The sequence below is a fragment of the Solea senegalensis genome, linkage group LG17, assembly GCF_019176455.1.
Source record: "Solea senegalensis isolate Sse05_10M linkage group LG17, IFAPA_SoseM_1, whole genome shotgun sequence".
Lineage (NCBI taxonomy): Eukaryota > Metazoa > Chordata > Actinopteri > Pleuronectiformes > Soleidae > Solea > Solea senegalensis.
Window position 1 is genome coordinate 16,322,374 of NC_058037.1, and position 113,021 is coordinate 16,435,394.

General features: G+C 40.8%; 3 protein-coding genes across 3 annotated transcripts; 1 reads left to right on the forward strand and 2 right to left on the reverse strand.

Annotated features, from left to right (window-relative positions):
• Window positions 1–278: 278 nt before the first annotated feature.
• On the reverse strand, window positions 279–3,807 carry pbk (PDZ binding kinase). Its single transcript, XM_044049373.1, has 6 exons — window positions 3,724–3,807; window positions 3,007–3,174; window positions 1,995–2,134; window positions 1,415–1,584; window positions 1,177–1,306; window positions 279–485 (listed from the first exon to the last, which is right to left on the reverse strand). Exons 1-6 carry the CDS (start codon window positions 3,780–3,782, stop codon window positions 307–309), a joined length of 846 nt encoding a protein of 281 aa, XP_043905308.1. The 5' UTR covers window positions 3,783–3,807; the 3' UTR covers window positions 279–306.
• Window positions 3,808–5,105: 1,298 nt separating this feature from the next.
• On the reverse strand, window positions 5,106–89,566 carry scara5 (scavenger receptor class A, member 5 (putative)). The gene is made up of 12 exons (XM_044049750.1): window positions 89,307–89,566; window positions 81,762–81,883; window positions 72,665–72,793; window positions 45,685–45,884; window positions 45,152–45,330; window positions 44,922–45,048; window positions 44,661–44,829; window positions 35,822–35,902; window positions 32,867–32,974; window positions 27,022–27,087; window positions 17,923–18,111; window positions 5,106–9,270 (listed from the first exon to the last, which is right to left on the reverse strand). The coding sequence occupies exons 2-12, from the start codon at window positions 81,871–81,873 to the stop codon at window positions 9,137–9,139; spliced, it is 1,494 nt and encodes a 497-aa protein (XP_043905685.1). The 5' UTR covers window positions 81,874–81,883; window positions 89,307–89,566; the 3' UTR covers window positions 5,106–9,136.
• An 811-nt stretch (window positions 89,567–90,377) lies between these two features.
• On the forward strand, window positions 90,378–95,291 carry LOC122783738 (sterile alpha motif domain-containing protein 12-like). The gene is made up of 4 exons (XM_044048556.1): window positions 90,378–90,484; window positions 93,527–93,674; window positions 93,823–93,963; window positions 94,837–95,291. Exons 2-4 carry the CDS (start codon window positions 93,554–93,556, stop codon window positions 94,851–94,853), a joined length of 279 nt encoding a protein of 92 aa, XP_043904491.1. The 5' UTR covers window positions 90,378–90,484; window positions 93,527–93,553; the 3' UTR covers window positions 94,854–95,291.
• The last annotated feature ends 17,730 nt before the right edge of the window (window positions 95,292–113,021 follow it).

Sequence of the window (113,021 nt, forward strand, 5' to 3'; positions counted from 1 at the left end):
ATATTATTGTCATGCAGGAAAGAGATTTGTTTTATTTTTAAAAGGAGCATTTTTATTTCAGTGACCTTGGCATGTGGCTTAAACTTATAATGGACTGTTTGTTTATTTTTTAAAGGGTTTGCCTCTGGAAAACATTTGATCTAATATACTATAGTGCTTATTATACCATATTAGTAAAAATAAATATTAAATATTATGCTTAGAAAAAATATTAAGATATATATCGAGTATCGCCATTCAGCTAAAAAGATATTTAGTCCATATCGCCAAGCCCTCGGTCAAGTAATGCTTTCCAAGTTTGTATAATTATGTCTCACCATCACCATCCAGCATGTCCAGATGAGGCATCGCCAGTGTCATCATCTCCCACAGAGTCAGACCGTAAGCGAAGACGTCCGACTTGTCACTGATCTCGCCGTCTTCCTCCAGAGCCTCTTTAGGTTTCCACGGCTCTGTGCCGATGTATTCCATGTTTGGGTTGGACACTGAGGACAGAGGACGCTTCTATTACTTAACACTGAATTGTCTGGATTATTAAGTAATAAAGAAATCATTAAAACTAAATACTGTTTGGTTTGTGGACAAAACAGAGACATTTGAAGACATCAAGTATGAGATTAATCAAGAATATAACTGACTATGAAAATAAAGTTCTATGACATTTTAGTGACATTGTGGACAACTTATTAACATTTTGGTGACCTTTTGGACTATACTCTAAACTGACATTTTGGAAGACATACTAAACTATGATGTTTTTGGGTGATTTTTGATGACATACTAAACTGTGACATTTTGGTGCAATTTTGGACGATATACTGTACTATACTATGACATTTTGGAGACTTTTTGGACGATATATTAAACTATGACATTTTGGTGACTTTTTGGATGACACACTAAACTATGACATTTTTGTGCGATTTTGGATGACATACTTTAAAATGACATTTTGGTGACAACAACATATTAAACTATGACATTTTTGGTGTCTATTTGGACAACTTACTAAACTACGATGTTTTGGTAACATTTTGGATAACTTATGATTATGTTTTGATGTTTTGGTGCCATTTTGGACATCTCACTAAAAACAATGATGTTTTGGTGACATTTTGGACAACTTCACTTAAAAAAGTCTTAATATATTCTATCCCTAATGAAAACAAACATTACCTCTCATGTTCTCATCCAGCTGCAGAGAAACGCCCACATCACAGATCTTGACCGTCTCAAAGTCACCTTTAATGACCACGTTGCAGGACTTCATGTCGCCGTGCAGCAGCTTCTTCTCGTTGTGAAGATACTGCAGGCAGAAACACATACACAGAGATAGTCACTCATGATTAATCAATGTGCTCCTGTTGTTTTTTTTTAAAAATGGTTGGTTTTGCAATGACAAAAGGTTTCTCACCTGTAGGCCACGAGCCACATGCAGCGCCACCTTTTCTATGTTGGCCGCAGGAAAAGCTTTGAGTCCGTCCTCCCTCCTCTTTTCGATGAGGTCGTTGAGCGACTGCTCGCCACCGTATTCCATCGCCAGACACTTGGAGCCGTCTCTGGCCGTGGTAAACGCACGGAAACCTTCATGTTACGATGCAAACACAGAATTAACAACACAAGAACAAGCACACAGAGCATAACAGAACATTCAACTAAATTTACTGCAGTATGCCTTCTTTTAAAAAAACATTAATACAGGTTCTCTGATTTTTCAGCTTCTCAAAGTGAATATTTTCTTCTAGTTTCTTTGCTGACCCAGCGGTGAATGCAGATTAAACACATAATCCCTGGTAAAATAACCTTTCAAAGACAGGATTGAATGGGTTTTGTGACCTTTTTTTAGTTTTAGCTCTTTTATCAACAGTTTATACCTGAATCACAAACTGCAATTTATTGACAACTTAAAGTAATTAAAATCAGAGAATGTACAGTGTTATAAGAAAAAAATTACTCCAGAACAACAGTGCATCTTCTGCATTGTGTCGTCTTACCAACTATGTTGGGATGATTGATTCCCTTCAGGACCTTCGCCTCCTCATTCAGACGCTTCTGGTAAACCACCGCCTGCTTGGTTGCACATTTGCTGTTGATCTTCTTCACAGCCCAGGGAGACGCGTTCAGCTTCCCCACTCTGAAATTTGATCAACAATTATTGTGAATTCTGATTAAAAAGATGACAGACATTACACATTAGCATATTCAATGTGCAGTATCTTGAAAAACACTCATTGAACAAATTAATATTTAATTTGAAAGAGATTTTAAGATTATAGAGAACTTGAGTTTACATGTATGGCCTTTAAAACAATTTATGACTAGGTTCAACTGATTGATAATGGAAATAACCATAGCATCTGGCTAAAACAGCTTTTGTCTGCCCAACACTGAAAAGCCCAAAGATAACCAGATTATACCTTAACTAACTAACGATTATTTTCATAATCGATTAATCTTGTTTGGTCAGTAAAATGTCAGAAAATATTGAATGGTGGTTCTCAAAACTGGAAATGATGAATTGTTTTGTCAGTTGTAATGACTTCTTAGTTATATGGAGCAAAGAAAATAGAAGATAGTCACATTTATGAAACGATTTTTCTGGAAAAAACACTAGAAAAATCGATAATCGATAATTAATTTAGATTTAATCTTTGCAGCCCTACCAGATTATAATCAATAATATGAAACAGAAAGCAACAATATGTGTGCAACTACATCTGTAATTTACAATTATATTCATAAACAATGAATCAGTTGAATATTTCCTCAATTATTAAATGACTACACACTACCGGCAGTTGATTAATAAAATCATTATTTAAGCATTAAATGATAGAAAATAAAATAAAACCAGAAATATTCACATTCACGAGGCTACAACCAAAGAATGTTTACTAGTGTGAATATCAAACTGCATAATCAGCTATAAAACAAGGCTACAGTCAATTCTGTCAAAGCAAAGGCTGGTTTGTGAGATTTGAGGGAATCAGAGTAGATATTCCTCACCTGTCCATGAGGTAAACATTGACTCCAGTCCCACAGCCGAGCTTCTTCATGAAGGGTGAAGCAGGTATGGTGATGGGAGATTCTCCGCTGCTCACAAAACTCTTCACTCGAACGTTTTTGGGGGTCTTGAATGCGCCCTCATCGGTGCATGATAGAGTGGAGGCCATTCTGCCAAAAACAACAGAAACTTGACCTCATATCCAGTTAAACCAGCAGCGTAATCGACACCATACATACGCCGAATTACAATAAAATGTATGTTTTATGTTAGGAACTAAATATGAAGTCGTATTCTACACGTCAACGTAAAAACGACCATGAAATGACAAAAAAAACACAACTTCTTGGACGGAGGCTGGCGCGGTTGCCTTTCAAAAGGGCGTCAAGTCGAGTAAAATGCCTCAGACTTTAAAAGTTAAATAAAGCTCATATGTTAGTGTTTGACAGCTTCAATTTATGAGGCAGTTAAAGTTAAAAATACGACATAAAATATTTATTTTGCCAACAGACATATAACATGCAGTGAATCTTTTTACAAATGGCGGAGAGACACTGGCGCGACCAACCCTCTGTCAAAAAGGGCTCAAACTAACGTCAACAGCAACGTTATCGCTACTTTCTTTGGGCGGTAATCCGGTTAAAGATGTCGTCGTTGTGTTTTGATTCAGTAAAAGTGTTAAACTACTAATTTCTTTGCATAATACATGAAAACATTACCTGCTTTTTCCTCCTTCCTCGGTGACAACAAACGTCTGCAGATGAACCGCGTCGAACATTCAAACTGAAGTTACGGAAGCCGCGGAGAGACAAGGAGACACACTGCAAGTCGTTTGTCAAATCCTACTCCTCATTGTGGATATTTGCAATTCCTCTTCAAAGTAACATCAAAGTAAAAGATAGAAGTATGCTCTGAGGTTTATTTAAACTATTTAAAATATTCTTTATAAAAACAGCTGCAGTTGTAGTACAGATTTTCCACCAGCTGAGGTCAGTCACGTTATATATGTCTGTTTAAAAAAATCAGCTGCAGGTGTTTGCATCCCTCATAAAATGTATGGATCTTTGACCCTTTGACCTCCATTGTAATGTCAGTTTATAAATAGACACACTCTGCAGATGTTTCCAGCTCAGTCCTCTCATTTTATGGAGGAATTCTGAGGACGAGGAGCAGGAATGTGGTCTGAAGACATATGGACATGGAAGAGAAAATGTCTGTGTTTCTCTCTTTTTTCCCATGAAGACAAGATGTTTGTGGCCTCTTCTGCTGCTGCTGCTGCTGCTGCTGATGCCACATGTTTGCGGTGCTTTCACAGAACAAGGACGAGGAGCTTTTTCTCTGGTCAAAAATAGCCAGAGACAAGGAACGCCATGTGTGCATTCATTAAATGTTATATTATATACTCGCATAATTGAAGACATAAAAAAAAAAAATTATACTATCAATCACATGGTATTTATATATCAAATAAATGACATTATATTAAGATTTTGCATTCCTGGAGGATAAATGTGACCTTGCCGACCTGAAAGAAATCAGTTCTGACTGTCTGACATATGTGTGTGTTGGTGATCATTTTTCATTTAACTCATCTGCTGCACATGTGGAAACAGTCATACTTGCAATTACACATCAGAGCTGTCAGTCACACACACGCACACACACAGTCTGGTTTCCATGCTTTCAGAGGACATTACATTGACTTATATTCATTTCCTGGAGACTTTACTCTAACCAGACTTACTTTAACCATTACATGTATGCAAATGTACATTGTTGTTAAAAAAAAATAAAAAAAATATGGAAAGATGAATGAAATAACAAAAATATATATAATTTATCACATTAATATCTACACTAAAGTAGAAAAAAAACCTAAACATACAACATGTCTTCACCTTAAAATGTAATCATTTACTTCATTTGGACTTGCTTTTTGTCCCCATGATGTGAGTTTGTGAACAGATTTAGGTCCCCACAACATGTGTAATACCTGGAAAACACACACACACACATTCTTGTACAGTATTCTCAGTGAGGACACACGAGGATCTTACGTACAAATACAAACATAGACACATAAATCTGTTGATTTAACAACTTCAATTGGCCATTGACAACTCAATTTATTGACTACTTTATCCCATCACCAAATAAAACATTAAATTGACTATTATGGGAACTTTAAAATGCCACAAATACTAAAGTACCTTATTCACCTTATTTTTGATCAGAACAAAAACATGTAAGAATGTGTTTGTGTCACGAGTAGTGACCAGTCAGCGCCTTTGAACTCCCCCCCCCAGTCATCATGATAACCTTAAACACCTCTAACCCCTTACCATAACCGCAACTAAGTGCTTAACCCCAATAACCTTTAACGTAACCCTATAACCCTAAAACACAACTCTACAACATTAAAACCACTTTATTTTCATTGTATTTCTGTACATACGTTTCCCATTCCCACCTTTTTATGATTCAGTTATATTCATTGTCTCAAAACCTAAAGCTAATATCACGTAATAATCACATACTTATGCTACGTTTATAATTCATGATAAGATATATGTTTAAGGTCAGAGGTTGTTATTGCATTAATACTAATAAAAAAGTTCCCACGTGTAAACAAATCTATGTTTTATTATTTCAGCAGTGCATATATAACATTTTAGTGGTACAAAAAGTACAAAAAAGTTGGTGTATTTTCTAGAAATGTTCATGTTTTATGTAAGCGTGTACTTCTTCCGTACTCAGTATACTCTGTAGCCCTTATTGTAAATAATATGTTATGTCCAACACAGTGAAATAAACATATGTGTATATGCAGAACAGTTTAAATCAAACAAATCACTTGAAAATCATTTATATGTAAGTCGACTTGGTTTAAAAAAAAGAAAAGTGGTCTTAAAAGGGGTTGATTCGTATTTACAAAGGTATTTGAGATATTTGACCCCGCGAGGCTTGAAGCATTGATCTCAGAGGTCAGAGGAGCAGATTCTGACCAGTCAGGGAATCACAACATCACCAATAGCAGCAGAAGCTGCTTTAATTAAAGCCTCCTGCGAACGAACACAACGTCAGGTCTGAAGAATAATGTGCAACAATAATCTCATTTCATTTATGCTGTTAGAATACTCCAGTCTTCATAGTCCTGTGTGGCAGGATGTTATAATCTGTTTAATGCAGAAGAAAGAGGAAACTCCACAGGTCTTAAAGCTGTAGTGCATCATTTTTCAAATATAAACAAATGTCCTTTACATTCAAACCATTGACAAATTAGTTCACACACAATGCTGATGAAGTCTCTCCCTGTGTTTAAAGGTACAGTGTGTAAAATTGAGTTGTTCACACCAAACGTGGCCATCACATTTTGTACATTTTGTGACGCGATGGCCGCAAGTCGCCGTATTTTTAAACAGAAGTAAAGGGCTTTTCTTTTTACCATCCACCAAAGCGTTGCGCTCTCTGTTGTGAAAACATCTGCAGGGAAGAAACCGTCGTCTTGTGTCGGGAGCCGGCGTTTCGCCGCTAACTTCGGGAGCTCATCACGCAAAAGTATCGCTGGAAGCGGCATCCATATCATCCATATGGAGCTCCCGAAGTTAACAGTGAAACTCGCCAAGTTGTGTCCGGCTCCGTACCGTGTGTTGTGAAACCACACAAGACTACGGATTCTTCTCTGCAGACGTTTTCCACAAGAGATAAAGTGTTGTATAGCTCCGAGTGTCCACACACAAAAATAAGACGTTTCCCCAAATGGAGTGTGGCCGCTGGCAAGTTTTAAAAATCTAACCTCGAGCGTTTTGTGTGATAGATGCGATGAGCATGACATGAGTATTGCATCTGTGCATTGATTTTGTAATGTAAACTTGTCACATGACAAATTTCGAATTTAAAATAGAATTTGAAAACATATATGTTGCCTTCAGTTTGCATCAAAACTCAGTGGATATCTACTTTGTCCATTGTGGGCTACTGTAAAAACATGATGACAAACAACCTGATATTTAATGGAGTAATGAATAACAATTAATCTTACAATTGATAGTTAGATCAAAATTGAATTGAAATTGAATTACAAATACTTTAATTGAAATAATCTCACCTAAATTTTACACACTGGACCTTTAAAAGACGAGCGAATAATTTTGAAAAAGAAAATAATCTCCCTTCCCGCTCAACCAAAGATTTGCCAATGCTCATCATTGTTTTGCCTAAAAACTGTGCTTGTTGCCATCAACAAAACAAGTAATAAAAAGACATGTGGGGATTTTTTTTTGTGCACCACAACTTCATTTCATCATCGGATGTTGAACAAATTACAGTTTGATGGAGTTATCCAATCAACCTTTGGAAGGAAAATACTCAAAGATAAATTGTTACCCACTCACAATTCCCCTTTGTGAGTTGGGAAACACCGGTCTGTTGAGTTTTTGGATCCTCACCTAATTTTCCTTTTTTTTTTCCCCCCACAGACTCTCATTTCCTCTCTTTTCCTTCTTTAATTCATCTTTTTTATCTGGCAGACTCGTGGTTTTAGAACAGGAAGAACCATCAAACACTCAGGTAGAAAATTTCCTTATGTGATGCCATGAAACGTTAAATTCATAACTGTGCTGTGCAGAGTCTCGTTCTCCAAAACTGGGATGGTTTAAACAGACAGACTTCACCACAGATTATAAGAGCGAAGGGAACTCCACTGCAGCTCCACTGGGAGGAAACTGTTAGTGTTGTGCGTTTGCCAGTATTTAAGGTGCACTAAAAGTGTTGGTATATATAAATCATGGCTGTGTGAAGAGAAGGGTTATGGCATGCGTTTAATTCCAAACTGCGGTTTGGTGAGTTCTCTTAAAGCTCAGAAGTGAAAGGGAGCCAGGACACTTGGGAGGTACCAACTTTGTGGGATCTGAGATCAGCTTGAACGATTAAAACCTACTGAGAGGGGAATAAAAAATTTGAAAAAATTAAAAGAAATGGCTTGTATGCTATGCTTGGTTTAGTGTGTGTGTGTGTGAAACAAGCCAACCCTGGGCCGCAGACACTGACAGACTCCGTGTTGTAAATTGTGCAAGGCAAGCGTCGACGCATCATCCATCTGTTTACACTCATCTGTTGTCTCTTCCTCACAATCATTTCATCCGTCAACCGCAGTGACTCTTACTCATTGACAGAGACTGTTTGCTTTCTTTGTTTTTATGTAAAAGATAAAGCACAGACATGGAGATACAAAGCTGCCACGGTGGAAGCTTCCTGTGCAAATGAAGAAGAATGAAATCCTTTCTAGTTTCTGAAGGCCACTTGAGAAAAGGATTTGCCTTCTGGGAAGAAGATAATTATTAAAAACTAGACTTTTAATTTCTTTCATCGGGGGCCAGTTCTCCCCCCTGAGGCTGAAACCAGAGCCGCAGAAGTTTGGTTCACGCTGAGATCACTTGATTCATATTATACTGAGACGATGTTTGTGGAATTATTGATCAACACTGACAAACATATGATGCCTCTACCCCGGCTTTGTCACGGCTGTAAAGCACAGACGACAGCGTAGTACTGAGAGAATATAAGAGAAAGCAGCGCTGTTGCTGAGCGAAAGCCTTCGTTTCATAATACTGAGAGGAGCAGCTGCCTGTAAATGGAAAGAAATCAGTTCATCAGTGACACAGTTGATCAGTTTCATTGTGTGCCATTGCTTTGCTTTGCAACGCGGTCTCTTCCATCGGGAATCTCTGTTGCATCAGTTCGACACCACACTGGGAGACAAGCAGCTGAACCCAGAGCAGCCTCCGAGGTCAACCTCGCCCCGCTCGTATAAACGCTGACCTCTGATCCTTCATTGAAGACAGATGAGCTCTGTAATTCAGTCCCGATGAAGAGTCTTGTTGTGTGGTCATCCGTCTGTGTAGCAACTCTTACTATGCAGTCAGTGTCAAAAGCAGAATTTTGTCGCTCTGTGCGTCTCCATCACAGCCACACGCTTCACTCCTGTGGCTACAACAGTCACTTTTTGTTTTTTTTAAGAGAAAGAACAGCCAGTAGGACGTCGTGCACCGTGTGGCATCTTTGAATATTAAGGCACTTTTTGTTTGAGAAGATGTTCCGCCGCTGCAGCACGCTCTGGGATCACCGCGGGTCTTAGACGGCGCAGGTTACGCCGGCGTCCTCGACGTGGCCACAGTTGGTTTTGCCCCAGCCGGAAAACTTGCACTGGTGGATGTTGTCCTCAGTCCCTGTGCATGCCACGTCGTCCATCCAGATCAGACCAGTACCTGAGCAGAAAGAACAGTGACGTTACAACATGGACATGGAGTTAATAGACCTACAAATGTAAAACTGTAGCACATTTACTCATTGTCTACAGCTTTATCCTCCACATGAGGGGTGACAGGCTGACATAGGGAGACCCTGGACAGGCCGCTTGTCCATCACAGCGTCAACATACAGAGACAAAACAACCATTCACTCTAACACTCACAACTAAGGTCAATTTAGAGTGTCCAGTTAACCTCTACATGTTATTGGACTGTGGGAGGAAGTTGCAGTACACACAGGAAGGCCCATGGTCAAACCTGGATTCAAACGGGTGACCTTCTTGCTGTGAGGCAACAGCGCTAGCCACGACTCCTCCATGTGAGCCACTGCAGCATGCATAACTTATTTTAACATATAAAAACGAGTTCAAGTGAGTTCACACAAAGTGTATCTGTGTGTTTCTCAGTATTGCTGTGTTTAGATCTCATGTTTCGCCCGGCAACACTCCCATGCTGCACACAGGAAGTGATTTATTTTAGTCGGATGGAAGCAACAGCAACTTCATGCTAGTAAATTTATATTAGCAGCAAACAGGTTGAATTGTGACTGAAAATATGCAGCCATGAAAGGTTTCAGAAGTCAATTCAACAGCCAAAAGTTACACACTGCAGCTTTAAATAGTGGTGACTGAACTAGTTCACTGTCTTCTTTATTAATCCAAGGGCTCTTTCCTCTCATGTATTTTCGTTGAATTTACTTCTTTCATTCCGTCCCTCCATCTGTTTTCCCTTCTTGTTTTGTGGACATTCTGTCCTTTGTTTGGTCAGTAACACGAGTCTCTCGGTCCCGGGAGTCTAGGAGAGTAAATCTAGAGAGAAACTATTAGACACTTAATGAAATCAGGAACAAAAAGAGAAGGGTGAAGTTTAGGCTGATTGTCGGCGAGGAAAGACCTCCCTCCTCACTTTACACGGTCGTGAGGAGATGTGGAGGAGGGCGGAGGGGGGATGCTAACAGCAGCATCGTAGCCTACAAGAAGTTAGCTAGGACTTACTAGCTAACTATTGTTGACAGCGGCTTGTTTCTAAGAAACTCAAAGACAGACCTCCATAAGATACTTTGCGTTTGTAGAAATGTGGAAGGCAAGAAATGAAACAAAACTAAACCCCCTAAGATTTTTTTGAAGTGTTAAAGAAGCCGTTTTCATGAACCAGCCCAGGACACTTGATTTCACTGATAAAATGGCTACCAGTAGGGACAGAAGGAAAAACACATATTTGCTGCTTTATCTTATTGGTAAATGGCCTTTTTTGTCTGTCCATTGAGAAAATCAGCGTTTTTAGCTCCCAGGGCTACTACTACGACAGTCTACTGCTGTCTCATTGGGTACGTTTGTGTCACTTTTGTGTCTTTCTTCAAACACCGAAGACAAATAATAAGATATTAAGATCTATTGATGGAGGCACAAGTGGATCATCAAGTCCTGTGTGCTGTGACACAAAATCACTGATTCTGCACGACATCTACCACCACAGAGTCCACAGGAGAGCTGCCACCATCGTGAAGGACAACACCCACCCACAACATGGACTGTTTACACTGCTGCCCTCAAGACGTGGGTACAGGAGTGTGAAATGCAGGATGACCCGTTTAAAGAACTCTTTCTGCCCCACTGCCATCAGAATCCTCAATAGCTGAACGGACTACACTAAAGTCATCTGTTTACTGTCACTTTAAATCTGTCATTGTCACTTTACATCTGTCACTTCAGCACAGCACCTTTGCACAAATTAGGGTTCCCTTTTCTTTATATACATATTTATATACTATTTTTAATACTATTTCTTTGTTCCCTTTTTGCTGGTATTTTTGACAGCTGTCTTACATCCTGAAGATAACATAGACTTAAGCAGGTGTGTGTTTTTATTCGCAATGGCTGAGTATGTTTTTCCTTCTGTATTTGCTGGCAGCGTCGAGCGAGTGTGCGGTTCACAGCCTGGTTCACGGAAAACAGTGGCTCAGTGACGTCACTGCTGCGTGATTAACCTTGATAATCTGAACCACGATTCAAAAAAAAACCCTGAACTATCTGGAAGATAAGTGGTGAGGCCAAACGTCAGAATTCATTTGGCGGATATTTTTCACATCTGGACTTGGACGACGGCCGTCCAGCTCCTCGTTGATGACTCACTCAGGCATCACTTTTCTCTTCAGTGTCAAACAAAAGTGAAGCTAATGGAGCCAGGGAGGTTGAACGTGTTGCCTGTCGGTGCTTATCAGTCACAGGCCAGAGAAATTAAACATTCACGCATAATAATGACCGACTGACTCATCCTGAGGGAGGAAATGTGAAAAATTGAAACGTTCCATCATTTTCCCAAAGTAACAGAGCTTTCAGTCAAACTGTGAAGCAGCGAATACGCCATGTACACTCAGCTGCCACTTTATTAGGAACACCTGTTCAGCCGCTTGTTAAGTGACTCTGAACACACACTATTTTCAGAAAGTGATCAATTAATTGACTGATAATACTTTTTTTTACCAGGATGGGTCAAATGCAGAAAAAGAATTTCCTTACTAAGGGATAAATAAATTACAGAAGAAAATAAATAAATAACAGCCGTTCCATTTGCACAATAACAAAGACAATAGGACAGAAGAGTTATGATAGATAACAAACATCATAATCACCAGTTTACAGTGCACTTGATCAGGGATTGAGCTCCATATTTAATTCTATGGCTGACTGATGCACAAAAGAGTGCTTCAGATTGAACCTATTAAATCGTGGAACCGTATACGGCATCTCCGGTTAGATGGTAACAATTAATATTCTCTGTCCAGGGCATGATTAGAGTTGGAGACGATATAATAAACCAGTCTTTATATGTTTCTATGGTAGGCTGATTCATAGACTTCCTCCAGGAGTTGGACTATATCATCGCTGAACAGATTTTTTAGTTGATGAAACAGTGAGCAGCAGTTCTCTGGGCAAAAAAAAAAAAAAAATGCAGCCAGACTGGTTTGGAAATGACAGAAACAATTTGGTACAACCAGGTGTGATGAAGAACATCTCCTGTCAAACCTCGAAGCAGATGGGCTACAGCAGCAGAAGACCAGGGAGTTCTCTGTACCTAATGATGGTAAATGGACTTTGTGTACATCAAATAACAAGAACACCTAAGACATCTCTTGGATAAAAGGTGAAACATCATCTATAAATCTACAGCTTCAATGAGATGTGGAGAACAAGGACCTACAGGAAATATATGAGAGTCAACACAGACATCACTATGGTTCCTTTACATTCTCTCTCGGTCACAAGAAGTTTAAAAGTTTACAAAAAGGTAAAAAGAGCGGAAACTGACACCAAATCCCTTCTCGTATCAACATCCAGAGGAACGTTCATCAGTGCGAGTATAAGAGTGTGATTGAGACAGCGAGAACTCCCTGTGCTTCCTCGCAGACCGTGGATCAGATGATAAATATATGTGGTCATAAAACAGTCCCAGCTGGTGAGCAGAGCTTTTGGCACAGTTGTTTTTTTTCGCTATAAACTTCAGTTCCTGTTTGTAAGAACCAGAATCACTGGAGGCTTCAGAAAGTCCCGGACTCTTCGGGTGTCAGTCGTAAGGGGGACGATCCTCAGCTGTGAGGGAATAACACCGAGACCCAGCAACACACGCTGGTTCCTCGGGTTTGAAAGGACTCGTGCGTTTGTTTGCGAGGAGAGATGCGGACTCATTAGTAGCGTGCCCCACAGCGGCATCTGGAGTCTCGTAAACGAGGAGATAGTGGTCGCCATCTCTGCCGCTCGGCTGTAAATCTCAGAACATTAATCATTCGGTGACAGTGAGGAGCGGAGGCAGGGCCACAGGGCCGCAGCAGGAAACTGATGCCACATCTCTGGATGTTTTTACAGAACGATTTAAAGAGAAAAATACAAGGAACAACTTAGTAGTGTCTTACTCAAGCATTTAATATGGCATTTTAATTGTTTTTTTAATGTCTATAAATGCAAGGAACATCTGTTCACTTGACAGGTATTGATTTGGCAGGTAAATTAATAGGGACACCAGTGTGCGTGGTTCCAAATTTGTTGTTTGGATGAGAAATGCAAGAGATATAGCACTAAAGATTAGTGATATATATTTCATGTAGCACGCCTATCACATATCTGTCAAACTGTTTCATTGACAGGCTTCAAACATTTAAATATTGAATGATTATAGCACTAGCTGATTGTTATTCACATTTATTCTTATACGCAATTTTCTGTCTTGTATTATCTCTAAAATCATCATCAGTCAAGTACTTTTTAATCGTAAATGCCCGAACAGGCTGTTACTTGTTACTTGTTGCATGTTCTTTTTTATTTAAGCTACATTTTATCGGAAAGTCACGCTGAGATTAGATTTGTGAAAAAAATTATTAACAGTTAAATCCAGAAAATAGTCACATAATTAATCGTTAAGGAATATAATTGCTTACATAGTTGCACCACATGTTTTAAATAGTTTATGTTTTTTTTGTTTGTTTTACCATTTAATGACGTAGCTATTAAGGCATTTACAATTTGTTCACATACGGCTGTTCATGCGCTCAACACATTAAAAACATGTTCATCAAGATTAGAAAAGAGCAAAAAAAAATATCTAACCATTACTACAATATCATCATCCCCAGTAAATTGACTGTTTTTCATTATTAATTTCATTATTTTTCTTCACAACTGACACGTCTCGTGTGCTACGACAGCGTTTACCTGCGTCATTCGCTGCAATTTCTTTCTATTATTGGCAACGCATTTTGGAAATGTTTGAAATGGATGCAGCACAGAAACTGTCAGGGATATTTCATGAACCGTGCGGAAAAGGAACGCTTCCAGAATCCCTCCGCATGTGTTTCACGTCGTCTCGTTCCAGAAATCTGTTTCAAAGTCGAGCGTAAAGTAATCCCAGTGCCCGTCAGCAGTAAAAAAAAAAAAGCCAAAAAAAAAAAAAGTATACAGGCCTGATGGAAATAGCACTGAGATTTCTATATTTGTGAGTTTGGAAACGCAAAATATGAAATATATGCTCTCTGAAAGTGCGTACTTGGGATTAAGAAGCTTGTTCTGCCAGTGTCAACTCTGCTTGCCCCCCCAATATCAAAGCAACAAGAGATTCAAAGACAAACAACAGTTTGAAGTTTTTCAAGATGTTAAATCCTCATGAAACCACTCAAGTGAAAGCTGCACTAATACAATTTAAATCATCTTTATCTGCGTATCTCCCCAAAATCTGGAATCTAATTATTCAATGGCGCAACATATGCTTTCTTAGATCCTCAAAAAAAATAATCTTTTTTTTTACTACAAAAACGGACATGGAAGTTATTAATTCCGTCCCTAAATTATTCATTTTTTAGCGAAAAATCAAATCAATGTGTTGCCTTTAAAGCTGATATCCAAATAAAAAAATAAACCTAATGCCTCCAACATTCCTGCTGTGATTGAGAAAAGCCACTTTTTATACATACGTGTCCGGTAAATGTTGGCAGGGGACAGTTTTGGAAAATGTCCAGAGGGACTTACACAGGACACATACGGGACAATTCCCGGGAAAATGTTGTAGTAGTCTGCAGTAGCAGAGTCCTGTGTTTGTTGTGACATGAACTTCAGCTGTTCTGCTGCCGCATCTTCACACGGTCGACTGTGAGTGACAAACTGTTTACTCACAGCGTTGCTTGTGTCGCGTTCCCGGGACGACGTTTACATCTGTTTACAGCCAATGTTTTACGACGCTTCTCACATACACGAGTGTGTCTGGCCAACGCCCTGACGAGTTCATTTACACAAGAGTCACGAGTCACTTTCACAGGGATTTGTAGGATTAAGACACTGACGTTTATGCTTTTGGCAAATGCAACGTTTTTCCTGAAACAGAAAACTTGTCAGTTCTGGATTTTGTAAGAGTCTGTGCTCTGTAACTGATTCAGACTCGAGGTCGGGTCAATGTCTGGTTCCTCGGTGACTGCAGAATCACACAAACAGATCTTTTTTTCTCTTTGTCTCCAGAATCACCTATGCTAAGTATTTACTTCCTGCCTCTTTCACAATAAAGTGAGCTGACAAACCTGGGACCTTGAAGCTGTCAAAACACCCCGTGGCGTTAATTGTGAATAAAGTTCAAGCAGTTGTTGCGGTTTAAATAAACACTCAGGACGTTCACATGCGGGGTACACGGTGATGTAGTGGTTAGCACTCTCGCCTTGCAGCAAGAAGACCCGGGTTCGAGCCCCGGTTGGAACAAGGGTCTTTCAGAATGGAGTTTGCATGTTCTCCCTGTGTGTGCGTGGGTTCTCTCCGGGTTCTCCAGCTTCCTCCCACAGTCCAAAAACATGCAATCTGGGGATTAGGTAAAATTGGACACTCTAAATTGACCATAGGAGTGAGTGTGAGAGTGAATGGTTGTTTGTCTCTATCTGTGTGTGGCCCTGCGATGGACTGGCGAACTGTCCAGGGTGTACCCCGCCTATCGCCTGATGTAGCTGAAATTGGCACAGCACCCCCCGCGACCCTCTGGTGGAGGATAAAGCGGTTAGATGATGACTGACTGACGTTCATGTGCACAGTTTAATCAAGCTAAGGCCGTAGTCTGACTAAGACAGGCAACCGGACCACTTGAGAAGAAAATCAATTTATTGGCCACGTATGTCTGACTCCGTACGTGGCGTTTCCTTTTACGTCACAGAAAAACTAATCGTGATACAAGTTACATCGGGCAAGGCACTTGTGGTTGCCGTGTTGTCCGGAAAAATACGTTTGATTTCCAGCAACAGTACTGCCGTTTATACATGGGAGGAAATTTTGGTGCATGCAAACTCCGACTCTAGTCCGCCTAAGCGTATACATGCAGGAGTAATTGGACTATGGATCGCATTATCCAGGTAAGTTCACATGACATTAACTCATTGGCTGCTAGCCATTTTCAGAGCTGTGAAATTGTCTGCAATTGTCGTGTGAAAACAAAATGGAGGAACCGCGTTATTTTATGAGTGTTTTATGTATGATTTTATCATTAATTGATTAATTAAATGTCATTAAATCCACCTGTTGAACATGGAGAGTGTTGCATAATGACCGTTGCATAATCTTGGTAACACATGTGCGTATCGTCACTGAAGCGCAGTTATTTAATAAAAGACCACAAATGATGATAATAATCACTTTCATCATCAGCTATCAATTATTGTTACTCTTTTTATAGACCAGCACATACATAAAGCAACAAAAACACGACAATTTCAATCAGTGTCTTGCAAAATAATCAAAAATTACACCAGGAATTTAAATTAAAGCAAATAAAATCATCGCTCTTGTCAATGTGGACGTATTTCTAGCATTTTTTTTAATATTATGATTTATGATATAGATTTTTAGTATGGGTTTGTAACTGTCACATTTTTTTAAAATAAATTCTGAATCAAAGAGAGTGACTCATCTGATTTATGGTGTATTTTTCTGTTTTAAATTGAATCCAGCCGTGATGTTAGTCACTGCTGTTGTCTGGAGGTCGTCGCCTGGAACAAAAGAAAGTTTCCCCACCAAAAGTTTCCAGACTTATTGGTATAACAACTCTTCCTGGACAGAGAGTGAGTGATGTAAGGACGATCGAACTAAAGAGCGAGAAAGACAGACAGTAGAAGAGAGAGAGAGAGAGATGTATTTGACCTCTGAGATTCTTTTCTTTACGACATCTGGCTCACATGACTTACCTAATAAAACCTTAATATTAATCCCTGTAGCATATTATGGCATGTTTAAATCATTCTATAATAGCACTCAATGCAGAGTCAGTGAAAATCACAACTTCAATCACTAAATAAAAAGATCACCATGGATACGAGCTGTGTATGCAGTACTTCTTTGACTTTGACTTCAAGATTTTGGACGGTGATCTCTCAAAAATAAGCTCAAAGGAAAAGGACATTTAATTTAGAATAAAAACGGCAGAACTGTAGCTTTGACTATCTGGTTAATTTCTCACCACATGTAGTATTTATAAATGTGAACTGACAAACCTGATCTATAATGAATAACACTTGAATTTGACTTAAAACAATGTGGACAGTAATCTGTCACTCATGTATATTCATTCATTCATTCATATTAGACAGCCTTGAGCTGAGTTATAGCAAATTACATTAGGACAGAATCGGTTAGAATGATGGATGGATGGTGAAATGTGTGTTTTTTGTGTTGTGTCACGTATGAGGTACAAGACAAGGAATGCCCGTATAAAACATGAAGTATGACCATACAAGACAAAAATGTAAGTACAAGTGAAATAATGTATGTTAAAAACATAAGTTATGTACATAAAAGACAAATAATGTGTGTGTTCATACATAACGTATGGATGTAAAGCACAAAAAATATGTATACAAGTCAAATAATGTATATATAAAAGACAGAAAATGTGCATACAAAACATAATGTATGTACAAAACATAACGTATGGACATAAAAGTCAAATAATGTCTGTACAAGACAAAATGTATGGATGCAAAATACAAATAATGTGTATACAGGTTTGTATGCACATTGTTGACAATGTAAGACAATGTAAAATGAACAGTCTGTGTATATAACAGTGTATATCATGTGAGTGACGGTTGTTTCGTACCTTTACCGAAGCGTCCAGTCTTATGGACCTCTGTGGCTCCTCGGTATCCCAGCATCCTACACACCACGTCTCCGTCCTTTTTGTCCCAGACGTCGTCGCACACCGTCCCCCAGCGGCGTTCGTGGAAAACCTCCACGCGTCCTTCGTGAGGACCCGAACCGTTGACCAAGCGCACCACGGTCTCCTCCACTATACAACGCAAACACACACACACAAAGTTCTGTGTATCAACGTAACATGAACATTTTTCATGTGTTCATACGTCAGGAAAAAGTGTAAAGTAAAAAACACCATGAGACGGAGAGGAGACGTGACTTTGAACTCACACAGGGCCGATTATTTTCATTCGGAGTGTTTATGAGTTTAATGAAGTCCCCGTAAATCAAACCAATATGAAAACAAACTCAGACTGTTGAAATTGTTGTGTCTGTTTGACATTGTTTTTATACACTATGGAAAAAAAGAGACTTTGATTCACAAAGAACAGTAAATAAAATGACTCAGACGGAGGGAACTTTATTTTCGTCCTCGTATGTGAAGTCTGTCCAAAGTTTTGAGCTTTGGACGAAATTGTCCACCAATTTCAGATGGAAAAAACATGACCTAGATTATCGTGTAGGTCGTGATATTAGGTTTATTCTGAAAATACCATGTAAATCATGTAAATATCCATTTTCTATTTTTGTTGTCATATTCTTATTTTCCATCTTTTTATTCTATACATCTGACTGTTTTGGCCCTGTAATACAGTGTCTAATCTACTCTAATCTAAACTAAAATAATGTACTGTTTGAGATTAACAGAATTTAAAAAGGAGGAAGGAGACATAGGAGACAAGAAACAGATGAGAGAAATTTCTGTCAGTTAGCAGAGATCTGGCTACATGAAATCAGTGGAGGCCTGTGACATTCGAAACAAACGTTAATGAAATCTATAAGGTGTGTTGGAGCAAGGAAACATCAAAAGCATGCAGGGCAGGGATCCCCAAGGAACCGGAATTGGGAAATGGACCTTGATTACATAAAAGTAAAAAGGCTTTATATAGCGTCTTGCTATATCCTCCAATAAGACTATAATTTCAGGTTGAAATGTTTAATTTGAATGGAAGTCGATGCCGAGTCCTCAGAAGAACAGCTGTGTAAACCTGTGTTTGTGTGTGTATTTTTTGTATAAGCAGACGCTGCATTGATTTACAGCACATTTGAAACCACGCAGCAGCTGAACTCCTATAACTGACTCGATTTATCGCAGACAGTACACGCTCACACACACACACACACACACGCTCATGTGTGCGCTCAGTACTAGGTAGTGCAGCCAGACAGGATACAAGTCTCATCAGACCATCATAAACTTTAACTGTGTACCATTTAACACTCATTACACAGATGAGCATTGTGCGCTCACTGGCTCAACATTGTTTAATTCCTCTCATAACATTATACGGTCATATCAGCTGCACATATTTGTATCATATTCTTTTGAGAAGGAAGCAAATTAAAGCCAGAAATTAAAAGTGTTTGAGGCAGTTTTTTCATACATACACCGTATGGACAAAAGTATTGGGACTATAATGACAAAACGAACTATACACAGTGCTTTAACATGGAGTTGGCCCTCTTTTCCATATTTCTTGGAAGACTTTCCTCCAGATTTCAAAGTGTTTCTGTGTGAATGTGTGCCCGTTCGTTCTGTAGCGCATTTATAAGGTCAGGCACTGATGTTGGCTCACAATCTCTGTTCCAGTTCATCCCAAAGGTGCTCGATTGGGTTAAGATCAGAGCAGAACACAAGTTCTTCCACACCAAACTCATGAAAAGTCAAACCATCGTCTTTACAGTCCTTGCTTTGTGTGCTGGGGACACAGTCATGTTGGAATAAAAAAAGGGCATTTTTCTCAAACTGTTGCCACAAAGATGAAATAATGTTAAAATGGTACGCTGAAGCGTTAAGATTGTCCTAGAGCCCAAAGCTGATTGAAACACCTGTATTCAATGCTAATTCAGTCTGAAATTAAAAGAATTATTATGTTTGTCCGACTTCATCAAGATTTTTAAAGTACATATAAACATGTTAGTCCAACTGAAATAGCACTAGATCTAATTTCTTCCGAGTCGCACACACATCCACGTAATATGATTGTGAGTCGGACGCAACCTAGCCACACCAGCTAATACCTGGAAGTAGTAGAAGCTGTTACACAGAAAAGTTAGACAAAAATAAACAAAACTCATTTGGTACATTTGTTTGACTCACTAGAAGACTGTTTTTATGCTGTGTCATCTTAAAGAATTACACATTTTAAACTTCATGGATGGTAAGAAGACTCAGAATGGCACGCCACATGCTAAAAATGAGCTGCAAGCTAAAATGAAATGTCTCGTAGTAACAAGCTGAAAAAGGAAGCATCACCACCGAGCTGGAGCAAGGGCAGTAACCCGATTACTAATTAAAAAGAAAATTTGCCAGGATATCCAAACTAAGACACACCTCAAGAAATCTAATGCAAAGCACAATTTAAATGATTTCCAAATGTGGTTGGATCAAATTTGAGTCTTTTCGCTGTTCAGTCTTCCAAATCCAATGCTATTTTTGTAACAGCAACAGTAACACAATAGTAGTGAATTGTTAAGGAAAATCATTAGCCAATGTCATTTACTGTATTTCCAACTTGGCCTTGCTTGAATATCAATTTTTGGATCGAAATATGATATAAGATAAATGTTGCTGTTGATGCACGGGTAAAAAATTCAGCCTCAAATTGCTGTATTTAACCAGTTACTGAGACTTATGTAATGACTTTTTCATAGTCAGAAACCGTGTGCATGATGACGACGACGACGATGATGATGCCTCCGCAGAGGGAAGTTAAAACAAACACGTCTTCAAGTAATTGAGCAAAAACCTTTCCCCTCCGTCTCTCCACAGCTCTGACAGCTCTCGCGTTCACCTTGGACACGAGGCAAAAACTAGAAACACTAGACTTGACAGTTCATAGGAAGCCTTGCTCCCTTTTCCTGCAAGAAGAAGCGAAATTAATTCGAGGAGATATAATGACTGTTTTTGTCCGAAAGAAAAGTAGACACGAGTGAGCTCCAAGTGCTGCTGGTCATCCAAGTGGATCAAGCCTCAGAGGCCGAGGGCCAGTCACAGCAGCAGAGTGTCAATACTTGATGAAGGCCAGAATACGACATGATCATGTTTTATTAATGTTTGTCTGGCACTCACTGAAGGTCTGGACTGGACAGGATTGAATGGCTCCAGGACAAGAGTTAATCAGCTCCATGTGTTTTGTTAAAAGTCCCTCTTATAACTCAGAAGTTATTGTCTTTCATGTTGGTTTTGTTTTGTTTTGTTTTGTTTTGTTTTTGTGCAATTGGTTTAATTGCAATTGGATTTTTCTTGGCCGGGGTTCATACACAAATGAAACGATGTTTGTTTAACATTTTGGTTAACATGCTTATTTGCTTTCTCACCCTCATATCTGTCTGGTTTACATAAGGTTTATAGCCAGTTAGTGCAGTTTAGCATAGACAGAGTGGAAGAAGGGCTAAAGAGCTAGTTTGTCCATTAAAAAAGAAAGAGGTCAAATTGTGTTTAATTTGGGAGGCGCTAGTGCACACCGCATGGAGTCGACGTGTCTTCGAGTAGCTCCTTTTCTACAAAAAGTGTCTCCAGCAGAAACAAAGCTAAGGAGAAACTTACACATCCAAAAGTAAACATGAAGAAAAATGCCATGACGCTAGCATCCAGCTAAACCTAGCTAGCAGCCCTGACACCGATGCTCAAAATCACAGGCAAAGTTTGCTAATATCCACGCTGCCGTCCGAAAACTGGACATAAACTGTGTTTAACTCTACCGGGTTTTGATTAAAGAAATGACATATGATAAAACTACGCATTTGTCTATTTGTCTGTAAGTGTTTGCTTCAAAGGGGCAACTGACAACATCTGAGTCGCTATAGCAGCGCTACTTTTCAGCTGGTGATGAGAGTGCTAACCACTACTGTGATTTGCACAGGGATGAACACTGTTTTTAACTATTAAAGTTTAAGCTAAGAAGTTGTCTACTCCAGCTTTAACAAAAGGCTTCGGTCAGTTAGCTTAGCACAACCTGCCTTTTGAGGGTTTTTCAGCTGGAGAGTAAAACAAATATATCAAATCACTTTATATTACATTTTTAATTATGTTCATTTGAGACTGAAACCAAATAAATCTTCATCTTTGGCTTCAGGTGAACCTGACCGCAATAACAGTAACGTAGTATTTTCATGCTCAATTGTGTTTTAGGGTCAAAATCTGAAATCAATTGCAGAGTTTCAGTTTAAATATAATCAACCTGTCAAACAATGAAATCACTACACCTGCTGCTGCTGGACCCTGGAGACCAGTGTGTGTGTGTGTGTGTGTGTGACCCTCTAGACACCTACTGCAGCAGGAACGAGCACAGAGGCAGAGACTGAGGACTTTGGCAGGTGTTTATGTGTCTCTCGCTGACGTCACAGCTGTGCAAGAAGCAGGCACGAAACTCAGCAGCACTGCAGGTGCACTGATGAGATGACTGCATGAAGGCCAAGTTTGAAAATGAGTGTGGTCTGAGTGAGGGCGCCAGAAACAAGGGTGCAGGAATTAAGCAGGGAGCCGTTGGCCCTCGACTTAAATCCCCTGGCCTGCGTTTGATTTAAGTCACGGATCACTGTGTCCCAGTAATGGCTGCTGAACTCACAGTATGAACGTCAGCTTGTTGACAGGTTATGCAGCTGGTGTGATCACACTGCCTGCAACACGGTGTCGAGGTTAAAACGTGACACGAATCATCTGGTAACGTTTAGAAAAAAATCAGCCACAGAGACATGGAAACAAAATTTAGGTTCATTAGCTCGAAAAGCTACAGCTGCAAAGTAATGTCTGGCTGCGTTGCCAGGTTGTGTGGTTCTTCTGTCCAGTTACGGCGACGTCTTCTCTAAATTTAACAGGTTGAATTGACACAGAAGGCAGAGGTCCACCTTTGAAAAACGTCATTTTCAGACATTTAAACAGTGAGGGAGGTGAAAAGTGTTGTAGCTTTAATCTCTTCTAACGCCACGGTTACACAAATCGATTAAAGCTGTAAACATATTATGGACACATGTACAGACACACATGGAGTCTGATTGACTGTCTAGAGCTAGACTGCATCTCTGAGTGCTACCTGATGCTGAAACATGTTTTTGTCAAAATGTCATAAGAAAAAGAAAAAAAAAAGAAAAGGTATGATGAAATTATGTATTGTACGATGAATATATGTATTCTGTGGGTAATGGGGGCGGGACTAGATAAGCTTTTGCTTCTCCCGCTCTCCCTTTCGGTTATGTGTATTGTGTGAACTACACTAAGATGATGTGTGATGATGAGTGACCTAACTGACATGACCGAAATAAACATAAATAAATAAATAAAACATGGGAAAACTAGCGTTAGCAACTACACTTTGTTAGAAACGTTCATCTTGTCGAAGCTCCTCCCTCAAGAGGTCATTTCCTTTGCACTTTATCTACCTTACTTTCCGTGATTTACCCACAAACCTCTGGCTCTCACCTTTGCTTCAGCCTCTTCTTCATTTGTGGAGCAAACTTCGAATTTAAAACGTGAAACACACGCAAGATGGCCACCTCTGTAACGCAAGAGCCCTTGCCTAAACTACTTATAAAATGCTAATTCTAAGGCTATAAATAACACAATTTATTTTCATTTGAAAGGGATTATACACATATAAAAACACAATTTATTTAGTTTCTGAACCTTTACATCTCTCAATATGCATACGGTCAGTTCATATGAATCACTGTAAGAAATGCCTTTCAGTGATTCTTGATGGTGAAGAAGCAGATAAAGTGCCTAAATGTAAATTTAACTTATTTTCTTGCTGACAGAGCACAGCCAAACTGGCAGTGACTCTCAAAATGTAATTTATGCTGTAAAATATATGTGTACACACATGTTTTTAAACGTTTTAAGTTCCATTTTTAGCATCATTTATTTATCATTATCAGGGCATCCAAGACAAATTTCCTCATGAGGACAACCTCTAGCTAGCTAACGGCTAGCATTGTTCTTCCTGTGCAATAAAAAATTTGGGGCTCCATTTACAACGCGTCACCCAAATTCATGTCCAAACTGGGGACACTAGTTTCCATGTAGTCTTTATCGGAAACTGACAAAGAGACCATTTAAGTCAGTACTTCTCAAATAGTGGGGGGCGGGCGAGGTGTCAGGGGGGCGTGAGAGGCAGGGCAGGACAACTCATACAGTGGTTTATACAGATAAATAAATAAAAATCATCAGGTTCTCAATAGTATTTCAATTCGGGGAGGCATGAAAACAGTTCTGTCCTCTGGGGGGGCATGACAGAAAATAATAGAGAACCACTGATTTAAGTGAAAACAACAAAAACAAGAAATTAAATCATCAAAAAAAAGAAGAGTATACATTATATTATAACATTTTACGAGACAGTTATACCAGTGCTTCCACATGCATGGCTGATAATGATCGGCACCGAACCTGGGGTTCAACAGCAGAATTCAGAGAATTCCAAAGGTGCGAATCCCTGCATTACAAAACAATTCCCTAGAGGTTTCCATGTCCACAGACAGTCATCATAGACAACCTGCAGTTTCTGCATGCTGGCTTTCTTAAAGTTAATCCACATTGGGGTTATATAAATAGAATATTTATATATTACATATTGTGCCTTAAAAAAGACTTTATATTGGTAAGTAAATTACTTCAGTACTTAGTTTATATAAATACACTCTTTGTAACATCGACATGAGATACACTGCATGTCAGGGGAATCAAAAATATGGATTCTGCACAAGAAACACATGGATGTACGCTGTATATTTTCCAAAACCTACTTTTTCTCAGTATTCTCATGTTGTTTAAATCTGCCCGTATTCCTTTCTTCTCCCTCCTTTTTCACTTCAAGCGTGTTTCTGGGGAGTTCGGAGACTTCACTGTCAATTAAAGCGACATCAATGCAGATAGAACAGAAGAAACTGTTTAACACAGATGAAAGTTCTCTCTCTGGTTCGGCTTTTTTCACTCGTCTAATGACTTCAATCTGGGCCTCCATTCGCTCTTTTTTCGCTCAAATACTCTTCTCTTGAGAATTTCACCCAGAGGTGCGGGGCAAAGTCGGCCCACGCCTAATGGCAGGTTGAATTTTGTGTTTAATGGCCAACATGTGTGGATGTGAATGTACATTTCTTCCCACACAGACAAATCTTCTGGGGGGTCACTGGGATCACACAGGTATGTACTGTAAGCTTTGAAGTGCGAGTCGTGCAGCCACTTCAGCACATACGGTTTGCGACAGAGGAGGACAAAAAAATACAAAACACGGTGATTTGATATTTTGTGGACAGCAGACAGCATGCGGTCTCACTCGGCTTTGTCTCCTTCTGAAACATCAAACATCCCTCGCGTCTTATAAATGACATGAGGGGAAAAGTGTTTTCTGGTGTGTTCTGTCACGAGCAGAATCGGCCCGTCGGACGGTCGTCTGTTTTGTCGTAAACACCACAGCGGCCATGATGATGTGATGTAATAGAGGGAGAAAAGAAAGAGAAATCTCTGCGGTTTGTTGTTTTTTTTTAAGGAGAAGGGGGCATTAATGTTCCTCCACATTTGTGGTTTGGTTTCGAGGTTTCGCGTTACCGCCACATGACCGCTTTGAAAACCCGTTTGATGTACGCAGAGCAATGTGGTCGTATCATCGCGTGCCGTGAACCGTGACATTGCGCCGAAACAAAAGCAGGACGGACTCCTTTAAACGCAGGATGTCAGGTGGATCACAGACCAATGAGGCACCGTTAGGAAGTCGTCAGCTCGTAAATGTGTGGCTCTGTTTCCCCCGACAGTCGGTTATGGATCATATACTCTAACGTACACACGCTCATGTTGCAGCAGTGGTTTACCCAGAAAGGATTTGACTTCATTAAACCTAAATATTCAAAGTATAGAGTTTATGTAATGTATATATATACATGAAGTTTAGAATAAACATTTACTCTACTTAAGTTCAGATTTAAGCCACTTACACTTTAATTTTACTACAAAATAAATGTACCATACAAACAATAAACAGGCTTTTAAAATGTCAAAGTCAATATGATACACAGCTACTTATGAAATGCTGCACAGTCCAATTGTTTTTTGGATCCTTGTCTCACTGTTTCCTTTGTTTACAGCAGCAAACATTGCACTTCAATATGAACTGAAGATGAACCGGAGCTCACAAATTAAGCAGTGTATTATTATGAACTTAAAGCCCATATTCACTATTGCCTTAGGTCTGATTTATGCTGGCGCAGACGTAAACACAGGCTCATATTTATAAGTATTTATATTTATAAGTGTTTATCGTATTTATAAGTGTCTTTTAGGTGTGCTCGCATCATATCTACAAGTTTTTATGAGTCAAAAAGCATCTTCGTATGGCCGTAGGACACAGGATTTATTCCATTAGTCGGAATTGAACGTTGAAAGACTTATTTTAAGTTTGCCGCTCCCTGTGACTGGAAACACTCTGCAAAATGACCTAAAACTGGAGGAGCTGGTGTCAGTGAACACTTTTAAAAGTGCTACTGAAGGACTTGGAGGCACAAATAGGTCAATAAGCTTACATTTGTTGAGCACTATTGTCTGTAAATTGTGCTGCTGACCATCTTGGAAAGGAAAATCTTAATCCAAATGAGTCTTGTCCTGGTTTAAATAAAGGTTGAATAATAATAAAATGTTATAGTATATTGTGAATTTAGAAAAGCTGCATTATTGTATTGTAATACAAAATAGTTATATAGTAACTTATTGACTTTTAACACACCGAGCAGTTATTTAACCGCTAGTCTTTCTAGTTTTACCACACGTACAGACACAAATAAACCAGTTTAATCACCGAAACCGGTGATTTACAAGCAGCAACTCCCCTAACACATTAAAACTCCATCTTAAATGTGAGTATGTTATCATAGGGGAGTGTGAGTAATGATCGTCATTTAACCTAGTGTTCTCATAGATAATTTCCTGTTCTTTTAAAAAGGTTTGCGTTCTCACCTGTTTTCTCGCCTCCGTCGCCTCGGTCCCCTTTTTCCCCCTTCATCCCTCGGTCTCCTCTTTCACCTGAGAAAAGAACAGAACTGTTAAAATGTGACTCTCACTCAATGTTACCGCTCTAAATGCTAAAATTTCCACAATCTTACGACATAAATAACCTTAGTTTTATTGTATACGTAGTAATCTTTACGTGTCCAGTAACCATGTTGAATATGTAGTATAATATAATAAATCCTCACTTTGAAAGGAAAACATTTAAATAACTTAATAGTATGCTTCGCAGTACATATGTACAATTATATCAAAGTAAAATAAATGTGATATTTAATGTATTTTTCTTGCTATAAATGTGTTGAAAAACAGAAGAATCCTCTATAACAACACAGACCACAGGATTTAGTGAAGAAACCTCAATCATATATTTATACGACACTAATAATACCCAATAATGTGCAGTTATGCGGACATATGGCAGAGCTATTTATCAGATTGACCCAACAATCAAAACCAAAAATATATAACCTCCTGTTTAATGTAGTGAAAACCGCAACACAGCACAAACTGAGGGCAGACATTTGTGAAATAACACACAGCGGTTTGGACGGAGCCAAACCACCCAGAGAAAAGAACAGTCCACTAACCACAGACAGGTTTCACTTTAATAGAAGACATTTCTCTGCCCATTTCCTCTCCTTGGTATCTTCTTAACAGGAGCCTCTAAAACTGGCAGACCTGTAATTGCCTCGTGAAATGGGTCAGATAAGTAAAGATTAAAGGATACGTCTAAACGCTGTGGTGAACATTTGGCGTTTCTGCTGCGGGTCACAGGGAATGATGTTCAACGGGGAAGAGGACAAGGAGGGGAAAAGACAGTAGTGTTGAGAACTTTAAGCAATAACATAATAATATATTAACAATAAAGGGACTAGTGTCTAGCTAAAGGGTCGAGGTTTCCATGTGGAAAAGTTAATGCGATGCAAAACCACCAAATCTGTGTCAGTAAAACTCCATCAATTTGTGGTTTTTGGCATAATTGCGGTACGTTTACGTACGACACCTCCACCCAACCGGCAACTTAGAAACCACTTTTTTTCCCCCTAATTTGTTTTCATTTCAAAATACGATTCCCATCCAAAGTCTCTCCAAAGCGGGACGGTATAAAGTCTGTTTTTAGAGCTCTTTGGTGCTAATTTTCAGGTTTGAAAACCGCAAATCTGGTTTTGCAATGAAGCTCTAGGGGATCTGCTTCAAGTGGGCAGTAATCCCACCTTTAATTTGGGTTTGTTTTTCACATCCATGACCACATGAGCACAGCGGAGGTGCCACACGGTCGCACTGCACCGCCACGCCCTATCTGTGACATCATCAGCTGTTAACAACCACGACCTAAACAACAACTAAAGTGAGAGAAAAAACCCATCACTACGCTAGTGCTGAGCCGTACATAAAACAGGAAGGGAAGGTAGGAAGGAAGTGTGTGTAGATAAAGGTAGGTAAGTCGACAGGAAGGTATGTAAGAAGGTATGTTGGTAGGTACTGTAAGTAGGTAGGTAGGAGGAAAGAAGGATGTTAGGTAGGTACGTAGGTTTGTAAGTAAATTGGTTGATGTGGAAGGAAGGTAGATGCAGGTTAGGAGGGAAGTGAATACAGATAGGGAGGTAGGTAGGAATGAAGGAAGGAAGATGGGTAGGTACACACAGGGAGGGAGGGAGAGAAAGGCAGATAGGTAGGTTGGCAAGTAAATAAACAGGTAGGAGGGGAGAAGGGCAGAAAAGATGGAAGGAGGGAAATAAGGAAGGAAGGAGCTAAGGTAGTACACAATTATTTGCTGTGATATTTTGTGCAGATCTGTCTGACGTAAACCATTCGACTCACACGTGATGGTTTGTTACTGTTAAATGATGCACCAAGAGACATAATGTGGTCAAATTTGTGATTACACCAGCACTTTTCTGTGTCACCAAATATGTGCGAAAACATCCCAATCAGCCATGAAAACACATGCGACACTAAACTCGCTTCGTTTACGTACAGTCCTGCAGATCACAAAGTCAGATCCCTTTTCTTTGTTTTTATTTTGAAAGTGGGTGCTGACAGTGACACAGCCACCGTATGACACGTGATATTTGCAGTGTTGCAGAGCACTCCAGCCCACTTCAACCTATCATTTCGGGTTTTTTACAGCCACTAAATGAACTGTTTAGCTAATTTTGTCAGCCTCGTTTCAAGCGTCCGTCTTCAGGGAGAAGCCATGACAAACTGTACGCCACTAACACATATTATGGGGAAACATTGATTGTTGTAAAACAGAGCATAATCATCAGTTTGGGCTCCAAAATGTTTCACTTGTGGATGGGTGGAGACCAAAGCGGAGGGGAAAATGAGTAAGTATTGAACATGCATTCATCAAACCTCAAAAAAAAAAAAATGCATTTGATGATTTGACCACATAACCACATTATAATGTGTTAATGTTTCATGGCTGCGTGCCTGTCCGCTTACACTGCCTTTCTTTGCGGGCAAAAAAAGAAAATCGAGCTTCAAACCTCGTGTGCCCAGCTGATCTGTGATTCTTTCAAATCCAAACACCTAACACTCTCCGTGGCTCGGCCCATTCAGCTATAAAAAGAAACCACCAAGCTTCCCGGTGATGTTTTAACAAGCTTTTCACTATCCCCTCCTCTCTCCACAGCCGAGTGACCGCTTTACTCCGAGGCCCCTGGTCACACCAGTGGGTCTATAAACTCTTCACTGGTTTGTTAAACCCATCACCGCAACCCAGATGGTAGAGAACACAGACACATATTATAGTACACTGACAGTAAGTGTAAATAAGCAAACGTCCACTGGGATGTTTTCTTCTTAAACCTCTCCACTTCTTATGAAACTACTGTTGTTATGTAATTAACCTGCATGCCAATCAAAAAGTAAGGATGTGTGGATTTCACTTTTTTAACACACATTTGCATTGTCGATCAAGCTGTGCTGACCTTGACGAACTGCAGAATAGAGACACAACGCTTTGTTGTTTTTGATCCTTCAGGCTGCGTTTGCCTGGAGTATGTCTTCCTCTTCTGGAGAACATCTTTGCTTTACATAGACGTTGCTTTTGAAAGTTCTTCAGGCTTTTTTACCCAACTAAATTCCATGAATGTGAAGTTGTGCATCAGCTGATCCTGGAAAAATGTGGACCTCACAATAAAAGCTTTTACTTTGAAAAGATATAGAACTATAATTTTCATCTTCTATTATGTCACCTGTTTAGCTTCATTGTGTCATCTACTTGCTCTCTGCTCACATCTCTCTTTAGAAAACTATGGTGGCCTCAACAAGATAGGATGTTGTTATTTTTCATTTGCATAGTAGTAAGCTTCCACTTCAAAACACCAAAACCCCGCCTCCATAAAGCAAGACCTTTGCATAAGGTACAAATAAAACACTTATTTTTAGTGATGTCACACTTTTATAAACATACTTATAGGTAGAATATCCAATTTATGGACCTAGACATTCTCCTGGTACGTTTCCTTGTTAACACATGCAATTTTACTGTAATATTCGTTCTCCAAGTATTGCTATGACATGGTGCTACAGTATGCTGCGTTTAAAAGCAATAACAAGAAAGTGCAAGACGACAGCGTAGCCTGGTTCCAGGTTTTCAGAGTTACTTGTTGACATATGGACTGAAAGGACTGCAAAAATTGGACGTTTCAGCCAAATCCCAACTCTGATTGGCAACAGCTGTTGCCTACAATACGCACAATCACATGCGGACACTAGGCAGACTATTGTGTGTTATCATGTTAGTCAGGGCAGTGATTTCTTGCACAGAGATCTGTATGTGTGTGAGTGTGTTGTAGTTATCACTGTCCAACTGTTGATGCCTGAGTGGAAACATCCACATCCCATGTGTAGATACAGACCGGTCTGAATAAATGGATGAAAAGAGGGGATGAAAGAAGAAGAAGGACAAGGGAGAACACGTTGAAATGAAAAATGTGTACGTTGATGTCAAAGACGTGTGCAATGGAAAACTGCTGGTGAAGCGGAAAAGTGAGCTGTCTTAAGAGAATTGAATGCTCCGTTTGAAGTTTACATCGTATATATATATATATATATATATATGTTTAAAAAAAAAAAGAAAAAAACAGTTGGCTGACCTTAACCCTCAAAGATGCATGAGGCCTCTACTGTACATATAAATATCTCATTATACTGGTGGAGTGGTTTCTGCGGGCTTGCTATAGACCACAGTATGTGTTGAATAACAAAGGACTTCCTTTGAACGCCACTTAAAATGCTTTGTCAATCCACAATGTGATTTAGAGCGACTTTATTGCCAGTTTCACGGCTCACACTTAGAAATCACGCATGCACACATGGTCAGTGCACATATGGAGCTCTTTTTCTTGACAAATGGGGGCTGGTGATGGAAAGAAAAAGGTGAAAGGAGAGATAGGACTCCTCTGGAAGGTGGACAGGACACTATTTATTGTATTATTTATGATTTTCTTTTATTGTTTTGTGTAGAGGAGGACTGGCAAAGTAATAATTTAATTACATGGTCTGCACTGCTGATTCGTTTACTGTGAGAAACTGTATTTTGTTCATTTTGTAAAAAAAAAGGCTGACTGTAATTTTGGCTGAATTTTTTTTTCCAATAAAAAAACCCCCCAGAAAGATTCTACATGAGTCATGTTGTGGGATATCAGTTTCCTTCTTCTTTATTGGAGCAGAATATTTAATACACAGTTGGGGGATTATGTTTTGGAAATGGCTGGTTATGGTGGTAAACACATCAGTACACATGTGACACAGGTTATGTGTTTTGTATAAACGCAATAAAGACTGGAATGATATCTGTATCTTTAGATCAGTGTTTCCCAAACTTTCTATATGGTGACCCGTGTTATTTAAACTTACATGTTGGGAAAAACCTGCAAATTTGTTGTTGGGGGACGAAAAAAAACATCTCCCATGACACATCTTTGGGTCCCGACCCAGACTTTGGTTAGATAGTCAATGAATGTGAAGAATGTGGTGATAAAAGCAGCATATATCAAGGGGAAATTGATATCATAAGGGTTTTTGCTGTGTGCCATAATATGAAAGGGAACCTCTTCTGGATATGAGTAAAAGGACCAGAGAGAAAACTTTGTCTATTCAGGTCTTTTCAGTGGCTTAGTATATAATTTCATCCCACAAAAAACACAGGAGTTTGGTGTGAATGCGCCAGACACTGTTGGCTTAAAGACTCAAACTGTGTTATTACAGATAATCACTTTTAAATGCGTGTAATGCTTAGGGGAGAAACATTTATCCATAAACTCAGGACTGATTCTTGTAGACGGTGAAATATTTGCTTGCAGATGACTGAACGAGAGACAGCTGAGAAGTGATTTGATTAGCACAAACAGATGTTCCCGTTGAATAAATATGTAAAGATATGGAGAGTTAGGGCCATTTCAGCTTCCATGGCTACACACAAAAAGAAAACAGCACCACCTGTTAGTGATGCAACATGTGTGAAAGATTTGGATATTTTGGACTCTGGGAATAAAAAAAAAAGGTCAACATCTCCTGAAGTCTCCGGAGATCTGAGTCTCAAATGGTGTGAGTGTTGACAAGACTGAACCGTGAGTGAGAGAAACAGGCTTTTTCTTTTCTTCACTTGTAAATATTAGGCTGCTATCTATCTATCTATCTATCTATCTATCTATCTATCTATCTATCTATCTATCTATCTATCTATGCTAGCAAGACATCAAGCTAGCAAGCAATTTAGCTAGCTATCTAACTTGCAAGTTACACATCTGTCTATCTACAAAGTGATATGTTTTCATACCTTTGGGCCCGGCAGGTCCGACCTCTCCCTTTTCTCCCTGAAGACCTTCAACCCCGACCGAGCCTTTTGAACCACGAAGGCCTTGGATGCCTTTTTCTCCCATGAACCCTGAAACACACAAACATGGTTTTCAACCTTTGAAAGAAACGTCATCTGGGTTGTGTAGCCTTGGCAAAAGCCTTTCATATCTACTTATAGAAAGAGCCTTTCTCTACGGAGGCTTGGCTTCCACGTTTCGAAGCAGAAACGTCTCAATAAAAGAAAATATAAGGCACACTGTCCTGTATGTGACGGCAGCCGTAGGCCCCTAATGTGGTGATTAGAGAAGTCCTACATTTGTCTGCATATACAGATCTAATGGGAATTTACAGTGCAAAGCATCCAAATCCTTTTATTGCAAGTAATTTGAGAAAAGTAACATGTGGATTTCATTACCACATGTTACTTTTTCTTCTTTTTCTCCATCCTGAGCTTTACATAATCTAAAAGAGATATGAAGAGTGAGGTTGGATCTGATATTCTTGTTACTCTTGCACTCCCTCCACTGACTGAATCTCTAAAAATCTCTAAAAAGATGCTCTGTTTCATTTAAAAATGTTTTCCTGTAAACGCTATAATAATCCCCATGGCAACAAAACAGATTATTTGTTTACAGCGTGCACACTCAAATGTCTTCAAATTAATGTGGCAATGAGTTGTTGACTGCACTCTTCTTGAATGTGATTGCACTGTGATATGGTCTGATTACACGTTTTGTGACTGCTCTGCAATCTGAACAAAATTATTAGCCTGAACGCAATTGAGCCAGAAGCATGAAAACAATCTGATGACGGATGATGTCATGTTTTCATCGGTTTCCTGTTTTTCTCTCACTGCACAAACGTCAATAATCCCCTTCTCCAAAAAAAACCCCACTGGAAAGATGCTATCAATCATATTTTGGAGCCAGTGTTCTTTTCCTCTCCGCAGGATCGTCCAATTAGAGCGTTCGACGCGTCCAACAGGGTTTGAAGAGGCTGGATGAGAGTAGAGTACCAGAACTATATGTGATGAATTACAACAAGATTGAATTGTAGCATAGATCTGGAAATATTAGCCATCAGTTCTGTCACTAAGGTATTTACACTTTATTAGGTATACCTGTTAAACTTCTTGTAGAACCCATTCTTTTTACACACCAGTTGTGAATAGTGGGCAGCACTTATTAGCCCTTAGATATTTGTGCCCCTGAGCAAGAGGTATCCAACCCCCCAATTGCTCCTGGGCACCCCAGCCTTTTACTTGTCCGGGGATTTGAACTGGCAACCCTCCAGTTACAAGCCCAATTCACTTCCACATGTCCATGGGCTACCCTAATGAGCAAACTATTAACATAAATATCTACATAGCCAATCTCATAGCAACAACTCAATATATTTAGACATGTAGACACAGTCAAGGTGATTTGGTGATTTTGAACATGGCATGGTTGTTGGAGTATCTCAGAAACTGCTGATCTCCTATACGGTGTACCTAATAAAGTGGCTAAACTACAAGATGACTAATTGTCTAAATGTTTACTTCGAATGTGGTCATGGATTTAAAGGTCATCCAAGTCAAAATTAAATTCAATTTCAATTAAATTACAGATTTAACGGTGAATGTTGTACATTTAAGACAGACCTAGTCCATATTTAATGGACTTTGTGGCTAAATGAAAAATGAGGTAAAGAAGTAGGACATCAAGACAATTTTACAGATTTACTCTCTTGGACTGGTTTGGTTTGCAGACAGGTTTAATCACAATGGTCGTGAACTTTACCTGGCCCGTAAACACCTAATATAAACACCTACATTTGAGGACGTTTTGAGTGGTTTGAGACCCAGTGTTTTGATTACATTGAGTTACATTAATAACACTGTAAAAATAAAAGGTCATATAAATCCACTTAAGAAAACAAGGCACTGGATTTTGGATGGGGATTTATTTTCAGAAGAGGCGTAGACGCAGCCAGTGGGACATGTCATCTATCTTCGTCTCGGAGGGTAATTCCCCCAGAACCACAACACGAAGCCTTGTTCAGACAGACTTGGCACTTCAGAGCCATACAAAATTTTAAAAAGATACAAACAACTACAGTATATGACTCCAGATGGTTTGGGAACTCCTTTCAGCTCGGTACCCCTTGATTCATCACCCTCACTCCTCACCGTCATCATCCATTCCACGTTCTATGACTGATGAACTGTCACATGACTTTTCCAAGAAGCATTATTATCTTCCTGCTGAAAAGGACTCAGCACCATCACTACCGACCAACCATCCCCCACCTCTCTCACTACTATAGATTCAGGAAAAAGTGAAAGCAAAGAATCTCTAATTGAAAAAAGAAGAAGAAAACCATTTGTTAGTAAAACAACAAAAAAAAAACCAGGACACTGAATGGACTATCCCCACTTACAGGGAGGAACACAAAGGATCATCACATTTCTGTAAAATTAAAAAAGTTAGTATAAATGTTGTTTATACTAAGTGTTTTACCCCAATTTATATTTTCTTTACTTCATTTGGTGTACAAAATGACAAAAACATACGTCAATACATGTCTAACTAAAGCCCCGTCTAATAGAGCCATTAGAAACCTTGATTATCTGATATGAAACACATGTATTGAGGACCAACGTCAAGCCAACGTTTACTGAAAAGGTAGCTTTGAAAACCAGAGAACCCTCATAATGGGGCTGGAATAGACTTTAATCAGTAAAAAGACGTTTGATTTCTGTTGCTATCATGCTTCGGTGTGTTACATGTTTTACATCTGTCCTTTAAATTAGCATTTCTTAGACTAGACTAGAAACTTGGAGCTGCACAGTCAAGGAGACAGCAGCAGCTGTTATTGACACATGCAGACTTAATATTCATTGTGTGAACAGTTAAAATGTTTTCCTACAACAGTTCAAAAGACTTGTACCTACCTCTCAAGCCTGTAAACCCAGGGGCCCCAGGGGGCCCAAGTGGTCCAGTATCACCTTTCTCTCCTTTTGGTCCTGGAGGCCCTGGAGAAAGAAGAGTAAAGGACTTAACAATAAATGCAAACCATGCAAACTTTAGGGCGAAATGTGTCATTTATACTGTTAGTGCATAAAAACAGGTAAAACATTGGTGCCTGATTTATTTGTGGATAATATTAATAGCAGGAAAAATATTAAGAAAATTGAAAATAAGACACAAAAATAACATAACGTAAAGCATATTTTTTATGATATTTTTTAACTTTTGGCACGGATGTAGAGTTATACATCGTGAATTGTGAATACACAGTCAATTTAACATGTTTCCTTAATCCCTGATGACATATCACGGTTGTTTTATAATTTTAATACAACAAATTCCTGCCATAACGTTCCTTTAACTCCTGCTGATTACATCAATATCACAAAATCACATTTATTTTTCATTAGTACAAACATACAGAGGGTGGAGGCCAAACTGGGCTTTACGACAGGTCTGAGGTTTCAATCCAAAAGTTTGTTGTACTTGGAGACAGGAAGTGAAATTCAAATAGCAAGTTACAGAGAAAGATAGAGAGAGATACAAAGAGAGGGGGGCGTCAGAGAAAGAGAGAGATAGAGGTCTGGCCTCTATCTCTCTAAACATGTGGAAACCACATGTTTAACAACACAGCTTGTGGGAATGCTTAGAAATGCAGCGCTTGTTATTGTCCAGCACATGTCCAGCGGTTCCAAACCTGCAGAGCTCAACAGTTCTTAATTTGCAACTCTGTGTTGCATAGAAACTGCTGACGGACTCTGAGATACAGATCTGCTGCTGCTGCCGCTGCTGCTGCAGCAGCCTCGAGCTGCTTTGCATATGTGAAGTCAGGTGATTTTAGGATTCACCCTTGTGTCTGTCCACACATGAAAGCATGCATCTGCACTTGGCTTCATCCATCGAGTACAATGAACTCGTCTGAGGCTGTTTCACTAAGTTTGGGTAAGATTTGGTCACACAGATATGGTTTACTACTGTATATCCCAGTCCAAAATGATTATTTTCAAACATTTAATCTATTTTTTTTATTAGGTTAGTAAGCTAACAACTGTCTGTTTAAGGAGGCAGCGCTGTGGGTAGTAATGTGAGGAATTCTGTGAAATGAAGTACGCTAAATTTGTTGCTTAATGGTGGAAGTTAGCAGCAGTGGCAAGGAAGAGAGTCACTTACCCCAATGTTCACCACATTTGCAGAAAAGTGATGTGTATGTTCTCAACCGTTGACGATAAAAGTGCAGGTTTGTGCTAAGCTAACTTCACAGTGTGTCATGCTTTGGTTTGTCTGTCGTGTTTTGTTTTGTGTCTTGATTTCTCTTTCATGTTTCATGTCTTGTCTTCCTGTTTTATTTCGTGATCACTCACCCCTGTCTCTGTTCCAGGTTCCTGTTTGCCCTGCCCCCTTCTCGTCTGCGTCCACCTGCTCCCTGATTGGTCCTGCGCACCTGCATGCACTTACCCCCTAATCAGCACTGCTCTTAAACCCTCTCTGTGTCTTGTCTCGACGCCAGTTCGCTTGTAGCTTTGTCTCGCGTTCCAGCACTCTTGTCCCACGTACCTAGTCTCAGTTCTTGTCTTCCCGTGCTTCGAACCTTGCCGGCCTGATGTTCTCGACCTCTGCCTGTTTGGACTGATCTCCCGTGAACTGATTTGGACTGAATAAACATCTCTGGATTTTGCCTGAACCTTGTCTCTGCAGTTGTGTCCTATCTCTGGTTTCCACGACCTCGTTTCGTGACACAGTGGTACTACTGCGAGAAACATGACAGCACAAGGCTAACTATCCAATATTATTTCGGAGAGTGTTACAGGCCACATCTGTCTCTTTAAGGAGGTAAAATTGTAGGTAGTAAGGTAAGAAATACTGGGAAATTAAATATTCTAAAGTTGCTGCTGTGAGTAATGTCGCCTTTTGGCTAACTTCCTGTCTGTTGTCGTTAGCATTGCCCTCACTCTTCACTTCTTGACCTTGTGAATGCATTTGTTGAGTGGACATTATTATTATTATTATTATTATTATTATTATTATTATTATTATTATTATTATTATTAATAATAAACAGGCAAAACCTCAGGAGCAGACAGGACTTGAAATTATTGACATGTTTTCAGGATTTTAAAGTCTTTGTAACTGAGCTACAGTTCTGCATTGTTCGCTTTGATTCTTGTGTCAGACGTCGCGTTCTGAGTAATCGGTGGCTGGCAGGCTGTTGACACATTTTAGTATCGGCTCACCAGAGTAGATACCAAAAAAGCACCAGGTACTATCACTAATGGAAAAGCATGCTAGGACTGTATAATGGAAAAACGCCATAAAAGCCCCATGTCCCTGAGCAAACGCTCTACATCCTAACTTGTGCCAAATTCTACGACTCGTCCACACTTTAAAAAGTCACTTTTTAACATCATAGTTCGGACTATTCGTCTCCCACAAGTACTGCAATTTCAAACTGTGTGTGAGCTGCCTCTGTCTGCTTGTATCAGCTTTAGAAAGAGACAGCAGTTCGCCCCGGTGGTCCTAAAGAAACAACGTCCTTGTTAATGGTTTGTTTTACCAAAAGCTTCCCATTATTAATCTCCCGGCTCTCGGGGAACTTAAACTTGTTCATTCAGCTGACAGAGTTTCAACAATAACAAGGAAGAGTGGCCCCTTCAGGATCGGCATGGACACATCTGATCTACAAATCTAAGACTATATCAGCAGTAACGAGAGCGGGCGCCTCCATCCGACGTCTATCTCACATTACCAATGCCCCGATAGTGTGGAACGGCGAACGTGTCCTTTTACCCCAGTATTACACGTTCACACAGATCACAGCACTGATGTAACAAGATATACTGTGTGTATAGGGGGGCTGTCCTTGAATTCATCACTATGACTAATGACGCAAAGGAATTATCTGGGATAATTTAATTTAAGGAGACAGGATGTTGTAATAAAGAACAGATGGACAACATGAGGGTCAAAAAGAGTCCAGTGTATACACAACAAAATCCACATATATATTACATAAGTAACAGTGGTCGGAAACTAATAACGTCCTTAAAAACAAGGACTATCTGGATAAATCTGAGGCTAATATGAATAAAGTCGTACGTCATGCGCTTTCCAACAAAAAAGGGAAAATCAATGTTGTCGTGTGAGGTTGTGCGTGTGTGTGTGTGTCAGCCTCGACTGAGCCGAGGAACTCTTCACTAATAAAACAAACATGCTGTTGGAAATATACATTAATGGTCATCAGAGGCTGTAAATGTTTCCAGGCGTCAGCTGTGCTCGCATCGGCATACGAGGAGCTCAAGTGGTCCAAACCTGAGCGTCACTGATGCTGCGCGAACAAAGGCCACCCCCGTGACCTCATCGGTTTTGGATTGCAAATCTGAATACAGTGCTGCACATGTGTCACGCCTCAACGTGGAGAAAGGAAAACAAAACACACAGGGTGGGTGCAGCCGCATAAAACACGGTAAATATAAGCTTAAGTCTTTGTTTCTGTTCTGCTGCGTTAGTGAATGTGAAGAAGTGTTGACAAGACGGTTATAAAATCGCCTGTCCACACATTTGCAGTCTTGTATAAAGTACTCTAAAAGGCATACTTGAGTAAAAAGTATCTTACCAGAAAATGACTTTGGTGGATGTTTTTTATAATATTACTTAAGTAAAAGTATGATATAAAATGTACTTAAGTTTTAAAAGTGAACGATTGAGCCATGGTGGCTCAGTAGTAGGGCGAGTTGTCTTTCAACTGGAAGGTTGTGGGTTACATTTCTGGTCCTGCTAGTCCATGTGTCCTTGAGCAAGACACAAAACTGTAGTGTAAAGCAGCTTATCAAGACTAGAAAAGCTCTATATAAATACAGACCATAATACCAACTCTTCGTCTTCTGATTTTTTTTGGTAGTAACGAGTAACAAAGATAGAAATGTAGTGGAGTAAAAGTAAAAGTTGTAATGAAATATAAATAAAGTAAAGTACAGATACGTGAATTTTGTACAGTACAGTAACAAAGTATTTGTACTTTGCTACATTACAACACTGCACATTTGCACAGACTTGTTCGTCAGAAAACATAAAACGCACCATTTAAACACATAACACATATCTTCAAGTAAGCCAAACCATACTTACTTACTTCTAGCACTTGTTTGTACCCAAATGTTTAAATGCACTTATTCTAAGTCGCTTTAGATAAAAGCATCTGCAAAATGACATGTAATGTAATAATAATGTGATCTCTGTGCACAAAACGATGATACATGTCGTCATTGACTGCAGTTAACAACAAATTTAATCTGCATAATTAAATCCACAACCACAAAATCTTCATTTGCCAGTCTAGCAGTTGACCTATTTTTCTCTAAAATCTACAAAAACAAATTAAAAAGTAAACTCTTTAGAGGGAAAAAAAAATTGTTTATTTAGACATCCAGCAGAGATGGAGCAAAATGAATCATCCATTTGAAATCCTGCTTGTGCCAAATCCAATATTAATTTTCTTTTAGCTCTAGTTTTGTTCTCCACCAGTAATTGCGGGCTCTTTAGTTGCTAAATGCTGCACTTTGTTGATACTTTATCATCATTAATATTGTCAGTGTTCGGTCTTTTTAAAGCTTTTTGTTCTAAAAATGTGATGAATCTCACCGGTCGATTACAGCTGTTTTTGATAAATAAGTTTAAGATACTCACATTAACCACAGCATGAAAAAACAGCCAGTAAATGTCTACACACACACAGACATTTACATCCTCAAACACACACTGCAGTCAAACTGAAGGATAGTTGTGAAACCCGAGCAGAGGGTGTTTTTGATTCATGTCAATTAAACCCTTACAACAGAGCAACAGAGGGACATTGAGGAGAGTGAGGAGAGTAATGAAACACTGAGAGGAGGGAGGGAGACGGAGGGAGATGGAGGGAGGGAGGGAGGAACAGAAATATGGCACAAAACATGAGAGAAAAAAAGAGAAAGAGGGGAATACCGATGACTGAGCACATGGACTCCAAGTTATGTAGTCATGCCATTTCTCCAGTAATCCAACTGTTTTTATTTTTTTAACGATAGTGGGTTAACATGTCCTTTCTGAAATATGAAATAAAAACTGCTCTGTTCCCTGGACGCTTAAACTTGTTTTTGCTCAGTGCCTTTTAAAAAACTGCCGACTCCATGTTCTCTCCACTCTGCGGATGTGGTAATGAGCTCATTCCTGGCTAAAGAGACACTTTACAGTTTGCCCTTTAACAGGTTATTGAGTGGTCTCCTACCACTAGCTCCTGGTGCTTCTTTTTAAAACAGAAGTATGCAGGATTTTTACCCTAATTTAACAGCTTTGGACTCATTGCGGTGGTTAAATGTCTGGTTACAGTGGAGATTGGGGGCTTTCTCCAGTGCCCCCTACTGTCTGTTAGTGGAAAACCAGTCTTGCACTATCAGGGCTGTCAACACGAATTGCTATAAGATCAAGGCAGCGATAGACGTTCATCGTGGCAGAGCCGGCGAAAAAGAAACGGTGGGGAAGAGGGAACAACTATCTGACCGAGACTAAACATCGGACTGGCTTTTTTGAATGGAGAGAATTGAAAAACACAGAAGCATGCACAATGGATTTCGATAAAGAGGTAGGCAATGGATAGACGGATGTTTACGCTGGTGTTGTAAAAATAAGTACTCCGAAACTGTAGGGGGAGCTCCGTAGAGAAAAAGTCAAAAAAGAGACCAGACTTGCAATTCTGCATACATAGCTGACCTTTAAAAACCTGGTTTGGGTTGTATTTCTTGTGCACAGGACTCTCTTAAACTCTGCAGTTTTCTTCTTTGAAAAAGAGCTGAATTGGATCGGATTGGAAACTGTTGGCAGGTTCAAAGGCTGTGGACGCATCAGTCGAGAGGACCCCCAAAAATTTACAATCCAAATTTTGGCGTAAAATGACAAGAACCACAGAAGTAAAGAGGATGGAAAGAGACCGAACAGCATGAGGCAAAACAACACTCTTGTTTCTGTTGGCCACTGCAATAGACTCTGAGCTCCGGTGTCCAACTGACGCTGTTGCCTGTATCCTGGCAGCAGATTCACTCGCTGATTTCATAGCGCAGTATATGGAGTTATTTTATCATAGTTTGGGTTTGAAGACTCAGACCTCTTGTACAGAATATTTGTATTACAACCTGGCAGCGTGGAGCTTGAAGGACGGAGCCATTTATCATGCAGTAATGGTGTAATAAAAGATCATTACAGTTGCATTATGGAAAATGAAATGACTCAGCGTTTTTCGCCGGTGCTCGACTGATATGAGAAAGTTAAAGTCAGGACATTCCGTCTTCTGCGGTGCGGACGTGTTTATGTCTAATGAGTCATGAAAGCGCAGCGATCAATTACTTTTGGATCAAAGGAATGGAAACTGATTTGTGTTGGAATTGGAACTTTGAGAGTTGACTGATGCGTTAAAGGTCCAGTTTGTAAGAATGGGTGACATCTAATGGTGGACCTGGGGACGACAACAAAAGGAAAAAACAAGTTCCTATTGTGAAGCTTGGAGATTTAGGATTTGACTGTCGCCATGACAGCCTACCTTTAGGATAATAATAACATTATACTAGCTGTCAGTCACACTGGTGTCCAATCATACAGTATGGGACCTACGCTATTGTGGATTTTCCTTAATATGGGAACATCCATTCATCTTCTGGCACTTTATCGCGGGAGACGCCATCCACTTTCACACCTACAGTCAATTTAGAGTGTTTGCCTAATCCTTAAAATCTGCATGTTTTTGGACTGTGGGAGGAACCCGGAGAACCCGGAGTAACTGAGAAAGGCCCTTGCTGCAGAGGTAAGAGTGCTAACCACTACATGGGTAAATCATTTACAACATTGCCATAGTTCTCTATTAAAGAAAAGCTGAAACTAGTGATCGAGACTATTAACTTCTCATGTTCATTTTTACTGAGGTTATAAAGCAGGTGTACATTGGCTCACTTTCTCAGAGACTTCCACTCAAACTGTTCTTTTCTGCAAGCCTTACTCCAACTTCCACCAGCTTCACATTTCGTTTTGGTTGGTTTATGAGAGCAGAGTTGATCTTTGTTTGCATATAAGCCGCCGCTGCTTCAAAACACAAAACACACATGGCAGTCCCCTTACACCAAAGCCCTTTCCTCAAGTACATAAAACCTGTTATTCATTCCATTACACACATACATAAACATTCCTGTGGGTATTATATACAATGTCTTGGCCAATTGAAAAAAAAAAATCTTACACACTGGACCTTAAAGGCAAAAGAGTCCAACTAATTAGTAACCTATTCTTTAAAGCATTAATCTTCTCATACTGCTCTTAAACTGACACAAATCTACAAGTGTGTAAAGGACGACTTAGTGGCTCTGCTAAAGCTCTCAGCCCGATCTCACAGTTTAACCATTTCTAAAAGTCCAAAATGTAGATATCTGGTGATTAATGACCTTGTGCACATCACTCTATGTTAATCTCCAATGAAAACAGATGTTACTGTTAATAGTAACACCATGTCCTTTGCTACCTGGAGAGGAAACACATTGGGGAAGACCTTCGGGGGGAAATTTTAAACAGCTTCTTGTGTTTCTGCAACATTATATAAACAAGTAACATGGGGGCCTGAACAACGTTAGTTCTGGAGGCAAATGAAGGAAAGAGGAGATGCTGGAAGAGCCGAGGAGGATAAACAGGGACAGGGATCCAGACCTTTCTTGGCTAAGGTGACTCAAAGCTAACAACAAACAAATGGGCCCGCAGAGCTAAAACTAATGACAGAGCTGAGTGGTTAAGTTTTTCTTTCTGGATCTGGCATCTAAATTTAACCGTCAATTGTTTCCAGGCTCAGGAGAAACGGCATCCCACCCACATGTGAGGCAGACACAAGATGAGGCGTCCCATTCGGTTTGAGTCGCCATCCATCAGCTCGGGCTGCGTCCCCCTGCTGCAGCATTACATCACGACATACCTATTCTGATTTTTACCAAGCCAGGGACGTCGCATGGTACGCTGGCAACGAGAGTCTGGATACCGAGTCTGGACTAATCAGCTCTGAACAGCTCTGAGGAAGAACATTCAGAACATTGCTCAATACCCCAGGGGTCGTAATCCCACAGTGTAAAATCACATTTGCATGCTGGGGTCACTTACATTCACTGCAAACATGTATTGCCTCAGATGTGCTGCTGCAAAACAATCTTGAGGTTCCACCCAAAGGGATTCATTACACCAAGCTTCAAGTTCCCACACTCTGATGCAGGGCTCTCACGTTTGTATGTATTTTAACGCTTGTTACTTTGATTTTCTTGATTTTAACCACTTTTTCCATGACTGACATCGATGCCGATATCACAACCGATACCAATATCGGTCCGATACAGTTTTCACCAAAATACACTCTTTTTTTTTTCCCTTTACAGTCTACACTTAATGAGGCACTTATGTGATATTTAGGATATTTTAATAGTAAAGGATTTCATATTTTTCCTTGTCCGATATCCAATCCAGTGATTTTGACCAATATTGGTCCAAAACCAACCATCCCTACTAACTTTAACTTTCAACCATTGAACTTGGTAAGGTTGGAAAACATCACTAGACTCAATAAGTTCAGGGAAAGTCAACATGTTGAAGAAAAGGGAAGATTACAACCCCATGTAGACTATAAATATGTGCTTACTGTCATAAAGAGTGAAACAGATTGACTGCCTGAACCATATTATTAGCTCACATGGGCGTTCAAAGTGACAGACAACTCACCTTCGAATATGGTGAGGTTCTTCAGGGTCATGGAGTGCTCCCAGTCCTTCAGACGAAGGTCCTCCGTGATCGTGTTGAGGATCTCCATCTCGTTCCTCAGCTGAGCCTCCGTGTGGATGTGGGTCACCCATAAATTGCTGGTGTCCTCCGTTATGTTGCTGATCTGGATCTGGAGTTTGAAAAGAAGCAGTGGATCATCGGCATACAGCACTAAACAAAAGTGACGTGTGATTCTAGGTTTTATATAATGCTGAGGTGAACCTGTAAGTCCTGGATCTTCAGGTTGTGAACGTTGATGTCGTTGCTGAACGTGTGATTGACAGCTCCCACCGTCCAGTTGACCTCGTCCAGCTTCTCTCTGAGGCCGCTCACCTTCCCCGAGTTCTCGCTGAAACAGAGCAGAAACAAATGTGGATTCATTAAACTGCACTGGAGACTTCACTGTGACACAGTCAATGAGGTTCTTCGTCGTCATCTATCTTCGGGTCTACCGGAGCAGGTGGTCGTGGTCTCGGAGCCAGGCGGACGCCCGCGTCACCTCCGTGATCAAGCCTGTGAGATTTCTGGTGGCGGAGCTGCTCAGCGAGGACAATCTGTCGTCCAGCTGCACCAGGTAGCCCTCGGACTGGAGAGAGTAAGCCTGGGCGCTCCGCAGCTCGATTTCCACACTCTACGACAGGAAGAGATCACAGCAACCTTATCTGTACTGTCCAAAGAGCAGCTATTTTTTTGATTTGCAGCTGATCTTACAAACACAAACCTGTGTTTATTGTTATTGTATTCTACATATTATTACTTTATGTGGAAAAATCTGAATAAAAGTGATGATTTAAACCGAGTTAAGGAAGGAATGCAAGAGGAAGCATCTTGAAAATACCACCATAACAAATTAAAAAGCTATACTGACCACTTTATTAGGTACACCTGTTCAACTGCTAGTCAATTTCATTTAATCAGCCAATCACAAGGCAGAAAGCCAACGCCTTTAGTCGTGTAGACATGTTGAAGACATTTCGAGTCGTACCTTGATGAGGATCTCCAGCCTGTGCAGCCAGTCACTGTGGTTCTGGAAGAGGTTCTCCAGTTTCCAGATGTTCTCCAGCAGGTCGGCCTGAGTGGACGGCTCGCCCAGCGTCTGCTGGAGCAGCCGCGAGTGCTCCGACATGCGGGTCACGTTCTCCAGCAGCACGTCCTGCTGCTGAGAAGACACCTGGGAGCGAGAGACTGCGAGAGAGAGAGAGCAGGAAAAGTTCTCCAATCAAACATCTGTGACGATCAATCACTTCTGTCAATTTAATGCAGAGCAGATGTTGATTCATTCGTCTGTTCCTCCTCAATGAAAAACTTGATTAAAAACCCTTTTTTAGATTGTTTTTCCTGTATTATATATTCTATATTGTGTAAGTGACGCAGGAGAAAGTTCACTTTAGAGCTTTGTTGTCCCTGTAGTGGACAACAAAGCTCAACCACACGAGAGGAACACATTAAAAAACCCACGATAAACAGGGACTTAGCACAACATAGACCTAAATCTATCACTTTTAACTGTCAATGAAGTACAATAAAGAACTAGTAATTCACAAATAGTGCAAATTGAAAGCACCTTCTGCACATGGAACACATTTTTACTTGAGTTTTATTGGGAGATATGATCTAATAATAATTCCCACTGAGGCAACTTAACCAAGGGCCCTCTGTCTTTTTAAATATTATTTTAAAGATGAAGGTTTGAAAAAACCCCACACTCACAACCACAGAATACACTTAAGTACCAGAAAAGTGTCTTAAAGGTAAAATATACATACTTTCATGGCTCTGAAGTGTCAGTGGGTTAAGGTTTATCAGTATGTGACCATGTCATATTTACAGAAAGATGAAACCAGTAGTTCCCGGCATGTTTATGTATTTAAGTATTACCAAAATGTTTACACACAGTTAGAGCGTCTCTCTACATTACACACGTCTTTACTCAGCTATAAAATCACATTTGCAGACAGTGAACCTGCTGCTGCCTTTAAACCTCGCTCGTATTGTGTTTGGCTGTGGCTCCTTCAGTCTTCAGTCCTTCGGTGCTTCTCTCTCTCTCGACTGTGCCTAATGAGTAAAGGCTCCTCTGTTTCGTGTTATGCTAAAAGCGCGTTGCGCGGTAACGGCTCGATAGCCCACGAGATATTTTGAAATCAGATCCTCGACGTTACGCCATGACAACATGGCCTCGGCGGAACAGCAGGGACCAATGTGTGCAAAAAGGGATTACACGTGAAGTGAGAGGAAGCAGATAATTCACCCCACACGCGCTCTTTGACACATTAATGCCCCTGCCATACTATACAGACGCAATGTTTCTATTTCCACGTATCGGAGATATTTCTGAAAGCGTACACGTGTGTGTTTGAGACCGTAAACGCTGAGCAAGAAAGAAGTGCTGCCGAAGCCGAACTGCTGCAAACAAACCGTCCAAATTCCCACTCATTATGCGTGTGGTTTTTATCCTTAATGAGCTGAAACGCTAAATAAGCAGAAAGCTCTCCACTACACAGGGCGGCTTAATTGCTAAATGATGGTCTGTCAGCAGTGATGTTTTCTTTTTTTTTTCCCCACAGGAACATGTACGTATTTAAGCCCGACGGCGGGGGAGTGTCTGCATGTTTCTGCTTAAAACGTAATGGAAGCAAAGATGATGCAAGATGGACGAAAAAAACAAAGAAATTAAGACGTTTGGATTGGACTGCGTTCACAGTAAAGATAACAGGTTTATTTGGGATTATTTTTTTTCATAGTGCCAATTGTTCTGATCATCCTTGTGTTAAATGTGAAGTAAGATGACATAAAAACACACTTTGTGTGCTGTCATAGCAATAGTAATGGGCAATTCTGTACAGGATAAGACATCTCAAAAGTCGCTACGGCCACTTCCATGTGCCCCCGTGGTGGGTTTCCCCCAGGAAAGTCACCCTACCCAGTAACCTGAGGCTCCGACAAGGGTCCTGACCTGAGGGTAAGGGGGGAAACGAATCTGGTGATCCCCGACAATGCACAAACAACTTCACTCTCGATGCACTGCCGTCAACCCCTGTCGTCATGTACGTACTACGCTGCTTCTTGATATCACAAGTGCAGACACAGCAACATAGCGCCTTGATCTGAGCATTAAAAAACTACTTGTAATAACACATTTACTGCTGGTCTATTTGCACGGGATTAGTATTTCCGTTGGTCATTTTTCTGGACCTTTTTAGCCCAGGTAAAAGTCGCCATAATCTTTACTGACATCGCAAACACTGAGAATCTCTGGTAATCATTACTTTACCTTCACCTTCCCATGTAAGACAAATCCCGTCCGAATAGGGCTACTGATGCAAAATCACAGTTAGCTAAAAATGGTCATGGCTAATGGCTATGCTAACTGCCGGAATACGAATGTTTCTCTTTGCATTGAGCAAGAAATTACACTGGAAGCAGATGAAGAAGACATTAACGTGTTCCCACTGGTGTTGATCGAAGCCATAGTGGGTTTAAACAGTGTACTGTATCGTAATGAGGTATTTGTATGCATCGTGCCATTCTTGATAACCCTTTCGTTTTGTATGTAACATTGAGCAACCAAGGCTTTTGAGAATTGGAAACTTGGGTGGGAATGGGCAGGAGAAGTGTTGTTGTTTTTAAACACCATTACATCATTTTTCAGCTTAGTTTGATTATAATACAGTGTTTTACCATAATCCATAAATTCTAAAAGTTGTAATAAAGTTACTGTGTGGTTGTGTTGTGGTTGTGGTGATTATCATGCCCCAAAAGTAATTGAATCAGTTGCAGCTTGTAGTTTTCTTGAAGATGTTTCACATGTCATGCATGAGGCTTCTTCACTTCTGAAAGTCTGTGTGTGGAACCCAGAAATTTAACTCTTTGTCGTGAGGACACACTGGAGTCACAGTGAGCACTGCCCTCATTTCACAGAGGTTAAATTCCTGGGTTTCGCCGCAGACTTTCTTCAGAACTGAAGAAGCCTCTCGGATGATCTGCAAGTCCAGCTGCTACTGTTTCTATGACTTTTGCACAGCTCTCACTCCCATGAATAAGAAGAATAACACTACACCTCCGAGCAGCAATGACATCTCCACAAAAACACATCTGAGCTTGAATAAACCATGTATTATAAGAGAAGGAATTGATAAACATCCCTCTGCCAAATCTGCCAGTGTGTAACTATAATCTCAGAAAAAAAGGGAACCAATCACAAACAGGCATTTTCCCCTGGTGCGCTGGAGGCGGAGCACAGAAGCGACATATAGCTGCTTTTGTGTCCCTTGAACATGGTGGCCATCGAAGAGCAGATGTTTTTCAATTCGGCTGTTGCTTCATTTTAAGCCACTTGCTCCAAGGAGTTCCCCAAGGTTCCCATAGGTCTTTGTGAAGTTTGTGAATTCTAAATAGACATGGGTCATTGAGAGTGCTTGAATTTTGTGCAAGAAAGAAATACGATGCCACCTACTGTTTCATGCCCTGCATTGCCTGATGTTCGTAGACTAGGCCTACGCAGAACAAACGTCGAGCCACAACTAATGGCCGTGTTGTGGACACTGTCCACTGTCTCTCTCCGCCCCCGGGAGATTCCATTGGGGCAAAATGGCTCTTACAAGTTGCCCTCCCATCTCAATCTGTGTCAACACATTTCCTCTTTGAATTTGAGGACATGGAAAGTCACTGCTAAGTCCTTGAATTTGAGGTCAACCAAGGTGTGGGAACCCTGGGTACTATAGACCGTTACTAGACAGCCATCGCTTCTAGAGAAAGACAAATAGCACGTTTTCTGTCGCTTCACATTGGTCTGATTGGTTGTAGGTCTGTCCAATTAATGACCTAGTGGACATCAAGCTAACATCCAGATAGCTTCAGTCTTCATAGGAACTATGGCTGTTACTCAAAAGACCTCATACCAGCAGGAGCTTGACTTAAGGGTATTGGGATTGGGACAAAGATGAACATGATGAAGTTTACCAAATTTCTGTCAGATATTCTTGTTAGCAGTATTTAAAAGTTACACATGAAGGCAGGGTGATACAAAGGTTAGCGTTTATGTGATTCCATAAAACGGCTTCCAATTTTTCCTCAAATTTGTCAGAGGAACCGCAGTCTGGTTTTCGCCAGTTCCAGGTGCAGAGTTACGTTGCTTCGCCACAGACTGTTTGGGCCTGTGGGTTTCTCACAGTTCAGAACAACTGTTCACTATTACAGAGCAAAGACACGGGAACATTTAATCCCATGTTTTTGCCAGAACGCATTTAAACAGATTTTTCCCTACGGCGAGTTTAATTTGGCCTCCCCCGTATTTTACCACCTCAAGGAATCATCCATCAGCATAAAGAGTGATTCTCCGCTGCGCAGTGATGTATGTTTAACTGCTGATAATAGTTCTATAAAGCACACACGTCACTGTTGGGTTACTGAATAACGGTGAAAAGGCTTTTCTATTCACGTAAGCATCTCTGTAAATACAACTGGGACTTATTATTAATGTCAATATTTTTGCAGCATTAAAGATTCAGCAGATGCATATCTAATATCATCTGGATTATGATTAATCTGAACTTTAACAGCATATAACACGTCAATAAAACCCCAATTTACACCTGAAAAAGACTTTCAGACTTGGATTAATGAAGATTACAAAGATCAAAATGAAATTCATCTGCATAAACTGACTGTCAAGGATGATACAAATAAAAAACAACTATATAACATATACTTTAAAAAGATAATCACACATTTGCTGATCCTACTCTAAAATGTGAGGATTTACTCTGCTTTATACCAGTGCAATTTGATTTTTAATCAATTTTGTGGCAGAGAAACAGATCATTTTACCCAATTTTAACAACTGAAATCCCCAAAAATTACATAATACTGAATAAAATCATCTATGAAGGTATATTTTCATACAAAGATATCTCCTGGATCTCATTAGAACAAACAATATTTAAATAATTGAACCTCTCTTCTATTGAGTTACAGCTGGAAATGTGAGTCTATACAGCAAGTGCTCGGTGACTCGCAGCCAAGAATGAGAAACGAAAGACGAGCTTCACGTCTGACAAATCCATTTTAAACCTCTCAAAGCTCAGGCTCTTAAAAGATGGGAAAGTCATTTCTCCTCTTTTCCATTTTCCCTCTTGTTCTTTTCCTCTTAATTTCACACACACACTTGTGCACCAAAAACACAACCACCACCCCCCCACACACACACAGACACAGACACAGAGGCATAGCAACGACACTCAAAACAGACGAGTTTGAAAATTCACAGCTTCACGGTCTTTGAATTCCTCACTGGAGAAGAGGCCAGAGCGACAGCTGCAAGTAGCATAATCCGAAATGAATCTCCAATGTTGGCTCAAACTTCCTCATATTGTCTCTGTAAACAGCTGATTCACAACATTGATAAGAACATATAAGAGGAGCTACATTCTCCAGCCACAATATTAGGTACACCTGTTACCTAACTTAAACATTGCCAAGATTAGCCGCTAAAGAAAGGTGATTCAAGTGAATTTGAATGAGGTTTTGTTATTGGTTCGTTTCAGATAATGCTCATCTCATCTACTGGGATTTTCACACGCAACCATCCCAGGGTCCAGTGAGCAGCAGTTCCCATGGTTTTTTGCCACTTTATTAGGTACGCTCTGTACCTCATGACGTGGTTAGTGAATGTTAAAGACATTCAAAAGAAGTAGCTATGATCAATCCAAAGACGTGTCTCCTATTAGCCCAGTGTATGAATACAATTTGGCAGTTAAAAGGTCAATAGGTCACATGATATAATCAGTGCACATTGAGATGATCATGATGCTTTGTGCCACCATATGTCACATCATAAGCACTTAATAATCTTAAAATCTACCGTTTTATTTTAGCATTTCTTAATGCAAATGTATGAAAGTACTTGTTTTATCGTCAATTACTCACGTTATTGTCATTTTATTGTATTGGATTTCATATGGGACTACTTGTTAAGCACTCAACACCACAATTATGCACTTTTCTTGGATAAACACAGTTTGATGTGATTTAAATGTATGGTCTTTCTCACCATACATTTAAGTCTTTCATCCACCAAAACAAACTGGTTCTTTGGCCTTTCTTCTGTCCCCAAATCAGAATGAGATAAAAAAAGGTTTGGTTTCCCACAATGTCATGTGTTTAACAGACACGGAAAGACACACACAAAGACAGAGAGACAGGCTGACTGGACACTGGACAGTGTCACGGTCAGAGGAGACAGAGGAGACAGAGGGAGGTCTATCAGAGCTGCATTCCTCTGAGGCTGAAGCCAAGAACAACATGGTGCCATTCATTTATCTGCAGCATGACTCTGTGTGTGTGTGTGAGTGTGAGCTACATGCGTGCGTGTTCTTTGAAACTATTTATAAGGAGAGAAAATTGTGTTCAGGCTAAAGTTAAAAGAGTCACACCCAACAAAACTCTTTCGACATGTTATTGTTGCGAAAAACACGCGATAAATCAGTCGTCAACGCGTCAATTATGTCGTTCTGTTACGATTTTTAAAGTTTTTAATTGACGGTTTCTGTGTTTTTATCCTCAGTGGAACCTAAAGTGATTACAGCAACAAAATACATTTAGAGAATTGTTGTTTTTTTCCCCCTGATTATGATTCTAAATATCATTGTTCCACAGGCCTTGTTTACATTTTCTCAGGTCAAATTTGTTTCCATGGACAATAAAGGGAATCTAAATCCACTTTAAAAACATAAATAAATAAGAAAAAGAGACGTGATGTAATCTCTTGAAGCAGATTGTTGACAAGTCCCGAGCTCAGCCAGGTAAACAAGCTAATGTGGGTCATCGATCCAACAAAATAAAAATGTTTTCTTTCTCCACTCCTTCATTTAAATAACTGTTTTTCTGCGACTTGTATATAGTTTACACAAAGGGCGAAATCGTAGTACTTGAGGGCTCCATATCTTCCACGACGTGTTTACAAGTCGACGAGGACCACCTTCAAGATTACAAGAGCTGTTTTTCTTCTTTTTTTGAAGCCACACCAAATGTGAGCGGATTGAACATGGTAGACTGTCTCTGAAACTCACAATAGAGAACGTAAACATGATTAGTTTGATTATATATGTTCATCTTTCCTTCATCGAGTGTATTTTCCCCACCCCAGATTACAATATGACCACAAACCCACTTGTTTTTTTGCGCCCGGACCTCCGTGAAGGCGTCAAAGGTGTGTGCGAGATCGATTCCTGGCGACGAAACTCCATGTCGACCTTTCCACCTCCACGCAAAACATTCACATTAAATAAAAATAAAAGGAAACCGATCTGATAAGTGATTGATATGGAGAACATGTTGACTCTCGCTCGACATCTTGTTGGAATCAGACTCGGGCGGAACACACAGTGGTCTCTCTTGTTCTCCAACCCAAACACGGTAACAATAAAAAAGCCAGAGTAAACTTTTCCAGAATGTTAAGTCTGCTCTGTGGAGTCGTCGCTGCGTTTCAAAACCAGGATCCAGGTGTTTTGTTTACTGGGAAACGCAGCTTTGTTCCATCCAAGTTAAACGTTAAACATGATTATCAGGTCACTTATCCCCATTTTTTTGGGGGGTTGTGAGCCATGAAAATGGAAGAATATAAGTACTTTCAGTCACATGGTCTTGAAACAACAATTCTCTTCCACAGTAGGTGGTCGATATAAACACCACGTATAACAATGGTGTGGTCTGGACCCAGCTAGGACACTGCAGCGTGTTTTCATATTCAACTCTATCCATTTCCTCAGTCTCCTCCTGTGCGAACACTCGACTGATAATAAATGTATCTTCAACATAACATTGTCTATAAATCTCGACATTTATTTATTATAAATAAACATTTAGATACAAGACAGTGACTTCTAGTACTTCTATACTTCGAGTTAAAACAATCACTAATTCAGTTTTGAGCCATTTTTGCTAAGTTTTTTTCTTCTTCTTTGGAATGAAAAATATGAATATTATGGATTTAAAATAAAAAATAAAGAAATAACCACTTTAATACCATATCTTTCATTTTAATTATATAAAACGCCTTTAGAGTTACTGAGGTGTCTCTTTGAAGGACTCACCCCACCAGGTAGGAAGCCACATAATGGGATTAATGATGATTCAGATGAAAACTTGCCTTTGAAATGGAAATAGCTTCCATTATTTAATTTACTGTTTTGACTATTTATGATAAAAATAAGAATAAGCCAGTTCACTCTCTCCCCTTCTGCTCCTCTGTCCCCCATTTTACTTTCACCTCAACCTGTCTAGGCAGATGGGCGCACATCTTTGAGTCTGGTTCCGTCAGAGATGTCTTCCTGTCTCTCTCCACTGATGCCTTAGTGCTTGCTCATTGTGTGAACTGTTGGGTTTCTCTTCTCTCTATAATATTGTAAAGGTTTTTGCCTTGAGCTAATGTGTGTTGTGATTTGGCACTATACAAATTGCTCGCCTTAAGTTGAAGCTAGTAATTAAGCATTGAAGTATAATAAAATCTGCCATGTTAATATGATAATAATGATGAAAGATCATATATATAACTAACAACAGGGCAACAACATACAAATATATATGATTCTATGATGGTTTAACCTGGTTCACAGCTATAAAACCCTTTTTAAAGGCCAGGAAATAAACACAACGTGATATAATTTATTTTCCCACATACTACTGCTGGAAATATACTCACAGCATATGTGTATTCATCCACAGCTGAAATTAGTCCCTCAAAGTAGCGTCTGTTGTCTGTCCTTAATTTGATATCTCATTTTTTAAACATTTTAGAAGAAAGGAATGGCCGTGTCGGTCAGTGAGTGGAGACAGGATTATGGGCAGACTGGGCCGGAACAATGTTACCGACACATTTGCAGACAGGTATAATGTGACTCTAAAACACAACTTCAATTCAGCGTCCATTGTTGAACGGCCAGACAATGAAAGTGATCTGACTCTGGAGGAGGGAAATGAGAAAAATAGCAAATCTGGAGAAATATTAAAACGGCTGGTTCTCAGGTAAAAAAATATAGCAAATTCATCATCCGTGTTGTAATAAGCAGACGTCAAACATTTTTCAGCAGAACAAGATCACTCGAGAGAGCGCAGACCTCCACTGAGGCTAAAACACTTTGTCTCCTGTGTCACCTGCGTTTTGCATTTTTGGATCTGTATAGAACTTCACCTGCTTATAGCTATTACCATCTTATATAAACATGAGAAAAGTCATCCTGATCTGTTAATGTGTCACTGAGTTATACACATCTGAACTTGGTTAATGGGACTGAACCCTGTTAGATTTAAATTGACGCCAAATCCGTAATCCGGATCAAATCTGGTGGACACTTATGTTATGTTTAGACTGCAGCCCAAATCAGATTTTTAAGCATATCCAGATAGTATCTAGCTTGATTTATTTGGTCTGGACAGCAAAACAAAAAATATTCGAACGACGACAACAACAATGAAGTCGTTTCAGAGAGACAAAGGTTAATTGGAGACCATGTTAAACGATTGGGACAGTGGAAGACAATAGTTTAAAAATCAGAACAGAGTTTGTCACGTTTGTTTACTATAGAAGAAATCCATGTGGAAGACTAGACAATGGCAGTGATCACTTGCATACATATAGCTAATCTGTTCAAATTTGATGAGTTTTTACAGATATATGATCATCATTTTACAGTTTTGCCCATTATAAGAGATTAGGATTTCTAGAAAATTGGACAATGTCACAATGACTTCATCAGTGGTTAGATTCTGAAAATCTAACCACAAAATCTAATAGGAACATGACAATAAATTCAGATTAATCTGTCAAAAATTGTAGACAGCATGTTTCTAAGATAAATCCATGCTGATAAAAACACAACCTCCCTTGCTTAGGTAAAAACGATAGTGGGATACGGAAACCACATCTGTCACAACACCATGTTCCGCATGTGTGGACACACAGTGAGAGAAACAGTGAGAGACCACCGCCTTCACCCAGACACAAACCGAACAACAGCCTCTTTGGCTTTGATTGGATGCCAGCGGCAGGAAGGAGGGAAGGAAATAAAGGAGAAAAGAGTCTTTTTTTGTGAACGGCAGACCTGAGAGTCTTCCAGCGGTCAATGAGAATGAAATCACAAGATCTCCAGATCCGACTGGGAACAACGTGCTTTCTTTGACAAGACATCAAAAGGAAGCCATTAGGTCATTTTAAATGGACGACTATAAAGAGGCTGGATTAATATCTGCAGTCAAGCTCAATTACCACCTACTCTCTTAAAGAGAAATTGGATTATTGCAACAGTGAATGAGCAAATGTGAGTAGATTAGGAAAAACTAAGCAGAACTAATATGGTTGCATCGGTATTAATGTGACGTATTTCTAATTTTGATATCATGTTGTGAAGATACAGTGTTGCTTTAACTGGGAATGTTGCAATTACACGCTCATGGTCCAAAAGTCAATGACGTATGTTCATGGTTTTACATTTTTGCTGAAACCTGCATCGCAGTCGTGCTTGTGCTGAATGTGAAGCAGCTTTTGAGGAAACAGGACTGCAATCAACCACGGCCAATCACCACAGCAAAACAATCACACAACATACCAGACACAAACAATATATACACAAACAACAACCCACACAAGAACCCACACCATCTTGTGAGAAGTACGGCCGCAGTAAAAAGATGTGGTCGATAGTTTCATGGCCATTGTTTGTTTTTGCTGTCAGACTGTATCCACAACCAGAGGGAGAGAAGATAAATGTATTAAACAGGGGATGACTGGAAAAATAAAGTTTTGCATTTGCCTTATCAAGGCCAATCTGCGAGTGTTCTTTCTCAAGATAGCCAGAGCATTCAAAGCAAAAGTCAAAACATCTTTTCAGAGAAAGATTTTAAAGATATATTTGTCAATATAAATGAGATTGTTCAACTATTAAACTAGTTTACAACAGCAAGTAACACATTTCAACTCCTGAATATAATATCTAGCTAGCACCAAAATTAGCAACAAACTTTAGCGTCTACTTGCTAATGCAGCTGTTATTTTCCTCAGGATTTAATGTAAACCAAACCAGAGCTAAAATTAAATCAAATATTCTGACGTACAACAAGTGTGGTATTTTTTACTCATCACACAAAGGCCCCTAAAGATTGCTTAAATAGTCAAATGGTTGCTGGCATGTTAGCAACTTCAATTTCACAGCCATGATCCTTTAGCTTTTTTTCTGTGAGGTTCTTTAGCCTCCAAGTAGCCACAATGTCACTTAATGTAGATCTAAGGGTTTGAAATCAAGACTAAAACATTAAAAACATTGTTAGTTTTTGTGTACACCAGCTGTGTGCAGAGTTTTTGGCGGGAAACCAAGTGCGCAATGTTTTTCCTGAGCAGCTAGCTCCTACTTTAGCTTCTTCATACTCAGGTTTTTGTCCTTTAGATGATTAAAATATGCTGTTATTATATGCTAATATGGTTTATTCCTGTTCAGTAAAGATAGAAACACAAAAAGAACACAGGTTTTATAGCAAACAAGGTCTTCATTTTGGTTTGTTGGTGGCTGCTGGTTCTTGGAAAGTTTCTAGTAGAGGATGGGTAAAATGCAGAGGGCAAACAAAAAAATGACTTTAACCTTAACATGGTAAACCTCAGACATTACAGACAATTTCACAATCCTCTTGAACATTAACGTGACACTGATTTATTGTTTTTTAACAGCTACAGCTGATTGCTATGCTTAGGGTCACAGACCCACAGTCGCTTTCATTCCTACACAACGGGTTAAAGTCTATAGTGATCGCCGTTCACACAACATCTTGTTGTGCAGCTGTGGCAACATAATAATCACTGCCAAACCACAGAATTGTTGACTCTTTCAGTTTAAAATTGAGTCTCCACATGGCAGGTGCGTATTTATTAGATACTCCTGCTTGTTTGTTCTGTTTATGGAAGGTCGAGGACGAAAACGTCTCCAAACTCTTGTTATCACTTGTCTTGTCAGGGGGCGGTTATGTGTAGAGTTCAGCCAGCTGTGGCTAAGCTACAGGAATGTTGAAATTAAGTGACAGTGGTGGTGGTGGTAGTGGTAGTGGTGGGGTTTGTTTGATTTATAAGTGTGGACCTTGTCTGGTGTGGCAGACATGAAAGTGAGGCTCATGCTGTGTGAGGTTGAATGACTTAAGAAGTGTGTGTGCATGTGTGTGTGTGTGTTTTTTTTTTTTTTTACCTCATGTTGGGGTTGACTGTGTCTTCCCTGGAGTGATGTTGGTGTGTCAGTCATTTAAACAAACACATGCAACAATTTATCATTTTATTTAATCATTAAAACAAGTTCTTTTTTTTGTTCCATATCCAATTCAATCAATCCAATTTCATTTATAAAGCACTTTTAAAACAACAACACCTGAAACAAACTTCAGAGATAAATGAGGATTACATTTTATGGACCGAAAGATTACAGATTTATTGATTATGCAAATAATCGTTAATTACAGCCCTACTCTCAACAACACTAAAGTCAACTACTGACATAAAAGCACTTATTATGGCGCACAATTAACTAAATTTACAATATTTAGGTTGTCCAAAATAGTCATAATGTCTTAAAAACGACTCTAAATCCATTGTATTCATATTTTCTGACACTACAACATTTGTTCCGTCAATAAGATTATAAAAGTACAGATCTCACTCAATTTGTCTTCCTGGTAAAATGAATTTGAGATAATTATGAAAGAAAAATATATAAAAATCAAATGACCTCAGAAGACCGTGCCTGATCTGCCTCTGTATTGACATACGTCCCTCACTCTTGCCCCGCTGCCTGTACCAAAGCTGCAAATTTTAATCACCTCACTTAGCTGCTTTATAGCTGCAATAAAGTGCACATGAGCACAAACAAAGCTGTTAAAAAAACAACCAAAAAACTGTTTCATTTCATGGAATTATTTCAGTCGTGAAATCTAACATGCTTTTCCTGGACTGACAAAACAACAGTTGAGGTTTCATTTGGACGCGATAGACAGTGGAAGTGGCTCGGTTTGGTTTTGACAGGATTTACGGGCAACTTGGTGGGGAAATAAAACTAGAAAAGAAAAGTAAAATAAATAAACGTGTAATAATCGACACTGGCGACCAAAAACGGGCATATTTTCAAATACGTTTAGACGTCCTGTGGAGTTTCGGACCAGTAGTAGTGGTCTGGTTTAGTTTTGGGTAACTTGATACACATTTCAACCAATATTCCTACATTATTCTCTCCAACAGGTGGCGATAATCAAATAAAAAAGAAGACATGCACTCGCAAAGACAAATTTCAAAAAGGGTTGTCAGGAAAAAAATGGATTTCCAGAGGTTTTATGAGGATAATGTTCATATTTACAGCTCAATCTGTTGGCGTAGTATGATATTTTGAATTACTGCCACATTGAAATGTGCAATCAACACGATCTTATTGTTACAACATGTCAGGCATTTGAACTGCGTCTCTTTCAAGCACACATGACGCGCAGATGTCATAATTAATAATTCTGTCATATATTATCAGTCAGCGAGACTATGAGCCGCTTAAAAGTTTAATCGAGAAAATAATAATTTAAATCTCTTTGAACTGCCTGGTTGTGCTTTTTTGTTCAAACTTGTCACTCGGCCAAGCACAGTTGGACACTCCAGCTCCCATAATGTGTGTATTGTGTGCTTCTCTGGACTTCACTGAACTCCGGCACTATAATTAACCAGATCAAACCAGCCTCTGGTATGTGTATGTGTGTGTGTGTGTGTGTGTGTCAGACTTGAACGGTGCCAACCCAGTCTTTGAAAATCAGTTGTTGTCTAATTAGTCTGCTAATAAAACAGGGAAAGAAAGCATATGGAGGAGTAATTTGGGCGTCTGCTATCATGCTCTCTGAATCTCAACCTCCCCCACTGCTGCAGATTTACAAAAATCACTGTATCTGTTTATAAAGAGGTGCGTCAGTGAGGCCCGCTGCTTTTATTTGTGTTGGCGTTATTTACACACAGCCGTCCAACACTTTAACTAAACCTCACAACCGCATTTGGCTCGAGTCGGAAACGGAACGCGTGACCTTCTCCATGTTTACGACGTATTGTTTGCAACAAGTTTTTTAAACAGGGGATTTCAGTACAAAAACACTACTGTAAACCATCTCATTTACGACAGTAAAAGGTAGTTCATGAAAATCAAAATAATCACGATGGATTGCCAAATTTCAGGGGTCATACGCCGACTAAAGCTCCAACTCTTCCATGCAATCACACGAGCTGTATACACAAGATAAAGTATCTTTTTGAACAGTATTTGCGCCTAAAACAATCCAATATTTGCTCAGATATTCTACATAAAATGATAATTGTCATCCAAAGCCAGATGACCTAAGATATAATGACAAATTTCTCTGACACATGAACATACACGTTCAAAATAGCTTTTATAATAACTTATATGATTCAGCTAGCACAAGACACTAAATTGACAAATTAGCAACTAGCCCAAGAAGAAATTAGAACATCTCATGGCAGAAGTAACTGTAAATTTCCCAGAGAATTTAAATATTGAATACTATGACAACAAAACCCTCCAATTTGTGGTCTAATTACTAAATAGGCAAGTGGTTTCTAATGTGTTAGCTACTTGCTAGCAACTTTGAGATGCCACAGCCCTTTAGCTTTTTGGTTTTTCAACCTACAATTAGCCATAACATTAATAAATGTCGATTTAATAAACGGAAACCCAGATAAAAACTCTTTTCCCATGCAGATAACCTTCTTTGGCTTCACTATACAGTTTTTTTAGACGATAAAAACCGTAAAAGATAAAGCGCCATCAATGTTATTCAGTCTGGACCAAAATGGTGAGCTAATCATATTCATGTCCACACAGCCTTGATGCTAGCATAGCTGCAAAAAGCAGAACAAACTACAAACTACAACATTTCTGATTCTAATGATTCAGTTACACCGAAAACAACTGCTTTACAAGTCACTAGTTTGTGTGTTTGTGTCGCCTATGTGAGGTGAGGTGGGGGGTCGGGGGGTCCGGGGGTTGAGAGAGAGCGAATGAGGTCTGGTCCAATTAGTGTTGACATGTTAATGACCTGCGTTTGACTGCATGAATGAGGCTGTCTGCTGACTTTTGTTGTCGAGGAATGAAGGGCTGACTTTTTTCTCTACATCGATGTAGTGTGTGCGTGTGTGTGTGTGTGTGTGTGTGTGTGCGGATGTGTGTGTGTGTGAGCGCTCCTCTTATGATGGACACTCACTGGGAACGCTGGACCTTCTCCAGACTCTTTTTCTTCCCAAAGATCCACAACCACAGCGCAGAAACTCATTAGAAAAGGCTTTATGTGCTCAGACTCAATTTAGGGGCCCCTGCTACAATGTGTGCATACAACATACATGACTGTGTGTGTGTGTGTGTGTGTGTGTGTGTACCTGGTACTCCTTATGTTGTGAGGACACTAAATCCGTTTACACACTCACATAACGGGGACTCGTCTTCCTTATGGGGACAAAAGTCAAGTCCCTATAAAGTTGATTACTACATTTTAAGTTGAAGACATGATTTAAAGCTAGGTTAAGTTTAGAGTAAGTCTCCAGGAAATGAATGGAAGTCAATGTAATGACCTCTGAAGTCATGGAAACCAGTGTGTGTGTGTGTGTGAACCTGGTATTCCTTATCTTGGGGGGACCTAAATCCGCCTACACACTCACATTATGGGGACTAAGTCCCCATAGCGTAAATGAATACATTTTAAGGTGAAGACATCTTAGGTTAAGGTTAGGGAATGAATGTAAGTCAATGTAATGTCCTCTGAAGTTTTTTTTTTTTGTCGTCTTAGTTGAGGTAGAGTCGGAAGAAATGTGTTTTTAGTCGGCGTTGGAAGATGTGGAGGCTTTCAGCTGTCCGGATGTCGATAGGGAGATCGTTCCACCATTTGGGAGCGAGGACAGTGAACAGTCTCGAGTTCTGCGAGTGCCTCTGCGATCCTCTCAGTGAGGGGGCAGCGAGCCGGTTTGTCGATGCAGAGCGGAGTGGGCGGGCTGGGGTGTAGGTTTTGATCATGTCCTGGATGTAGGCTGGACCGGATCCGTTTGTAGCATGGAACGCAAGCACTAGAGTCTTGAAGCGGATGCAAGCAGCTACACGATGCCAGTGAAGGGAGCGGAGGAGGGGTGTAGTGTGGGAGAATTTTGGTAAGTTGAAGACCAGTACGGGGACTCGTCTTCCTTATCGGGACAAAAGTCAAGTCCCTATAAAGTTGATTACTACATTTTAAGTTGAAGACATGATTTAAAGCTAGGTTAAGGTTAGAGTAAGTCTCCAGGAAATGAATGGAAGTCAATGTAATGTCCTCTGAAGTCATGGAAACCAGTGTTAGTGTGTGAATCTGGTATTCCTTATCCTGTGGGGACCTAAATCCGTCTACACACTCACATTATGGGGACTAAGTCCCCATAGCGTATATGAATACATTTTAAGGTGAAGACATCTTAGGTTAAGGTTAGGGAATGAATGTAAGTCAATGTAATGTCCTCTGAAGTCATGGAAACCAGTGTGTGTGTGTGATGATCCTGTGGGTTTCTGTGTGGGTGTGTGTTTTTTTGTCACTCTGGGATTCATGTTTTATGTGTGTACATATATCAGATCTTTCCATACATTTTGTGTTTGTTTGCTCATGTCTCCGCATGTTTTTGTTGATCATTATTGCGTCTCTGCACAGATCCATATGTTTCTACTCATGTTTTTGCTTTAATGATTGAGCGCAGTTCCTAAAAATATATTATACGACTTTATCTTTATGAGCATGTGTTTCTGTTTTTTTCTCTCAGTGCAGAATGTGGGGTTTTATGTTTGTCTCAGCGTGGAAGTAAATGTGTATCTTTTTTTGGCAGACACTCGCTGGCCTGTGCTCGTCTCCCGGATACGGTGTATGTATGTATTTGTGTGTGTGTGTGTGTGTGTTGCCCACGCTGGAACCCAAACACAGTGAGATCAGAAACACCTCAATCCCAGCAGCGAAAATTACGACGGCTGTTTTCACAAGGGTGCGGTTTTTAAAAAAACCTTTAAAGTTTGGCTTTAAAGTTGTTCGGAGTGTGACTCTGCGGTGTCAGATTTACCTCCCTCTACCCGTCCAGGCACACATGGTTCACATTGAACGCAGGTTTTTGTCTTGTTTCGTGTTGCGGGAGAGGGTGAGCGTTTTTAAATAACCTCAGAGGGGCTTAAGCAAACCAACGCTGATGGCTGAGGTGAAGTTAGGATGCCGTTGTTTTGACTAAAGGTCAGGGTTGTTGACGTTGTCCCACAGACTAACAGTTTGTTTCAAAGAGGGAGAAAAATGCTCCACTTTTTATATTAAGAACCTCTTTAAATATATAATATATGAAATGAAAAATGACAAGACTCTGACTCTGTCAATCAAACCGGTCACAAAAGACCCCGTTTGGGAGCAGCGTGGGATTTAGGGACTGATCCTTGATGTCTTTTTCCTGAAGTTTTTTTTAAACGTTGCATAATTCACACAACAAGCTGTTTCTAAAACCTTCACACTGACGATCCCTGGTGTTTTCCCGAGCACAGACAAGCATCAAGAGCTTTAAAAAGTTCATTATTTACGACAATTTTCACATTTTTCAAAGGTGAACCAGCTCTAAATCAATCGTCGACAACATGCATTGTGATTGGTGAAATTTAGTCTCAGTGAAATTCCATTGGTGATATGGAAGCTAGCAATGACTTGTACACCCCCCCCAGAACCCAAATAAAATTTGAGATGCAGCAGGAAAAGTTCGATGTCAAACACAAACACAATTACGATAACGAACGCGCGACCGAAAAAAAAAAATCACAACAAAGTAAACCGGAGCCGTTTCAGGGCCGGTTTCCCCATCTCTGTTTGGCAATAACATGCCTGTTACCTACAGTATCACTGCGAGACTGGAAGAAGTCGGGGGCTTAAGAGAAGAATAACAAATCTGCCCTCATGTTTTCCAGCAATTAACTGGCTCAGGAAAGGAGAGGAACGGTGCCAAACCTGTGAGCTGCATGTTTCCTCCAACTGGAAAACATGACTCAGCCGCACCTACAGTGTAAGTTAAACAGGGGGATATAGGCTGCAGTTTAGGATCCGCAACAACAAAGCAACATAGCAGGTGGATGTAAATTAAAAACATAGTGAGACAACTCGACTCCCATCCAGCTCATAAACAGAGATATAAAACGCGTAAATCCCGCTTGTCCTGAACACCCAGACAGCGATCAGCCCGGCGAGTCCATATATGGGCCGATGTGTCCGTTTTTCTTTTACACAACCTGCGATTAAAACTGACTCCAGATGCAGAGTGAGATATTTGCAGCGGTGTCTGGCCAACACGAAAACATCGAGAAACATCCAACACAGATTCATCGACCTGAAAACAGACAGAAGGCGCTGCTGCGTTCCTGGAGCAAAGTCAAACGTTTTGTTTGTTTGGTGAGGAGTGCATGTGCATGTGTGCATGTGCATGTGCGCCTCTGGCATGAATCAACAGGCATCCGAGGACAATGAAAGGCAATGTAGCATGTAACTCGGCTCACGTGTGACCTTTATCTGCCGTCTGTGTGTGTGTGTGTGTGACGGTGTGATGCTTTAAAAAAAAAAAAAAACAAGCAAAAACAATGACAATAATTCAGTGTCAGAGAGAATCAGCTGCTGGTGTTGAACCACCGTGTAAACAATTATGTGACTTTGAGGCTTCTCTGAACTCTACGCCGCTGTTTTGGCATTTTTAAGCTCTTTGTTTTGATTTGTGCACCCACACACCTTCACTGTTTGGAGTTCATTTTCAGTTTTCAGCGAGCCAGTTTTCCAGTAAAGAGGAGGACAAAGTGGAAGAAGTCAACGGGTTTAATGTACCACGTTACGTTATGGTTCATTTACCACTTTATTTTTTAGGTTTATTTCTCCTATTCTAACCCCTAAAAGGCCCACTGTGTAAAATTTAAGGAGGTTTATGGACGGAAATTGAATATGTAAGTTTTAAAATAAAAATCATTGAGATTTTGTAGCCTTTTGAAGCCTTTTTTGTGTATTCTGTAGCCTGAACAGACGAAGCTTACTGCCCTAACATAAACCTGATGGAAGAAGGGAAAGGAAATCATCTTTATTGTCATTATACAACCGAAATTGCGAGGTCAGATGGAGGACCAACCGCAAGGGAACAATCTGACCCAATGTGTCGAACATTCTAACATGTTTTGATGGTGGGAGGAAACCCACGCAGACACGGGGAGAACATGCAAACTCCACACAGAAAGGTCCCAGACCAGGAAGATGCTGGGACTCAAACCCAGCACCTGTAGGACCAGGACCAGCACTTTAGGAGAGCCTTCAAAGAGTCTGTTCTTACACGTTGGACCTAAAAAATTGTGCAAAATCCTCCAAAATCTATCTTTTCCATATTATGTTTGCAGCGCTCCAGATTTTCCACCAAGAAAATTCATTGTTGTCATGAAAATTGGCGTTTTTGCATGATATACATGAGGCTAAAGTTCTGCTCCTCAATCTACCTCACTCCTTTCATCGAGTTGGCTCCGTGCTGATTTCCTCGCCTGTATCGGTGTCATATAGAAAAGCAGTGTCGACATTATGAAAAATATTGGGAATTATAGCCAAGGCGTGGTCGGTGGCACATCCACGTCCATGCTGCCAATCCTGCGAGGAGCTGGACACGATCCCTGCGAACACTGGGTGGAGTACAGCTTCGACAGGTCACCAGTGTATCACCGTGTTGGCGTCTGAAAGAGCTTTTTTTCTTTTTATTATTCTACTCTGCTGCTGAAGTTTTGGCATTAATGAGAGACAACAGAAAAGCGGCGCCTTGAGGAAAAAAAAAGAGTGAGAGAGACCTGCATCTGGTTTCTTTTTAGTTCAAGCATCAGTTTGTGATACGGGCCAATCCACCCAACATCCAGGGGGAGGTGTGCTCATTCCGACCGAGCTGGATACTGTACAGTCAAACTCGTTTAGGTGCAAGTAACCAAGCACTGAGGGATCACAAAACATCCTTTCCCTGAGTTTTCCTCACTTTGATTGTGATTAAAATATGTTTTTTGTTGCCGAACTGTAAGGTTCCTGTAATAATCTCTACCATGTAATACTGGAGATGTGGAAAATGGTTTCAGTTTATTCTGATTATTGTTTGGGTCATTAACAGGCTAACATGTAAAAACATGGGTACTGTTTTTAACAATTATGTCCAATTATTTTTCAGATCAATCTTAACCTAACATGGCTCTCTCTCACTGTTGTGGAATGCCACGTGGGAGCAATTACAGAGTAAATTGCGATTTTTTTTTTTTTGGAAATCACCCAAAAATACATTCATCATAAATGAAGTGAAAAAAACAATAACTCATTTCCTGTTGGCGAGCACTCCACGGAGCTTTCAAACTATGCCGCATCAGCGTTTAATGCACAGTATCATAGAAATGATCAGTGACAAGGGGAATTTTCTTTTCTTGCAGGAGGTTCAGGATGGAAACACAAAGTTCAGGAGGAACACGGACACTCAACGAACACACAAAAAGAAGTGTGTAAACATGTCTGTGTGACCTCACTTCTCTGAGCCATTTGTGGCCCTTTTGGTGGGAATGAGGGCGATGGTAGCCATTTAGTAGCAATTGATGTCGTCAGATATTGGTAAAAAAAAAAGCACCTGGTTAAGGTTAAAAAGAGATGACGGCCCTTTCCTCATGATGTTGCCGCATCGTCTTCATTAACGCACGCCACAGTGTCCTCGTAAAACCACAAAAATCTGCAACAGATCTCCTGACATTTGTCCTGGAACTGTGGTCTGCCGCTTGGCGACCGTTCCTGGTCTTGCTCGCACGCCACCGTCTCCGTCCCCTCCCGGTGAGAACTTTGCCTCAGACACTTGTGAGCTTTGTCATTTTATCAACAAACAATGTACAGTTTTAGCATTTTCCCACAACAAAATGCTTCTATACGGTTTAAGTGTGGCTGAAAACGTTATTACTCAGAATTCCTCGGGGGCACTGGAGCGTTAAATGCGAGGTTTTTTTTTGTCTCTGAAGTTGCATCTTACCACCGTTTGGTTTGGCCAGGACTCAAAACAGCCTGGTTTAAACACAGAAAACAAAAAGAAACATCTCCTTTGAGTAATCATGCTTTCCTCTTGAGCTACAGCAGCCAAAACAAGAGATTGCAAAAGGCCAAAGTTTCTGCAACAGGCGCCTTTTGAGATGATTAAAGTCTGGATTGTGACTCACAGTCGTCTCAGCTGCAGCAGATACTGGCTCTTTCTCAAGCCAAGTCAAGGAAAGGAAGGATTCGTGAACATCTGAGCCTCAGCGATGTTACATCATCATGTTGTGTATCCTCAGCAACGTGCACATTTGTAGGGCTGAACCTTCTCAGCGACACGATCATAACAACTGTGATGACCAAACTGAAACAACAGAACATTGATTTTATGAATGCAAACTCACTCTAAGATCCCGGGTTTTTCCCTGAGTGAAGAAACAGACTCTAAAATTCCACATATTTCACAAGGATATATTTCACTTAGTCATGATTGTTGTGAAAATGTATTAGGAAATTGAACTCATTTCAAGATATTTTCTGTTCTCAGTGATTTCTGTCATTTTCAAGAACTAAAGCTGACCAAAACACTTCTCAGTCTCCTCATGGAGCAGTGGTTCCCAAACATTTTATATTGGGACCCCTTTTTTTTCGTGACCCAATTCAACACAAATCACCTTACGTGACTCTGCATGAGTAAACCAGACATTTTTGATAAATGACCTGCGACTTAATTTCATGAAAGTATGTTTAGAAATCTTAATAAAGAGGGTGGTCAATATTTTGCGAATGAATTTGGCAACCCCCCCGAAATTCCCACAAACCACATGTGGATCCAGACCCAGTCTTTGGGATTAATTCTTCTCTGTAGGACCCAACTCAGATGGGTCATCTCTACTAAAGAAGGATCCTTGACTTTGACACCAATGAGTTATCACACTCACATTCTCAGTTTGCTTGATGACCAGTTGGCAAGTCAAGGATCCTTCCTTAGCAGAGCAGATCCTCCCAGGTTGGGTCCTACAGGGAAGAGTCACACTGGATTGGCGTGTTTCCATCGAGGTAAAGTTCATCAGTACAGTACCTTTACTTGATAGGCGGGGTGTGGGCTATGCCCATTGGCCATGTCAGCAAGACACGTGGAGTATGACGACAGACAGACAACACCACACTGACACGGCCAACAACAACAACAACAACAACAACAAAACAAAACAAAGGAGGACATCCAGCAGCTTGTTTTTCCCCTGCTCAGGTTATGGCTGTTCGTCTTAACCAGACGTCAAACTTTGCGTGAGAATAGACTGCGGAAGTTGATTTACATTATGACACGTCGCCCAATTGGCTGACCACTGTGGGTGGAGCCAGTCTAGCTCCACCTGAACCATACCGTACCATTTTAGTTTGGTACCCAAAGGGAAGCGTTGCCAACAATGGAATGGTTGGGGCTGGTTTTGGTACTATTCCTAATGGAAATGCGAAAAAAACTACATACTGTACTGAACTGAACTGCTACACTCGGTGGAAACGCGGTCATCGGGAATGGCTGACATAAATTCTAAGGATGATCCGTAGAGTAGAGTCTGAAAACCAAACTTTCTCTTACAGCAGAAGCTCCTGTTCAGAGCTAAAAAAAAAACCCACTCTCTGTTATCTAAACAGAGATAAGCTTTTGGAGCTAATGGAGAGATAAAGCACGAATGTAACAGGATACATCTGGCACTGCTCTCGTCTCTCGTTTAGATTTTTATCCATCTCCGTTTCCATTTTTTTTTTTACACTCATGTCTTTCAAAGCTAAGATTTAGGGTCGGCTGCGCTGACACAGAAGATACTATATCACACTTAACATGTCACAAGTGCAGATGTGTTCAGCCAGAGGCGAGGCTCCATGATTCTCGTATGAAATATGGACGTGTGTGAAAGTATGAAACTGGTCGGAGGCCAAGGAGGCAAAAAGAAGAGGTGAGTCAAAGTTGAGTGAGAATTCAGACCAAAGGCAAAAGGTGGATACGGCAGAGTTAAAACTGCATTCACGACAGAACATTGGCAGCCGTTGTGATAATGACTGCGTGCAATCCCGTGATATGAGTGTGTGTATGTGTGTGTGTGTGTGTGTATGTGTGTGTGTATGTGCCAGCGGGGGCCTCCCTCGAGCCACGCTGGTGCCACTTAGCTTTTAGTTGGCTGGCATTTCATTTAAAAGGGGCTTGTTCAAAAGCTCGGTTTGATTGCCATTCCGAAACAACCTCATCTAAAAGCTTTAAATTACCAAATACCTCTGCGACGACAACCGGCCCGTTCCAAACTCTTAACTGCATCTCTGTGCCTGGGAACACACACACACACATTCTGGCACAGCATTCGTAGTGAGGACACTCATAGACATAATGCATTCCCTCGATCCTTACCCTAATTGTGACTCTAAAACCAATTCTTAACCCATAAAGGACAAGCCAAATTTGTACTCACTTTCACAAAATGTCCCTGCTTCCTGTTTATGTTTTTTTGGTCCTCACAAGGATGCATGCACAAGTACACACACACATTCTCGTTCAGCATTCTGACTGAGGACACTTATATGGTAAATGGTCTATAATTACATTTTCTTTACACTACAGTTTTGTCATAAGTGTCTTGCCCAAGGACACATCGGCATGTAGACTAGCAGAGCCAGGGTTCATTCTAACCCTAACACCAGGTTTTAACCCCCCAAAAATCCCTTTAAAGGCGTGAGGACCAGACAAAATGTCCTCGCTCCCTACGGTTTATACGTTTTTATGATCCTCAAAAAGATACGAATAAAAAAAAACACACACACACACACACACACACACACAAACAGCCGCAACCACTTAATGGCATCAGCCGTGTGGTTATGGTGCGAGTGGGTGGTTTTAAGAGAAAAGGTCTTGAAATGAAATTAGGATTAGCGAGAGCAGTTTATTCTTTCAGGATCCCGCTGGTCTGAAGCCAGACTCTTCTTGAACCCGTTTTATTTCTTCCTTTTACTTTATCGCCCTTTGTTTTTTCTCCTGCCTTTGCAGAAAACTCCTCTTCCTGTCCTCCTCACTCTTCTGTCTTTATTGGACTCTCTTTGTCTTCCTCTCCTCTAATAAAAGAGTTGATATTTACAAGGGAGGCCACAGCAAGAGTTTGCAAAAGGTAACCGCAATAAAATCCCAGTCACCTCAACAGACTTTCTTATTCTTACACACACACACATTACAAAAAAAAAACCCCTGACATGAGGCTGCTGTGGTGTCACGCCAGGGTTTTTCCTCGAGTTGGCCAAAAAGGGAAGGAACTCAAGAGGCGAAAACGCAGAAGATACTGGAATTTATTACAGCACTGCGTTACACAGCGAGTGATGTGAAGGCTAATTTCCATAACTTACGTGTCCAAATTTCCACATCGGTGTTTTTGTGCCAACCATCGAGACGTGAGATGTTTGAGCGAAATGTCAGTGGTGCCTTCAAATCTACCTCTGGACGTTTGGAAAGAAAACCCTGGTTGCCAAAGGAAACGTTCTGGTGGGTGAAGGGAACTTCATTACATAATGACTGGTTCCTTAAACAGTGATGCTAACCCTTATCTCACCCTTCAACTCGTGAAACCATAACACGGTGTGCAGCCTCGAGTTTAACCCTTAAACCTTTTAAGGTATCACCGGCTTTGGCGAACGGTCTCCAGAATGACATCATCTTTCAAAGTAACGTTCAAGAAACTGTCAGAAATTGGTCCGTTGCATGAGAGCAAACTGACTTTAACATACGTTAGATACTTCTGCCACTAACGCTGAATACATTTCAGCATCAGCTGCACATCTCGTGCACCTCTGTAGCTCACACACACACAGGGAGCAGAAAATCGCCATAAATAATTTTCTTTTCCTCTCAATACTCCTGTAGCCAGAACTCGACTAAAGAACAAGTTCACAGTGAAAAAGGGGAATGGATTCAGGGAATGGAACGGAAATGCTAGCATGCTTTTACTTTGGAACAGGCCTAAGCCAAAAATCCAGACCTTGAAACTGGTGAAAGATGATGGTTACTTTCTGTATTGCAGAGAAACTTATACGGCTTGTAAAAATATTGGCAAAAGTCTTTCCCGAAAAGAGCCATTTGACTCATTCTGGTAAGATCCATCTGAGAAGTGGTTTTGACGCGATCGCCTTCCAACCAGAAGACCCTTCACCCCATACTCCTCCTGGTTTGATAATCCATGAATCGTTTTAGGTGATAATTATACAAGTTCTATGATTTCTTCAGCTTCTTAAATGTGAACATTTTCTGGTTTCTTTGCTTCACATCATTGAAACTGAATAATTATGGTTTGCGGGCAAAACAAGACATTCGAGAACATCATCATTTCCAGGTTGGAGGAACAATGTTGAACATTTTTCAACATGTTCTGACATTTTGGACCAAACCTCACTGATCGATTACTTGAGAAAACAAGATAAATAGGTGCAGAGCCTGATTGGCTACATGTATCACGAACCTCTGGACAATCATTGGTGCAAACTCACAAATCAGGCTTTAAGTTGCCTCAGCTCCAATGAATTCTCATTCTCCAACTTTTTATATGAAGTAACACCAAGCTCTTAAAATAACAGCAACGTTAAAATACAGCGACCTTGCAAAGTCAGCTACAGACTTCTCACAGGAGGCAGATTTATTTTATAGAACGGTATTTCTGATTTTCCTCTAAGGACCACCAGAGGAAGCTCACGTACCACTGGTGGTACACGCACCCCACTTTGAGAACCAGGGCTCGAGCGTGACCCTGTGTATCGGAAATTCTACAAACTGAAACCTGGCGGTGTCACAGCCACACAGGAGGCAGTGTATGGGAAAACCATAAAACCACGGTCACGCTTCACCTCTCCGATGTTCTTTCATGTCGCTGTGTAAAAAGGTCGAGCTTGTCACGCCTCGGGAACGCTGTGACACTTTCACATGCCGAGGTCAAATCTGTTTCAATCTGACACACACGTACATGAGATCGACACAAAGCAGGAGAAGGTCAACAGTGCTCTGCGCTGCGGAAATCTGACTTAATGCTTCTGATTAGGAACGTTCAAGAGCAGCGTGAAGTTAAGTTAAGCAAATACGGAAATCCGGGCTGGTTTTGACACTGAAATATCACGTTACAAAGGTTTCAGCTGGTAAACGAGTGAAATGGCCAATCAATAAAATCACCGGCGGGTCATATGACTGTTTTTTCACTGTGTGTGTTCATAATACTAAACCAAATGAAGATTAAAAGGGGTTTAACATTTCACACCACACCATAAAAGTTGTTCCTATTTTACGATTCAACACTTTTTTTTACCCCCCATGTGTGAAATCTCTTAAGACAGGACGTGTTCTAGTGATAGCTAGTGTCTTAGTCACTTTTCCTTGACAGCAGTTGGTAAAACTGTCAAACAATCCACTTCAACTCCACTCCAAACACAAGATAAGGAGTGCCAGCATGAGAGAGAGCCGTTTCAGGTCCCCTAAAACGCCGTCTCCATGTGGACGAAACCTTTTCACCTAAACCCGTTTCCGTGTGGACGGAACCAGCATGTCAATGTGGACGATTCCAAGTGGGTTTGTCCATGGTGGCCCCACCCACGTTTACCCTCTTTAAAGTCACGCCTACTTTGTACCCTTTCCAGGCTACTAATAGGGCATGAGTTTAAAGTTGGCAAATCATGCAGGTCCCATATGGTTTCAGTAACACGGACCCCAGATGGGAAGCCCGTGGGGACAAACCCCGACTGGGGGAATATGGCTCCCAATCGGGTTTTGTCCACATGGACATGCAGACTGGACAAGCACGTGACGACGTGTATGTCAACGTTTTATTATTTTAACCTACCTGTCAGGCAGAGTCCAAAGATGGTGAGGAGAACCAGGATGTAGAGGGAGACGATGGCGTACTTGATGGCCGACAGTGAGTTCAGGTGACCACAGCACTGGTCCTGTTTCCTGCGACGCTTTCCAGAACCTGAGCAGAACAGACGAAATCATCAGATCAGGAGCAGAGAAGAAACGACAGAACAGGGGTACAAATATGTTTGGACTTCTGACTTCCATCCACCCACGCATCCATGCATTCATCCATTTTCTACCACTTTATCCTCCACATGAGGGTCCTGGGGGGAGCTGTGCCAATCTCAGCTGACATAGGGCAATAGGCGGGGTATGCCCGCCCTGGACAGATCGCCAGTCCATCACAGGGACAAACAACCATTCACTCTCACATAGACACCTATGGTCAACTTAGAGTGTGCAATTTACCTAATCTCCATTTTGCATGTTTTGGACTGTGGGAGGAAACTGGAGAAACCAGAGAAAATTCACGCACACATGAGAACACGCAAACTCCACGCAGAAAGGCCCAGGTCTTCTTGCTGCAAAGGCAAGAGTGCGAACCACTACACCAACTGTGTGGCACCAAATTCTGACTTCTACTACACAAACTATTCTGCATAAAGTGGAATAATGTGCTGCCGGATTCTTAAATCTAAATCTTGAAAACAATCCAGAGCTTGATTTTCAGGTATTTCCTCATATGTATATATATATATATATAGATATATATACATAAATTAATTTATAATTTATGAAGAATGACTGCACATATTTGGTCTTTAGGCCCAGGACATACATTTTGAAAGTCACACACACACAGCATGTCCTCAGCAAACACTCGAGATCTCAGGGTCAAACAGATGTTTGAGAATCCAAAAAAAAAAACTTGAGACTTGTGCTGGAAGTGTGTTCTTCATTGTGTGTGTGTGTGTGTGTGTGTGTGTGAGAGATATCTCAGCAGGGGGGGGAGGGGATTAGGTGGCTCACGTAGAAGGAACATTCGCCCCAGGTCAAAAATGATGAAGTGATTTTGGTGAGGGTTGTTCTGGGGTCACACGTCATTCATTTGACATGTGACCAGAATCATCAGATTTATAAGCATCCGCGAGATATCAGAAAAAACATTTAACATTTAAAAGTTTTCATGTTTACCAAAAATAGTCAGAGAAGTATTTGGACAATAGCCACTGTTGTTCAAACACACTGTACTTTCACAGTAAACTATTGTTTATTGACATACGTTTACTATAACCTCATATTACAGTATTTTGGAGTTTAATACTGCGGCGCCTGTTACGATGGCGCCGCGGATGGTTGCCTCGGTGTGTTGGTGCGCGTTGTTTTGTCTTGTTTTGTGTTTTAACTCCGTCTTTTGCGATTCTACCCGGAGCTCTTTCACCAGAGAAGAGCTCATGAACATCAGGGTAACAACACCAGCGGACTTATTTCCTACTTTTCTTCTCCCCACACTGGAAATTTTGGACATTATGGTCAAAGGTGTGCTCACCTTTGTCCACGCAGTGAAACGCCGGAGGAGAGGGAAACGGGCCGGTGCGCTCGTGCGTCTTCGCCAGCGCGGATTACGCACATCGCTACCGGGAATATTTCTCTCTAATGTGCGTTCACTGGCCAATAAACTGGATGAATTACAACTGCTGTTGGGAAAAAACAGGGACTTCTATTCATCGGCTGTTTTGTGCTTCACGGAGACGTGGCTGTGTGGATTAATACCGGACTCTGCGCTGCAGCTGGCAGGCTTCCAACTCTACAGAGCGGACAGAGACACGGAACTTTCCGGCAAAACTAAAGGTGGAGGAATCTGTTTTTACATCAACAGTGGCTGGTGCAACGACGTGACAGTGATTCAGCAGCACTGTTCTCCTGACCTGGAATCTTTCATCATAAACTGCAAGCCTTTTTATTCACCCCGTGAGTTTGCTTCATTCATTCTGGTCGGTGTTTACATCCCACCGCACGCCAGCGTGCAGGACGCACAGCGCATGCTCGCCGATCAGATACTGTGTGTGGAGCGGATCAACCCGGACTCCTTAGTTATTGTCCTAGGCGACTTTAACAAAGGAAACCTCACTCGCGAACTCCCCAAGTACAGACAGTTTATTAAATGCCCGACCAGAGAGGAGAACATTCTGGATCACTGCTACACCACAGTCAGGGATGCTTATCACGCTGTCCCCCGTGCTGCACTGGGACTCTCTGACCACGTCATGGTCCACCTGATTCCTGCTTACAGGCAGAAACTAAAGCTCTGCAAACCTGTAGTGAGGACATCAAAGAAGTGGACCAGTGAGGCTGTGGAGGATCTACAGGCGTGTTTGGACTCTACTGACTGGGATGTATTCAGGACTGCTACCAACAGTCTGGATGAGTACACAGAGGCTGTGACGTCATACATCAGCTTCTGTGAGGACTGCTGTATTCCATCATGCACTAGGGTGAGTTACAACAATGACAAACCCTGGTTCACAGCCAAGCTCAGAAGGTTAAGGTTGGATAAGGAAGAGGCCTTCAGGAGTGGAGACAAAGACAGATTTAAAGAGGCAAAGTACAAGTTTAGCAAGGCGGTGAAAGAGGCTAAACGACTGTACTTTGAGAAGCTCCAACACCAATTCTCAGCCAACGACTCTGCGTCTGTCTGGAAAGGGCTTAGGCAGATCACCAACTACAAGCCTAAAGCCCCCCACTCCTTTAACGACCAACGCCTAGCCAACGACCTGAACGAGTTCTACTGCCGCTTTGAAAGACAGAGGGACAGTCCTGAAACCATCCCCCACAACACCTCCCAACTCCCCCAGCTCCAGTGTTTCACCTACACCTCCCCCACCTCAGCAGGGGCCTGGGCATCTCCACCAATGCCCACCTTAAAGGTCCCCCCCTCCACCTCCCCACCCACCTCAGTGTTGACTCTTTCCATCCACGAGAGGGACGTCAACAAACTCTTCAGGAAACAGAATCCCAGGAAAGCAGCTGGTCCGGATTCTGTCTCCTCATCCAGCTTGAAGCACTGCGCTGATCAGCTGTCTCCAGTGTTCACAGACATTTTCAACACCTCATTGGAGACATGTCACGTGCCAGCCTGCTTCAAGACCTCGACAATAATCCCTGTTCCCAAAAAGCCAAGGACCACAGGACTCAATGACTACGTTATGAAGTCCTTTGAGCGTCTTGTGCTTTCACACCTGAAAGCCATCACCAACCCCCTCCTGGACCCACTGCAGTTTGCCTACAGAGCCAACAGGTCTGTAGACGATGCAATTAATCTGGCCCTCCACCACATCCTCCAGCACCTGGACTCTGCAGGAACCTACGCCAGGATCCTGTTTGTGGATTTCAGCTCTGCCTTCAACACCATCATCCCGGCTCTGCTCCAGGAGAAGCTCTCCCAGCTGAGCGTGCCTGACTCCATCTGCAGGTGGATCACTGACTTCCTGTCTGACAGGAAGCAGCATGTGAAGCTGGGAAAACATGTCTCCGACTCACAGGTCATCAGCACCGGATCCCCCCAGGGCTGCGTTCTTTCTCCTCTGCTCTTCTCCCTGTACACAAACAGCTGCACCTCCAGTCACCAGTCCGTCAAGCTCCTGAAGTTCGCGGACGACACCACCCTCATCAGACTCATCTCTGATGGTGACGAGTCCGCCTACAGGTGGGAGGTTGACCAGCTGGTCACTTGGTGCAACCAAAACAACCTAGAGCTCAACGCTCTAAAGACAGTGGAGATGATCGTGGACTTCAGGAAGAACTCAGCCTCACCTGCACCCATCAACCTCTGTGACTCCACAGTTGACACTGTGGATTCCTTTCGCTTCCTGGGAACTATCATCACCCAGGACCTCAAGTGGGAGCTGAACATCAGCTCTCTCATCAAAAAAGCCCAGCAGAGGATGTACTTCCTGCGGCAGCTGAAGAAATTCAACCTGCCAAAGACAATGATGGTGCACTTCTACTCCTCCATCATTGAGTCCATCCTCACCTCCTCCATCACCATCTGGTACGCTGCTGCCACGGCCAAGGACAAGGGCAGACTGCAGCGTGTCATTCGGTCTGCAGAGAAGGTGATCGGCTGCAATCTTCCATCTCTCCAGGACCTGTTCGCCTCCAGAACTCTGAGGCGTGCAGGAAAGATTATGGCTGATCCCTCCCACCCCGGACAGAAACTCTTTGAGTCACTCCCCTCTGGCAGGAGGCTGCGGTCCATCAGGACCAGAACCTCACGCCACAAGAACAGTTTTTTCCCGTCTGCTACTAGCCTTATCAACAAGGCCCGGAGACCCCCCCTGACACTCTGACTCCTCACACTCCTCCTCTGCCTCTACATGTCACATTATCATTACATCCTTTTATGCGTTATATTAACGTCATTACTATCATTACTATTACTTATTACACTTTGCACTGTTACTCACTTCTGCCCAGTCGTACTGCTCTTTACTGCTCTTTACTGCTCTTTCTGTAGTGCTCTTTTTCATCTTTAAAAACATTTATATACTGTGTATATATACGTTTACTGTTCACTTTTGAAAATTTTGTATGCTTGTTATGCGCCAATGACACCAGAACAAATTCCTTGTATGTGCAAATCGTACTTGGCAATAAAGCTCTTCTGATTCTGATTCGGATTCTGATTCTGATAAAATCACACTTGAGAGGAGTTTGGAATAGCTACACATGTGGTTATTATCCAAATAAACACAAAATACAGTATTATAATGTGAAATTAAAACCTCCTGGGAGTAATTGACAGCTTATTAATGACAATATCTGAATCAATGTTCTCAGGATGAACGCGTGTCCCATTTTGTAGGGCTGGATTTTTCTTACTACTCCTTGTAACACAGTTCCAAGCGGAAAAGGGGCAAAGGTTAGGAATAAAAATGAGGAATGGGATTGGGCCTTGGGAATAGGAGTATGAGGGTAAAGCCTTTACTCCAGTTAAGACATTTATCTTATAATAATCCACTTAGCACTGGGATGAAACCGTCTTACATCAGTCCTCAACGAGGTCATAGAAGCAACCAGAATGTTGCTGCTTCTGTGCACTTCCATAAAGCTGAATTACATCTAGATGTAACATAAAAATATAGGCGTAACTTAATTATCTGCATTGACTTGACCTTGTCTGAGAGAAGAGAAGCAGCTACTAAGTTAAGGAGAGTTGTTCCTTCGGAGGACGGGACGTGAAATACGAAGAGACAGGTGTGTCTCCGAGGAGCCGCCGCGCTGCGTCCACAGAACACAAACACCGCGATGACTATAAAGAAAGCCACAAGTCTATTATGAGCTTTTAATGAGCTTCTATCTCTCGCTGAGAGCCAGAGTGATGTTGGACTCGGCGCTGACTTTAAAACATAAACACCGTTTTTTTGCAGCGCAGCCTCCGAACAGCATGGTTTTCATTTGGACCATGACAATCTGTCAGTTAACACACACGCACACACACGGACACACACACACACACACTCCACCAGCGAAAGACAAACACAGCTGCTTCACACTCACACTCTGTGTGTGTGTGTGTCACATGGATGGAATGTATGGACGGACTTGCCCGGTCTGTACAAGCAGTTGTCATAGCAACAGAGGTCATAAAGGTATGAAAAAATGAGCCTCGAGTTAAGGAGAACAGGTTTAAAAACATGACCTCTTCAGCTCCAGGGAAGTCAACGTTACTTACAGTGGGTGAACATGATTTATTCTTCGAGATTCTCTTCTTGTGTCGGTCGAGGTGCTGATTTGATGCCCGGTGAAGAATATTCCTTATTTGGACATGTAGTACGTTTTGTTCGGGTTCTGCGTGGGTTGAAATACGCCTCGCGGGAATGATGAGTCCACCTAATGTTTGGATGGCGTTACACAGTCCGTACCGTACCACACGTTTCCATGCATGGTAAAGTTGACCTACGGAAGTGGACTGTTGTCCTTGTCCTGGTGTAAAAACACGAGTGGGGAATCCATTTATTGATGAAGTGTGTTGAGCACCATATTTTGCTTTTAATATTAAAGTCTTAAAGCTGACGGAGTATCTTTGTCATTCCAGAAATGCAGCATCTATTTCTGCATCAAAGCCGTTGGGCGGGAACCTTGGCCATTTGGGTCCATTTTAACATTTACATGGAATAGGAATGCAACGTCTAACTGCATTATCTGGATGTGCTAGTCTGACTCTAGCGGTGCTTTCCTACCTTTATTGCGTTCCGATTCAGCGAATAATTTGTTACAGTGTTGACTCCCTCATTGCTACGTGCTTATAAACAGTTTTGTGATTGGTCAGTTCTCTGGACGGTGATGGACCAGTGTTCCGTTCTGGAGACATTTAATGACCTTTTCATCAGACACTTTGTATTCCGAAGACGAATCAGACTTGTAAATTGGGTACACACTGCAAATGAACCGCTCCGTGGAGTGATTGCAACCGGGCTGAGACCGCAGAGAGAGGGCAGTCTCAGTCTCAGAACAACAAGGTAGGTATGAAAGCGCCATGAGGAACTCAGTTGGACTAACATCGTTTAAAAGTCTGGTTTTAGTCAGACTAAAACAAATTTTTCTTAGTCCTGAATCAATCTTTTTGTCAATCATTTCGTATATGGTTATCCAGTAATATAATTTGCTGATCTCCACAGTTTAGTAATCAAACACCAGCTACAGCATTCACATTTTGCCATCATCTTTCTTAGTCCACTGTTGCTTCACTGGAGGACACTTTCATCACCTTCTTGTCCAACCGGCGCAAGGCTCGTTGTGTCAGACTCCTCCCACTTTTATAAACGCGAGCGCCGCCAATTGGTCATATTTTACGCGACTGTTCGACAATGTGAGGTTTCAACTTTGTGTCTAGCCTCCAAACAGAAACAGATGCTAAAAACTGGACAAATTATTGACTGGTTTCTCGTCTCCAGGTCGACGACTGCACTCTTCCTTCTCTCTGGTGGACCATTGCTGTAGTACTGTTCGGGGTTCCTCATAAAGCACGTCAAGCCCAGTTTATTGTCAGCGACACATTGGCGAGCTTCTCTATAATAAACATCTTTTAAGAGTTTGACTGTAGCCACTGGTGACTGCCAATCAAGCTTTGATCTAGGGCTTTTGCGGGCAACAATACTTGTCAACAACTGGGAAAATTGGACTTGGAGTGTTTAGTCGTGTGAGCCGTTTTTTTTTTTTACAGATTCCAAATGCCTTCTTGCATAGTTGTTGTTGACCGTCTTTGAAAACAGAAAGGGGAAAAGCCAAGTAAAGCCTGAAGTACGCAGCAGCAAAAACGCAAACTAATGAAAATAAGACAATCGTATTCAGTGACACAGTTGCGGTCGTTTCCAGCTGGCACATAAGAGCCCATATTCAATCATTTAAAGACTGTAATATATTTGTGGATTACAATTCTGCACTGTTGGTTCTCTCTGAGTCATAACTGTCTGTTGAAGGTATTGCGAACACATTGTGCCGCTTGGACAAAGCACACGATAAGCATTTTAGTCGCGGATTATCCAATTTGGAGACGCCGCATGCCGAGTTTGTTTCTTCCCATCGGAGCCAGTGTGAGTCAGTCACTGGCGAAGTCGGTGCAATCTCGCTGTTTCTGGAGAGATTCTTGTGAATTTACAAGGGCAGCGCATTGTTCCTTTAGCTTCATCTTTCCAAATGAAACACATATGGCGCTCGGCGAGTGCGCCATAGTCCATAAAAGTCAGGCAGTGTCTCTGGAATCGGCAGGTTGCAGTGACATTATGAGTTTGAGCGGAGGAAAGGGCTCGATATCACCCAACGTTAATGGTGTTATTGCTATAAACCCTTCCTGGATGAAGCCCATAATTTTACTCTATAACTCCAAGAGGGATTAACCCATCTTGTACATTGCCTCCTGTAGTGGTGTGAATCATTGTTGGATCTCAAACGCTGCCACTTTGTCTCTTCTGTACCCAAATAAAACCAATTGCCAGTTGGTGTGTGTGTGTGTGTGTGTGGGGTCTTGTCTAATTGAACGAGGTGTGAAATTGTGCAAAGCTGGATAAAAGCATTCTCTCTGACGTGTGAGGTCATCGTCTTTGTCATGGCTTTCCATTCAAATGTCCAAAACATAATCTCCAGTTATACGTTCACTAAGACTTTCCCACCAAATTCGCAGAGGCCTGGGTCGAAACCCGAGAACACCACGTGGTCAACTGTGGATTCATTCATCTGCACCTGTACACACACACACACACACACACACTCAAACACAGATGTTGATCCTGGACATTGGTTGCAGATGACCATAGCTTGCTTTGCTCGGAATGTGTGTTGTAAGTGTCCTTGACACTGTCTTGCTTATCAGTGTATATGATAAAGTATATTAAAAAGAGGGTTCCCGCGGGTGCTTGAATGTCTGTGAATTTGAAGAAATAAACATGGGGTCATTGAAAGTGCTTGAATTTTGTGCAAGAAAGAAGTAAGGTTGATATGTACCACCTACTGTTTCATGCCCTGCATTGCTTGATGTACGTAGACCACGCAGGACAAACGTCCAGTCGTGATTACTAAGAGTGTTGTGGACACTGTCCGCTGTCTCTCTCTGCAATTGACATGAGAAATTCCAAGACCTCCGTCTCGCCAAAGAAAATGACAAAGACTGACTTTGACCAAGATCCAAAAGGACAATCATTAAATCAATAAAAGTGGACACCATCATCTTATAAGTTGCCCTCTCATCTTAAGCTGTGTCAGCACATTCTGTGCTTGAATTTGAGGGGAATTGGTCCTGGAAAGTCCTTGAATTTGATGTCAAGCAAGGTGTGGGAACCTTTGATTAATCATAATATGTGAACAGCTCTGTCTAAATCATGAGAGTTCTCGTGTTAGCTTATGTGACTCGTTATTTATGCTTAATTTCACAAGAACACACATTATTTGATTAAAATCTTGAAACAAAAACACCCATTATTTGTTCATTTGTCTTTTTAACCAACCCACTGTGTGTTTAACGTGGTTAAAATACAGTATGTAATACGCAGTGGATCCAAAATTGCTTGGTTGGGTTTGTTCCTTTTGAAAATGTCTTAAATTGGGCCGTGTTTTCAGTGTCCTTCCGTCTCAAATGTCCTTCTTACCTTCATCACACAGGTTGAGTTTGGACAGGTTGTGTCCATCGTAGGCCTCTTCATACATGGAGCCGTTTTCTCTCTCCTCGTACGTGCTCAGATACATGGCCTTGTTCTCCATCTCCTCCTGACTGGACAGAAAACAAAACAATACAGCATTACATCATATTCCAGAACCTAAACCGAAGCCAAATCTTTAATATGCTAAATGTTACACAGGCAATTACAATTACAAACGGTGCACTTTAGGCACTGTTCTGTTGAGAATTTATAGCATTTAATGAAGGGTGTCAACAAAGCTGGAGAAGATTCATGGCTCACAACACTCAACACTGAAGTTGCCCAACAGAAAATTTGGAAATTGCTTTCGCAACCACGAGAAACAACATTTCTCATCAAAGAAAAAAGTCTAAAAGAAATCGTTGAGGACCAATTTGAGGACCAGGAGAACTTGATGTTTTGGAAGGTGAGGACATTTAAACCGGTTCCCAGAAGGCTCTTAAAGGATTTAATGTCAAAAAGAGGACTGTGTTTATGTTTGGGAAGAGGTCAAGTTAAAAATAAGGCTGTGGCTGTACAAGTTTAATCCGTAATGGTCCTCACAGATACAGAAACTCCACTGCATCCATTTCTTCATTGCTGCCATCTAGTGCTGAAGCTCAGGTTAACCAGTGGTGAGAGTCCTGTTAATGCTGCAAAACACACGCTCCCTCACAAAGATGGTGGTCCAAGCTAAACAAACATTAGGATTTCCTCCTTGTGTGAGGATTGTGCTCTTGTGGTTTCTTCTGCCAACAGACTTGGACAGCGTTTGTGTGTGTGTGTGTGTGTGTGTGTTTTGCCTCATTCCATCTGTCTATTTTCCTTTTCGGGGAAGATATTTTTAAGCTTGATGCGTAAATAATTGTGGAAAGGTGGGTCACAGGGGGCAAAAAGACCTTCTACACCAACTGGATTAACACTAGTGGAGCAATGAAGAGTGCATTTCCCATGGTTTCCCATGGCAGTAGATGAATGACAGAATGGCAGCTCCAGGTGGTGAGAGGTGGTAACCAAACAAAGACAGAGACACACTTCCAATTCCAAGCCCTGATCTCCAGATCACATTATCTTTATGTTTTCCCAAACCAGACATTAAAGCCCTCTGCTGTGTTCTGGATGGATGACGGACGATGGATGATGGATAGTTTAGAGCTCTCACAGAGAGGCTCCAAGGTCCTTAAACTAACTTGACCGGTTCCATTCAACACAAAGGAAAAAGTGTTCCTCCTCCAGATTTGCTTAAGGTGTTCTTTCCCGTCACTCAGCACGATACGGTAGTCGGGGCTACGCTGCATTCACAAACACATTCACACGTCACATAATAAAAGATACTATCATGATAATGTGTCATGTAAAGTTTGGACGTTCTGTTCGCTAATAACCACTTTATCCTGGTTTTTAAATGTTCTCTGTGTAACATTTACTTCTCAACTCAATTCAATTTATTTGATTAGCGCCAAATCACAACATACATCTCAAGGCACTGTACATAGTTTTATTAATCCCCTTAGGGAAAGTATTCCTCTGCATTTTGACCCGTCCTAGAATTAGGACGGGCCACTAAGTGGCGCCCGGGGAGCATTGGGGGTTGGGTACCTTGCTCAGGGGTACCCCAGCCCTTTTTGGCCGGGTGGGGATTTGAACTGGCGACCCTCTGGTTACAAGTCAAGTTCCTCCCTTTCAGCAAGGAAGAAATCTCTGACAGAACCAGACTCAAAGATGCACGGCAATGTGCCAAGACAGGTTGGGGAGAAAGGAAAAATTGGGGACAGAGGAGACGCGGGGAAGAGAAAGGGGGGAGATAAAGGACAAGAGGGAGGTGAGGTAGAGAGACCAGGAGCAGATGTATAACAGCTGTGTCAAGTTAGAAGTTTAGACAAGTACTACGATGTCATTTATACAGACAGCAGAGATTATTCAATTTACTCAATGTAAAATAATTCAATATACAATGTTTGTCTCAGTGTATAATCACTTTAAAATAAAAATGTATGCGAGGATTAGGCAAATTGGACACCGAACTGTCCAGGGTGTGTCCCGCCTATTGCCCTGTCATCTAGGATTAACACAGCTCCCCGGTGACCCTCATGTGGAGGATAAAGCGGTAGAAGATGGATGGATGGATGATGGGTATTTGTTGCCTAGAATCAACCTTTCATACACTCTTGAAAACAAAGATCTTGCTAAGCAAAGGCCGCCATCTTCTGCTGCCATGTTTCACAGCTGCTCAGACAAACCAGCCAGAAAGTGCATTTTCATTTTTTGAAGGGGATCAGTTGATGACACTAAGCAGATATCACAATTTCTTTACACACTGACCTCAGTCTTCTCAGTCTTAAATATGATGCGCGAGTGTCGACATGCACCACGTTGGGGGAACCGGTTAATCAACAAATCTGCTTCAATGTGGATCATGGATAATAGAATTATTGCCAAAAACTGCCAAGTATCTGAAAAGTAACTGAACTAACTCACAAGTATCAACATCACAACTGGCCTCAAAAAAATCCAGTAGCTGCTCCAGTGTAACTCTATCTTAACCAGCTGTGATTTATGCATCTCATAAACCATGTATAATTACACACGCGTGAAGAATGAAACGAGTGTGGACAGGTACAATTTATGGCCGGTTCCCAACATCTTTTCGTTTCAAAAATAGAGAGCGGGATCCATAAATCCAACGGCAAAATGTTTCCTGCAGCCCAGTGTCTCTAAAACCACAAATCATCATGAGCGGTGACTCCATTTTTAACACGTGGCCGACGGCGTCGTCCAGTAGGCGCAGCGATTGCCGAGTTGCTGCTCGAAAGCCTGCCGCTTCTTCTTCGCGTCTCCTTGCGGCAAGCCGCACAAACGTACACCGTGCTATTTACTCTGAGGCGAGCACATTTGCTCTTGTGGTTTGCTCAGGGTTTCCCACGCTACACGTGATGCGAACGGAGTGAGAATAAAAGCCAAGTGGGGGAAACGCAGAACAAACAGATACCAGTGTAGTGACCGAGACGTCTCCGCGGGGCGAAAATCAAACCCGCCGCACTCAGACGTCGGTGGGCGGCAGATCCGCGAGTGTTTGACAAAGTCGTTAAAAAGTGCTCAGTCTAGACTTGCTCTTTCAGAGGGGATGGAGGGGTGAGGTTGACATTCAGACTGAAGCTGGAGCAGGAATCATTAGTGCTGCTAGGAGATCCCACACTGGTGTTTGTGTGTGTGTGTGTCCACAGAGTGTATGCGGGTGCATTCATGAGGTGAGTTATCTTCTAATCCCACTGGGTTTGGAGGGACATAACAGTCCTTCATCACACCCTGAGCTAGTCTCAGCTCCTCCGTGCCAGCAGTGCATGTTGGGAAAGTGATGTCACCACGTTAGATGAAGTAGTGACCATCTGTTGGCGCTTTTCCATCACACGGTTCCAGCACTACTCGGCTCTAGTCGGTTTGGTATCAGGCTGTTTCCCATCACTGCATAGTACGTCATCAACGTGGAAAGCCGCCGTGAAGTCGTTTTAAGTGCTACACAAACACACAAACATGTGCTGATACTAAAGACTGACACAGTTACTGAACTGAAGTATCACGATGCTCCCGATCACGGGGTTTCTGCAGTGCTGTCACTGAGATTTTAGACATTTCCTTGCTAAATGTTGGTGATTAACGCATGTTTTGGCTCGACTCAACTCGTTTTACTTTTGATTTTCCATCTGCGTGTTTTTTTTTTTAGTACCTGCTCTGACGAGGCTCCAAGTCAACTGAGCTGATACTAAAATGTGATGTTGACAGACTGTCGGCGACTGATTGGTCAGAGAACAGTGGCAAACTGTAGATCAGTTAAAAAGACTTAAAAATCCAAAAGAAAAGGTCTAAAATGTCTGGTGTATGTAGCGACAGCCAACGATCGTGAGAAGCCAACGATTGTGAGACGATTCCACGACCCGTTCTTAAAACAAATCTTTTTAATGAACTGATTCTAATGATTCAGTTCCATGATTCAGATGGAAAAACCATGTGACTGACACCAAACTGAGTAGGGCCGAGTAGAACAGTGCAACTGAATTCTACGTAGTCTCTCTGACACACTTGGAAGGGAAGCAGCTAAATTTAACTAAATCATTTAGTTAAAGTCAAACAGTTAGTTTAGAATTGAACTGAAATCGCTAACTTTTACACACTGCACCTTTAAAATAAACTTGAAACTGGTACGAGCATGAAACTGCCAACATGCGTCCATCTGTCTTTTCAATTCGTCCGCATTTGCATGTGAATAAATACCAAAGAAGCCTTTAATGCACAATATCAGCTGTTAGTCATAGTGCTGGATTACCTCTGCTCTGCTCTCTCAGCACAGTTAAATGGGATTTTATTTTACTTTCCTCATCCCTCAAACAAAACGACTGCAGGCTTCTCTTTCGTCTCCGAGCTCCGTCCAACAACTACAAAGTGTTCAAGGGCCAACGTGACGAGAGGCCAAGAAGAATCAAAGCCGCCGTACTTCTTACCAACCGCTTAGCACTCGAGTGTTGTAAGATGTCCGTTTTAGTTTTCATATCTCAGTCCAGTGAGCAGTGAGTGTTAGTTAGGAATTCATTAAAATCACTTTTTAAATCTTAGTTATCTTACCCAGTTTATTCTTATCCCCGTGATACCGTGCATTAATTATGGACGCAATTCTCAGTGTGTCTGCATTTCCAAAAATAATATTTAATGTAAAGAATAAAATGAACAGTTTTACTGTTACTTAAACACTTAGATAGGCTTATCAGTGTTTACAGACACAATACTTTTTTACTTAAAGGCACAGACACAGAGTCAGGTGCTTCTCCATTATACAGTTCAAGCCCGACTTGGCTTGACTCAACTCAACGCTACTCGGTCAAGTTGTTTTCCATTACTATAGTTCCTCCTCAGTGTGGGCGGGGTCATCATAGCACGACTGCACAGAACACAAACACACAAAATAGTGACTTGTAAAGCAGTTGTTTTCGGTCTAACGCAGGGGTGTCAAACATACGGCCCGGGGGCCAGAACTGGCCCGCCAGAGGGTCCAAGCCGGCCCACAGGAGGAATTTATTGAAATTTCACACTACGATTACAATCTGAACGTAATGTCAAATGCGATATTTTTCACTTCCAGATATCTGTGACTAAATGTTTGTGCCCTTATAAATCCAGTATGATGTGTACATAGTAAATTTAGGCATGATATTGTTGAAATTCCACTTATATTTCTCAAGAAATGTCATGTTTTGTAAAAATGAAGTTCTTGTTGGTCATAGGTTATTATGCTGTTATTTTACTGGTCCGGCCCACTTGAGATCACATTGTGCTGTATGTGGCCCCTGAACAAAAATTAGTTTGACACCCCTGGTCTAACGGAATCATTAGAATCAGTTGATTTCAAAAGACTTGTTCACAGAATCGTTCAGTACTTCCTGCACAAACTCACAATATTTTTGCGATTCGAACTCAACGGTCGCCGGCTTTCAGCAGTGCCGTTGCTAAATACACCATACTCCTCCGTTAAATATTGAAGATGTTGGACGTTTCCTTTGCTAAATGTTTAAAGTCTTTTTAACTTCTAATCTACGGCATTGTTCGGACCTCACGCTCATGACTCTTCCAGTGACGACACTCTCTGACCAATCAGTGGCCAACGGTCTGTCGAAGCTCAAGTCGCTTGGAACCTCGTCAGAGCAGGTACTAAAAAAAGAACCCACCAGGTACTATCACTGATGGAAAAGCAAAAACAGAACGAGTCGAGCCGTGCTGGAACTGTATAATGGAAAAGCACCATGTCACCAAGTCAGGGTTCTAATTTCAACATCTACAAACTGCAGGATACTCACTCATAACAGTGCCACAGTTTACAGCCGCTTATTTTCGGGGGAAGAGTTCCACCTGTGATCATTTCATCAGCAGCTGCTCCAGGAATATTGGGAGTGTTGACTGTAAACGTGCGAGGTGTCAATCACTCTACTCATCTCTACGGAGGAAAATCGATTCACCAAACAAGCTCGTGATGTAAATTAGCCAACCTACAAAACCACGACGTGAAAAGCAGCTGGAATGAATCCAATATCCAGGCTTAGTTCCCCACTTCCATGTGCAAACACCGACATGTTTACCGTATCAATAATTAGCAATTAATCAGAGTGCTGTGTTTTAAGTTTGCTCTGCGTGTCCAAACATCCATCAGCGCTCCTTTAATGTGTGTGTGTGTACATATTAGATGACTGCAGTCACTGCCAAACTGCTGCTGGTCTCTCTCCACACGGGCAGGAAGTTCTGTCACAGTCAGGTTTAATTACGGCAGCGTTTCTTTCATTTCATCTGAGGCGAAACATCTGCATCACCGAGGGAAACGATTTAAATTTAGATTTAGCAACAAAGTCCAAAAACAGAGAAACAGAGACTGAGAATTAGACTCAGAATTGCTTCTTCTCATGACATATTATGAAATCTGCACGTATGATACAAACTTTATAGACTGTGTTGTGTAATGAAGTAATGACTCACAGAATAATGCACAAGAGGAGTTGGAGAGAGAGAGATATTTCACTTAGACTGTAGAGACGCTCAGGAAGAGAAAAGAAAGGAAACAATTATCTTGTCATATGCTGTCATGTCCACAAATTGGCCCCCAGTGGAGCGTCTCAGCATCAGGTCAGTGTGTATGTGTGTGTGTGTGTGTGTGTGTGTGTGTGTGTGTGGTCTCCGCTGCCTGTGCAGCAACTGGATATATGACATTTGAACCAAAACACTGATCAGAGCAGGTCTTTAAAGACATGTAAAAATCTACTACTCTACTTTTTTTTTTTAAGTAACCCCAGCTTAATGTCAGACACATGTAGTCTCCCGTTTATTGCGTCAATAATAATTAAGTACCATAAAAAGCCAAACTCTGGCACAGTCCTGTGTCTTATAATCCACCAATAAAAGCTCTCAAGTTGGATTTACAGGCTCTAAACTTGGATTAGCTGAAACACATGAACGCACCAACACACACACAGCAAACTCTGCATGTCATTGCTCAGACATCCGTGTGCAAAATAAAACCTTTTTTTTTTTTTTTACCTTTCTTTGCAAAACAAAGCAGCAATTTTCTGCACATGACCTCCCTTAAATTAAATCAAATGTGCAGTAAAGCACAATAATACAGAAAACACAGCTTGAAATCAGGTGTTCCGCTGTTGATATTTAACCCCAATGCAATAAAATGAAACAGAAAACCAGAAAATATCACAATGTTCATGACCACAACAGTAAAGGATGGTGCGTTCACAGGACTGCAGCTGATTTAATCTGATTAAATGCCACATATTATTGCATTAATCCCATAATTAAGTCGGTAAATAGTGAGTTTCTGTGGATTTTTGTGGCTCATCAGTTTGTGCAAGTGTGATTTGCAGCAGGTGACAGAGTTAATGGTTATTTTTTAAATAAAATTTAAGGTGCAGTCTCTTCACACACACTCAGCTCAGATAAAACAAAATTTAAAAAATAAAACTCCACTCTCACCTTATCAGCTGTCAAATTGGTAATAAAAAAATAATAAAACAAAACAAAAGAAAAAATCACAGCTCCACTTTTCTCATAATTCACGCGTAAAAAAACTCCTGATTCCTCTTCCTTCCCTCCGTCACAGCGTCATTTAAAACGGCACTGAATTCAATGACCCGCAATCATTGAAAACAAACTGAAATCAAACCTCACAGCCTGCAGGAGAAGACACAGAGAAGCGCTGCGGCTCTGCAGTGGAGAAACAAACTCAAACATGTGGAGTAATATACCCACGCAGCACGGTCACGTGACCATCACAAAAGCTGCAGCTGGAGATTCCGCTGCGCTGCCAGAACAAAACAGCTGCTCAACGAACCTGAAGGAGCTGCGCGCCCCCTGCTGCCCGCGCGCGCCCCCTGCTGGCCAAACCACACCGTTGTATATGTGTAATGAATATGATGAAGACAATTAACTGATAAACTGACAAATAAACACTTCATTATTCCATGCGAGGTTTTAATTAAGTGGAATTATCTTTGATTTACTCATTACCTGTTGATGGTGACTGATGATGCCTTCATGAACAGTCTGTACATTTCTAAATCAAGTCAAAAATTTCAATTCAATTGAGTAATGTCATTTAATATATTCGAAAAACTGGATTACGGTTTGGTCAAATGTGAGTAGATACCATTTTAAGTACCTAATTGACAACATTAAGTGAAATGTATGGCTTTTAATTTTTTTTTTTAAATATTATGCTTACATGATGTATAGATTGCTGTGAAATGGTAAATATAAGCTATATAATTACACTGGTGGCTAAATTTGGGGCAGGCCCATCACAATATTCCATCTCCTTAACTTTAAACAATAAACAATTAAATCACATAAAACGTTACAAGCAGTAGTAACTGTGCTGATGGTTCACCAAATATAAATAAAAATATAACTATCATACAAAATCAGGAATAACTCATGTTTTTCCCTCAATTGAAATTCCCGATAGCACCTGAAGGCATCATAAGGTGATGTGTCGCGGGACTGCGCGAAGAGGATATGACGGGAGCGCGCCTCCGGGGTGGGCGGAGCTGGGAAAAGCAGGAATGCACCTAATGTAAAACTCCACGGAGTGGACAGGTACAGACAAGGGGCGACGTTAATGTTTTATCACTGACAAACGGAGCGGAACTGAGGTAAATTCAACCACTGACTGAACACAAACTTTGTGTAAAGTGTTGTTAAAGTGTGATTTTTGTACTGACAGTGTGTTGTGTGCGTTTTTGACGTTATTACTGTACATCGTTGGGTTATTGTTCGACACTGCGCGGGCCCCTTTGGAGACGTTTAAAAAAAGCGGTAAACCAAATCCCATTCAAAATGTGGGATATTTTACTTAGGAGTCATTTAAAAGCACGTGTACATACATATTTTAATACAGAAATTACTTTTGAGTCACTGCTACAATTCGGCTGTGCTCTGTTAGCTAGAAAATAAGTTAAATTTACAGCCACTTTTTCCCAGCTTCTCCACTGTTCTCCACACATTTTCATGAGATTTTAGTCCCGTTTGATGAATTAAGTTTTAATTTTTGCAAAAAAAACAATACACACATTCAAGATGTAGTTCTTTATCTTATGATTTCAAAATGGCCTAAACCTTTTTCTACCATGAAAGGGAGTGTTCATCAAGACTTGCATCACAGCAAATACAGCATAGAATTATAAAAGACCAAGCCTAATATCTGTGACAAGGTGCTGCACTTCGTCAAGGTCCCACAAGGTGGCAGGATTACATCTTTGAACGATGCATGAGGGGATGACAGTCGAGTTGAGAGTTGATTCACATGAACAAGGTTTTAAATTCACACTTTTTCCTCTTTCAGACTATGTTTAATTGTATTTTTTTCGGTAAAGAAACAATACTTGTCAGTGTAGTATGTTCTATTTTGTAAGCTAAAACACTCAGAATTGGAATTTTGGGGATAGTGTGGTTTATTAAGACATCCCAGAACTTATGGGCTGTTTGGAAACACACACACACACTCGTCTTTAGTTTGTCAAGTCATGTGTTATGACAACACTACTCTGTTTACAGACCACATAACAGTGAAATTAACACAACAATTATCACACTTAAGCTGACAAATAATATAAACAAAGCTGTTAAATAACTGTTAAACATAAGTTAATACATTGCTGTAGGGAGTAGGGAGTGTCAAAATGTGTGTAACAAAAAAAAAGCTAGGTACCACGCAATCCATGAGTGGAATAAAAAGAAGAAAAAAAAAAGCCAATTTTCCACCCTGCTTGTTACTGCATATTACTTCTGTTTTACAAGCCCTGGTTCAGCGGGCAACAGGGCAGAGTGAACATAAATGAAATGGTTCCAAACAAATAAGACAAGGTGTATATACAGTGACTTTATTCCCCCTGTAGATATGGACCCACTGGGGGCTCAGTTAGGAAGCTGTATATTTTAAGGAAACGCTGTCCTCCAGCATAAAACCAACGTTCTAGACAATTTTATTCAACCTCAGCTGACCCTGACTTTGGAAAGTAGCTTTTTTTCTATTCTCTCTGCCTCTTTGCCCAGATGTAAAGGTCTCCAGTCTTTGGTGTGTCAGTTACCCCCGCAGGGACCTCGTTACGGCCCCGGCCAATCACGCCTCTCCCTTAATTAACACGGAAAATTACATTTCTATATTTATAACCCAATAAATAGACTGAAAAGGTCATATCAACAGTGTTCGCCCTATAGCGGTGCAACCCGTGAAGACACAAGTGGGAGGGAAGCCAAGTGCTCTGGAGGCTCAGAGGAAACTTTTCTGAAAAACAGCCGAACTTTTTCTTTTTTTTTTGACCTCTGAGTGTCGGTGTGGGAATCCGTCTTTCATGTTTAGCTGTAAGTCATCGCGAACAGAGGTTTCGTCCAATTAATCACTCGAAAATAGACTTATGGTGAGAAAACAGGTGATGCCACACGAGGAGGGAAATTAATCAACAGTGTTGAATACCAAGAGAATATAATTTGAGCTTTTGCTGCTTTCATAAACAATGTATAAAAATGGATGTAGTCTTCCAGTTTCCTTCCAAAAACAACCAGGATAGCCAACTGCTTGTTGGGGAAAAAAACCCTTTGAGAGGACGTCTATAGGAACATTTGTGCTTCCTACTGGAGTTATTATTATTTGTTATTATTAATGAAAGTGTCCAAAGTCTGGCCCACGGTCAGATTTTGCATGATTAATTTTAGTCATGCAGTCATCATGTTTTTGCGTGGTTTTGTGCTACAATTAGGGTATCTGCACAATTTTTTAGAACCAATTTAAATTACTTTTAAGACCTCAAAGAGGAGGAATTCCGACCATTACTGGGGAAAAAGAAGTGTCACGTACCGCGGTATGACGACTGGTAGCAAACGACTCGATTGGCAGAATGCTAGCCATGCGATTAAGGCCCTGATATACTTCTGCGCACATGCCACTGAAGTGTGCATTGCGGACCCTGGTATACTCGCGCCTCTGGGTCCTGTAGTATCTGACTTCACCGTCGGGTGGTGGTTCAAGTCTGGACACAGGGAATAGGACGCATTCCTACCAAAGAAGAAGAGAACGATGCTACAGCTCACTCGGATACGTCTGGATCGAGCGGCTCACAGCTGAAATGCTCGTCGAGCAGGGGAGTCCACACGCACCCAACACACTCTGTGCACGAGTTGATGACGCAATTTGCGCCCCATACTCCCGAGCGTGAAGTTTTTGCGACAAAGTTGACATCGTGCCTCATACACGTCGCTGCGTTGTTTCAGCCAGACGCAGTATTCGTCCTCTTCCCGCCACCTTTTTGTTAAATTTACATTTGCACATAGTTCACCTCCATTCCTCGTCTCCATTTCCTTTCTCCGCCGCGGCTCTCAAGCGTAAACTTCTTCTTCTACGTTTAAATGATGGTCATGGTCACAGCGACAAACAGCGCATGCGTACCAACCAACTTACAGGTAAAATAAAACGTTAAACATTAAACCAATATGTTACACCTCCTAAAATTCCAGACTTTTTAAGACTTTATAAGCTCAACAGTGCTGTTGCCTGCTTCTCTCTTCACATAAGACAAACCACTTCCTGTGTGCAGTGTGGGAAATGGTATCTAACCACTGCTAAACTGAAATACACTTTAAACAAGAGAATAAACAGCTGAAATCTAACATGTCACTGTTTTCTTCTGTTGTTTTCTCAGAGTGCTGCTGATGTGGTTGCAGAGGTGATGGACCAGTCAAAGCGAGTGTCCTTGTGGACGGTGGAGGAAGTGTTGGAGTGGGTGCAGGATCAGTATCCAGCCCAGATGAACAAACTCCACAAAGCCATCATTAAACACGACATATCAGGTACAAACTCAGGCATGAAAGTTTACCAAGAAGCAACCTGTGTCAGTGCTAAAAAATTCATGAACGTCTGTCTCATGGTTTCGAGTTCTCCTCCTGATTTAAACCCGACGCACGCCACGTTTTTTTCCCCCCCCGAATGAATCCGCAGGCCGCGCGTTGCTGAGATTAAAGGATCATCACCTGGAGCTTCTCGGGGTGGAAGCTGAGGAGCAGCAGCAGGAAATGTTGCAGGACCTTCTCCTCCTCAGAGTTCAGGAGGAAATCAATGAACTGAGCGACATCTGCTCGGGTGAGAATGCCAAATGACTTGGTCTCCGGGCTGTAGCTGAGACTCATACAGGAGTAGTGCTAAAGTTTGGCAACTGTGGAAGTAACTCTGCAGAGAGCAAGGAATCAAATGAGTGGTAGTTGTTTTTAGTGGTAGTGATGTGAAACAGCATTAATCTGGAATATACGCAGTAATTCACACACAACAAGTCATTGTTTTTAAATTGAAACTTCATTTGGAAGCCATTCATATTCATCTTTTTTTCGTCTGTATATATATATTTTATGTGTATGCATATATTTTTTTAATCGTTATTATTAATAAAAACAAATCAAAGCCATTTTAAACAATGCCATTACCAAATCACAAAGAATATCTGAATTATCGTTCTGTGTCAAGCACTGATATGGAGGCATTTAGTCACATACTATGATATCTATATTACAACACTAAATATTGATCAAAATATATGAAATTGGCAAAAGAACTGTGTAAGGAAGTTCATTTCACAACTCAACTTTAAGGCTGATTATTTGTGTTATGGCATATTTACAGGCAATTTCATCTTACACATAAATATCTTTTATAAACAACACAAAGGCATGGAAATACAGAAGCAGCTATAATGGTATATTTTCAGTGCCACTAAAAAGACAACCTTTTGTAAGGTCAGAGAAACAGTGTTCAGATTTATATAAAGATATATCTCATATATTGGGACATAGCCAGCCCTACTACACAGGCATATATAGTATTATATATTAACAGACCTAATAAATGTTGCCACTGTTTACTTTCAATGCTGCCAAAGTCCTGATTAATGCTCTAATTGTGTAGCGTTTGTATTAAACACAAGCAGCCAGCCACTAACCTACCGTTTTTCCTTCTCTCCAGACTGTTTCTCTCTGTAATAAATCTCCAGGAGAAGTGCCGCTGTCCCCCCCTTTTCTTAATTTCCCTTCCATCCATTCATCCGTGTGAAGTGAAGAGAGAAATGTGCGAGTGAAAGAAAACACAGAGAGAAAGAAGAATCAATGAGGAATGAAGAGACAGAAACCTATTTCCTGGATGAAATCCGACCTGGGCAGACGGATGAGATTAGTTTTTGTCTTTTGCGCACTGTCCATTAGTCCCTGTCTTTTTTTCCCCTTTTTCTCAATAATGGGTTTTTTATTCCAACAGAGTTTTATGATGCACAGAGTATTGACTTGTTTTTTTTTACCCAAGTAACAAGACTGACAAACCTCAATGGACAATATTTGTCCATTGTGTAATTGGATGACACGTTGGAGTTATCAAATCTAAACCAGACGCTTACAGGAAATTGTGGACATGATATGTGGCCTGATAATAAGTCAGTCAGTCAGTCATCATCTAACCGCTTTATCCTCCACCAGAGGGTCGCGGGGGGTGCTGTGCCAATCTCAGCTACATCAGGCGATAGGCGGGGTACACCCTGGACAGTTCGCCAGTCCATCGCAGGGCTACACACAACTAGAGACAAACAACCATTCACTCTCACACTCACTCCTATGGTCAATTTAGAGTGTCCAATTTACCTAATCCCCACATTGCATGTTTTTGGACTGTGGGAGGAAGCCGGAGAACCCGGAGAGAACCCACGCACACACGGGGAGAACATGCAAACTCCATGCAGAAAGGCCCTTGTTCCAACCGGGGCTCGAACCCGGGTCTTCTCGCTGCAAGGCGAGAGTGCTAACCACTACACCACCGTATGGCCCCCTGATAATAAGATTATGTAAAATATAATCTCACATATGCAGTTCATATATACACACTTCTATACTGATTCAAAATCAGTACACTGCAGTGTATCTGTTACTGGGCTGCATTATGTGATAGTCAGAGTGAATATTCTTTTTGAGTTAAATATTAATATGTGCTATAATTCATAATATACAGTTTTTTGACTTGTCCTAACACACCGACTATGATTACATTGACGACACTGTTGGGTTATTAACCAAAGTTAGGCAACATTTTAATTAGAATAACTCTCAAAAGTGCTCAGACCTCCACCAACGCTCAACTGGACCTGCATCAAAATTTAATGAGTTCTTTCTTGGCCCATACCCCATTGCTCCATTAGAGCCTCTTTCACACTAAAATAAACTGGAATAATCTGGGTGAAAAAGGGTGAACACACCTGTTTCACTCCTGTGATGAAACTGATCCTTTCGAATAATCTGATTGATGACATAAATATCAGTTTAATAGTAAGGTTTGCCATAAAAACATTTCCACTAAAGTCTATGCTAACAGCCACCATTTCCTGACCCAGTCTCTAGAACTAGCAAAAATGAAACAGAAGAAGAGGAAATAAGCATAAACACCAGAGTCTTGCATTCTCACTGACGTACAATCATTTAACCCGCCAGTGAATGTCAATTAAATACATTTCCACTGGTGAAAAACCAGTTAAAACCTGGGACTTACCTGCTCGTTTGGCTAGTTTTGAGTGTGGTGTAGGTTGGTGTGTGTGTAAACAGTACAGGTTGACCTGGTGAAAAGAACAGGGACAGGAAGGGGGTGTGGTCAGGTAAATGGCGGGAAAGTAAACTAAGATCAGGATGAGGAGCGGGGAGAGGAATTGAGTAACCAAAACAAAGCAGGACATTTTTACTGCGAAATCTGTTACACATACAATTACTTTTAATTGAAACAAACACCTTCTATCAGTAAATTTGATAAATTTATCACAACTTTATTTTATGCAGGTTATGTTAAACATAACTTAAGTAAAAACCTGGAAAAAAATTAATTATTTGGTGATTTAAATTATATTTTCTGAGTTCCTTAACCTAAATAGGGTCATACTCAGAAGACAGTATTCAGATTTTAGTCCCAATATGTAACTGTAAAGTTCTTGGAGAGCTCAAAACCATGTAAGATAAACAATTTCCTAACTGTTAAAGAAGTAAGAAAGAATCAAATACACCCATGTAATCAGATCCACTCCATAATTTAATGTGTTAATCCCTTACATTTGGTGTCCCAACGCTCCAAAGAATTAGCTTTGTATACGTTTTAATTGCAGTATATTGCATGTATGACTAATGTCAAACATGTAAACAGAAAAACTGGTGGAATATTCTAGTTGTAACTTATTCAAAACATCATAAACTGAACAATATCTCATTCAAAATCAGAACATTGTCGCCCATGTAAACAAAGTCAGGGATAACAGTGATTGCGGTGAATCCTGTTTCAACTTTTCCGCAGCTCATACTTGCAAAAGCCACTGCTTTATGAACGGCCATAATATAACCGGTCCTAAAACGTTCAGACACCTTCATTTCCTGCTTCCTTTATTTATGACGTTGTCCACCTTTTAGTGTGTATTATGGCATCAGTGATGCTGCGTTTGTGTTCCATAAAAAAAAGTGACTTTTGTCATGGCACTGCTACCGTATGGTCAGCTGAATTAAAAGTGCTGCTTTGGCAACACCGCCCCGCCTGCTGAGCCTTTTTTTATTAATTTTTATTTTTGGATCATCCGTCTCTTTGGCGGAGAAACTCCTCTCAGACTCCAGTTGTTCTGCCTTAGTGTGATCATCAGTCACTTGTTTGTCGTCTTCTTGCTTTTACAGCTGCAGCCTCCCGTGTCCACTAGTTCCTTAGCAACACTCAATGTGTCCGGCCAAGGAAGTGTCTGAGGTTGAGATCACGGACTCCTAAAAAAAAAAAACTAAAGGTCATAATAATAAAAACATGAGTGGGAACCAGACGGCAGACAACAAGTGTAGTGTTGATGAACTAAGAGTAATAAAAATGTAATCAAACTGCATCACATCCACGGCATCGGTCGTAAATCTGCCTGACTCTAAATCAACCACTGCAACATCACATCGTTTTTTTTTTTACTGCCTTATTGTAAGAGAAACTGAAGTTGATGGAAACATTCAAGGGAATTTAAAGGGAAAATATGTGACCTTTAGTGTTTTAAACACAGCACATTAACATGCACAGTTTAATGGAGCTAAGGCCGTAGTCAGACCAAACAGTTGGCCGCGAACATCTGCCTCTGCCTCCGTAGGTGGAGCTGTATCACTCTACAAGCTAGTCTTTTTTAAATCAGTTTCCTGTTGACCTTTAAGTTGCAGAAAAACAAACAGCGAACGACGAGATGGATTGTGCTCTTCGACAGTCCAAAATTGGGTCTTCATAGCTTTGGCGTTGTTTGTCCTTTTCTGGCAACAGTTTATACGTTGTATCCTTCTACTTCCAGACCAAAGATCGGGGAGGATATTTTTGGTACATGAGCAGAAATCCAAGTCCAACTCCAGTCCGACTAAGTGTATAAATGCAGGCGTATGAATTGCATTGTCTAGGTATGTTAGTCCGACTAAGGCTAGCTTGAATTTACTGGGACTAACGACAAAAATTGGACTTTTAACATGCATGTGAACGCAGGTAACTGTGTTTTCCTGACAATCTGAGCTGCTCTGAAAAATACAATGAAAGCAACAACCAGGAACAAGACTCTCTTTGTGTCCTGGTATGTTAGTCCGACTAAGACCAGCTTGATTGTAGTCGGACTAACATGTTTACATGACATTCAGAAAACCAAATTATCGTCTTAGTCCGACTAAGAGTACAAGATTTAACATGCATGTAAACGCACTGACATTTTCTTACATGCCAGATCTCTGTGATTGTCAGATCTCACAAAATACAGAAATACGAAGCTGCAGCTATCTATACCTCACACACACATACACATCTGCTTGCTTTTGTTATTTGACCTTGTGGTTGTGTGTCAGCGCTGTCCTGTTCAGTGTTTACCTTCCTCTCACCTAGTGTCAGCTGGGAATAGGTAATTGATGGATGGATCTAATATTTTCTGTCCTGAGACGTTTCTGCCAAGAAACAATCTAATACCAGTAGTTTTTCTTGTATGTGTGTGTGTGTTCTTGTGTGGGTATGTTTGTGAGGACGGGGTTAAGACCTGGTTGTTATGGTCAGGGTTAGATTTAAGTTTAGGTTAAAGGTTGGGTTTGGGCATTTTGTTGTGATGGTTAAGGTCAGGGTAACGGGCTAGGGAATTCAGTATGGCTATGAGTGACCTCAGTCAGAATACATGTTTACAGTTAAATACATGTTTCTAGAATACCAAACTTTTTTATCAAGTGACCTTTACTCTCATTTTCCTTCTTTCCAGGCTTGATTATGTTATTTATTATGTGTGTGTGTGAGAGACAGTGTGATTAATACCCCAGGAGATGGTGTGACATTTGATTTGGCGTGGCATGGCTGGTGGAAGCGCCTGCTCAGCACAAACGTAAATCCACCTCACTGGTAGAGTGAAGGCGACGATGAAAAACAGCAGTGACCCTGACTGACGGAGCCGGAATGGCGAGTCTGATGTTAAATACACAAATTCAATTATTTGGTTAATATAGATTAGGAAGAATAACCCGTAATAATAACAATAACAATAATTTGATAATAATGGGCTTGAACAATTATGTTGTATTGTTCTATTAATTTAAAATGGTAGAATTTATTATATCGCAAATATTGACTTTAAATCAGGTTGAATGCATAAATCTGACAAAGTATGCAAACATATTACACCCACATTAAGTTTTATACCTGACAATAAACTAGGGATGACTCAATATCACTTATTCGTCTTCCGATACCGATGTCACAACCGCGAGTATCTGCTGATCTTCTTCATCCTTAAAGAAGGAAATAACCAGCCCACAACATGACTCAGCTAAAGTGCACTTGCTGACATTTTTACACTCCCTGCATAATAAAGCAGGACTTTTTTTGAATAAAGTGGATTTTACTTCAAATATTTATATATTTTTAATATCAAATATTTTATTCAATATTTGATCCTGTGATTTTCACAGTAGGAAAATAGTTGATTGTTAAGCCTCATTTCCAGGATCGTTCAATAGCAACATTTTAGAATCAAAATGACTCCCCAGTGACTGTCCATGTTAGCGCTAATTTTCTATCATACTCTTTGTCTAGCTTGTCTTAGCTCATATTGCAGGTGGTCAGAAGTTGAGATATTTTCAATTATCTCAGCAGCAGCACGAGCATCTACCCATCACATCGGGCAAAGCATACTCAAAAATGGCGGACGAAACAGTGCACACCACATTAGCAACTTTTGCTACATAGTTAGCTATATGGCAGACACTGCTCCGCTATCGTGTCATGCCGGGATTCCACTGTTGCTCCGTCACAACCCACCGGCTACGTCCACAGCTCCGTTAGCATTAGCATCCGGATAGCTGGAGCCATGAGACAGGGATTTGAAAAACTACCTATGTACTGTAAAAACACAAAACAAACAGATGTTTTACCAACTGATCGACCGGAGAACGAGAAGAGAACAGTGGATTTGCGAGAGTGTTGTTGAGTTCAGTGAAATACGAAAGGGACGCTTCTGTGGAATCCCAGGGTTATAGCTACTTCCAGACACGTAATGTCATATTCAACGCCAAAAACACAGAAGGTGCCGAAGTCTAATTCTCTCTCACGTCACTTTATTGACATTTTGCTCAATTTTTTTCCCCCCAGGTTTAATGTATTCCTATTGTAATTGGAAATTTTATAATTATGACTTTATCTCCAATTTATAGATTCAGTAGATGTTTTGAGTTTGATGCAGTTTCTTATTCACATTAAATGAACTTTCTAAAATACATGTACTGACTTGGTGAGACTGAGTTAGTGTCAAACCATGACAGGGGTTGACTTGACTTATTTCACATGTCTAGACATTTGGATAAGAGACAAAAAAACAAGGAAATAAATAAAGAAACCCACATACAAGCACAGCCATGAAAAAATATGTGTTTTTCCACTCTTGATTCCAACGGGACGTAAAAACTGCAGCCGCGACGGCGTCCCGGCATCCTGTGCTTCACACAGGACAGATGAGAGTCTCCTCCTGCTCCTCCTTCACTCCCTCAGTGTCTCCCGGCCGCAGCAGCCGCTTTGTCCCTCTGCTGTGATTTATTCGGAGCTGCACCGCGCAGAGAAAGATCAATAGTTTCTGAAAGAGAAATGAATTAGTGTCAGGCCACTATGGGGAGGAATAAAAGGATGGAGGTTCACCGTGAGTTCACAGGCGATGTGAAAGTTGAGGAGGCCGTGTCAGGACTCAAAACTGCACTCACTGAACAATAAACACGGTCAGCTGTAATTATGAGAGCAGCAATATGTCACGCGACGCGTCCGCTACACCTTGAAAATTTGGCTGCCGGGCTGACTCTGACACGTCTGTTTCCTCCGCTGGTGATGACGGTGGATTATTGAGTGATTTATTTGCATTTGCGGTCTTGGCCCCCGAGTTTGTAAATGTCAGCAAACACAATGAGCGACTAATGTTCTTGTGGAGCGAGGCCAACGTGACTGGGCACAAAGCTACTGGCACGGCTAACTGCCAAACATGTCAGAAATGGAAATGGGAAAAATAAACTACCTCCAGGGTCCTTGAAGGTTTTGGAGAATTGCCCTAAATAGACATGGGTACTTGATGTACGTAGCCCAGGCCTACGCAGAACAAATGTCAAGTCGCAATAACTAGTGGTGTTGTGGGCACTGTCTACTGTCTCTCTCTGCTGTTGACGTGAGATTCCATGCAGAGTAAAGTTAAGCAAAAAAATATTAAAAATGTACGTGATGCCTGGGAAATGAAAATTCCAAGACCTCTGTCTCACCAAAGAAAACTACAAAGACTGACTTTGACCACGATCCCAGGCTCAATCACTTGTCCTGATGCTGTAAATCAATAAAAGTGGACGCCATCATGGACGAAGCGGCTCTTACTAGTTGCCCTCCACATCTGAAGCTGTCTCGGCACAGTTAATCCTTGAATTTGAGGGACTTGGTCCTGGAAAGTCCTTGAAAATTCATTGAATTTGGCGTCAAGCATAAGGTGTGGGAACCCTGTACCTCAGCTCCAGGATCACCCAGTGTGTTTGGTTGATTTACATAAATGAAAATACATTTCAAACACTTGTGGTGCTTTTGGCTGAAATGAGACTCATTAAATCACATTTCCTGGTTGTAAATGTGGTTCAGTTTAGGCACAAAAAAACCCCAATGCATATTTGTCATACTGTCAACATCCTCTTTATATAAGAGGTGTTGTTGTGGGGTTTAAACCATAAAATCTATAAAAACACATCATGTCACTGCATTAAATCACCCTGTGACGCTTTCACTACACTGTAAAACCCATTAAAACACACATTTCGTGGTTAGGGCTTGGAGAAGATTGCGGTTTTTGCCTATAGCGTCGTCATTCCCTCATGCTCTCTCATGTTTTGTCTTGAACTGATCATCACTCATGTTGATATGCACTACACTGCGAAAAAGAAGACGGTAAAAACGACCTTAATTGGCAACACCTTAGATTTGGATTGAATTCACAACTAATTACATAAAGAGAACTTCCTTACTTAGGTTTGAAGCATGTACTTTCTTAAGAAACGAACCCCATTGTATTTGTACAGATATGGAGAATGTGTGCATTTCAGGTTGTGGGGTAGATTTGTGGAGCAGGTTGGATGAGGAGTTGCTCTATAGCACACTTTAAATAATGTATAGAAGGACAGTTTGCCATAACCTAACTTCTCTCCTGTACAGAATGTAGAAATACACTCACTCGCCACTTTATTATGTACAAATGAAACCCACTACAACTGGTAGGAAAAGTGGGAGCTGGTGTGGTTTTCTACTTTAACATTTTATGCGTTGTGAGTTCTTCAAAACCTGATTATAACATGTGTTTTTAATGAGTTCTTTGTGCTTTTTTCTATCATCACAGTGACCTCTGGCATCAACAAAGCATTTGAACCCAGAGAACTGCTGGTTATTCTTTTTATTTGGGTCAATTATGAACTCTATGATGTTTGTGTGTGAAAATCCCAATAGATCAACAGTTTCTGAAAAATCAACAACCGTATCGTGTTTAAAGTCACTTAAAGCAACTTTCTTTTCTTTCTCATTCTGAAGCTCAGTTTGCCATGTGATCGACTGATTATATATTTATGTTAACAACCAGTTGAACACGTGTACCTAATAAAGTGGCTGTATAACGTCCAGCATTTCTGGAAGACTCGGCTGCAGAGATTCTCTCTGTTGGATGCACATGTCTGTACATTTTTACACACATTCATCTAAGACTACCAGAGCATGCAAGCAGTTTATGGGTGAAGCAGTCGCACGAGAGCCACCAAAACAACCTCATCACATTTTTCACATTTATTCAATTTTCTGTGAGTCCCCCAGAACCTCTGCTGCTGCTGCTTGTCTTCAGGTAACCATCTGTGGAGTGACAAAAGCCTGTCTGACAAATATCTGCTTTCAAACACATATTTATTTGCCTCCTTTGTCGAATCAAAATGCAGGACGTGTAGGAGGTGGAGTGTGTTCGGAGAATAAAGTTTTATCTCCTACAGCAGCCAAGCCCTCGTGTCGAGAGCTCGGGCAAAACATTGAGTTTCTGCCATCTCCATGAGTGATGCTTCAGAGAGTGAGTGGATCTGATTGTGGAGGAGGGAAGACACACAAACAAAAAAAACCTGTTTTTATATCTTTGTGAGGACACACCAAAGACCTTGCATTCCCTAGCCCCTTACCGTAACCTTAACCATCACAACTAAGTTACTTAACCTTAACCTTTAACCGAAACCCAATTCTAACCCTAACTCTAAAAACCAGAAACAGCTCTTTAAAGTTGTCTCGTCCCCACAATGTCAAAATGTCCTCAAAAGATAGATTATATGTTTTTTGGACCTCACCAAGATATACATACACATGTGTTTTGATATGTATATCATGATTTATATAGGGTTTTTAAATAGTAACACAATACCAATGTCATAGATCATTTCACATGGAGCGTCTTTTATTCCTGGCATTATTATTTTTATTTGAACTCTCTCTCTCTCTATATATATATATACATATATATTTATATATATAGAGAGAGAGGGAAATGAAAAGATGGTAAATAGTCTAGATTTAAGGAACAAAGAAATCCAGTTGCATTGACAGTTGTTGTTTTTTATTAGGATATAATTTACTAAAAAAATCATTCTTCTCGCTGTGAACCTGCTCTACATTTTCCACTAAATCTCCTTTAAGTAGTTTATAGATTGTATTGGGCTCCATGGCTCAAAATCCCACCTCGCTATATACGTGATTTAATATTTCCAGATCCATTCACACTGGATTTGTGCCAGCGAGAATCGCGGCAGTCACATTACAGCAGAAAGGAAGACATCCAATCGTCCCAAAGCTCTCCCCTCCAGAGACTCTTCATTTCAGCACTGATCAATGTGGTGTAACCGACAAACTGTCCTCACATTCAGTCAAACGATCCCTTCAGGTGAGAAGAGACACATTATGTGTGGATGAAGAGAGAGGAGGAGGAGCAGGGAGATGATTCTTATTTATGGCTTAAAAACCTGGCTGCAGAGAAATGTTGCTATTTTACTACTCCATGTGAAACATTTGTACATTCTGGGCCCGAAAGGAAATGTTCCGCACTTTATACGTCTTCTCCTCCTACTTCCGGGTCAAAGACCAGGGAGGAAACTTTGGTGCAAGTTCAGAACGACAAGTCCGACTCCAGTCCGACTAAGCGTACACATGCAGGAGTAATCTGACTATGAATCACATTATCCAGGTATGTTAATCCGACTAAGATTAGCTTGATTTTAGTCGGACTAACATGTTTACATGACATTCAGAAAACCATACTTCTGGTACTGTCTGAACCACAAGTTCACAACCAGGCTCCTTACTGGATGATACCAGCTGTCAATCACATAGGTGATGACTCATTTGTGCCATATTTGAGAAAATAAGACAATAGAACACCTTCCTCTGGTGGTACACATACCACAGTTTGAGAACCATGGATTTAGACCATTTAATCCTTAATCCAACGTCTAGACTATGCCTATATTTACATAAAGTTAAGTGACATTTTTGGTTCAGCGACTTAAGCTCACAGAACATTATCAACATTTTCATTAGTCTGTGGTGGAATATGATATAAATACTTTTTTGGCTCAGTTTTGTTGGTGAACTCATGCACACAGATTTTTCTTAGTAAACAAAGAGAAACAGAGGCGAGAGGGAGACGATAATGGAGACAACACAGTGACGGCAGATTCACTGCTCCTGTGGAGTTTGTTAGTGGAGCACACCTGTTCACCGCCTACAGCAGGTGCTTCTGCCAGACGGAGTCTGACCGAGCGTTAATTTGTAGTGGTGTGTGCGTGCATGTGTGTGTCTGCACCGGTGCAACTGCTCACAACTTCCAAACACACCCATCCGTCAGGATAAAGCAGGGGGGACAAACCTCCAGCTACAGCCAAGCAAACTAGCAACTTCAGTGGTCTCAAGCTCATACGGCCCCGCCTCTCAATATCAAGTTAAAATGAGTGTTATTGTGAACTATCCACAGTTCCATGTCAATACAGACACTTTTATTGTGACATTCTGTTCATATTGTCACAAATATTGTTATGGGGAAATCACGATTGAATAATTCAAATCCACACAAGTAAAAACAGAAGGTTTGGAGTTTTTCCATTGTCTAAATGGCACTTTCACAGTTGTTTTTATGCTCTCGCTTAATTTGTGTTGCCACAAATTGTCAGTGTGGAGAGACGGCAGAGGTGTCACAGAACCAGCTCAACGGGCGTGTTTGTCATGTTTGCACCTGCCACGGAACACACTTTGTTCTTGTGTGTGTGTTTATGTGTGTGTGTGTGTGATGTACTGGAGCAACACTCAGACCCAATTAGTGACAATTTCTTTTCGGTGTTTCGTGAGGTGAGAATTAGTCAGGTGCCATAAGAAACATGGCAGAGGATGAATTCGGAGGAAGAGAATAAAGTTAAAAGAGGGATGATTCAAAACTCAAGATGTGGATATCTTTACTGAAAATATAAAATAATATAAACCAACGTAATAGCCAGCGATTTAATGTTGCTCTTTTTGGTAAATTGCTAAACACTGACACTGTCACTTCTGAGATTAAAGTCGGAATTCTGAGAAAAAGTCAGAAAGTCGGAATTCTGAGAAAAAGTCAGAAAGTCAAAATTAGAGTCAGAATTCTGAGACCAAAGTCAGAATTCTGAGAAAAAGTCAGAAAGTCAGAATTCTGAGATCAAAGTCAGAATTCTGAGATCAAAGTCAGAATTCTGAGAAAAAGTCAGAAAGTTGGAATTCTAAGGAAAAAAGTCAGAAAATGTAAATTTTGAGATCAAAGTCAGAATTCTGAGAAAAGTGAGAAAATTGGAATTCTGAGAAAAAATCAAAAAGTTGTAATTGTGAGGAAAAAGGAATGCTCTTCCGTGTCTGTACTCTGTCACGGGCTGCCCTGAAAAACTATGTGAATATTGGGTAGATACATTTTAATATATGTTTTATAAATTGACATCACTGATGCATATACATGAGTATTTATCAGGGACTTTTGTGGGAAGCAGATTACAGATTATTTAACCTCAACTCATCTGACACTGCCATGGAAAACTATAAAAAAAAAAAGGCATGAAAAACCTGAGCATTAGAGGGAAAAAAGTGAATTTAAATCCGTGACTCTTTATCAGTATAATCACATATTACAGTCGACATCAATGTCGTGATGTTTCTCCTCAAATGGATTACTTAATCATTTACACACACTTAACTTGAAAACATATAAGTGTGTGTCATTCATTTAGCTTGACATAAATATTTGACTGCTGGTCACTGAGGCATGTCTGTGTGTGTGTGTGTGTGTGTGTTGGCCCGGCCTTTTAAAAACCAGAATATTAAAACATTAAAGTTGACAGAATGACAGAGTGCGCCGCGCGGCCCCGCTGTGGATAATTGAAACGCCAAAAAAAAAAAAAAACCCTCAAGATGGCCGCTTCATTTTAAAACATGAATTTACGGCCTCCATCACAAGCCATTAATGCTGAAAATGGTTTACGATGGAAGCTGCGAGGGTGGGGTGGGGGGGGGGATTTATTTATCTGAACGAACGAACCAGTCATCTGGATTCTGACACTAATGAGGTCGCGCTTGCCTTTGAACACGCGTCAGTAAGAGAAAGGGAAGAAAAGAGGCGGCGGCAGACGGTGAATGTTAATTTCACCTGCACCGTTAATTGAGCATCACCACGCTCTTTCTCCTGGGGAACATATACTGATCTATATTTAAGAAGATGCTTAAGGTAAACACTATACTTGACATGCATTGCTGTTATACTCCCTGTGTGGTTATGCTATTTAACTTCATTTTGAGTTATAAAAAGGTCTTTAATTTGATGTGGACAGCCCTGACAGTGCCCTGATCAAAGAGTCATGTAGTTCTTTTTAGTGACCTGAAACCAGAAGTTCCGTAGTGCCAACTCAGACGCTGCAGACAGAGATGATGAGATGAAGTTTGATGACGTACTATCAGAATAATCTTTAATTTAAAAGTTGAAGTCCTACATTGTGTCCATTGCTTTGAAATTGAACAGGAAATGTCCCCAAACTGTATCACAGGAGCAATTCCGACTCTGCTGAAGGGGCAGGTTTGTCAGAGAACGAGAGGGACTCAGAGGAGACCAGGTCTTCTGGGATTCTGTCCTGTGATCCTGTCTGTGTTGGAGTTTGGTCTCAGCCCTTGTAGACTTTACATTCTCCCCCCTCCCCAAAGTTAACTTCTTCTTCTTCTCTTGTCCTCTCCCGTGTGTCCTCTTCTGTTACACCAACTGTCCTCATGTCCTCCGTCACAACATGCATGAACCTTCTGTGTGGAGCTTTCCCTTCTCCTCCATCTTCAACATCCTTTTGTCCAATATAATCACTGTCCCTCCTCTGCGGCATGTCGACCTTCACGCTCTTACTTCATCTCCAAACTTTTCTACCTGAGCTGTCCCTGAAATATGCTCATGTCTCACCCTGTCCATCCTGGTCACTCCCAACCAAACTCTCAGCATCTTCAGCTCTGACACCTCCAGCTCCAGCTCATGTCTTGGAGACAGTAACACTGAGATCATAGCAGGTCTCACTTCCCTGACACTTGTCTCCAACCCTGCCTGCACTCTCTTCTTCACCTCTCTTGTCCACTGTCCATCTCTTTGGACGGTCCACGCCAGGTTTTTAAACTCGTCCACTTTCTCTTCCCCTACTCGTTGCGTCTTCACCGTCCCACCTGTCTCCCTATCATCCACACACACACACCCATGTATTCTGTCTGTCTCCTGCTGACACACAGTTGAATTGACATGATATTATAGATAATAAGAGAAAGAGAAAGAAATCACACGTCACTCAATCAATATCCGTCTGCTTTTCCACAACATTCCACTTCATTTCTGTCAGTGACCACAGCAACAGACGAGCTTTTATCAGTTAGACCATGAGTTCTATTGTCTCCTGGAAGAAAATGTATGACAGAGTGAATGTGGAGGGAAAGAGGATGGAGAAGTGAATCCCAAACCAAAGGGGAAGTCATCCCAAATAGAGGATTCCCCTTTATTTTGAAAGGACATCATGAGAATGTTTTAATTTGAGATGAGATGAGTGCGGGATGAATATGTGTATCATTCCTTCCTTTGATTTTCAAAATAAAATGAAAACATGAAAAAAAAAACAGATAATGAAATATGATTTGATTTTCAAAATAAAATGAAATGATGAATTCAAAATTGGACAAAATGGGAAACGCTTGTTTGACGAATGATATGCAGCCAACAGCAGTTAGTATTATTTACATCTTTAAAGGGTTCACAAAAATAAAGTTTTATTGCTATATACTTAATAATAGGGCTAAAGAAATCATATTAAATAAGTGAAACATGCACAAGGTAAGATAATAAGATAGGAAATCTTAGAAAAATCATGATGTTGCAGTGTAGATTTGCAGATAACTGAAATTTAAATAAACAAATAACAATGACAAAGTATACTTTACATTTAACTAAGGTTTATTTAAAGGGAAAATTAGATTTTTGAGACTATTTTGCTATATTTAACCATCTTTTACTGCAGGAATATGTTTTATTTCATTTAAGACAAACCTACAGATTAAAAATAAACCATGACCAGCAAGTGCTGGATGTCCGTACATGCCTGTTGAGCTGCAGTGACACGTGACAGTGAGGGCAAAAGGTCACGAGTCCAGGGTTAAAGACAAAGACGAAGAAGAAGAAATGGACGTAAACAGAGAGAGAAAGAGAGAGTGAAGAGGTCAGCAGTTATCGATTGACCCGAATAGGTTTTTCCTGGTTCCTTCTACATGCTCGTCCTCCTCTGTGACCGTCACTCACCGCTAACATGAAAAACCAATTTGCAGCGCAGCAGAGTGACACGTTCCCCTCAGCATCTGTGCTTCTGTGTGAGAACGAGCTGTGAACAACATACACATATTGGTGGATATTGGATATATCGCAGTTGACAAACAATCCATTTTTCTGGCAAAGGAGAAGCAGAGACACCAGGGGTCTCAAACTCAAATGACCTGAGGGCCACTGAGGGTCTCGTCATGTGGAAAAAAAGTCAACTGTTCACAAGAGCTTTAAGTGATTTTCCAAATTAAAGCTGTTTGTTTTGATATGGAATGATATAAAGGTATTTGTGACGCAAAATCATTCTGTGAATTAAAAAACGCTAATTTTAATCAGAAAATGTCCTGTGAGTAAGTGGTTTTTCCCATTTCCCAGAATAACGTTCTATATCTGGCAGTTTACTGCATGTTAAAATAGTGTATTAACAATTTAAAATGAAGAAAAACTCTGTAGTTGTACACAAACACCAGATATTTTGTGTTAAATTTAAAATTTGAACGGTATAAAACACATTTTGAATAACACGTGTTTGAAAAAAAATGGATGTGCAGTCGTTTTCCAACTCTTGACATTCAACTTCTCTGCTTTCAGAAACCGTTTGAATTTTTCCGATATCTTAAACCATCACATAATTACTACTGGTTACATCTCACAGCTTAAAAAAAAAAAAAAGAAGAAGCATTTTTACCATTAAAATGTTGTGTTTGAGGATTATTTATACCCCTAAAAAACATTTATTAGGTTTTTAGGTTTAGAGATAGATCTGCGGAAGTAAGTCATTTTAGAGCGCACCTGTAGACCTATAGAATTAAATTACTAAGATTCAGGCTGTTGAATTTAAATGCAGGACGATAATCTGAAATAATCTAATCCTTGTATGCAAGACAGATCTATTTTTGGTTGAAACACAGAGCAAAAACTGCTCTGCTACACATTTGTGCACTTGTATATGAAGAAAGACAGATAGACAGATAGATTTTATTACTCTTAAACTGTACAAGAAGAAAAAGAAAAAGAATATAGACATTCCACAGTCTGAACTCCCAGAGATTGAGTTTGGGTGACTTCAGCCACCAGATGGCGCTGTTTGATGCATGATATGCCTGAGAGTGAGAGAGAGAGAGAGAGCTCACACAGCCATGTGCAAACTCCCTCCCTAATTTATGAGACAGTGACATCTATTTAAATCAAGCTCTGATTAATTTTGTTCACTCGGTGGCATCTCTCCAAATAAGAGGAACACGAGCCGAGGCCAGGAGAAGTTAATTTATCGGGCCAAATATTCCAATCATTAAGAGATTAAATGAGCTGAGACTTAATTAAAAGTGCATATAGGCTCCAAAAAGGAAAGAAAGCGTCACTACACTTAAAACTGAGTCATTACAAATCTCTCCAAACATCATCTCCTCCTGAAGCTACGTCATGTGAGGAGGAACGGAGAAGATCGTCCTCGAGGGCGTGAAAGTGTGGAAAACAAGACTAAAGAAATCGTCTGAACTTTCTCAACTTTATTAACTTTGGTTTGAAGGAAATGAAAGCGCACATATGCAATGCTAAAGCAGTGATTCTCAAGTGGGGGTTCAGGGACCCGTTTGAGGTCAGTGGCAAAAGTCGCATCACTTTCTTCTTTCATGTGATACAGATGTTATTATACATGTTTTAAACTATCATCAACGCTTTTTGCTGTATTGTATTTAACACTGAGCCACAACTATTTCCCAAATTTCCCCCAAAAAATGCTATTTTTCTTTGCTTAGGGAAATATTTATGTGACATTTAGGTGTTTTGGGTCATTTTTTGACCAATATTGGATTTATATTGATACTGAGTATTGGACAGGCTTACCCTTATTATATATTATGATGTTTATAGACTTACATTTGTAAGTATACATTTGTTTGTCTAAAAGCACATGAACACGGACATTTTATACTCCGCAATGGGCTTTAAAACAAGGATTTAGCAGCATCGAGTGCACTTTTTTTGATTAAAAAAACTGCTTTTACTTTCACAATAAACAATTTATGAATCCTTGGTTGAGACAAACGCACCTCGGTGGCAGAAACGTGCAAGAAATGTGACTATAAATCACTGTTTTCCCTGTTATTTAATATTTTATTATTTTTCACATTAGAATGTTAAATACACAGCTTTTTGAATGGGGTTTGGTTCATATGGGACTTTTCTAATCTTTCCAGCCTGAGAGAGTGTGAGCTCTGTCATGAGATCAGAGGCAGCTGACGCCTCATAGATGCTCCGCTCTCCTCCAGTGTGAGAGCCACAGCCTGTCAGCCTCCTCTGCTGCTGCTGCTGCTGCTGGAGGCTGCACGGTGGCGCAGCCCACATCCAACTGAGGATTCCAGCATGGACATGTGAAGACAGCGACCAGCAGTCAGGATGGAATAACCCAGATTTAAACAACAACAACAACAAACGCTTCTGTGGAAACACGGATTCGCTCCACAGGATTTTCAGTGAGGCGCGTCTCTCCGGGATCAGCTGCGCCGGTTTCCCGTTAACTTTACCTGCGCTCGTGATTTCGGCTTATTTATCACCGTGTGAGCGCACGAGACGCGAACCTGGATTGGAATCTGAAAGTTTTGTTGGCTTTTCTTTCTTCCTTTCTTTCAAAAAAGAAAAGAAAAAAGGGAGATGAAGGAAGCTGTGGGTTGGAGACGCCTTGTTTTACGCATCAGTTAATTGTGCGTGGATGCTGCCGCTGTCACTGCTGCTCTCGTGCGGAGATGCGCCTGAATCCAGGATCTTCTTCTTCTTCTTCTTCTTCTTCTTCCAGGGGAAAGTTTGTGTGACTGGGACGCGGTGGAGGATGAAGACAGCGCAGCGTGTCTGTGTTCCCCGCGGATGCTGAGTTCAGTGCGGGTACCGTCCACGCACGTGGTCTGTGTAGGATCCATCATCTGGAGGATGCGCGTGCAAACTGTGGATTCCTGCTCAGGCTGCGTGGAGCGGAGAGCAGCGGACACTCCGGTCCCTTCCTGGGACCACAGGTGTTCACTGTGAACAGGTGAATGGATTCATTCATTCATTTATGAACTCATGTAAAAGGATGAATATAGTGGAAGCTTTTCAAACTCTTTGATGTATAGCTCTGAATATCTGATCTGATCATTCTAGAGACATTTGTCTTTATATTTCCGTAGTCAGAGACAACAAGAAGTAAAAAGAGAAAGAAAACCAGCTATAGAATCTCCAGAGGACCTTTATCAGCTTTGACAATATCTTGATATATATATATATATATATATATATATATATATGCATATATAGTTCACACACACACACACACTTTTATGCGCCTGCTCCATGTATTGACTGAGGTGTTAACAGCAGGATCTTTGCACTTTTGAAAAAGTTGTGCTGCAGAGACACAGAGGTGCATAATCAGCACCGACTTGGAGAAAGTCAATTTGAGATTTGTGCATTTGTAGGGTTAGTTGAAATCGTGCTAAAAAGAACGGAATGTAAACACACATAATGTCACCCATGTTGCGAGAGGTTTATTTGAGGAAATCACAACATCACGTAACAGAGAACACAGGTTATTTCACACAAGAGCCACTGCTTACTTCATTTAAATCACTTCACTGGAACTGGTGAAAACAACTTAATAAGACGTTAATATGAGATGTCAGTAATAAGAGCTGCTCATTAGAACCAATATGAGTCACAATGACACTGAAGGAGTTATCGTGACATTTTGTCATGAGTAAATTTGTTTTTC

What these genes read in the sequence shown, in the direction of transcription:
- LOC122783738 (XM_044048556.1), top strand. Translation starts at nt 93,554, where the DNA reads ATGGACCAGTCAAAGCGAGTGTCCTTGTGGACGGTGGAGGAAGTGTTG. An exon ending in CATTAAACACGACATATCAG is followed by an intron (nt 93,675 to 93,822) that starts GTACAAACTCAG and finishes ATGAATCCGCAG; the next exon opens with GCCGCGCGTTGCTGAGATTA.
- pbk (XM_044049373.1), bottom strand. Translation starts at nt 3,782, where the DNA reads ATGTTCGACGCGGTTCATCTGCAGACGTTTGTTGTCACCGAGGAAGGA. An exon ending in GAGGAAGGAGGAAAAAGCAG is followed by an intron (nt 3,175 to 3,723) that starts GTAATGTTTTCA and finishes TGTTTTTGGCAG; the next exon opens with AATGGCCTCCACTCTATCAT. An exon ending in AATGTTTACCTCATGGACAG is followed by an intron (nt 2,135 to 3,006) that starts GTGAGGAATATC and finishes ATCAAATTTCAG; the next exon opens with AGTGGGGAAGCTGAACGCGT.
- scara5 (XM_044049750.1), bottom strand. Translation starts at nt 81,873, where the DNA reads ATGGAGAACAAGGCCATGTATCTGAGCACGTACGAGGAGAGAGAAAAC. An exon ending in GGCTGGAGATCCTCATCAAG is followed by an intron (nt 45,331 to 45,684) that starts GTACGACTCGAA and finishes TTCCTGTCGTAG; the next exon opens with AGTGTGGAAATCGAGCTGCG. An exon ending in GAACCTCACCATATTCGAAG is followed by an intron (nt 35,903 to 44,660) that starts GTGAGTTGTCTG and finishes TTCTTTCTCCAG; the next exon opens with GGCCTCCAGGACCAAAAGGA.